The sequence below is a fragment of the Pleurodeles waltl genome, chromosome 4_2 (genome assembly GCF_031143425.1).
Source record: "Pleurodeles waltl isolate 20211129_DDA chromosome 4_2, aPleWal1.hap1.20221129, whole genome shotgun sequence".
Classification (NCBI taxonomy): domain Eukaryota; kingdom Metazoa; phylum Chordata; class Amphibia; order Caudata; family Salamandridae; genus Pleurodeles; species Pleurodeles waltl.
In genome coordinates this window covers 1,061,344,054-1,061,488,232 of record NC_090443.1, presented here as the reverse complement: position 1 = coordinate 1,061,488,232, position 144,179 = coordinate 1,061,344,054, and the positions used below count along the sequence as shown (strand labels likewise).

The window sequence follows — 144,179 nt, the reverse complement described above, 5'->3', positions numbered from 1 at the left end:
ACATCCAATTGGTATAACTTACCTTACTCTAGTGCATGGTACCAGGAGTCCCTGGAGCCTGTAAATTAAACTGTCCCTCTAGAACTGCAGCACTGATGGTCGCCCTACAAGTGTGACAAAGTAAAACGTGTCTCCCAGCCTGCCACCGCAGACTGGTAGAGCAGCTTTGAACTGCTAACTCGACCTTGCCATTTAAACTAATGACACAGTTCAGACCTCCCTTTTTAATATATACATCACCCCTACAGCAGGCCTAGAGAGTTTTAAGGCAATGTGTTGCATATTAAAAAGAACATATATTTTCCAATGTCCTAATAGTAAAAATCCCAAACTGGATTTTTTGATCTGGACAGGCTAGTAGCCCCATTGATGTGTAAGGGGTTACACGCTGATAACTCATCTGTGCTAACTCCTAAATGGGACTAGTAGAGTTGGTACTTCAAGATATTGGAATAAAATTACATTAATCCTGACTTGATGCCTAAGTCGAATTTAATGTAACTTATAACTGAAATAAACATTTAGAAAGTTGCCACTCTGTTGTCCACATTTTCCAGTGGCCATTCACAGATGTTGGTCACAAGACAGCCTTCTGCCCTCCTGGGAAGAAGTGTGAATGACTCTTAGAAAAGGAAACAATAGAGCCCTGCCATTGGAAGAGATGCCACCTCCCTGGTAGGAACCTAAAGGTTGAGCTTCACAGGGGAAAGCCACCTTAGAACAGCAAATGTTGAACATACACAAAAGGGGCTGCTCCTTTATTCTGCCAACTGGTTTTCCCATGGGCTTGTCGTCCTCAGGTAGCCACACCTCTGGGGTGGGCTTTTATTCTCTAAACACCATGAGAGGGGTTCTGCCATCTTGGGAGTGGGCCAGATCTTGCATCCTGGGATAGGTAATTGTCACACATTGGAGGAAGTTGTCATCCGGCGGGAGGGGACCTGGTAGCCCATTGCTAGTAACTGCTGCATCCCGAGGGCACTTTCTGGGCATAAATTCAGCACCCCTAGCACCCAGACTTCAGATCAAATCTGGACTGCAGAAAAGACAGATAGACTGCCCTGTTGTTCCCCGGACCTGGCAAAGAGAGGCTACACCAAAAGGTGGACTGTATCTGCTGATCATTGGGCCGGGAAAGAGAGGCCTCTGGTGCCTGTCTCGTAAATAGGTTACTCCGGAGCCCCAGACCGAAGAGGTGACTTCAAAAGTCAGTTGGCCTACTTCCTATTCCCAGCACCAGGGCCTCAACAAGCTGGAAAAAACCTCCTGGCAAGTCAGTAGCCACAATCGCTTAACCGTCACTGACTGCCGAAGTGCAGCCTGCAAGACCCGGACCTGACACTCAAAAGTTGCACTGAGTCTCCTGGGCCAAGGAGGTTTATCAGAGTGCAGCTTGGTCACCCAAGAAGGACCCTATCCTCCACCAAAGGGAACCGTTGATGTCACTGCTACTGGAGACCAGTAGTCCAATGGCAAAGGGACTTTTGCTGGACCCACCAGGACTCTGAGGGATATTTACCACTGTGGCCAAAGTCACCGTACCAGGATCATGGACTGAGGAGTAGCCCCAGGAAGACCCCCATCGACCGTCCAGTATCCTGAGCATCCTGCAGCATCTTCAGCACCCTGTCACTTGCGTCAGGAACACTCAGTTGGAGTGAATGGCAGTTCAGCCATCGAGCCTGGACCTGGATTGGACACTGCTTTGGTGACATTGTAACTGTTATGTGAAACCTCACCGGCCTCATTGACTTTCTCTCTGCCAGTGTTGGTTGCCCAAAGTGGGCCAGAGTACCTGAACACAACCTTACAACAGTTTTACAAAGGTTTCCAAAGTGTCCTCTAAGGGCAGTGATTACCAGTGCTTATCGATAATTCATGTGCAAGCAGTGATTTATGTTTTACTTAAAAATCTATATCTCTGAAAAACTCTGGGGAATTTTGTTCATTTTGGTGTCTAAAAATGTATATAAATACGATCTATTTTTATTATTTATTTTTATATTTTAAATACGAGCTCTGATAATAGTCTCTCTGATTATGCAAGGCTCATAATATAGTAGGATTTGAATACTAGCAATTCCCTTCTTTTGCCACCTTTCTGCGTACTTTCATACTAGGGACGGAAGTAGCGGTAAGCAATAGTTCCAGGGTTGGAATGCCCTTTTGAGTCTGCACATACCTACTAACTTGCATGTTTAAGAGGTTTTTACCAGCGCTTCTCTAATCTTTCCCAATATTGAGAAAGGTTGGAAATGTACTCCTGAAAGGGGCAAAAGTAGAACTTCTTCCTGGGTTGGGGAAAAATAGTGGTTGGAAGAAAAGTGAACTTGTAAACTGTTAACAGATTTTCACCCGAACAAATCTACACATGCATACTTGCTCATACTAAAATGCAGTTCACAAATATTTTCTAGGAGTACAATTTCCTAGCCTGCTTCAGTAAATCCTTGTTTATTCAAGGAAGCCGTAAATCTGCACTAATGGAAGGACCTATCTCATAGGTGCACTTTTGTACCTTTCCTAAAGAATTGGGTCCCTAATTAGGTCTGGCTTGAACCAAGACCTTTTGTTTTTATCCAGTTCTGTCTATTTGTCAGCTGCCTTCACTGTGAGTGACAGAATTCTGCTCTTTCATAGGGAGCATAGCACCACAGACTAATGTGGCAATGTGTTCTTTTTGAGACCAAAAAATGTTTTTGCTTTTTGCCAATGTTTGTTATAATATTGAGGGCCCAACAGCTCCCACAACAAAGTTTTGCAAAAACCATGTCAAAACGAGACACTCATTGACAAATCCAAAAGGCTGACCACCACAATGAGACCTATTGGATTTTTCAATGCTTGTTTATTTTCATGTTTCACATAATCCAATTGAAACTGGTTACACTGATTTTCAATTATGCTTTTTTGGGGGAAATACTAGCATGCATTAACACATTTTATTAGAAATGGTATCTAACATGTCACAGGAGGTTGTTTACGAATACTTTTTTTCCTAGTTGCATTTTTTGTGAACATTTTATTTCGAAAACACAGATTCATCAACCTTGTTTCAAGCTTCTGCAGATATTTGCTTCTTATCAGAAAACTTTCTGGAAGCATTATACGTATCCTCATAGTGATGAACTTTGTAAACTTGTGTACACATTTTTATGCTGGAACGTCTGTCAGTAGTACAGTCTAACATTTCCTTAGAGCTCTCACTCTAATAATAAAGAATTTGCAATAATAGACCGTAAATACAAGTCTGAACAGCATTAACAAATGGACACAAATATTATCTTAACTACAGACAATGCCCTTAATGATCTAAAATGTGGTGCTGTGAAGAGGGAGCTAAAGGGGTTGGACCTACTTGTCCCAAGGACAAAATAAACATGAACATTTGTTACCCTTGACCCCAAACATTATGTCCTGGGTGTCGGGCTATAGAAATTCCACGTCCCTGCCTTTTTCCTCTCCAGTCTGATGGTGTCCTTGCAGCAGGTGAGTCAAGAGTCAACAGAGTTGGTAACCTTATCATCCAGGAATCCTTAAGGATGGTGCAGGCCGGCATCGGGTAGGCAATTAGGTTCCATAAAGGTGGAAGTGATGTGGTTAAATTTAATCAGAACATTGATGAGGCATGCTGCGGCATGTAGTGTGCCCTTAAGAGGATTTGGAGTCTGGGAGGGCATGGAGCAGGGCATTGACACCATCTTGATGAGAAAGTAGAAGAGCTCGAATGGAAGTTCTGAAGTAGTGCTTGGAAGGAATGGTTTCGTTGGCTTATGCAGAAATTGCTGGTACCATACCATCTACGTTTTCTTTGCAATATGTTCATGTGGTGCAGGCAGGTTTGGACTAGTTGGTACTTGTTCTTCTTCATGAGCAGTAGGAATACTGTCTTGGTAGGATTAAGTTAAACGTAGATGCTGGACATCTCTGTTTAGTTGAGGCGCCGGCAGGAATTGAGTCATTAGATGCCCGGAGAGGAGGAAACTTTCAAAGAGAGGCGTGTGTCTTCAGTGTATTGGTGAATTTTGATGCTATCAGTACACAAAGTCCCATGTTGTGCCATGTAGAATCTGAAGGTGACAGAATAGAACACTGCAGGTGGACAGACAGGAGGAGAACAAGTAAAAATATATAAAAGATTTGAATCTTTTACAATTCAGTCATGGTGGGTGGGATGAGCAATGATTTCAAAGGTCATTAAGGGGTCAATCAATATCCAGAGGATGGGCCACCTTTTTCTGGGCATGATCACGGATTTGTAATGTAGCTGTCTCGGTGCTGCAGTGTGATCTGAAGCTGCAAGAGTTTAAGATAACATCCCATGAAAATCCCAGGGATTCTCCAGAGCTAATGGCTACCCTTTCCTTGTACATTTCCGTGAACATACACTCTTGCAACACATGCCTTTGATACTCAGTGCCCTATGAAACCTGCTGGGTGTAAGTTTGTTATCAGTATATACTCTGGTCTCAGTCTCTCTGCTCTTCTATAGGACATATTGCTGACCTTGTATAAAACTATAGCTCCACCCCAGTAGATCCTGGAATCAAAGAGTCCCATCTTGGCCTCGATCATGAGTACCTCGATATTTGTGTGATATTTATCACCCCAAATCAAAAAAGCTACTGTTGAGTGAGCATCATCCCCACGATGTAGGATGAATACAAGGAGCAGATAGACATGGGCCATATTTACAAGAAAGTGGCAAATGATAAACAATGCTCCACTTTTCTTGCTCCCCTCTACCGACACCTAACGACAGCATGGTAGCGCCGGGTTTATGATACAGTGCACCATGGCGGTCGTTAGGCCAATAGCGTTAGAATGTTTCACGCTATTGTGGTGCTTTGCTGCACTAGAGTAAAAAATGTTGACGCTAGTGCAGCAAAGTGCAAGGAGGCTCGTAGGTTACTGTGGGTTCGTCATTTTAATGCCTGCTTCAAAGCAGGCATTCAAAATAAAGCCAAAAATGGCGCAGTGAAATCTTGTGAATTTCACAGTGCCATTTTTTGCAGGCCTCCTAGTGCCGGAACACCCCACTGGCGCAGGCATAATGTGGTGCAAGTGGTTACAAAGTGGTGCAGTGCACGCATTGCGCCACTTTCTAAATATGGCATCGCAAAATGCCTCCTTGAGGCCACATTAACATAAAACAAATTACACTAATGTGGCATAAGGAGGCGCTAGGGGCTTGTAAATATGCCCCAATGTCTACTCACGGCTCTGCCCCATCTCATCTGTTCCCAAAAGATTCCCTTACATACTAAACAGTCTAAATGACCTACCTGTCAGTCTAACACATAACACATTCCCCTTTCTTTAAACAACATAAGAATTAAACCCACATATCTAACTCCTAAAACATTTTTGTTTATTTAAACAACTTAGGAATTAAACCCACATAACACACATACACCCTTTAAAAACACATTTAGACATTATCTAAAGAAAAAATCACAAGGGAAGGAGAGAAAAATAGAGAAATAAAATTATAGTATCATTTAGGAGAATCATCACAAATATAATCCTTCAACCACGCCAGGGGTTCTGTGACCTTTAGGCTCCACAGATGACGTAGCCTCCACGTCTCTTGTAGATCCACCAATACCACAACCCCCAATGGCATTTGTTTAAACATATCCACTCATAGTATCTATATTGGAATTGATCTCCGCCGGCCCTGGGACCTCCACATTTTCTGACATTATGCTTTCCGAAGCCACAGGTATTGCAATTGTATTATTGACATTGATGGCATTATCAAGATCTGAAAATGTTGACAAGCCATTCATAGTAAATTCAGGTATATGATTCAGTTTTTCATTTACAAGATCATCATCCAAACTGCCCATAGGATGAGTAACTTCTACACCAGGTGCCGAACATGTAGCTATTCTTTTCAAGTTCCACATGTTTCCCTCCATCAACTATACTGCAATTTTTAGCTCCTAGATCACTTCCATTGGTTCACAGAACTGGCTTCCCCCTTTTGGAACTTTCTCAGGTTTTTTAACACGAACCCACTGACCAACTGTAATTGCACAGCCCTTAGTACCATGTTTATGATCATACAAAGTCTTTCCTTTAACCCGCATAGATTCAATGGGGTCACAAACTTCATCTGTAGACCAATAATCCACACTAATCTTAAACAACTATCCAGGAATATAATTGAACCTGGGTTTCTACCCCTACTCAATACAAACAGAGAATGCTCTGTTTCTTCAGAAACAGACTCACAGTATGCCCACACAGTTTTCTTCCTTTTGCACCTCCCATTCACAATTACTCTGCATAACCAATTGGATGGGGCTCCTAATACCTCTGCTGAAATGCTCAACCATATCTTTGCCACTGAGATTACATAAGGAAGTGGTTCTGTATATTATTCCCAAGATCTCAAAATATTCTTTAGCTTTCCTGGAAGCAAACTGTACACCATTATAACTTATTAAATAGAATACCCTTTTGTGAAAATATTTGATCCAGAAAAAATAAAATAGAGTCAGTATTCATTTTCTACACAGCTTTGATAATGGGCCATCTTGAAACCATGTCAATCAACACAAATATGAACTTGTGTCCTAATGCAATTGGACCAATTTCATCAACTGCAACAGAGTCCCATTGTGCCTCTGAAATGGGAAACATGCCCATAAGTGGTTTCAATGTAATGAAAGATTTATCATCATTTTAAACAAATTCAACATTCATTCAGTATGTCACCAAAATGAATCATTCATTGTTTGTTTGTTTTAATCGTACTATTTCAAAATGACCCTGAATATACAACTTCATTATCAATTTCCGTAAAGTATTGGAAGGAACTACTCTTTCACCTCTCCAAATATTACCACAATGCTAGCAAACTTCTGATCTTAGTTCCCAAAATGGTATTAGCATCCAACCTTTGCTTATTTGACCATCCATCATTAATATGAATCACATTTTGCACCATCAATTTGTCCTTCTTTTACTCCAGTATTGTAGGAGGCTGGCTTGGCTTGTAGTGGGTACCAAGGGGTACTTACACTCTGTACCAGGTCCAGTTATCCCTTATTAGTGTAGAAGAGGTGTTTCTAGCAGCTTAGGTTGATAGAAGGTAGCTATGGCAAAGCAGCTTAGGCTGAACCAGGAGACATGTAAAGCTCCTACTATACCACTGGTGTCATATGCACAACATCATAAGAAAACACAATACACAGAAGTACTAAAAATAAAGGTACTTTATTTTTAGGACAATATGCCAAAAGTATCTCAGTGAGTGTCCTCAGTATGAGGATAAGTTATATACACAAGATATATGTACACAAACCAAAATTATGCAGGTAATAGCAAAAAAAGTAAGGCAAGCAATGTAAAGTTACAGTAGATTGCAATAGGAGCACATAGGTATAGGGGCAACACAAACCATATACTGCAAAAGTGGAATGCGAACCACGAATGGACCCCAAACCTATGTGAGCTTGTAGAGGGTCGCTGGGACTGTAAGAAAACAGTGAGGGTCAGAAAAATAGCCCACCCCAAGACCCTGAAAGGTAGGTGTAAAGTGCACCTACTACCCCCAGAGAGCACAGAAGTCGTGATAGGGGGATTCTGCAGGAAGAACAAACACCAGCAATGCAACAACAGTGGATTTCCAGACCTGAGTACATGTAAGAGAAGGGGACCAAATCCAATAGTCGCAACAGTGTCGAGAGTGGGCAGGAGCCCAGGAAATGCTAGCTGAGGGTGCAAGGAAGCTGCAACCTTTTGGAAGAAGCTTGGAGTTCTGCAAGCAAGAAGAGGACTAGGAACTTCCCCTTTGGAGGATGGATGCCCCACGTCGCGATGAAGCTTGCAGAGATATTCCCACGCAGAAAGACCGCAAACAAGCCTTGCTAGCTGCAAGGGTCGCGGTTAGGGTTTTTGGGTGCTGCTGTGGCCCAGGAGGGACCAGGATGTCACCACTTGGAGAAGGAGACAGAGGGGGCGCCCAGCAAGTCAGGGAGCCCTCACAGAAGCAGGCAGCACCCGCAGAAGTACCTGCACAGGCACATAGAATAAAAGTGAACCGGAGTCCACCCAAAGTCGGAAAAGGGAGTCCCACGACGCCGGAGGACAACTCAGAAGGTTGTGCACTGCAGGTTAGAGTGTCGGGGACCCAGGCTTGCATGTGCACAAAGGAAATCCTGGAAGAGTGCACAGGAGCAGCTGTAAATCACGCAGTACCCAGCAATGCAGTCTAGCGTGGGGAGGCAAGGACTTACCTCCACCAAACTTGGACTGAAGAGTCACTGGACTGTGGGAGTCAGTTGGACAGAGTTGCTGAGTTCCAGGGACTCCACTCGTCGTGCTGAGAGGAGACCCAGAGGACTGGTGATGTAGTCTTTTGTTGCCTGCATTTGCAGGGGGAGGATTCCGTCGTCCCACGGGAGATTTCTTCAGAGCTCCTGGTGCAGAGAGGAGGCAGGCTACCCCCAGAGCATGCACCACCAGGAAACAGTCGAGAAGGCGGCAGGATCAGCGATACAAGGTTGCAGTAGTCGTCTTTGCTACTTTGTTGCGGTTTTGCAGGCGTCCTGAGCAGTCAGCGGTCGATCCTTAGGCAGAAGGTGAAGAGAGAGATGCAGAGGAACTCTTGTGAGCCTTTGCATTCGGTATCTAAAGAATTCCCCAAAGCAGAGACCCTAAATAGCCAGAAAAGGAGGTTTGGCTACCTAGGAAGGAGGATAGGCTAGCAACACTGGTAAGAGCAAAAGAGAAAGAGTCTCTGATGTCACCTGCTGGCACTGGCCACTCAGAGCAGTCCAGTGTGCCAGCAACACCTCTGTTTCCAAGACGGCAGAGGTCTGGAGCACACTGGAGGAGCTCTGGGCACCTCCCCTGGGAGGTGCAGGTTAGGGGAGTGGTCACTCCCCTTTCCTTTGTCCAGTTTCGCGCCAGAGCAGAGCTGGGGGATCCCTGAACCGGTGTAGACTGGCTTATGCAGAGATGGGCACCATCTGTGCCCATCAAAGCATTTCCAGACGCTGGGGGAGGCTACTCCTCCCCAGCCCTGACACATTTTTCCAAAGGGAGAGGGTGTAACACCCTCTCTCTGAGGAAGTACTTTGTTCTGCCTTCCTGGGCCAGGCCTGGCTGGACCCCAGGAGGGCAGAAACCTGTCTGAGGGGTTGGCAGCAGCTGCAGTGAAACCCCGGGAAAGGTAGTTTGGCAGTACCCTCGTCTGTGCTAGAGACTCGGGGATCATGGAATTGTCTCCCCAATGCCAGAATGACATTGGGGTGACAATTCCATGATCCTATACATGTTACATGGCCATGTTCAGAGTTACCATTGTGACGCTGTACATAGGTAGTGACCTATATACAGTGCACGCGTGTAATGGTGTCTCCGCACTCACAAAGACCAGGGAATTTGCCCTGAACGATGTGGGGGCACCTTGGCTAATGCCAAGGTGCCCCCACATCTAATCTTATACTATTGTCCAATGATGTGTTGTGCAGGAGACACCAGGTTTTCAGTCACCAAAGTGATACTGGCACCCGTGTCCCTGTAGGCTTGGGCCTCAACACCATTTATTGAAACTGTCTGCCTGTACTTATCCATTGTAAGGGGAGAAGCAGCCAGTGGGGCAAGGCCAATGCCACTAGGTATGACAGAAACTGTCTTGGGATTGACTACCCCAGTTTCTATGATGGACCCATAAGTGAACCCAACTACACCCTTAGTTTGACTGTTGCCAGCAGTCCCACCACTATTACCACTACTGCTAGGGGCACTAGAGTTTGATGTATTAGTGGTGGTTGGCTCAGGGGGTTTACCTGGACAGGACTTATCCCCTTGCCAATGGCCTTTATTTTTTCACACATGGCACCAAGGCTTTTTAATGTGTGTGTTTTGTGAAGAAGAGGAAGATGATTTATTCCCACCCCCTGAAGAGTGTTTAGGATTTGAAGAAAGATCTTTAGTTTTACCCTTATCCCCATGCTTATCCTGAGATTTCACACCATCTTTCTTCTTGCCAGCCTTGTCACCTCCTGTATGAACTTTTCTGTTAACTCTTGTTCTGACCCATTTGTCTGCCTTCGTTCCCAATTCTTGGGGAGAGGTCAGGGTTGAGTCTACCAAGTACTGGTGCAACAAATCAGACACACAATTGTTAAGAATATGCTCTCTCAGAATAATATTGTACAGGCTTTCATAGTCAGAAACTTTACTGCCATGTAACCACCCTTCCAAGGCCTTCACTGAACAGTCTTCAAAATCTGTCCAGTCTTGAGAGGACTCTTTTCTGGTGTCTCTGAACTTAATCCTGCATTGTTCAGTGGTTAAGACAAATCCATCCAAGAGTGCATCCTTCAAAACTGTAAAATTGTTAGTGTCACTTTCTCTAACAGTAAGGAGCCTATCCCAACCCTCTCCAGTGAAAGATAGCCACAAAACAGCGGCCCACTGCCTTTGAGGGACCCCCTGTACCATACAGGACCTCTCAAGTGCAGCAAACCACTTGTTGATGTCATCCCCCTCCTTGCAAGGGGGGACTATTTGTGCAGATTCCTGGAATCATGCTCTCTAACAGGATTACTATCAGGAATACTACTGCTGCCATCATGGGGTCCTAACCCCAACCTCTGCTTTCTTTCTCAATATCTAGGGATTCCCTGTCTAGAGCAAGCTGTTGCTGTTTAAGCTTCAGTCTGGTCTCTTCCACTCAACGTTTTGAGTTCCCTTTCTAACGTGTTGTCTTCAAGGTGGGTGGGTGAGGAATGCTTGGACACAGAAGATAAGTTTTAAACAACAGAGGGAGACCTGTCCCTAACTGTCTGGACCCTTGTAACTTGGCCTTTAGGAATAAAGGATGCCCTACTGTTGTGGGAACCTATATTACTACCAACATTACCAGGTGTCCTGCTAGGGGGCAGGCCCTTATCTGAACCCTCCCCATTCTTCTCAGGGAATTCTTCTGAATCAGACTGGGAAGTTTCTATGTGTCCCTGTTTCTCATTTGATGGACCTGCCTGGTTTTCATCATCTACAACAAGCATATTGAACAGAAACTCTTTTGTAGGGTTCTTTCCTATAACTAAACCTCTATCTAAGCAGAGGCTCCTTAAGCTCTTGTAATTTAAATTGTCATAAGTAGCATTGACAGTTTTGGGAGCAAAATCCATCGCAGACATGACAGCAAAAGGATTAGAGATAGTGAGAAAGAGAGAAAAAGTTTCAGAACTTTTTAAAGAACAGAGAAAAAACTGTTACTAACTTTTTAGAAATTTTTAGAAGTTTTAGAATACTTTTCAGTACTTTGTAAAATGTTTAAGAGGAGAAAAGCAAAACTTTTTGGTTAGGTGTACAAACACTGAACTTGTTTTTTATATTTTTCTCTTATGAAAAGTACAAAATGACAAAGTGGTAAGTAGTTACAAGTACTTATCCCACCGCTGCACAACCAATGTAGGAGGCTGGCCTGGCTTATAGTGGGTACCAAGGGTACTTACACTCTGTGTCAGATCCAGCTATCCCTTATTAGTGTAGAAGATGTGTTTCTAGCAGCTAAGGCTGATAGAAGGTAGCTATGGAAAAGCAGCTAAGGCTGAACTAGGTGACATGTAAAGCTCCTACGATACCACTGGTGTCATATGCACAATATCATAAGAAAACACAAAACACAGATATACAAAAAATAAAGGTACTTTTTTTTTATGACAATATGCCAAAAGTATCTCAGTGAGTACCCCCAGTATAAGGAAAATAAATAAAATTAATAAAATAGCCCACCCTAAGACCCTGAAAGGTAGGTGTAAAGTGCACCTACTTCCCCCAGAGAGCACAGAAGTAGTGATAGAGGGTTTCTGCAAGAGGAACAACACCAGCAATGCAACAACAGTGGATTTCCGGACCTAGGTACCTGTAAGAGAACGGGATCAAGTCCAAGAGTTGCGACAGTGTCGAGAGTGGGCAGGAGCCCAGGAAATGCCAGCTGAGGGTGCAAGGAAGCTGCCACCTGTTGGAAGAAGCTTGGTGTTCTGCAAGAACGAAGAGGACTAGGAACTTCCCCTTTGGAGCATGGATGTCCCACGTCGTGAAGAAGCTGGCAGAGGTGTTCCCATGCAGAAAGACCACTAACAAGCCTTGCTAGCTGCAAGGTTCACGGTTAGGGTTTTTGGGTGTTGCTGTAGCCCAGGAGGGACCAGGATGTCGCCACTTGGAAGAGGAGACAGAGGGGGCGCCCAGGCAACGTAGGGAGACCTCACAGAAGCAGGCAGCACCCGCAGAAGTACCTGCACAGGCACATAGAATAAAAGTGAACCGGAGTCCACCCGAAGTCACAAAAGGGAGTCCCACGATGCCGGAGGACAACTCAGAAGGTTGTGCACTGCAGGAAGAAGTGTCGGGGACCCATTCTTGGCTGTGCACAAAGGAAATCCTGGAAGAGTGCACAGGAACCGGAGCAGCTGCAAATCACGCGGTACCCAGCAATGCGTGGGGAGGCAAGGACTTACCTCCAGCAGACTTGGACTGAAGAGTCACTGGACTGTGGGAGCCACTTGGACGGGGTTGCTGAGTTCCAGGGATCACGCTTGTCGTGCTGAGAGGGGACCCAGAGGACCGGTGATGCAGTCTTTTGTTGCCTGCAGTTGCAGGGGGAAGATTCCATCGACCCACAGGAGATTTTTTCAGAGCTCCTGGTGCAGAGAGGAGGCAGGCTACTCCCAGAGCATGCACCACCTGTAAACAGTCGAGAAAGCCGGCAGGATGAAGCGATACAAGGTTGCTAGGAGTCGTCTTGCTACTTTGTTGCAGTTTTGCAGGCGTCCTGAGCAGTCAGCGGTCGATCCTTTGGTAGAAGGTGAAGAGGGAGATGCAGAGGAACTCTGATGAGCTCTTGCATTCGTTATCTGAAGAATTCCCCAAAGCAGACACCCTAAATAGCCAGAAAAGGAGGTTTGGCTACCAAGTTAGGAGGATTGGCTACCAGGAGAGGTAAGAGCCTATCAGAAGGAGTCTATGACATCACCTGCTGGCACTGGCCACTCAGAGCAGTCCAGTGTGCCAGCAACACCTCTGAATCCAAGATGGCAGAGGTCTGGGGCACACTGGAGGAGCTCTGGGCACCTCCCCTGGGAGGTGCAGGTCAGGGGAGTGGTCACTCCCCTTTCCTTTGTCCAGTTTCGCAACAGAGTAGGGCTGGGGGATCCCTGAACCAGTGTAGACTGGCTTATGCAGAGATGGACAGCATCTGTGCCCATCAAAGCATTTCCGGAGGCTGGGGGAGGCTACTCCTCCCCAACCTTTCTCACCTTTTCCAAAGGGAGAGGGTGTAACACCCTCTCTCTGAGGAAGTCCTTTGTTCTGCCTTCCTGGGCCAGGGCTGCCTGGACCCCAGGGGGGCAGAAACCTGTCTGAGGGGTTGGCAGCAGCAGCAGCTGCAGCGGAAACCCCGGAAAAGGCAGTTTGTCAGTACCCGGGTTCTGTGCTAGAGACCCGGGGGATCATGGAATTGTCTCCCCATCACCAGAATGGTATTGGGGTGACAATTCCATGATATTTGACATGATACATGGCCAGGTTCGGAGTTACCATTCTGATGCTACACATAGGTGGTGCCCTATGTGTAGGGCATGCGTGTAATGGTGTCCCCGCACTCACAAAGTCTGGGGAAATTGCCCTGAACAATGTGGGGGTACCTTGGCTAGTGCCAGGGTGCCCACACACTAAGTAACTTTGCACCCAACCTTCACCAGGTGAAGGTTAGACATATAGGTGACTTATAAGTTACTTAAGTGCAGTGTAAAATGGCTGTGAAATAACGTGGACGTTATTTCACTCAGGCTGCAGTGGCAGGCCTGTGTAAGAATTGTCTGAGCTCCCTATGGGTGGCAAAAGAAATGCTGCAGCCCATAGGGATCTCCTGGAACCCCAATACCCTGGGTACCTCAGTACCATATACTAGGGAATTATATGGGTGTACCAGTATGCCAATGTAAATTGGTAAATTTAGTCACTAGCCTGCAGTGACAAATTTAAAAGCAGAGAGAGCATAAACACTGAGGTTCTGGTTAGCAGAGCATCAGTGAGACAGGTAGTCACCACACAGGGAACATATATAGGCCACAAACTTATGGCCACTGGGGTCCTGGTTAGCAGGATCCCAGTGACACATATCAAACATACTGACAGCATAAGGTTTTCACTATGAGCACTGGGCCCTGGCTAGCAGGATCCCAGTGAGACAGTGAAAACACCCTGACTTATACTCACAAACAGGCCAAAAGTGGGGGTAACAAGGCTAGAAAGAGGCTACTTTCTCACACAACCCCCCCCAAACGAAGGACAATAAGGCTAACCTTGGCCAGTTGAGACTTTATTGTCTAAGTGGTGTTAAGTAGAGAGTAGCTCTGCAATAGACTGGTTACTCCCTTTATCATCCACTATATGGTTACTTCCCTGTGGGGATGTAAAGCACCCTGTTTGAAGTTTTTTAGCTAAGCAACAATGTGAAGATATATTTTCAGAGCTTTTATCAGTAACTTTTAGTTTAGAGCAGTGGGAGTTGTCCACTGAACCTATTTCTAGTGATGAGAATGCCAGACAGGGATGCTGTCTCAGAAAAGCCATAGCTGGGCAAAAACTTTGTCCATATGGCTGGAAGAGAGAACAGGGATGCTGTTTCTCTTGAGTTGGAGCAAGGCAGGTATGCTGTCCTATGAGCTCCACACTAGGGCAGGGATGCTGTCCTAAGTGTTGTGAGGCAGTGGAGGGTTTCTGCACTAAAGTTTCTCTGGGAGGGTTGGAGGGATGCTCCATGTTAACTAAAATGGTGCTCTTTTTCTCACCAATATGAGTTATCCCACAGATAGGTACTTCCACCTCAGGGAGTACAGCTTTGCCAGCTGATGATTCCCTTGGAACAGGTGCCACCCCAGGAGAGGTTTCTCCCACCACAGGAATGGTATCCTGAATGGTAGGGTGGTTAGGGGATACTGTGATACCCCTTTTACCTGTTGTTGGAGAGGGATCCTGAGTTTTCAGGCCTTCTCTCCTTTGCTTTTTCATTTCAGTAGAAATGAGAGGGAACAATTCCTCAGGGATGCCCAGCATGGCTGCATGGGCATAAAACTCTACATCAGCCCAACTGATCTTTCTTTACACACGAAGCAGCACTATCCTGCACATACAAAATCTGAATATCATTCTAGATTTCATCCTCACATATTTCCAACTTGGTATTCAGGAAAGAAAATCTGCAATAAGATTTTGATTCGTGGGCACAAACTAAATTTTATAATTATAATCTTGGAACCGTAAAGATATTCTAGCAACCCTTGAAGATGCATTGATAGTGCCTTCAGTGGTAAGAATTTTCTCAAGGGCCTTTGATCACACCTTAAAGTGTCTCCTTGTTCTCCATAGGCGACAATGACCTGGACGCATATGTTATTACATCTTCTCTCCCGACATCTCTATCTGAGTCAGTACCGCAACTAATCCCCTAAAACTAGCATCTGTAGTGATGACACTAGGTACATTGGGGTGAAAACGTTTTGGAGAAGTAACATTTGTTATACACTCCTTTATACTGTGAAAATCCATATCACATTCCTGCTTCTGATCAAATTTACACTTATTTTTGTAGCTGTCCTGATATTAAATGTGTTAGATGCAAACTTCTGAACAGACTCAGAGCATAATTATGCAAGCCAGATAAATGATCTTACTTCCTCTTCACAACTTGGAGCTGGTACATGCCGTCTAGCATCTAGTAGGATGGTTTAGGTTCTATTCCCTCTTCATCAATTATGTGTCCCTAATCCGTAACACCGTTCTCAGCAAATGAACAGACTTTTGTCATCATACCTCTCTACTCCAAAATGCTCAACACTTACTTCAGATTTTGGTCATGTCCTCCTTTGTTTTTCTCAGAGACGTGTATATCATCCAGGAAACTTTTTACAGATTTCCTTTTCCTCCAGAATTGGCGCATTAATCACTGAAAAACTGCTGCAGCAGATTCTAAGCCAAATAGCATCAGTTTAAACTGGAAAAATCCAATTGGTAGGATTAAAAGCAGTCAATTCCTTGCATTCCTCTCACAACGAAATTTGATGGTACGCTACCCACAAATCAATAGCGGAGAACCATTTAGCACTTTTCAATAAAGACACCCCATCCCATTAATTCTAGGTAACAAAAATTGATCCACAATAATATTACCATAGAAATGACGTTGATCAACACGCAATCCCAATTTGTCAGTGCTACAGCATGCTACCACTAAAGGTGAAATCCGTGCTAATACCTCAGTAGGCTCAATGACATCAGCAGCCACCAATTTTTCCAATTCACTAAACACATCCCTCAATGAAATAGGTATATTTCTTACTTTGTATATTTTAGATACAAAGGGCCAGATGTATCATCACGGCCCATTGCGATTCGGTAATAGTGATTTTTAAGAAATCGCTATTACCGACTCGCAAAGGGCCATGTATCACATTTGCGGATCGGTAATAGCGATTTCTTAAAAATCGTTAATGCTATTACCGAATCGCAAATTGGATACCGGCCCCAATCCCACTATGGGCCTTTGGCCCATAGCTGCAAATCTTTTTTTTTCCAAAATTGCGATTTCTGAACCAGAAACCGCAATTTTGGAAATGCAAAAGGCCAAGGTGCTGGGGGCCTAAGGTCCTCTCTCCTGCACCCCAAAATCATTTTTTTCAACATGTAAGGTACACACATGCCAAAAGGGCATGTGTGCATTACATGTTCAATTTAAAAATGCAGTTTTACTGCATTTTTTAATTTTGCACCAGGTTACCACCTGGTTGCATTTCATGGTATTTTGAAAGTGCAAAATGCCATTTTTGGAAAAATCGCAATTTGCGATTTTTTCCAGCATAGCCTTGCGACCTGGAATTTGCGAATCGCAAATTGCGACTCGCAGTTTCCAGGTCGCAAAGCAAGAAATCGCAATTTTAGCGATTTCTTATTCGTGGTCTGCGAATGCATTTCATGCATCGCAGACCACGTTTTTGCACTCACAAACGGCCGAATTTTGAGATTCGCACCGCTTGCGACTGCAAAACCTTTTCATTCATCTGGCCCAGTATGTCTTTTAACTTGATCCTGTGTTCAAATCCAATTACATTTCCAATTTTTTTGCTAAAAATGTTTGGAAGTTTTTATAAAATTTTCTCTTTTACTTTCACACCTTCATCAAATACCAATACCTGCTCTTTGCTATTGGGATCCAATACAATATGTACATTTTACTGATCAAGTCATTGTAACTCTGACAGACCTTTCTTGGCTAAATACAATTTGCCATACAAATGTCGATGCTTGAACTCAAATTTAAACCACGGAAACCCCACCATACCAATTTTCTCATCACTGTGACCTTCAGGGGATATATCTGTTGAAAATACCTTAGATCCAGCTTTCCCATCAAAACATTCGTTTCAAACATACTTGTAAATGATGGTGTACAGAGAGCCAGTGTCTGCAAATACTTTCAGGTTAATTCCTCCAGTCTTCATCCAACACTCTGGCTTGTTGTTATCAACTAGAAGACATCCATCATGAATATTTACTATCAGATTTACCTTCATTTTCATAACACTTTCACTTACTTCATCCTCAGTCTCCACAGATTCATCCCACCAAAGCCCTGAGCAGTCATACACTTGACCTTCTTAAACTTCTTTCTACAGACCATTTGCATAAAGGCCGGTGGTCCCACACCCACTACACTTTACCTTTCTCTCAGGACATGATTTGCAAAGGCTAAGTGATCTGAATTAGCACAAATATAACACCTTCATGGTTCTTATATCCAACACCTTCATGGTTCTTTACGAAAATTCTAACTTTTCCACTTACTTCCATCCACCTTGTACTTTGTATTACTTTTAATGTTGTACACAATTTCTGAATCCTTGATATCAAACTTCAAGACACTTGCACAGCTATTAGAATTTTCAGCCGTGCAAATAATTGCAAGCAAATCATTCAAACAAGCATCTTCATTCACTGATAATCTTTCTTGAATGGCACGATTGCAGGCATGCATAACCACCATAAATCCTCTAGTGGTGCACCAATTATACAATCCATTGCCAGCCTCTTCACTTCACTCGTAAACTCATCAATAGTTTGAGTACTATGTGGTTTCCTTTTTAAAATGTCTTATATTGTGTAATACCAATGCACACCTTTGGAGACGAATACCTATCCAAATGTTCAATAGAAACATTAAAAATATTAGCATCCCCATCCTTCTGAAATGGTTTTGTACATTTGATTAAAATAGGTAATGCCTTGAGAACCTACAGAATGTAATAAAATCTGTTTCTCTTGTTCTAGGGACATCCTGCTATCAACATGGACAGTTGCAATATAATTCATAAGGTGTTCTTTCCATTCACTCTATTGTAAAGAGAGTTGTGGTCCTGAAGGCCAAAGGACATATTTAAAATGGGCGTTGGCTTAAGGTAGGAGTATGTGTGGGAATTCTTCAGTGTCCTTGCTTAACCAGTAGGCACTGGATAAGTCCACTGTCCTATCTTCACCACCCAGTGAAGAAAATACACTCAAGGTTTAAGTTTCTTTTATATAAATCCATTAGAATTAATAAGGTACAAAAATCAGAATGGTTTAAAAAAACAACGAATTGATCCTCAACATTGCAGAGATGCAGAGATTACGCTGACCTGTAAACAATCCTACAACGACCACAAACAGAGAAAATACAATGAACACTGGCAATAAGGATTTGGCTATTAGCGCAATCAGTACTGTGCAAATCCTAAAAGGGCCCCCACATAGGGGTCACACACCGTAACCATGCGTATGTTGTGTTTGGAAGCGAAAAGTGATGCGCACAATTTGCTTGAAGATTCAGACAATGCATAAGCGCGCTATTCTCACGCGCTGGCTCCATACGCACTGGAAGCTCTTACACTCCACTTGGACTGGGTCATCCGCAGGAATCCAAATACACACAAGAAACAATAGGCAGGATTCTCAAAGGTTTAGCATCAGGTTAGTGTTACTTTTGTAATGCCAAACTGATGTTAACCCTTTCTTGCGATTCACAAACCAGTGCAAATTGGTATTGACGTTGGTTTGTAATGCAAAGTACTGCAAGCAGCTGGAAATGCTGCTTTGCATTACTTTGTGTCAAGGGGGTTTTAGAGATCTAACATTATTAATAAAAATAAGTCACTAAAATATAATGTGTAATAACGTGAATTAAAAGGCTTTACTGAAAACTTGCAGCTTCAAGAGTGATTGACATGGTGTCCACCAGTTCTAGGCGTGGGCGGAGTTCGCAGAGCCCTGCTATGCAGAACTCCGCGAAGTGCCAAAAAAACTCTGCCGCGCTACGCGGAGTTCTGAAAGCACTGACGTTTTGGTAAGGTACACTGTTAGCACTCATTTTCAGCACAGGAGTTTCCCCGTGCTGTAATGTCAGCGCAAAGAGCATCCCATGGAGCACCAGAGGGTGCTAACTTCTTTTTGCCGCTCAAGACTACTTGAGCGCCAGCTTCGTCAATGCGAGCAGCAGGTTTGTCACCGTCAACAGTTGCGGCCTACCACGCCTGCTTGCATTCAGAAATCTCGCTCGCTAACTTAACGTTGGTGAGCAAGATAAAAACTCCACTCTGCGTCACTCTGCAGAGTTTTTCAGAACTCCACAGTCCACGCGGATTTGGAAAATCTCAGCGAACTCCGCCAGTGGAGAGGAATTCTTTGCCCACCCCTAACCACTACAAAGTTGTATGTGCAAACATAAATGCTAATGAAAATGTATTTTGAATAATCATGATATTTATATGTACTGATAAAATATAAATTAATATTGTGTTATAAAACTAATTGTTTGAAATTATTATAAAAATTGTTTTATTTCTTAATGTTTTAGCATTAGTGAAAAGGCCTATGTTTTAGTATTTTTCCAGATCATGATGTTTAAATGATACTCACTTCACTGAAACACTTTGCAAACATTGTTTTATTAAACATTCTGTGTGACTTGCACAGTGGAAATTTTCTGTCCTGTTCTTGCTTCACTTGTGTTTCCTCAAGATAATAATTGTAAATTTTAAGAATGGGCTTTACAGCTTAATCATATTTTCTTTGTTTCTTTCTAATTGTAATATTTTCACGGAAACTGCTGACCTGAGACGAGAGAGGAGTGACAACGTGAAGCTATCCTGGGGAGGAACACAGAAGAGTTGCTTCTTAAGCACAGTTAAAGCCTGATTGGCTGTCAATAGTCTCATCCTATAATCTTGTCCAATAGTGGCTTAGTTAGTAAGTGTTGGGACTTTAATATAGCAAAGTTTTAGGTGATGCAAGTTAGTTATAGCTCTTCCTTTATTTTTGCATGAAGCCCACACATGCTTTTTGAATTAGAGTAATAGCTAGGGATGCCTGACCTAATGCTTATTTTGATTGCATATTAATTGATTGTGAGTAATTCATCTGCATAAACTAAATGTATTCTGTTTCTAGTCTCTTAATATTATTGTTATTCTGTAGTGGTCTTTTGGCGTGTCTAATGGTAAACGTTTTAGCTAGATTGAGATTCTTTAGACGCTTTGGTCAACCTGTGTTGTTTCTGTACTTTTATTTTTTGGCCTCGCGCATGATCTACGTGACCTAAGCATTGTTAATTTGAGGGCAATTAATGTTTAAACTTTAGTAAACTGGTGTGGCGATTCACGGCCACGTAGGTCATGGTGTGTATACATTACTGACTCCTTGTTGAAAATGTTGATTATTTGATGTTATATTTGATGGCTATTGATTCTTATTGTTTGATTGGATGATTTCATTCTCCTGTCTGAGCCAAAAGATTTGAGTCGACCTCTGAAGGCAGTATTTGTTACTATTTTATTATGTGACACTTAACCTTATATAGGTGGCCTCACACCCACAGAGGCACTACATGGGTGGTACATGGGTGCACCCATGTTACCACCCATGCTCTTTGATGCTAAAACCTATTCTCAAACATCAGTAGAAAGGGCTTAGAGCCAAAAATTAACGCTGCTGAAAAGCAGGTGTTAAATAAACAAATGGTTTAATTTCTCTGTGTTGTTCTGACTTTGCATGTGTGCTGCACTGTAAGGCAGAGATACAAAGTAGGAAAAGCTTTTTCAATGATCCAAGGATAGTATTTTGTACAGGATGGATATCTTCCTATGTAAAACATAGGCTAGACTCATGCATACACCATAGCACTGTTACGCTAATGTGTGTGCGTGGCGCACGACAGCTGGAATAAGCGCTGGCGTTAGGGAGAGGGAAGGAAAGTGCTGTATCTGTGCGAATATGGTGCTCTCCTGCTCTCTCCTTCTGGCAGGGGCAGCATTCTCAGCTGCTGTGCTGCACTGCACGTCGCCTGTCCGAATCTGGCCTGGTGTGTGCTGATTTCCCCATGCACTGGACTGCGGAAAAGCAATGGCGAATAAAACTGTCCGGAACGCTCCAAAAAAAAAAAAGAAAAAAAGAGGGAAAGTACTTAACCAATGGTCTTGAAGTTTCCTTGAAGATACCTTTAGATCATATCAAATTCCTTCAAATGACTGCCAGCTCCTCAACATGTATCCTCCATTGGTGTGAGAAAGTAGCCTCTTTCTAGCATGGCTACCCCCATTTCTGGCCTGCTTGTCAGTGTGTTTTTACTGTCTCACTGGGATCCTGCTGGTCAGGACACCAGTGCTCATAGTTTATGGTCTATATGTCAGTATGTGTTACTCTGTTGTCAGTATCCTTGACTGTGTCACTGGAGTCCTGCAAGCCAGGACCCCAGTGCTCATAGATACAAACCTGTATGTCAGTGTGTTTTGCCTGTCTCACTGAGATCCTGCTAGCCAGGACCCCAGTGCTCATTGTTCGTGGCCTACTGTGTGTGTTGTTAGTAGTGCTTAACTGTGTCACTGAAGTTCTGCTAACCAGAACTCCAGTGCTTATGCTCTCTCTGCTTCCAAATTTGTCACTATAGTTTAGTGACTCCATATGCCAATCCAGATTGGCACACTGGACCCCCCTTATAAGTCCCTAGTATATTGTACCTAGGTACCCAGGGCATTGGGGCTCCAGGAGATCCTTATGGGCTGCAACATTTCTTTTGCCACCCATAGGGAGCTCAGACAATTCTTACACAGGACTGCCACTGCAGCCTGAGTGAAATAGTGCACACGTTATTTCACAGCCATTTCTCACTGCACCAGGTAACTTATAAGTCACCCATGTGTCTAACCTTAATTTACTGAAGGCTAGGTGCAAAGTTGCTAAGTGTGAGTGCACCCTTGCACTAGCAAAGGTTATCCCACATTGTCCTTGACCAATGTCCCAGACTTCGTGAGTGCAGGGACACCATTATAAGTGTACACTACATATATGTCAATACATATGTGAAGCTTCACAATGGTAACTCCGAATATGGCCATGTTAGGTGTCTAAGAGTGAGAAATTGTACCCCCAATCCAATTCTGGTATTGGGGGGCAAATTCCAGGCACCCTGGGGCCTCCACCTTGTACCCCCAGTACTGCCAAACAAGCTCTCTGTCTTCATTCTGCACCAGCGGAACTGAAGGAATCTCCCGTGGAGTGACAGAGTCACTTCCCTGCTTCAGCAGGCACCTCTCTGTGACAACCACTGGTACTCTGGGACTCCTCTCCTGTCGACGAGCATGATCTCTGGAACACAGGTGGTGGACCGAAGTGATCCTGAATGTCCAAAGGTCCAGTTGTTCAAATCTGGTGGAGGTAAGGGCTTGCCTCCCCCAGCCAGACAGTACCCCTGTGCACCATGTGTTTTGCAGCTCCTAGGGCTTCTATGCGCTTCTTCCAAAAATCATTTGTGCACAGTGTAGCCCAGGTCTCCACCACTCAATCCTGCAATGCTCAGCTCCCTGAGTTGGTCTCCGGCAATGTGGGACCCCTTTGTGTAGTGTTGCGACGACTGCATGTTGCAACTCCTTTGTCCTCTGTGTCCTGGGACTCCTGTGGGTGCTGCCTGCTCTTCTGAGGGCTCTCTAAAGTGCTGAGAACCCCCTCTGTCTCGTCAGTCTGAGTTGAGACCCCCAGGTCCCTCCTGGGCCCAGGTAGTGCCTTTTCCTGCCGACCGCAACATTTGCGTGAGCCAAGGCCTGTTGGCAGAATCCAACGATGAAAACCAGCCTGCATCCAATGACTTGATGTGGGACATCTCTAGCACCAAGCAGGAACCCGCAGCTGTCTTCTTTGGTGCATTTCTGACTTCTTCTTCCAACCGGAAAATCCACCTTTGCACCTTCATCCAGGTTAGCAGGGTCTCCTGTTCTTCCTGGACTCTTCATCTGTTCTTGGACTTGGTCTCTTCTCTCCACAGGTCTTCAGGTCCAGGAATCCATCATTGATGTAATGCAGTCTTGCTTGGTTTTAGCATAATCCTTTACCATGACTCCTAGTGTGTTCCGAGGAAACTTGCTGTACTTTACCTCTGTTTCCCTGGGTTCCGGGGTGGGGTACTTTACTTACCTTTGGTATTTTCTTACCCTCCCAGTGCCCCTCTACACACTACACTTGCCTAGGGGGGAACCAACATTCGCATTCCACTATTTTAGTATATGGTTTGTATTGCACCTAGGCCTATTGCAACCTATTGTTTTTTTCACAGTTTGCACTTTTATGACTGTGTACTTACCTGATTTTCGTTACTAGTATATATATTGTGTATAATACTTACCTTCAAATGGAGTATAACCTCTAAGATGTTTTTTTGCCTTGTGTTACTAAAATAAAGTACCTTTATTTTTGGTAACACTGAGTATTGTCTTTTATTGTGTGTGAGTACTGTGTGACTATAGTGGCATGGCAAGAGCTTTGCATTTCGCTTAGTTCAGCCTTACCTGCTCTGCTACAGCTACCTCTAGACAGCCTAAGCTGCTAGACACTGCCTACAACTCACTAAGGTGGATCACTGGACCTGGTATAAGGTGGAAGTACCTTAGGTACCCACTACAAACCAGGCCAGCTTCTCACATTGGTGGTGCAGTGGTGGGATAAGTACTTGCAATTGCCTTATCACTTTGTCACTGGTGTTTTTCACAAGAAAGTGTACTCTAATACTTAGAGCTATATACAATTATACCTAGCAGTCTCATTTTCACTCTAAAGAAATTGTTTTCCAAAATGTTTTTCGTTTGCTCTAAAAAGTTAGGTGAAATAGTTTTGCTTACTTCTTACTCTTCTCCCTAACTTTTCTATCACTATGTGTACTATTGAAGCTACCCCCAGGGTTATCAAGACAACCTATGAGAACCTTAACTTTAAAAGCTTGAGGAGGTTCTTCTTAGAAAGAAGCTTAAGGATTGGGAAGAACCCCAATAAGGATTTCCTCTTAAGCCTCCTCCTGCAGGGTGATCAGGGTCCATCTGATAACCATGTCGAGCAGGAAGAGGAGGTAGAGTGAGATTTTGAGCAGGTAGATTCAGGAGAGGGTCCTGAAGATGTAGGGGAGGGTCCTTAAACAGATCTTTCTCTTAACAAACCTCCTAGTGTAGCTGGTAGTGGGAAGGAGTCTCACACAAGTAGGGCACCCTTCACCCCTAGAGGCCATGTCACTAGAGTTCGGGAAAGGTCAAACTCTGCTCATTTCCATGTCACCTCTGTGTCAGAAGTGTCCCACACATTCAACGCTGAGGACCAGTCCCTAGATAGGGAACTCAGAAAGCTGAGATTGGAGGAGGCCAGACTGACGCTACTGCAGCAACAGCTAGCCCTAGATAGGGAAGCCTTAGCTGTAGAAAGGGAAAGACAGGAGCTGGGGTTAGTTCCCCATGGTGGCAGCAGCATTGAAAGTTTCAGAAGTTATGAGGTCAGGGAAGACAACAGTAACTCCAGAAACTTACATAAGATTGTTCCCCCATACAAGGTGGGGGATGATATTCAAAAGTGGTTTGCTACACTTGAGCAGGCCTGTAAGGTTCAAAGGGTCCCTCAAAAGCAGTGGGCTTCTATACTTCTCTGACAAAGGGAGTGATGGACTCCTCACTGTTAGGGAGGAGGATGCAGACAACTACAACATTTTAAAAAACGCACACATTGATGGTTTTGGGCTTACCACAGAGCAATACAGAATCAAGTTCAGGGAAACCAAGAAAGAATCTTCACAAGATTGGGTTGACTTTGTGGACTGTTCTGTGAAAGCTCTAGAAGGTTGATAAAATGGCAGTAAAGGGTCTGATTACCAGGGTCTGTATAATCTGATTCGGAGAGAGCATATATTGAATAACTGTGTGTCTGACTTGTTACACCAATATCTTGTGGACTCAGATCTGACCTCTCCCCAAGAATTGGGAAAGAAGGGAGACAGATGGGTCAGAACAAGAGTGAACAGAAAAGTTCATACAGGAGGTGGCAAAGAAAAGAAGAAAGATGGTGAAAAATCTCAGGATAAGCATGGGGATAAAAGTAAACACAAAGATCCTTCCTCAGGTCCAAAACACTCCTCTGGGGGTGAGGATAAATCATCTTCTTCTTCTTCCCACTCTACACACAATAAAAAGCCCTGGTGCTATGTGTGCAGATGTAAAGGCCACAGGCCAAGGGATAAGTCCTGTCCAGGTAAACCCCCTGAGCCTACCACCACTAATACATCAAGCTCTAGTGCCCCTAGCAGTAGTGGTACTAGTGGTGGGACTGCTGGCAACAGTCAAGCAAAGGGTGTAGTTGGGTTCACTTATGGGTCCATCATAGAAACTGGGGTAGTCACTCCCAAGACAGTTTCTGTCTCACCTAGTGGCATTGGCCTTGCCACACTGGCTGCTTGTCCCCTTACAATGGATAAGTACAGGCAGACAGTTTCAATAAATGGTGTTGAGGCCTTGGCCTACAGGGACACAGGTGCCAGTATCACTTTGGTGACTGAAAACCTAGTGCATCCTGAACAACACATCATTGGACAACAGTATAAGATTATTGATGTCCATAACTCCACTAAGTTTCTTCCCTTAGCTATAGTTCAGCTTAGTTGGGGTGAACTTACTGGCCCTAAGCAGGTGGTAGTATCACCTAGCTTAACTGTAGATTGTCTCTTGGGAAATGACCTAGAGACCTCAGGTTGGGCTGAGGTAGAGTTTTATACCCATGCAGCCATGCTGGGCATCCCTGAGGAATTGCTTCCTCTCATTTCAGGTGAAATAAAAAAGCAAAGAAGAGAAAGAGGCTTGAAGTCTGAGGATTCTTCTCATCCAATAGGTAAAAAGGGCATCAAAGTATCCCTTCCCCACCCTACCACCAGTGGATACCATTCCTGTGGTGGGAGAAACCTCTCCTGGGGTGGCACCTGTATCAAGGGAGCCATCAGCTAACACAGCTGTACTCCCTGAAGTAGAAGTACCTCTTTGTGGAAACACTTAATCAGGTAGGTAAAACTGCACTGTTTTAGTAAATTTAGAGCAACCCTCCAGCCCTCCCAGAGAAACTTTAGTGCAGCAGCCCTGCACTACCTCCAAACACATAGGAGAGCAACCCTGTCCTTGTGTGGAGCCAATAGGACAGCAGCCCTGTCCTGCCCCAACCCAAGAGAAACAGCAACCCTGTTCTCTCTTTCAGCCATTTGGACAAACTTTTTGCCCAGCTATGGCCTTGCTGAGACAGCATCCCTGTCTAGCATTCTCATCCTTAAGACAGCAGCCCTGTCTTCACAGAGGATCAGTGGAACAGTCCCACTGCCCCACTTTAAACTTTACAGATAGAGAAACTGTGAGTAACCACTTGCACTGTTTTCTAGGCAACAATCTCCAAACAGGATGGTTTACCTCCCCACAGCGAGGAAACCAGACAGTGGATGATAAAGGGAGTAACCACTATATTGCAGAGCCACCCTCCACTTATCACCACTTAGACAATAATGTCTCAACTGGCCAAGGGGGGGGGGGGGTTTGTGTAGGAAGGCGGCTTTCTTCTAGCATGGTTACCCCCATTTTTGGCCTGTTTGTCAGTGTGTTTTGACTATCTCACTGGGATCCTGCTGGTCAGGACCTCAGTGCTCATAGTTTGTGGCCTATATGTCAGTGTGTTTTACTGTGTTGTCAGTATGCTTGAGTGTGTCACTGGGGTCCTGCTAACCAGAACTCCAGTGCATATGCTCTCCCTGTTTCCAAATTTGTCACTATAGTCTAGTGACTCCATATCCTTTTCCAAATTGGCATACTGGACCCCCCTTATAAGCCCCTAGTATATGGTACCTAGGTACCCAGGGCATTGGGCTTACAGGAGATCCTTATGGGCAGTAGCATTTATTTTTGCCACCCATAAGGAGCTCATACAAACACTCCTTCATGACTGCCACTGCAGCCTGAGTGAAACAGTGCAAACACTATTTCAAAGCCATTTTTACTGCACCAGGTAACTTATAAGTCACCTACATGTCTAACCTTCAGTTAATGAAGGCTAGGTGCAAAGTTACAGTGAGTGTGGGGACACCATTTTAAGTGTGCACTCTATATCTGTCAATACCTATATGTAGCTTCACAATGCTAACTCCGAATATGGCCTTGTGAGGTGTCTAAGATTGAGAAATTGTAACCCCAATCCAATTCTGGTATCCGGGGGCCAATTCCATGCACCCTGGGGTCTCACCCATGGACCTCCCAGTACTGCCAAACCAGCTCTCTGAGGTTTCCACTGCAGTCCCAGCTGCTGCCACCTCACAGACAGGTTTCTACCCTCCTGGGGATTGGGCAGCCCAGTCCCAGGAAGGCAGAACAATGCATTTCCTTTAGAAGAGGGGTGTTACACCCTCTCCCCTTGGAAACTTGTGTTACAAGCTTGGGAGGGGTAGCCTCCCAGAGCCTCTGGAAATGCTTTGAAGGGCACAAATGGTGCCCTCCCTGCATAATCCAGTCTACACCAGTTCAGGGACCCCCAGTCCCTGCTCTGGATCGAAACTGGACAAAGGAAAGGGAAGTGACCACTCCCCGGTCCGTCACCACGCCAGGGGTGGTACCCAGAGCTCCTCCAGAGTGTCCATGGGTTCTACCATCTTGTTTTCAGGATGGTCACGGAACTCTGGGAGCATCTGAGTGGCCAGTGCCAGCAGGTGATGTCAGAGACTCCTCCTGATAGGTGCTTACCTGGTTGGGTGACCAATCCCCCTCTCAGGGATACTTAGGGTCTCTCCTCTGGGTGTTTCCTCAGATTCGGTTTGCAAGACTCCACCAGGACTCCTCTGCATCCTCTGCTTTAGCTTCTGACCGTCGGATCACCCTCAGACTGCTCCAGGAATGCTGTAACTGCAACAAAGTATCCAAGAAGGCTACCTTAACCCTGCAACTTCAGTTCCAGCCATGAACTGCAACAGTTTCCAAGGTTGTGCACGCTCTGAGGACTGCCTGTTATCATCCTGCACCAGAAGATCTGAAGGTATCTCCCGTGGAGTGACAGAGTCACTTCCCTGCTTCAGCAGGCACCTCTCTGCAATGACAACCGGTACTCTGGGACTCCTCTCCTTTCAATGAGTGTGATCCCTAGAACACAGGTGGTGGACCAAAGTGATCCTGACTGTTCAAAGGTCCAGCTGTCCAAATTTGGTGGCGGTAAGGTCTTACCTCCCCTTGCCAGACAGTACCCCTGTGCACAGCGTGTTCTGCAGCTCCTTTGGCTTCTGTGCACTTTTTCCAGAAATCCTTCATGCACAGCATAGGCCAGGTCCCAAGCACTCTAATCTGCGACGCTCAGCTCCCTAAGTTGTTCTCCGGCGGTGTGGGATCCCTTTGTGTAGTGCTGCGATGACTGCATTTTGCAACTCCTTTGTCCCTGTGTTCTGGGATTCCTGTGGGTGCTGCTTGGTCTTCTGAGGGCTCTCTGAAGTGCTGAGAGCCCCCTCTGTCTCCTCAGTCTGAGTTGAGGCACCCAGGTCCCTCCTGGGCCGAGGTAGTGCTTTTCCCACCAACCGTGACATTTGTGTGAGCCAAGGCTTGTTGGCAGAATCCAACGACAAAAACCAGCCTGCATCCAACGACTCGCTGTGGCACATTTCTTGCACCAAGCAGGAACCTTCAGCTCTCTTCTTTAGTGCATTTCTGACTTCTTCATCCAACCAGAGAATCCACTTTTGCACCTTTATCCGGGTTAGCAGGGGCTCTTGTTCTTCCTGGACTCATCGACTTCTGGACTTGGTCTACTCTCTCCACATGTCTTCAGGTCCAGGAATCTATCTTTGGTTCTTGCAGTCTTGCTTGGTTTTAGCATAATCCTGTACCACCACTTCTAGGGCCAGATGGAGGTAGGTGGCAAATTGCGAGATACAATTTGCGAGTCCGAGCGACTCGCAAATTGCAACTCGCAAATTGCTATGCAGAAAGGTGTCTCAGACACCGTCTGTGACTCGCAATGGGGTCGCAAAGACCCACCTCATTAATATCAATGAGGTGGGTCGCAGTTTGCGACCCAATTGCGAGTCTGGGCACTCACGGGGATGGTGGCCTGCTGGAGACAGCAGACCTCCATGTCCGTCACTGCTTTTAAATAAAGCAGTTTTTTTTTTCCATCTGCAGCCAGTTTTCCATAAAAGAAAACGAGCTGCACTTGGAAAAAAAATACCGAAACCTTTTGTTTCGGTATTTTCAGAGCAGTCAGTGGTCCATAGGAGCACTACCTGCTCTGAAAAAATATTTTTGTGATCATTCACAAAGGGGAAGTGGTCCCATGGGGACCCCTTCCCGTTTGCGAATGAGTTACCATCCACTTCAAGTGGATGGTAACTGCGAGTTCATTTGCAAGCGCTTTCGCGGTCGCAAATCAACTTGCATCGCGTTGCCAGTCGCAAATAGGAAGGGAACACCCCTTCCTATTTGTGAGTCGGAAACGCATTTTGCGAGTCGGTTCCGACTCGCAAAATGCGTTTCTGCATTGCGTAGAGGCTTTTGTGCCTCGCAAACGGCGTTTTACGCCATTAGCGAGGCGCAAAAGCCTTGCTACATCTGGCCCCTAGTGTGTTCTGAGGAAACTTGCAGTACTTTACTCCTGTTTTCCTGGGCTCTGGGGTGGGGTACTTTACTTACCTTTGGTGTTTTCTTACACTCCCAGCGCCCCTCTATACACTTCAGTTGCCTAGGGGGGAAACTTACATTTGCATTCCACTTTTTGAGTATATGGTTTGTGTTGCCCCTAGGCCCATTGCAATCTATTGTGTTTTTCACTGTTTGCACTATTCTATGACTGTTTACTTACCTGATTTTGCTGTCTAGTGTATGTATTGTGTATAACACTTACCTCCAGAAGGAGTATTGCCTCTAAGATATTTTTGGCCTTGTGTCACTAAAATAAAGTACCTTTATTTTTGGTAACACTGAGTATTGTCTTTCATGTGTGTGAGTACTGTGTGGCTACAGTGGTATTGCAGGAATTTTTCATGTCTCCTAGTTCAGCCTAAGCTGCTAGAACACTACTACATTCACTAATAAGGGATAACTGGACCTGGCACAAGGTTTAAGTACCTCTGGTACCTACTACAAGCCAGGCCAGCTTCTCACAGAGGTGTAACAGGAGTGATACCCTCTTAGAGGTGTAATGGGAGTGATACACTTGAACATTAGTTTGATGCATAGCAGAGGTTGTGGGAGGGATACACTTTTGGAGGTGTAACATGAGTGATACACTCTTGGAGGTGTAATTGGAGGTGTAACAGGAATGACACACTCTTGGAGTTGTAACGGGAGTGATACACTCTTGGATGTGTAACAGAAGTGATACACTCTTGGAGTTGTAACGGGAGTGATACACTCTTGGAGGTGTAACAGAAGTGATACACTCTTGGAGTTGTAAAGGGAGTGATACACTCTTGGAGGTGTAACAGGAGTGATACACTCTTGAAGGCGTGATAGGAATGATACCCTCTTAGAGGTGTAATGGGAGTGATAAACTTGAACATTAGTTTGATGCTTATTAGAGGTTGTGGGAGGGATACACTTTTGGAGGTGTAACAGGAGTGATACACTCTTGGACGTGTCAGTGGCCGTTTGTCTAGTGAGTGTGTTGTGGCTGCTTAAGAATGTTGGGTACAGTCTGGAATCTCTGTCATTGAGATTCTAACTGAGGGGTCTCGAGGACGGTCTGCGGAGTGGAGAGATACTGGACGGTTGAGGAAATGGGAGCTGACGCTGCTGTTGGGTTGGTGGTTTTTGAATAAAGCTCTTTACACTAAACTACCGTGTCAGAGCTTAACACTGGCGACGAGGTGACCACCAACCCAGAACCCACGGATTTCTACTCTTCTGTCGCGACGCCATTTCCCCAGGGACTTGCTGCGCTTTTCCTACCTGATCGAACGAAAGTGCCTGTTTTCCTGGTTGAACGGATGGTCTTCTCCGTGTTGTTGGCAGAGTGGGCGTCTCCGGCGACCTCCATCAAATTTTCCCTGTGTCAGCGGCAGCGTGGACGTTTTTCGCGGTCTCCACTAGGTGGGGGTGAGAACACGTTCCAGGAACGATTTCTGTCTGCTCTGGACAGTGGATTTGTTTGTGTTTTTGTCCTTTCTTGCCGGCTACAGTTTTTTTTTTCAGTTCAGCGCGAGCCTCCAACGGACCCAGCGCGCTCGAGTGGGCACGCTCATTTGTTGCTACAGGAGCCTAGCAACGCGGCCCTGGCAACGAGAAGTATACGGAAGGCCTAATAACGCGAGCCTGCATTGCGTGCACAGCCATAGCAACGCTGCCTAGCAACGCGTTTGCGTCTCAATCGTCCAAGCCAGATTTATATATATATATTTTTTTTTCTTTTTCTCCTCTTCGTTGTGCAGTGCTACATTGTGGAACAGTTTAAAGGGATTTTCTTCTACAGTGGACTTAAGACGCGTTACAAGTTATGGCTACTCCTACAATGTCTCAGCCTCCTCCTTTTCTAACGGATAAAGGCGACCCGATTCTTCTGTGGAAGCGTTGGAAGAATCTTTTTGATTCCTATTTAATAGCGATAGGTGGTGAAAAGTTCTCTCCTGCAAGGAAACAAGCAGTCTTGTTGCACAATTTAGGAATTGAGGGCAGGAATATCTATGATAGTCTAGAGACCTTGTCCTTTGGAGGGGCAGGAGGTGAACCCAGAGACTGTTATGAGATGTCTGTGGCCATTTTAGCAGCACACTTTGAATCCAAACTCAATGTTGTTCTTGAGAGACACAAGTTTTTTGCACGCTCACAAGGGAAGTCTGAAAGTGTGGGTAATTACATTGCTGTTTTGCGCACGCTAGCACGCACTTGTGATTTTGGTGACATCACGGATTCCTTAATCCGTGACCAACTCGTCCGATGTACTAACAACAAGAGAGTTCAGGAGAAGCTACTGACGAAAAACCCAGGCTTAAGAGAGGCCATTGCAATTGTTGAAGGGATGGAGAGCACCAATAGTTGGATTAAGGAGATGACTGGAGACAATGATTTGTGCATGGTTCAAGCACCGCATTTTCGCGAGGAGGTCTTGAGGGTTAGCTGTGACAGTGACAGTAAAACCCCAGGATTTACCCAAGAGAGGAAGAGAGAGCCTAGACTTCAGCGTTGTTTCCGTTGTGGTAGTACAGGACATGCTGCGAACAGTCCTAATTGTTTCGCACGGAATTCTCAGTGTAGGAAGTGTGGGAAAAAAGGGCACTATGCTAGAGTCTGCAATAGTGACAAGAACAATATAGATGCTGTCACTGAGAATGTTAACAAGATGATCCTATGCATTGATTCGGATTCCGGCAACATTGTGAATGAGTCTGGAATGGTAGATGTAGGACCTGTAACCATGCCTGAGTGTGCTATTGAGCTTGATGGAAAAATAGTAACAGTATTAGCTGATTCGGGTTCTCCTTATACTATGGTGGGTGACAAGAATTACCGGGCAATTTTTGGGGAGGATTTCCATTCGTTAACGGCACCTGATATCAACCCTGTCAGTTATGGGGGGTCTAGAATAGAAGTGATAGGCTATAAGATCATGCGTATTCAATTCCAAAGTAAGGCCACTCTAGGGAAAGTTTATGTAGCAAAACGTGGGAACAATCTACTAGGTTGGCGTCACCAACGTGATATGGGGATTAAATTAGACCCCAATGCCAAGAGTCAGGTTATGGTAGTGAATGATAGCAACTTGGATCTTGATATTCTGAAGGATTTCCCTACTGTGTTCAGAGAAGAATTAGGTTGTCTGTCCAATTTTGAACACAGAATTATTCTTAAGAAGAATGCCACTCCTTCTGTGCATAAAGTGAGAGGAGTTCCAAAATTAATGTTAGAACCTCTCAAAGTGGAGCTTAACAAGCTTTTGGATGCTGGTGTGATTGAGGAGATAGAGTCCTCTGAATGGTTGGCTCCCATTGTTCTAGCGCCGAAGGACAATGGGAGACGAATTCGCATGTGTGTGGACCTCAGAGACCTTAATAAGCATATTTGGGTTGATCGCCAACCCCTGCCCAATATTTCTGAGGAATTGTCAGGGCTTGGTGGTTCAAAAGTATTTAGTGTACTAGATTTGTCGTCAGCATATCACCAGGTTGTTTTACACCCAGACTCTAGACACCTCACGTCATTTGTAACTCCGCTAGGAGCTTATCAATTTCGTAGAATGCCTTTCGGGCTAGCCTCCGCTGCTGCCTGTTTTCAACGTATTATGAGGAAAGTTCTGGAGGGGGTTTTGGGTGTCCTAATCTTTCAAGACGACATTTTGGTTCATGGAAAAACGTTAGAGGAACATGATGAAATCCTTAGAGAAGTATTGTGTAGACTGGTTGGTTCTGGCCTCACGGTTAAGAAGGAAAAATGCAAGTTTAGAGTTTCTTCTGTGACCTACCTTGGTCATACTATTTCCAGTGAAGGGATTAAACCCAAGCTTGAGTTGGTTGATTCTATTGTCAGCGCCCCTGAACCCAAAGACAAGGAGGGTGTGAGATCCTTTTTAGGGCTGGCAGAGTATTATTCTAAATTTGTTGCCAACTTTGCGAGCGTGACACAACCTTTGAGATCCCTGTTGAAAAAGGGAAACACATTTGCATGGTCTAGAGACTGTGCAGCTGCTTTCACTTTTGTGAAAGACTGTATTGGGAAAATGCCCACATTAGGCCATTTCGACACACACGCTAAAACCTTCTTGTACACTGATGCTAGTGTAACTGGATTGGGGGCAGTGTTGATCCAAAGATAAAATCAAGAGGAGAAGGTCATTGCCTTTGCTTCCCGTTCCCTGAAGGGGTCAGAGCAACAGTATTCCGTTATTGAGAGGGAGGCTCTTGCGTGCTCATAGGCAGTCAAGCATTTCAGATTCTATCTGTGGGGTTTACCCTTTGTTGTGAGAACTGATCACAGACCCCTCGTACAAATTTTTTCTTCAAAGAAAAGTGAGGGATTGACACCTAGAATAAAGAGGTGGGTTGAAGGGTTAATGGAGTATAATTTTTCTGTTGAGTATGTGCCCGGGCCGAAGAATACGGTAGCTGATTTCTTGTCTAGGAGTTCGATTGATGGTCATGACGAAAGCGAGGATGAGGGTGTCATTAGTTGGGTGAATGAGTTGGCTATAAGTGAAGATGAGTGGAAGACTGCTGTGGATCAAGATTCCATTAGACATGATCTTGCTGGTTACATTGTAAGAGGGTGGCCGGATTACAAGGACATTCCTGAACCTTTGAAGAGTTACTGGAACATTAGGGATGAACTGTCTTTAAGTGGTCGTGAGGTATTAAGGGGTACTAAATGCATACCTCCCACTGGTTTAAGAAATAAGATCATCAATTTGGCTCATGAGGGTCATTTGGGCAGGAATCTCACCAAATCAAGGTTGAGATTGATATATTGGTGGCCAGGGTTGGATCGTGAGGTCGAAGCGACCGTTAAAGATTGTGTGACATGTGCACGAAGTGACAAGAGTAAAGTGGTATCGAAACCCCCACTTTCCCCAGTTGCTGTGCCAGAAAGGCCCTGGGTGAAGCTAGGTCTAGATTTCATGGGCCCTTTCCATCTTCTCCCTGCTAGTGAACGGTATGTCATTCTCATGGTGGACTATACTTCAAGATGGGTAGTGACCAAGTGTGTTAACTCCCTAGATACCAGGACGGTGATTGAGTTTTTAATGGAGGAGTTCTCACGAGAGGGTGTACCCAGCCATTTGGTTACAGATAACGGGGTACAGTTGACATCCGTGGAGATGAAGTCCTTCTTGGACTCTTTAGCTATTGTGCATTTGAGAACTGCCTTGTACTTACCCCAGGCCAATGGTCTTGCAGAACGTATGAATAGAATGGTGAAGTACTGTGTCCAGGAAGCAGTTGAGACGCGAGTTTCTCTTGGGAGTCTCCTGAGAGACCAATGGTGGGCATATCGTAATACTCCCAATAGCGTTACGGGAATCGCCCCTTTTGAGTACATGAGGGGAAGGTTGGGTTGTAACAAGATGTTCCCAGCATGGTTCAGAGATAAGTTGGGATCATGTATTTCAGAGAAACTTGACCAGGAGAAACTTGGTAAAGCGTCCATGCGTAGGAGCGTTCATCAACAAAAGTACAAATTGCGGTATGATTTCAAATCTTGTGTGTCCGATGTTGCATGGAAGGTTGATGACTTGGTATGGTTGAAAGACCCTAATTACAAAACTAAAGGGAGGTCAAGTTTCAAAGGCCCTTTCCGTATTAAGGAGGTGAGGGAAAATGTGGTTGTGCTGGATAATGGTGAAGTGTGGAGTATGTCCAGAATTGCAAAATGGAACTGTCCCAGGATTGATTCCGATAATCTGTCTGACCGAGGAGCGAACCACACCGCAAGGACAGAGTCCAAGGTAACACCATGCAAGACAACTCCTGTCAGACTCCGTTCTAAACCAGTGTGGTGGAAGGACTATGTTTCTTGAATTCTGATGTTTTTCCTGCATACTTCTGTGCAATTTTAATATTCTGTATTATCCTGTTATTCCGGCCATTACATTGTCATATTGTTGCTTATTTGTTTTATCCACACACACATATGTTATATTTTCTTTTTTTTTCCTTTTTTGTTGTTGTTCCTTTTATGTATTCCATCTCTAGTGTAATAAGGGGGATGTGTTGTGGCTGCTTAAGAATGTTGGGTACAGTCTGGAATCTCTGTCATTGAGATTCTAACTGAGGGGTCTCGAGGACGGTCTGCGGAGTGGAGAGATACTGGACGGTTGAGGAAATGGGAGCTGACGCTGCTGTTGGGTTGGTGGTTTTTGAATAAAGCTCTTTACACTAAACTACCGTGTCAGAGCTTAACAGAGTGACTTTCAGAAAACCCCGTTCACAATAGTGAAAGGACATTGCACTGGTCTTTGCAGACTGTAAACCTGCTAGAGACCAGCGGAGCCCCGTGTGCGCTCTGTGCTTCGAGGCGCATGACACGGCCATCAGCACATTCATCCACTCCGAGTGCCACCTCCATGCACTGGTGATGTCTTGCGTGAGGACTCCCTGGCACACTCCTGGTGTGGGGTTCAGTGCGACCCTTAGCACCCGTCTGCATGCACGTGACCAGGGCGCTCCCCTGTGCCATCAGGTGCTGGCACCAGACAGTGGCACACAGAGGTGTCTGTGTACTTCCTGTGCCCGTCCCTGGCACACTCCTGGTGTGGGGGTCAGTGTGAGACTTTGCATCTGTCTGCATGCACGTGACCAGGGCACTCCCCTGTGCCCTGCAGCTGCTGGCACCAGCCAGTGGCACACAGAGGTGTCTGTGTACTTACTGGGCACGACCCTGGCACTGCAAGCTGTGCGTTATTAAGCCCTGTTTCTATGGCAGACATCCCATAATTTCACTCTGCCTGCTGAGAGATGCAAGGCTGCTTCCTGGTTCAGAACCAGGGAGGTTTGTGGGCAGAAGCAGCACGCACGCAAACACACGGGCACGGGCACGCGCACACATACATGAACAGTGGCCTCGGCCTATAGCTGCCACGTTTTCCAGGTGCGTGCATGATGTGCTACTGCATGCCCGTTTTTTTCCTCTGAATTCTGGGCCTTGAAGTCTTCTTTTATATTGGGAAAAACAAGACTACACGTCCCAGAATTCAAACAAAAGCCTTGGCCTGCAGCAGCACATCAGGATTGGACCTAGGAACACACACATATGGTATACAAGGACTGATCACAAGCGTACACGTGCACATGAGCACAGACTTCAAAGCTGGGGCATAGGAGACATACTTAAAGATTGATGCACACCAAACACACCTCGAAACATGCACACACACTCCGGCAGAGAAATGCAGACACACTCCGGCAGAAACATGCACTCAGGCAGAAACATGCACACACACGTTCAGACAGACCCATGCACACACACGCCAGCAGAAACACACACTCCGGCAGAAACACACACTCCGGCAGAAACACACACTCCGGCAGAAACATGCACTCAGGCAGAAACATGCACACACACTCCGACAGAAACATGCACACACACACTCCGGCAGGAACTGCCACACACACACTCCAGCAGAAACATGCACACACACACTCCGGCAGGAACAGGCACACACACACTCCAGCAGGAAAAGGCACACACACACACTCCGGCAGGAACTGCCGCACACACACTCCAGCAGAAACATGCACTCAGGCAGAAACATGCACACACACGTTCAGACAGACCCATGCACACACACGCCAGCAGAAACACACACTCCGGCAGAAACACACACTCCGGCAGAAACACACACTCCGGCAGAAACGTGCACTCAGACAGAAACATGCACACACACTCCGACAGAAACATGCACACACACACTCCGGCAGGAACTGCCACACACACACTCCAGCAGAAACATGCACACACACACTCCGGCAGGAACAGGCACACACACACTCCAGCAGGAAAAGGCACACACACACACTCCGGCAGGAACTGCCGCACACACACTCCAGCAGAAACATGCACTCAGGCAGAAACATGCACACACACTCCGGCAGAAACACACACTCCGGCAGAAACACACACTCCGGCAGAAACATGCACTCAGGCAGAAACATGCACACACACTCCGACAGAAACATGCACACACACACTCCGGCAGGAACTGCCACACACACACTCCAGCAGAAACATGCACACACACACTCCGGCAGGAACAGGCACACACACACTCCAGCAGGAAAAGGCACACACACACACTCCGGCAGGAACTGCCGCACACACACTCCAGCAGAAACATGCACTCAGGCAGAAACATGCACACACACTCCGACAGAAACATGCACACACACACTCCGGCAGGAACTGCCACACACACACTCCAGCAGAAACATGCACACACACACTCCGGCAGGAACAGGCACACACACACTCCAGCAGGAAAAGGCACACACACACACTCCGGCAGGAACTGCCGCACACACACTCCAGCAGAAACATGCACTCAGGCAGAAACATGCACACACACGTTCAGACAGACCCATGCACACACACGCCAGCAGAAACACACACTCCGGCAGAAACACACACTCCGGCAGAAACACACACTCCGGCAGAAACATGCACTCAGGCAGAAACATGCACACACACTCCGACAGAAACATGCACACACACACTCCGGCAGGAACTGCCACACACACACTCCAGCAGAAACATGCACACACACACTCCGGCAGGAACAGGCACACACACACTCCAGCAGGAAAAGGCACACACACACACTCCGGCAGGAACTGCCGCACACACACTCCAGCAGAAACATGCACTCAGGCAGAAACATGCACACACACGTTCAGACAGACCCATGCACACACACGCCAGCAGAAACACACACTCCGGCAGAAACACACACTCCGGCAGAAACACACACTCCGGCAGAAACATGCACTCAGGCAGAAACATGCACACACACTCCGACAGAAACATGCACACACACACTCCGCAGGAACTGCCACACACACACTCCAGCACACACACTCCGGCAGGAACAGGCACACACACACTCCAGCAGGAAAAGGCACACACACAACACTCCGGCAGGAACTGCCGCACACACAGGGGGGGGGGTTTTGGGGGGGGGGGGGGGGGGGAGGAACAGGCACACACACACTCCGGCAGAAACATGCACTCAGGAAGAAACATGCAGAAACATGCAGACACACAGGCAGAAACATGCAGACACACACTCAGGCAGAAACATGCAGACACACACTCAGGCAGAAGCATGCACACACACACTCAGGCAGAAACATGCACTCAGGCAGAAACATGCAGACACACACTCAGGCAGAAGCATGCACACACACACACTCAGGCAGAAACATGCACACACGCTCAGGCAGAAACATGCACAGACTCACTCCGGCAGAAACATGCACTCAGGCAGAAACATGCAGAAACATGCAGACACACACAGGCAGAAACATGCAGACTCACACTCAGGCAGAAGCATGCACACACACTCAGGCAGAAACATGCACACACACACACAGGCAGACACATGCACACACACACGCTCCGGCAGAAACATGCACTCAGGCAGAAACATGCACACAAACGTTCAGGCAGAAACATGCAGACACACGCTCAGGCAGAAACATGCACTCAGGCAGAAACATGGAGACACACACTCAGGCAGAAGCATGCACACACACACACACTCAGGCAGAACATGCACACACGCTCAGGCAGAAACATGCACACACGCTCAGGCAGAAACATGCACACACTCACTCCGGCAGAAACATGCACTCAGGCAGAAACATGCATAAAAATGCAGACACACACAGGCAGAAACATGCAGACACACACTCAGGCAGAAACATGCACACACACACTCAGGCAGACACGAGCACGTACACACTCAGGTAGACACATGCACACACACACTCAGGCAGGCACATGCACACACACACTCAGGCAGACACATGCACACACTCACTCAGACAGACACATGGCCACACACACTCAGGCAGACACATGCACACACTTACTCAGGCAGACACATGCACACAGTAACTCAGGCAGATACATGCACACACACTCTGGTAGATACATGCACAGAAACACAGACGGTTGAGCATATACTTTGAGGGAGCCGCAGGCATGTGTGCATGCCACTGCTGCACACACACACGTGCACACCTTCACTGCTCCAGCAGTGGGAGGCGGTTTTAGAAGAATGTGTGACGTGTATTAATTTATTTGTGAATGGTTTCTTAAGTGAGAGGGGTTCCTTCTCTGTCTGTGTATTAAGGCTACAGAACATGTATTTAGGAAGCACCCTGTACATTATATGATGAAGTAGCGCCATATCGCGACATTTCTATCGATGTACGAGAATGTAGTAAGCAGACACGAGCTTCTGGTTGGTTGGCGCTGTGTCATTCATTTAGTGATCAGTATTTTGGACCTGGGCAGCCAGGTGGTCCTTTTAGAGTTGAGAGGGAGCGTTGCTTGGACCCCGGGGGTCCCGAGCATCTCTGAGGCTTGCGCTGGGTGGTCACCTCGGATGCAGTGTTCGGGCTGACCAATCAATGACACACGCTGGGGTAAAGGACTGATCTCCAGGGGCGGGGGCCGCCGGGGCTGGTATTCCTGCTCCCCGGCACATCATGGGCCATGCCAGTCCTGACTGACCCGAGGGGCTTTGAGCGTTTCTCCCCTTCGGGTCCGGACCCAGTCCGGACCGGTCAGTCCCGGCATGACAGCCGGCATCCCTTGTTACCACCGGGCCTCAGGCGCCAGCGCCTCCAGGTAACAACGGGTCCGCTGCAGGGTCTCAGGGCGCTGAACGGTAAGGGTATCACTCTCTGGTGAATGAATAGGACTGACCAACAAGCTTCTGGGACCGATCTCAGCCCGGAAATCACCGCCCAAAATCAACCTGAACCGGGAGCATATCTACTAGAACTGGCCGCTCTCTTTAAAAACGCAGGGACGCGGCGTGTTCACCTCAGTGCGGCGCCCCTGGGTTTCCCCTGCACCGGCAACATCGGCATCCTCGCTCCACTGTGCAAGATAGTCTGAGCTGTTGGGAGTGATTGTTTGTGTGCAGGAAGGGGCCCCTTCCTGCACATAAACAACAACGGTGATCTGGCACTTGAATGTGTGCTGCAGAACGCAGGACACATAGAGGCATATTTATACTCTGCACCAGATTTGCGTCACTTCTTTTATGCAAATTAGGCACAAAATTAACTTCATATTTATATTTTGGCCTAGACAAGTCTACTGCCAAAATATTGGAGTTAAAGTAATTTTTTCCCTGCGGAAAACTACCTTGCTTCAATGAGATGCAAGGAAGGCGTTTCCGGGCACAAAATGACTCTAAGGCCCTACCGCCTTATTTATCCTCCCGTGCAAATATTACGCACAGGAGGAAGGCAGGCCTAAATAATGGTGCTAAACTTGCTTAGCGCCATTATTTAACGCCTGGGTCAGGGCAGGCTTTAGGGGACCTGTGGGCTTATTTCCATGGTGGAACACCATGGAATAAGCCAACAGGTGCCCTCCCCATGCCCCAGGGACACCCCCACCCACCTCAAAGGGAGAGCAGTGGATGGAGGACCCCATCCCAGGTAAGTATAGGTAAGTAGAGGTAAGTTTTTTTTTTTTAAGTGCCATGGGAATCCTACCTTGGGCTCCCCTACATGGCACTGTGCCGAATGGCCATGCCCGGGGACTTAAGTCCCCTGCGTATGGCCATTTGGCTGGGGGCATGACTCCTGTCTTTACTTAGACAGGAGTCATCATGTCCATTGGGGTTGTGCGTCTAACAATGGTGCCAGTCAAGTTAGAGTCATTATTTTGACTCTAACCTGACTAGCGCCATTCTTTCACACACAGCCTCCCCTACCCGGTTAGCGTCATGTATTTTGACGCTAACCGGGCCTCAGCGCCGGCTGCGCCATTCCTTAAAAATGGTGCCCGACTGCCGTTCCAGAATGGCGCTAGCCAGCAGGTTTGCGTCAAAAAGTATAAATCAGGCCCATAGGGGCATATTTACAAGAACGTTGTGCATCATAGATAATGCGCCACTGTTCTTGCGCCCCCCCCCCCCCCCCGGCACCTAACAACACCATAGTTGAACTGTATTTACAATACAGCGCACCATAGCAGTCGTTACCACAAAAAGCATCAACATTTTTGATGCTATTGTGGCGCTTTGCTACACTAGCATCAAAAATGTTGATGATAGGGGCCAGAATTACAAGAAGGTGGCGCATCAGCTGTGATGCACCACTTTTCTTGCGCCCCCCTAACAACACCATGTGTGTGCTGTATTTACAATGCGGTGCACCGTGGGGCACGTTGGGACAATGACGTCAACATTTATGAGGCTATTGTGGTACTTTGCAGGATTAGCGCCATGAATTGTGGGGCTAATCCTGCAAAGTTAGGGGAGGCCCATTGAAAGTAATGGGCATGCCATTCTAACACCTGCTCTGATGTAAATTCCACTGCACCATTATAACGAACTTCCCTGCACGAGAAATGCCACCCTTGCATAAATTATGCCTCGTGCAGACATAATTTGGTGCAAAGGGGCACAATGCAAGCTTTGTACAACGTTGTAAATATGGCGCATCACAAAAGCCACCTTAGCCTAAAAAAATTACTTTATGACGGCACTAAAGTGGCGCAAGGAGCTTGTACATATGCCTCCATAGAAGTAGCAAATCCTCATTATTGAATGATTGTTTATGTGCAGGAAGAAACACCTTCCTGCACATAAACAGTCATTAATGGCGTTTTGCTCTCAGCACACATTGAAAAAGCAAAAACAAGGAGAAATTAAAGTATTTCTGCTGATTGTGCCACTCTAAAGCCATCCTTAGGGTGGTGTTAGTTTTTGGCTTTGTCTCAGATTTATGTTTCCTTATAAATCTGGGGCAGCATCAGAAGCAAGGGGTGTTGCAGGGGAACGCCCACAGCACAACACCCATTGCACACCCCTCTGCCGCAGAAAACTGCGTCGGGCCATATTTATAAAAAAATGGCTTAACACTGCCTTGTAAATATGACGCAGTGTACAGAGCCACGAGAGTTTCACAAAAAGTGACACGGTAGTGACGCTAGGGGTTTTTAAAAATGCCCCTATGGGGCATATTTACAAGAAAGTGACGCATCAGCTCTGATGTGTCACTTTTCTTGCGTCACCCTGTGCCCTCTAACGTCACCATAGTAATGTTGTACTTACCATACAGCGCACCACGGCTCATGTTAGCACATTAGTGTAGGAAGGTAGCCTCTTTCTAGCCTTGTTACCCCCACTTTTGGCCTGTTTGTGAGTATATGTCATGGTGTTTTCACTGTCTCACTGGGATCCTGCCAGGCAGGGCCCCAGTGCTCATAAGTATGTGCCCTGTATGTCTTTCCTGTGTGGTGCCTAACTGTATCACTGAGGCTCTGCTAACCAGAACCTCAGTGTTTATGCTCTCTCTGCCTTTAAAATTGTCACTGCTGGCTAGTGAATAATTTTACCAATTCTGATTGGCACACTTGAACACCCTTATAATTCCTTAGTATATGGTACCTAGGTACCCAGGGTATTGGGGTTCCAGGAGATTCCTATGGGCTGCAGCATTTCTTTTGCCACCCATAGGGAGCTCAGACAATTCTTACACAGGACTGCCACTGCAGCCTGAGTGAAATAACGTCCACGTTATTTCAAAGCCATTTTACACTGCATTTAAGTAACTTATAAGTCACCTATATGTCTAACCCTCACTTAGTGAATGTTAGGTGCAAAGTTACTTAGTGTGTGGGCACCTTGGCACTAGCCAAGGTGCCCCTACATTGTTCAGGGCAAATTCCCCGGACTTTGTGAGTGCGGGGACACCATTACATGCGTGCACTACATATAGGTCAATACCTATGTATAGCGTCACAATGGTAACTCCGAACATGGCCATGTAACATGTCTAAGATCATGGAATTGTCCCCCCTATACCATTCTGGTATTGGAGGGACAATTCCATGATCCCCCGGGTCTCTAGCACAGTACCCGGGTACTGCCAAACTGCCTTTCTGGGGTCTCCACTGCAGCTACTGCTGCTGCCAACCCCTCAGACAGGTTTCTGCCCCTGAGGCCTGGGCAGCCTGATCCCAGGAAGGCAGAACAAAGGATTTCCTCTGAAAGAGGGTGTTACACCCTCTCCCTTTGGAAATAGGTGTGAAGGGCCTGGGAGGAGTAGCCTCCCCTGGCCTCTGGAAATACTTTGAAGGGCACAGATGGTGCCCTCTCTGCATAAGCCAGTCTACACCGGTACAGGGATTCCCCCAAGCTCTGCTCTGGCACGAAACTGGACAAAGGAAAGGGGAGTAACCACTCCCCTGACAAGCACCTCCCTGGTGAGGTGCCCAGAGCTCCTCCAGTGTGTCCCAGACCTCTGCCATCTTGGATGCAGAGGTGTGAGTGCACAATGGACAGCACGGAGTGGCCAGTGCCAGCAGGTGACGTCAGAGACCCCTCCTAATAGGTGCTTACCTTTCTCAATAGCCAATCCTCCTCTGTGGGATATTTAAGGTCTCTCCTGTGGCATCTCACCAGATAACGAATGCAAGTGCTCACCAGTGTTCCTCTGCACTTCCCTCTTTGACTTCTGCGAAGGATCGACTGCTGACTGCTCCAGGACGCCTGCAAAACCGCAACAAAGTAGCAAGACGTCTACCAGCAACATTGTAGCGCCTCATCCTGCCGGCTTTCTCAAATGTTTCCTGGTGGTGCATGCTCTGAGGGCTGTCTGCTTTCACCCTGCACTGGAAGTCAAAAAGAAATCTCCCGTGGGTCGACGGAATCTTCCCCCTGCTAACGCAGCCACCAAACTTCTGCATCACCGGTCTTCTGGGTCCCCTCTTATCCTGACGAGCGTTGTCCATGGAACACAGGAGCTGGGACCAAGGGTCTCCCACAGTCCAGTGGCCCTTCTGACCAAATTTGGTGGAGGTAAGTCCTTGCCTCCCCACGCCAGACAGTAATCCTGTGTACTGCATGATCTGCAGCTGCTCGGGCTTCTGTGCACTATTCCAAGACTTCCTTTGTGCACAGCCTAGCCCAGGTCCCCAGCACTCTATCCTGCATTGCCCAACTCGCTGAGTTTGACTCCGATGTCGTGAGACCCTTCTTTTGTGACTCTGAGTTGAACGCTGTCCTCAGATATTCTAAGTGCCTGTTCCAGTATTTCTGCGGGTGCTGCCTGATTCTGTGGGGGCTCTCTGAGTTGCTGAGTGCCCCCTCTGTCTCCTCCTCCAAAGGGCGACCTCCTGGTCCTTCCTGGGCCCCAGCAGCACCCAAAATCCTCAATCACAACTCTTGCAGCTAGCAAGGCTTGTTTGTGGTCTTTCTGCGTGGAAATAACTTTGCATCCTCCAGCACACCATGGGACATATTCTGACCAAAGGAGAAGTTCCTAGCACCTTCCGTTGTTGCAGAATCTTCGGCTTCATCCACCCAGAGGCAGCCCTTTTGCACCTTCATCCGGGGTTTAGTGGGCTCCTGACCCCCCGGACACTTGCGTGACTCTAGGACTTGGTCCCCTTCCTTTACAGGTCCTCAGGTCCAGGAATCCATCTTCAGTGTTTTGCTGGCAGTTGTTGTTCTTGCAGAATCCCCTATCTCAACTTTACTGTCTTTCTGGGATAGTAGGATAACTTTACTCCTACTTTTCAGGGTCTTGGGGTTGGGTATCTTGGACACCCTTAGTGTTTTCTAACAGTCCCAGCGACCCTCTGCAACCTCCCATAGGCTTGGGGTCCATTCATGGTTCACATTCCACTTTTGGAGTATATGGTTTGTGTTGCCCCTAGGCCTATTTCTACCTATTGCATCCTATTGTGATTCTACATTGTTTGCACTACTTTTCTAACTGTTACTTACCTGATTTTGGTTTGTGTGCATATAATTTGTGTATATTACTTACCTCCTAAGGGAGGGTATTCTCTGAGATACTTTTGGCATATTGTCACTAAAATAAAGTACCTTTATTTTTAGTAACTGAGTATTGTGATTCTTATGATATAGTGCTATATGATATAAGTGGTATAGTAGGAGCTTTCCATGTCTCCTAGTTCAGCCTAAGCTGCTCTGCTATAGCTACCTTCTATCAGCCTAAGCTGGTAGAAACACCTCTTCTACACTAATAAGGGATAACGGGACATGGCACAGGGTGTAAGTACCACAAGGTACCCACTATAAGCCAGGCCAGCCTCCTACATTCATTTATGATGCTACTGTGGTGCTTTGTTCGATTAGCACCACGAAATAAGGTGCTAGCCCAGCAAAGTGCAGGGAGACCCATGGGTTATTATGGGAGCGCCAGTTTAAAACCTTCCCTGAGCAGGCGTTAAACATGACAGAAAAAAATGGCGCACTGAAATGTAAATTTCTCTGTTCCATTTTTTGGGACCTCTGTGAGAAAGTATCCTCTTTCTAGCCTTGTTACCCCCACTTTTGGCCTGTTTGTGAGTATATGTTAGGGTGTTTTCACTGTCTCACTGGCATCCTGCTAGCCAGGGCCCAGTGCTCATAGTGAAAACCCTATGTTGTCAGTATGTTTGTTATGTGTCACTGGAACCCTGCCAGCCAGGGCCCCAGTGCTCATAAGTGTGCCCTGTATGTGTTCCCTGTGTGTTGCCTAACTGTCTCAATGAGGCTCTGCTAACCAGAACCTCAGTGGATATGCTCTCTCTGCTTTCCAAATTGTCACTAACAGGCTAGTGACCAATTTCACCAATTCACATTGGCATACTGGTACACCCATATAAATCCCTAGTATATGGTACTGAGGAACCCAGGGTATTGGGGTTCCAGGAGATCCCTATGGGCTGCAGCATTTCTTTTGCCACCCATAGGGAGATCTGACATTTCATACACAGGCCTGCCAGTGCAGCCTGAGTGAAATAACGTCCACGTTATTTCACAGCCATTTACCACTGCACTTAAGTAACTTATAAGTCACCTATATGTCTAACCTTCACCTGGTGAAGGTTGGGTGCAAAGTTACTTAGTGTGAGGGCACCCTGGCTCTAGCCAAGGTGCCCCACATCGTTCAGGGCAATTTCCCCGGACTTTGTGAGTGCGGGGACACCATTACACGCGTGCACTATACATAGGTCACTACCTATGTATAGCATCACAATGGTAACTCCGAACATGGCCATGTAACATGTCTAAGATCATGGACTTGTCACCCCAATGCCATTCTGGCATTGGGGAGACAATTCCATGATCCCCCGGGTCTCTAGCACAGAACCCGGGTACTGCCAAACTGCCTTTCCGGGGTCTCCACTGCAGCTGCTGCTGCTGCCAACCCCTCAGACAGGTTTCTGCCCTCCTGGGGTCCAGGAAGCCCTGGCCCAGGAAGGCAGAACAAAGGACTTCCTCTGAGAGAGGGTGTAATACCCTCTCCCTTTGGAAATCGCTGTGAAGGGCTGGGGAAGAGTAGCCTCCCCCAGCCTCTGGAAATGCTTTGATGGGCACAGATGCTGCCCGTCTCTGCATAAGCCAGTCTACACCGGTTTAGGGATCCCCCAGCCCTGCTCTGGCGTGAAACTGGACAAAGGAAAGGGGAGTGACCACTCCCCTGCACCTCCCAGGGGAGGTGCCCAGAGCTCCTCCAGTGTGCCCCAGACCTCTGCCATCTTGGAAACAGAGGTGTTGCTGGCACACTGGACTGCTCTGAGTGGCCAGTGCCAGCAGGTGACGTCAGAGACTCCTTCTGATAGGCTCTTACCTCTCTAAGTAGCCAATCCTCCTTCCTAGGTAGCCAAACCTCCTTTTCTGGCTATTTAGGGTCTCTGCTTTGGGGAATTATTCAGATACCGAATGCAAGAGCTCACCAGAGTTCCTCTGCATCTCCCTCTTCACCTTCTGCCAAAGGATTGACCGCTGACTGCTCAGGACGCCTGCAAAACCGCAACAAAGTAGCCAGCCGACTACTAGCAGCCTTGTATCGCTTCATCCTGCCGGCTTTCTCGACTGTTTCCAGGTGGTGCATGCTCTGGGTGTAGCCTGCCTCCTTCTTGCACCAGGAGCTCTGAAGAAATCTCCTGTGGGTCAACGGAATCTTCCCCCTGCAACCACAGGCAACAAAGGACTGCATCACCGTTCCTCTGGGTCCCCTCTCAACATGACGAGCGTGGTCCCTGTAACTCAGCAACTCTGTCCAAGTGACTCCCACAGTCCAGTGACTCTTCAGTCCAAGTTTGGTGGAAGTAAGTCCTTGCCTCCCCACGCTAGACTGCATTGCTGGGTACCGCATGATTTGCAACTGCTCCGGCTCCTGTGCACTCTTCCAGGATTTCCTTCATGCACAGCCAAGCCTGGGTCCCCGACACTCTAACCTGCAGTGCACAACCTTCTGAGTTGTCCTCCGGCGTCGTGGGACTCCCTTTTGTGACTTCAGGTGGACTCCGGTTCACTCCTCTTCTAAGTGCCTGTTCTGGTACTCTTGCGGGTGCTGCCTGCTTCTGTGAGGGCTCCCTGACTTGCTGGGCGCCCCTTCTGTCTCCTCATCCAAGTGGCGACATTCTGGTTTCTCCTGGGCCACGGCAGCATCCAAAAACTCTAACCGCGACCCTTGCAGCTAGCAAGGCTTGTTTGCGGTCTTTCTGCGTGGGAACACCTCTGCAAGCTTCTTCACGACGTTGGACATCCATCCTCCATAGGGAAAGTTCCTAGTCCTCTTTGTTCTTGCAAAACACCAAGCTTCTTCCATCCAGTGGCAGCATCCTTGCACCCTCAGCTGGCATTTCCTGGGCTCCTGCCCCCTCTGGACACTGTCGCGACTCTTGGACTTGGTCCCCTTGTCTTACAGGTACTCAGGTCTGGAAATCCACTGTTGTTGCATTGCTGGTGTTGGTTTTCCTTGCAGAATTCCCCTATCACGACTTCTGTGCTCTCTGGGGGTTGTAGGTGCACTTTACACCTACCTTACAGGGTCTTGGGGTGGGCTATGTTTCTAACCCTCACTGTTTTCCTACAGTCCCAGTGACCCTCTACAAGCTCACGTAGGTTTGGGGTCCATCCGTGGTTCGCATTCCACTTTTGGAGTATATGGTTTGTGTTGCCCCTATACCTATGCGCTCCTATCGTAATCTACTGTAACTTTACACTGTTTGCATTACTTCCTTTTGCTATTATTTGCATAATTTTGGTATTGTGTACATATATCTTGTGTATATTTCTCATCCTCATTCTGAGGGTACTCACTGAGATACTTTTGGCATATTGTCATAAAAATAAAATACCTTTATTTTTAGTATATCTGTGTATTGTGTTTTCTTATGATATTGTGCATATGACACCAGTGGTATAGTAGGAGCTTTACATGTCTCCTAGTTCAGCCTAAGCTGCTTTGCCATAGCTACCTTCTATCAGCCTAAGCTGTTAGAAACACCTCTTCTACACTAATAAGGGATAACTGGACCTGGCACAAGGTGTAAGTACCTCTGGTGCCCACTACAAGCCAGGCCAGCCTCCTACAACCTCCCTGTGTGGGAATGCCTCCCTTGCATACATGATGCCTGGTGCAGGCACAATGTGGCGCAAGGGTTTTCAAAGTGGTTCATGCATGCATTGTGCCACTTTGTAAATGTGGGGTGGGAGAATGGCCTCCTTAACGCCTCATTAGCAAAAATAAAATAAAGCAAAGGCATCGCTAAGCTGGTGCAAGGGTCTTGTAAATATGCTCCTATGTACTGCATTGTTACTCCCTATCGGCATGGACTTTAACCATCTAATAAGATCCTGGTAAGTGGTTCTAGTGGTACCCAGGGCATGGGTGTTAAAGGGATCACAATGGTGCGAAGCACTGATTGTGCCACTCTGAGTGACCTAAGTAAACAGGTGACAGCGGGCCTGTCATCGCATACTGCAGGAGGAGTACAAACTGCCCAAACCTAACCTTGCCCTCACCATGTGTGGCAAGGTCAAAGCGCTATTTTTAATATACGTGAGTCACCCCTAAGCAAGGGCTCCTGGCCCAGGAGGCAGTGCGCAGTATATGAGATGGGTGTACATATAAATGCAAGTTTACATGTCCCTACAGTAGCCCTTTTCATTCCATAGTGAAAAAGATGGCAAATTGATGTCATCACCTTCTGGAAGAGTTCTAACAAACTCTGACAGCCAATCCTCTTCTGCCAGGTGAATGTCAGAACTGAGCATTAATCTTTCCCAGACAATTACTTTAATTGTGCTCATTATGTCCCCTTCAATTTGAATATTTAATTTGTAAACTCGATCAGAAAGGGTGACGCACCTATCTTTTTCGATTTCAATGTAGTGGTTAGTTGCTCTCACATCCAGAAACTTTTGAAGAGTCTGGTGAACTATTAAGACCTCTGCCACGCTGTCTAGCAGAGTCACTGCCCACGTCCTGTTCGGCAGAAGTGTCCTCAGTATGTGTGGCATGCTTAGACAACATCCCTGCAACCAACTTTTTTATCAATGGGGGTTTTTGTTGTGGAAGTTTCTCTTCCTTTTTCATTGTGATGTCACATGAGTGTTGTAAGTCCTTTTTTGGTTTCACAGACTCTTCCTTCCCCTGTTCTGACCTCCCACCTTCTAGGAAAGTACCCTCTTTCTTGGAATGGTTCCCTCCTTTTTCCTCCTGATGTCAGTGTGCTTGACTGTGTTCACTGGGATCCTGCTAACCAGGACCCCACTGATTATGCTCTCACTCCACAAACTCTGTATTTCACCCACAATTGGCACACTGGTGCCCCCCATCATAAGTCCCTAGTACATGGTACCTAGATACCCAGGGCATTGAGGTTCCAGGGGATACTTATGGGCTGCAGCATTTCTTTTGCCACCATAGGGAGCCCAAGCAAAGGCTTCTGCAGGACTGCCATTGCAGCCTGCGTGAAAATGTGCAAGCACCCTTTCACTGGCATTTTTTACTACACAAGGTCACTTATAAGCCACCCCTATGGTAGACTTTCTAGCCCAGAGGGTAGGGTGCAAAGTACCTGTGTGTAAACGCACCCCTGTACTAATAGAGGTGCCCCCACAAACTCCAGGCCCATTTTCCCAGACTTCATGAGTGCTGGGATGCCATTTTACGTGTGTATTGAACAGAGGTCAATACCTATGTCCAGGTACATAGTAGTAACTCCAAACATAGGCATGTTTGGTATCAAACATGTTGGAATCATACCCCGAGGCTTTTGCAAGCATTCGTTGTATGATTCCATGCACTCCAGGGGCTCCTTAGAGGACCCCCAGTACTGCCGTTACAGCCTTCTGAGGGTTTCCAGATAGCTCCAGCTGCTGCTACCTCACAGACAGGTTTCTGCCCTCCTGTTGCTTGAAAAGCTCGAGCCCAGGAAGGCAGAACAAAGCATTTCCTTTGGGAGAGGGGCATTACACCCTCTCCCTTTGGAAATAGGAATGACATGTATGGGAGGGGTAGCCTCCCCAAGCCACTGGCAATGATTTGACAAACACATTTGGTGCCCTCCTTGCATAAACCAGCCTACACCGCCAAAGTGCAGACATTAATTGAAAACAGGCTGTAAGGCACAGATGGTTTTAAGTGCAGAGAAATGCTCACTTTCTAAAAGTGGCATTTCTAAAATAGTAATATTAAATCCAACCTCGCCAATAAGCATGATTTTCTATTACTATTCTATCCATAATAAAAAGCTGCTAGAAACACCTCTATTCTACTAATAAGGGATAACTGGACCTGGCACAAGGTGTAAGTACCACAAGGTACCCACTATAAGCCAGGCCGGCCTCCTACAATGAGGGCAGTCCTAATGCTAGTCTATGAAAGGAGCAGGCCTCACAGTAGTGGAAAACACATTTAGCAGTTTTCCACTACCAGGACATATAAAACACACATGTGCATGCCCTGCCATTTACCCACATAGCATGCTGCCCTATGGGTTACCTAGGGCATACCTTAAGGGTGACTTATGTGTAGAAAAAGGGGAGTTTAAGGCTTGGCAAGTACTTTTAAATGCCAAGTCGAAGTGGCAGTGAAACTGCACCCACACGCCTTGCAATGGCAGGCCTGAGACATGGTTAAGGGGCTACTTAAGTGGGTGGCACAATCAGTGCTGCAGGACCACTAGTAGCATTTAACTTACAGGTCCTAGGCACAGTTAGTGCACTTTACTAGGGACTTATAAGTAAATTAAATAGGCCAATTGGCTATGAACCAATGTTACCATATTTTAAGGAAGAGAGCATATGCACTTAAGCACTGATTAGCAGTGGTAAAGGGCACAGAGTCCTAAAGCCAGCAAAAATGAGGTCAGAAAAATAAGGGGAGGAAAGTAAAAAGTTTGGGGTGACCTTTCAGAGAGGCCATATTCCAACACGCACCATGGCGGTTGTTAGCACAACAACGTCAACATTTATGATGCTGTTGGGGCGCTTTGCTTAATTAGCATAAAAAATGTGATGCTACTTGTAGGAAGTTGGCTCTGTATGCACTATTTCAAAGTAAGGAATAGTATGCACAGAGTCCAAGGGTTCCCCTTAGAGGTAAGATAGTGGCAAAAAGAGATAATTCTAATGCTCTATTTTGTGGTAGTGTGGTCGAGCAGTAGGCTTATCCAAGGAGTAGTGTTAAGCATTTGTTGTACACACACAGGCAATAAATGAGGAACACACACTCAGAGACAATTCCAGGCCAATAGGTTTTTGTATAAAAAAATATATTTTCTTAGTTTATTTTAAAAACCACAGGTTCAAGATTTACATGTAATACTTCAAATGAAAGGTATTGCAGGTAGGTTCTTTAGGAACTTTGAATTAGCAAAATAGCATATACAGTTTTCACATAAATCACATATAGCTATTTTAAAACTAGACAGTGCAATTTTCAACAGTTCCTGGGGGGGAGTAAGAGTTTGTTTGTTTTTGCAGGTAAGTAAACCACCTATGGGGTTCAAGTTTGGGTCCAAGGTAGCCCACTGTTGGGGGTTCAGAGCAACGCCAAAGTTACCACACCAGCAACGCAGGGCCGGTCAGGTGCAGAGGTCAAAGTGGTGCCCAAAACGCATAGGCTTCAATGGAGAAGGGGGTGCCCCGGTTCCAGTCTGCCAGCAGGTAAGTACCCGCGTCGTCGGAGGGCAGACCAGGGGGGTTTTGTGGGGCACCGGGGGGGACACAAGTCCACACAGAAAGTACACCCTCAGCAGCACGGGGGCGGCCGGGTGCAGTGTGCAAACATGCGTCGGGTTTTCAATAGGTTTCAAAGGGAGACAAAGGGGTCTCTTCAGCGATGCAGGCAGGCAAGGGGGGGGGCTCCTTGGGGTAGCCACCACCTGGGCAAGGGAGAGGGCCACCTGGGGGTCGCTCCTGCATTGGAGGTCGGATCCTTCAGGCCCTGGGGGCTGCGGGTGCAGAGTCTTTACCAGGTGTCGGATCTTAGAAGCAGGCAGTCACGGTCAGGGGGAGCCTCGGGATTCCCTCTGCAGACGTCGCTGTGGGGGCTCAGGGGGGGGCAACTCTGGCTACTCACGGTCTCGCAGTCACCGGGGAGTCCTCCCTGAAGCGATTGTTCTCCACAAGTCGAGCCGGGGGCGTCGGGTGCAGAGTGCCAAATCTCACGCTTCTGGCGGGAAACGCAAGTTGTTTCAAAGTTGCTTCTTTGTAGCAAAGTCGCAGTCTTGGGTGAACAGAGCCCCTGTCCTCGGGAGTTCTTGGTCCTTCTAGATGCCTTGTAGTCCTCTGAGGCTTCAGAGGTCGCTGGTCCCTGGGGAGAGCGTCGATGGAGCAGTGTCTTTAGAAGTGGGGAGACAGGCCGGTAGAGCTGGGGCCAAAGCAGTTGGTGTCTCCGTCTTCTCTGCAGGGTTTTTCAGCTTAGCAGTCCTCTTCTTCTTAGTTTGCAGGAATCTAGTTTCCTAGGTTCTGGGGAGCCCCTAAATACTGAATTTAGGGGTGTGTTTAGGTCTGGGAGGGCAGTAGCCAATGGCTACTGTCCTTGAGGGTGGCTACACCCTCTTTGTGCCTCCTCCCTTAGGGGAGGGGGGCACATCCCTAATCCTATTGGGGGAATCCTCCATCTGCAAGATGGAGGATTTCTAAAAGTCAGAGTCGCCTCAGCTCAGGACACCTTAGGGGCTGTCCTGACTGGCCAGTGACTCCTCCTTGTTTTTCTCATTATCTGTCCTGGACTTGCCGCCAAAAGTGGGGGCTGTGTCCAGGGGGCGGGCATCTCCACTACCTGGAGTGCCCTGGGGCATTGTAACACGAAGCCTGAGCCTTTGAGGCTCACTGCTAGGTGTTACAGTTCCTGCAGGGGGAGGTGTGAAGCACCTCCACCCAGAGCAGGCTTTTGTTTCTGTCCCTAGAGAGCACAAAGGTTCTCACCACATGGGGTCAGAAGCTCGTCTCTCAGCAGCAGGCTGGCACAGACCAGTCAGTCCTGCACTGAACAATTGGGTAAAATACAGGGGGCATCTCTAAGATGTCCTCTGTGTGCATTTCTTAATAAATCCAACACTGTCATCAGTGTGGGTTTATTATTCTGGGAAGTTTGATACTAAACTTCCCAGTATTCAGTGTAGCCATTATGGAGCTGTGGAGTTCGTTTTTGACAGACTCCCAGCCCATATACTCTTATGGCTACCCTGTACTTACAATGTCTAAGGTTTTGCTTAGACACTGTAGGGGCATAGTGCTCATGCACATATGCCCTCACCTGTGGTATAGTGCACCCTGCCTTAGGGCTGTAAGGCCTACTAGAGGGGTGACTTACCTATGCCACAGGCAGTGGGAGGTTGGCATGGCACCCTGAGGGGAGTGCCATGTCGACTTAGTCATTTTATCCCCACTAGCACACACAAGCTGGCAAGCAGTGCATCTGTGCTGAGTGAGGGGTCCCTAGGGTGGCATAAGACATGCTGCAGCCCTTAGAGACCTTCCCTGGCATCAGGGCCCTTGGTACCAGGGGTACCAGTTACAAGGGACTTACCTGTGTGCCAGGGGTGTGCCAATTGTGGAAACAATGGTACATTTTAGGTGAAAGAACACTGGTGCTGGGGCCTGGTTAGCAGGGTCCCAGCACACTTCTCAATCAAGTCAGCATCAGTATCAGGCAAAACTTGGGGGGTAATTGCAACAGGGAGCCATTTCTTTACACAACTGCAATAAACCACAGGGAGGACCATTGATTTTAATGGGTGCATCATTTTAATGCCTGCTTTGAGCAGTTGTTAAAAATGATGGGGAAAATTGCACAGTAAAATGCTTTATATTTCACTTGGTGAGTTTTTTGGGCCTTCCTGTATGGAAACGCCCCCCTCCTTGCATACATTATACCTGGCACAGTTATAATGTGGCATGCATTGCGCCACTTTGTAAATATGATGCCCAGTGTGGGCCTCCTTAACGCTGCCTTAGTGTCAAAGAAATTACACCAGGGCGGTGCTAAGTTGGCGCAAAGGGCTTGTAAATATGCCTGTAGGAGGCTGGCCTGGTTTGTAGTGGGTACCAAAGGTTCTTACACCTTATACAAGGTCCAGATATCCCTTTTTAGTGAAATGTAGTCAGTGTCTAGAAGCCAGGCTCTCTAGCTGTAGCTATGGATGAGCAGCCAAGACTTATCTAGGAGACATGCAGAGCTCTTTTAATACCACTGAAGTCACACAGTACTCACACACGAAAGAAAATACTCAGTGTTACAAAAATAGAGATACTTTATTTTGGTGACACAAATGCCAAAAATACTATAGAGACTATACTCTCTTAGGAGGTAAGTTATACACAAATTATATACACTAGTATGCAGAATTAGCTGTAAAAACGTTTAGAAAACAGTGCAAATAGTGAAAATCACAATAGATAGAAATGGGCCCTGGGGGACACAAACCATATACTAAGAAAGTGGAATGCAAATGTCGGTTTCCCACCTATGCAAGTGTAGTGTGTAGAGGGGTGCTGGGAGTGTAAGAAAACACCAAAGGTAAGTATTGTACCCCAACCCAGAGCCCAGGAAAGCAGAAGTAAAACACAGCAAAATTCCTAAAACACACAAGAACAAGAGAAAGAAGATTATGCAAGAGCGAGAAGAAACTGCAAGACAACAATGATGAATTCCTGGACCTGAAGACCTGTGGAAGAAGGGGACCAAGTCCAAGAAGCACAGAAGAGTCCAGGGAGAACAGGAGCCCCTGCTAACCCAGATGTAGGTGCAAAAGAAGAACCACCGGTGAAGAACAACAGTCAGTACTGCACCCAAGAAGATGGATGCAGATTTCTGGTTGGTTCAGATGATGTCCCACGCCGGATGAATGATTGCAGTCTGATTTGTGTCACTGGATTCAACCAACAAGCCTTGGACCACGCAAAGCTTGCGGTTATCGGAAAATAGCACTGCCTGGGACCAGGAGGGACGTGGTTGACTTTACCCAGGAAGGGAACTCAGAGAAGGCTCTCAGCAGCTCAGAGAGCCCTCAGAAGACCAGGTAGCTTGCAGGGGAGTCCCACAGCACGAGGACAAAAGGGTGCAAAAGGAGGCCCATGCAGCACTACAAGAAAGGGTCCTACACCACCGGATAACCACAGAGGAAGCTGTGCATTACAGGGAAAAGTGCTGGGGGCTGGAGCTGCATGGTGCATGAACAACTTCATGGAAGGATGCCAACAAGCCTTGGCAAATGCAAAACACAGTGCACAGGGGTACTGTCTTGCGTGGGGATGCAAGCTCTTACCTCCACCAAAATTGGACAGTTGGACATCAGGACTGTCGGGACCACTTAAGTCTACCATCTGTGATGCAGGAACCATGCAGCTTGTCAGTAGAGGGGTCCCACACTACTGGTCATCTTTGCAGAGATGTGCTTCCTGAAGCAGGGGAGCGACTCCTTCACGCCAAGGGAGATTCCTTCATTTTTCTGGTGCAGGCTGAAGACAGGCTGTCCTCTGTGGATGCAGGGCCGGGAAACAGTTGCAGTTGCTGGCAGGAGCGAAGATACAATGTTGCAGAAGTTTTCTTTGCTGCAGTTTGTAGAGTTCCTGGAGGGTCCAGATGTAGTTTCTTTGGTAAGAAGGTGAAGTGGAGGATGCAGAGGATTCTTGCTGGAGTCTTGTAATCTGAATCTTAAGAACCACCCAAGAGAGAGACCCTAAATAGCCCTGAAAGGGGGATTGGTCAGATAAACAGGTAAGCACTTATCAGGGGAAGGCTCTGACGTCACCTGCTGGCACTGGCCACTCAGATGCTCCCAGAGTTCCCTGTCAACTTGGAATCCAAAATGGCGAAACCCAGGGACCCTCTGGAGGAGCTCTGAGCACCACCCCTGGGGTAGTAATGGACAGTGGAGTGGTCCCTCCCCTTTCCTTTGTCCAGTTTCACGTAAGAGCAGGGACCTGGGGTCCCTGAACCGGTGTAGACTGGATTATGCAAGGAGGGCACCAAATGTGCCCTTCAAAGCATTTCCAGAGGCTCTGGGAGGCTACCCCTCCCAAGCCTGTAACACCTGTTTCCAAAGGGAGAGGGTGTAGCATCCCTCTCCCAAAGGAAATCCTTTGTTCTGTCTTCCTAGGGTTGAGCAACTCAAGCAACAGGACGGGCAGAAACCTGTCTGAGAGGTGGCAGCAGCTGGGGCTGCCTGGAAAACCTCAGGAGGCTAAAATGGCAATACTGGGGGTCCTCTAAGGAGCCCCCAGAGTGCATGGCATCATACAACAAATGCTTGCAAAAGCATCGGGGTATGATTCCAACATGTTTGATACCAAACATGCCTATGTTCTGAGTTACCATTATGTAGCTGGACATAGGTACTGACCTATGTCCATTACACGTGTAAAATGCATCCCTGCATTCAAGAAGTCCGGGAAAATGGTCCTGGAGGTCATGGAGGGCACCTCTGCTAGTGCAGGGGTGCCCTCACACACACAAGTACTCTGCACCCTGCCCTCAGGTCTGGAGGGCCTGCAATAGGCGTGACTTATAAGTGACCTGGTGGAGTGAAAATGGCTCTGGAAGGGTGCATGCACCTTTTCATATAGGCTGCAATGGCAGTCCTGCAGAAGCCTTTGCATGGGCTCCCTATGGATGACAAAAGTAATGCTGCAGCCCATAGGGATCCCCTGGAACCCAAATGCCCTGGGTACTTAAGTACCATATACTAGGGACTTATAAGGGGGAACCGGTATGCCAATTGTGGGTGAAATACTGGATTACCAGTATGCAATAACCATAATTTAAGGGAGAGAGCAGAACTACTGGGATCCTGATTAACAGGATCCAACTAGACAGAAACACACTGACAAACAGGCCAAACGTGGGGGTAACAATGCTAGAAAGAGGCCACTTTCCTACAGTGGCCCTATGTGTCTATGTGGGGAATGCAAACTGCCAACAGCAGAAGACAAAGATCAAACCTTGTGGTCCACAGAAATGGAAAATTTCTAAAATCAGGAAAATAAAAATAGAATTCACACGTCCATTTAAATAAAAACATTTGTGTCCCCTCCTGCTCAAGAGCAATCGATGTGATGTGGGTACAGGAATGGAGCTGGGTGCAGGTCAAAGAGCGCCCTGTGCTCCCTGAGCTCCAAGAAACTGCAGGACTGGGATGGGAAATCAACCCACCCTAGATAAAACCCAGGCTTCCTGAAATAGAGGGGTATATTAGGGGCCAACCAGCCCTTAAAACTAACTTCATTCCCAGGAATGACACTTATGCACATTCACTGACGCCCTTGAGGATATTCCTGTCTCTACAGATTGAAACTCTTAGTACTGATTTATACTTTTTGATGCAAAAACGCAGTTTTGCACTAAAAGGTTTAGCACCGGCTTGCACCATTTCTGTGCACCAGCTGGGTCCATATTTATGGAATGGTGCAAGCCGGTGCAAAGGGTGGGCTAGGTTAGTCAGGTGTGGCTGGCGGTTTGGAAGAAGGGGGTTTGCACCAAAAAATGACATTAGGCAGGTTAGAGTAAAAAAATGACTCTAACCAGCCTAGCGTCATTTTCTGATGCAAAACCTTCCATTCCACATGAATTCTGTATTAGAAAAGACAGGAATCATGCCCACCACGCCAATGACAAGGGTCCCCTGAGCATGGCCATTGCACCCAGTGCCATGTAGGGGGCCCATTTCAGGGCCACCAACGGCACTATAAAAAAAAAGAAATATCTGTACTTACCAAAACTTACCTTTGATGGGGTCCCCCATCCTCTGCTGTCCCTCTGGTGTGGGTGCTGGTGTCCCTGTGGCCTGGGGGGGCACCTGTGGGCTTATTCCATGGTGTTCTACCATGGAAATGGGCCCACAGGCCCCCTAACGCCTGCCCTGACCCAGGTGTTATTAAATGGGGCAAAGCAAGCTTTGCACCATTTTTTGACCCCCTCCGCCCTCCCGTGTGTGGTTTTAGCACAGCTGGATAAATATGGCGCTAAGGCCATAGAGACATTTTTTGCATGGGAGCACCTACGTTGCATCTCATTGACGCAAAGTAGGTTTCCACGTCCCAAAAATGACTTTAACTCCATAAATTTGGCGCTAGGGCCAAAGTATAAATATGGAGTTCGTTTTGCACCGCATTCGCGTATAAAATGACGTAAATTCAACACAAAACAAGTATAAATATGCCCCTTAATGTGAATAAACAAAGGTGCAGCTTGTGGACCTTCACACACAAGTTAACTTGTACGAATCCTAGCAGGATGAAAGGCTGAGCGGGCCCTATCATGTATGAACTCGAGGCCTGGAGGACAAATGCAGCCGCCTGCAGTGAAAGCGTTAATCCGCTGCGCCCTCGGATCCGACCCCAGGGGCGTAGCTTCCGTCGTGCAGCAGGTGCAGTGGCACCGGGGCGCTGAGGGGACTTCTGAACCCTCACGACTGCTCTTTTTTACAGTCCAAACATCAACCAGAGGCCTTATTTCCTCCCGTGCACTGTGGCGCATAACACGCTGGTACACTACAGCCTGGCACACACATAGGTGCACACATGTGAGCTGATACACACAAGCACTGCGCACGCGTGCGCACAGGCACAAAGACACTCGGGGCTACAGGAGAGCTTAGGGGGGCCAGGCGTCCCGGATCTCACCGGACAGTCCCAGTTTTCAGAGGACTGACCTCGATGGATTTCCTACAGAACGTGATATAACGATATGGTGAGGTAGACACGCACATATGCAGCCTCCTTGTGCAAACACACACACCTCTGTGGACTCAAACACTGTACACTCCAGTAACACCCACTGCTTTGTCGTGGCTGGTCTAACCGGATGGACAGCCCTTGAAATGCCAACACCTGGCACTTCCGCCTCGTAGCAGGGCACTGGGCACCCCGGAGTACCCCTTCCCAGTGCTAAGAAACCAGGAGGGAAGTGTGTGTGAGAAGAGGGTACCAGGATAAAGGGCACCCTCCTCACAGTGCCAAGAAACCAAGCAGGAAGTGTGTGTGGGAATAGAGTACCAGGGCACAGGCACCCCCTCCCAGTGCCAAGAAACCAGGCAGGAAGTATGTGTGAGAAGAGGGTACCAGGGCACAGGCACCCCCTCCCAGTGCCAAGAAATCAGGCAGGGAGTGAGTGTAAGAAGAGGGTACCAGGGCACAGGGCACCCCCTCCCAGTGCCAAGAAACCAAGAAAGAAATGTGTGTGAGAAGAGGGTACCAGGGCATAGGGCACCCCCTCCCAGTGCCACGAAGCCAGACAGGAAGTGTGTGCAGGAAGAGTGTACCAGGGCACGGGGTACCCCCTGTGTGGAGGAGCAGACGGGGAGGGGGGGGGTTGCTGAAGGAGGGTGTCATGCCCACCAGTGGGGGCTCCTCCTCTGACCCCGACCCCCACCTTCGCAGCGCAGTGCAGTCTCAGTGTTGTGCAGCGCTCAGTGCTCAGGCTCGAGGCGCTAGGGCAGACTCAGGAACAGGTGTAAATGCGGCTTCAAGAATCACATCCGAGGCTGGAGAGGGAGGAGGGGGGGGGGGTGATGACATGGGAAACTCAAACAGGCCGGGGAGGGGCGAGGGCACCTGGGCTGAGAGGGTGGGGAGTGAGGGCACTAACAGCTCAAACAGGCCGGGTGGGGCGAGGGCACCTGGCGAGCAGGGGAGGTGGGGGGGGGGAGGAATAAAAACATAGAAAAGCGAAACAGAGGAGAAGCAGGAGGCTCGAGGGAGCGGGGAGCCTGGAGAGAGTGAGAGGGCCAGAGACAGAGGAGCGGTGAAGAGAGAGACAGAGTGAGAGAGAGAGACAGAGAGAGAGAGTGGAGAGAGGGAGGGAGAGATAGGGAAGGAGGGAGGGAGCAAGGGAGGGAGGGACAGAGAGACTGAGAACTACTACTAGTGTGTGAGAGAGAGAGAGAGAGAGGAGGAGGGAGAAAGAGAGGGATAGAGAGGGAGGGAGCAAGGGAGGGAGAGGGAGAGACAAGGGGCGGAGAGGGAACAGGGAGGGCGAGAGAAGGGAGGGTGGGGTGTGAGACTTAGAGGGGAGAGACCATAGACAAGGAAGAGAGAGGGAGGGAGGGCTCTCAAGGGAGCGAGGTGGTGAGAGGAGAAGCTTTCTGGGACTCTGAGCAGACGAGGGGCCGGAGAGACAGGGCGAGGGGCCCCTGGGGGACAGGAAGGAAGTGGGGGCCGGGTGGAGGGGTGGGAGAGGAGGCACAGTGAGGAGGGTGTGGAGGGGTAGGGAGTGAAAGCAGTGAGGTGGGCGGGAGAATAACGAAAGAGGGAAGAGCGCAGTTACAATTCTGGTTGGGGGTGAGTTTGTGGATCACTCCTAGGGCTCTTTTAGTCAGGGGTTACTGACCCCACCCTGAATACCCTCCGGACCCAGGGGTCACTGACCCGCTCCCAGTACCCATAGGACCCAGGGGTCACTGACCCGCCCCCAGTACCCATAGCAGCCAGAGGTCACTGACCCCACCCTCAGTACCCATAGCAGCCAGGGGTCACTGACCCCACCCTCAGTACCTATAGCAGCCAGAGGTCACTGACCCCACCCTCAGTACCCATAGCAGCCAGGGCTCACTGACCCCACCCTCAGTACCTATAGCAGCCAGAGGTCACTGACCCCACCCTCAGTACCCATAGCAGCCAGGGCTCACTGACCCCACCCTCAGTACCCATAGGACCCAGAGGTCACTGACCCCAACCTCAGTACCCATAGGACCCAGGGGTCGCTGACCCCACCCTCAGTGGGTGTCCTGTTGGAAGAGGCTCCGTGAGGCTGGTGTAGGTTCAGGACTATGGCTCCCCTCTCTGGGCTCCCCCTGCTTCTCCTCGCTCAGGGGGTGCTCTGTCTGGACAGCAGTCTACCAAACTTTCTGCTGGTTTTTGCTGATGACTTGGGGTACGGAGACCTGGGGTGCTATGGCCACCCAACCTCAGTGACGCCGAATCTGGACAAGTTGGCCAAAGGGGGACTTCGGTTCACAGACTTCTATTCCAGCTGTCCAGCCTGCAGCCCCTCCAGGTGAGTGCACATGTCCAGCCTGCAGCCCTTCCAGGTGAGTGCACATGTCCACCCTGCAGCCTTTCTAGGTGAGTGCACATGTCCGGCCTGCAGCCCCTCTAGGTGAGTGCACATGTCCAGCCTGCAGCCCCTCCAGGTGAGTGCACATGTCCAGCCTGCAGCCAGCCCCTCCAGGTGAGTGCACATGTCCAGCCTGCAGCCCTTCCAGGTGAGTGCACATGTCCAGCCTGCAGCCCCTCCAGGTGAGTGCACATGTCCACCCTGCAGCCCTTCCAGGTGAGTGCACGTGTCCAGCCTGCAGCCCCTCCAGGTGAGTGCACGTGTGCGGCCTCCAGCCCCTGCAGGTAAGTGCACATGTCCAGCCTGCAGCCCCTCCAGGTGAGTGCACATGTCCAGCCTGCAGCCCTTCTAGGTGAGTGCACATGTCCAGCCTGCAGCCCCTCCAGGTGAGTGCACATGTCCAGCCTGCAGCCCTTCTAGGTGAGTGTACATGTCCAGCCTGAAGCCCCTCTAGGTGAGTGTACATGTCCAGCCTGAAGCCCCTCTAGGTGAGTGCACATGTCCAGCCTGCAGCCAGCCCCTCTATGTGAGTGCACATGTCCAGCCTGCAGCCCCTCTAGGTGAATGCACATGTCCAGCCTGCAGCCCTTCCAGGTGAGTGCACATGTCCACCCTGCAGCCAGCCCCTCCAGGTGAGTGCACATGTCCACCCTGCAGCCAGCCCCTCCAGGTGAGTGCACATGTCCAGCCTGAGGCCCCTCCAGGTGAGTGCACATGTCCACCCTGCAGCCCCTCTAGGTGAGTGCACATGTCCAGCCTGCAGCCCCTCCAGCTGAGTGCACGTGTCCAGCCTGCAGCCCTTCCAGGTGAGTGCACATGTCCAGCCTGAAGCCCCTCTAGGTGAGTGCACATGTCCAGCCTGCAGCCCTTCCAGGTGAGTGCACATGTCCAGCCTGCAGCCCCTCCAGCTGAGTGCACGTATACGGCCTGCAGCCCCTCCAGGTGAGTGCACATGTCCACCCTGCAGCCCCTCTAGGTGAGTGCACATGTCCAGTCTGCAGCCCTTCCAGGTGAGTGCACATGTCCAGCCTGCAGCCCCTCTAGGTGAGTGAACATGTCCAGCCTGCAGCCCTTCCAGGTGAGTGTACATGTCCAGCCTGCAGCCCTTCCAGGTGAGTGCACATGTCCAGCCTGCAGCCCCTCTAGGTGAGTGCACATGTCCAGCCTGCAGCCCTTCCAGGTGAGTGCACATGTCCAGCCTGCAGCCCTTCCAGCTGAGTGCACGTGTGCGGCCTCCAGCCCCTGCAGGTGAGTGCACATGTCCAGCCTGAAGCCCTTCCAGGTGAGTGCACATGTCCAGCCTGCAGCCCCTCTAGGTGAGTGCACATGTCCAGCCTGCAGCCCTTCCAGGTGAGTGCACATGTCCAGCCTGCAGCCCTTCCAGCTGGGTGCACGTGTGCGGCCTCCAGCCCCTGCAGGTAAGTGCACATGTCCGGCCTCCAGCCCCTCCAGCTGAGTGCACGTGTGCGGCCTCCAGTCCCTCCAGGTGAGTGCACGTGTCCACCCTACAGATCCTCTGGGTGAGTGCACGTGTGCAGCCTGCAGCCCTTCCAGGTGAGTGCACGTGTCCAGCCTGCAGCCCGTCCAGGTGAGTGCACGTGTCCAGCCTGCAGCCTGTCCAGGTGAGTGCACGTGTCCAGCCTGCAGCCCCTCCAGGTGAGTGCACATGTCCACCCTGCAGCCAGCCCCTCCAGGTGAGTGCATGTGTCCGGCATGCAGCCCCTCCAGGTGAGTGCATGTGTCCGGCATGCAGCTCCTCTTCAGAACAAATTAGAATTTTATTACCCATTTCCTGCTAAATTCAAGCCTGCATGATGGCAAACAATGCTAAATTGTATGTTAAACTTTAATGCTGTCACACAAAAAAGTTGAAATATATCTTGCTCAGAACCCCAAAAATCCTTAAAATGATAGCGGCTAGAGATACCAAATGGGAGCTAGAGGCAGGCGGCGAAGGAGCAGAGTTAATAAAGAGAAATAGGATAAACTGAGGTGAAGCAGAGAAAAGTAGGAAAAAAACGTGGAAGGTGGTGGCCCTTAGCAATTGCCTACTTTGCACATTCCTTAAAACGTCTCTGACAAAAGTATACAAAGAGAAATGAATCAAAACAAGGAAAAGATAACAAACAGAGAGGAAGGGGAAAGACTGAAAAGCAGCAGAGATTGATAAATTACAAGTTATAAAGTATCTGTAAAATGAGAGAATATATGCATGTGCCGAAGAAATGCAACCAATTCCAAACAATGCCCACACTATTTAATCAACTGAAACTTGGCGGGAGAGGAAATCAGGAAACAACCCATAGCATAGAGAAAGACTACTGAGGCTGGGCCAGGGAGGTCTGAGAACATTTTGCAGCCCATTAGCCATATATGCAGAAAGGGAGCTAAGAAAGTAATGAGAAGGCTTAAGTTTGGAAAGAATATTCCAGTGCTCAGGCTGGGAGATGAAAATTGACCAGTTGTTGGGTGATTTACTGATGAGGTGCAAGAATTTTGGGTGTCATGCAAATCAAAATATGTTTGATCTTGGTGTCAAAGAGGTGGGCAAATTCTCCACTCTTCATGTCAGGACCAGCATTATTAGGCAAACCCTGGGCTTAGTCACTGCTTTGACAACCTCAAAAAGTTTTTGAATGTACTTTTGGCCATATTAACCTAGGTCCTAAAAGACTGATTTGGCATCAAAGACATGTTTTGGTGGCTCTCGAGTTGTGGAGGAGTTCAGTGTGTGTCCTAGACTGATTTTGGCACCAAGATCACTCAATAAGTTAGAGGTGTTGTCTTTCTTCATTAAGGTCTTTGGTACGCCACAATTGTCTGTCCTTGGTCTTGGCTCACTTCTCTTTGAGGGGTGCAACGTTGTCCATGATTGCAGTAAGTGTTTTGTTGAAAAGATTGGTTGCAGGATTTAAGGCCTGGGGTAACTAGGTTGGGTACGTCTTTGAGTCAGGAAAGATTCTAGAGTGTCACGACTGATGTTAATGTCTCTGTTTTGGCTTTTAAGTCTTCTAGGTTGACCATGGGCTGATGATTTGGAGATGAACAGTTTAAATGGAATTTGATAGTGATCAGACCAGATGAGAAGATCTAGCACCAGTTGAGAGGTATCATTGAGCCAGGTTTCTGTCAGGGTCATAAAGTCAAGGTTCAAGTCGTTAATCGAGTCAGCACAGCCTATCTGCAGTTGTGCAGCATCCCGGGAATGTTGGTAGTAGATAAGATGGTGGATTCGAGAGGAACTTCAAATTGATTGTTGTAGCTTGTTGGGATATTATGTGTCTTGTGTAGTGGTGCACCTGCTGGCGTCAGCTGAGCGACCAGGAAAGCAGGTGTGGAGGGGACCAATTTGGTATTCATTCAAAAGGTGTCTGATTTCAAACCCCCTGGAGAAAGTATTTGACCAATGCACCAATACAAATTAAAAATCCAATTGGAGTGCAACTCATACACAGTCTACCAAGCAATACTGTGCAAGAAGTGTTTCCTGGTAACAATCAGTCCCACAAGATGGGCTCATGGACACAACCTTTGACCACTGTAGATAAGTGTCTGTGTCCATCCTGAGACCTCTGTTGCTAAGTGCTTGGATCCAGCCTTACACCTCTGTAAGTAAGTGCCTGTGTCCAGCCTGAGACCTGTGTAGATAAATGCTGGTGTCCATAAGTGCTGGTGTCCAGCCTTAGGCTTTTGTAGGCAATTGCCTTGTCCAGCCTAAGACCTCTGTAGGTAAGTGCTTGTGTCCAGCGTGATACCTTTCTCAGTAAGTGCCACTGTCCAGCCTGACCATTCTGTAAGTGAGTGCCAGTGTCCAGCCTGACATCTCTGTAGGTAAGTGCCTCTATCCAGCCTGAGACCTCTGTAGGTAAGTGCTAGTGTCCAGCCTTAGACCTCTGTAGATAAGTTCTGGTGCCAAGCCTTAGACCCTGGTAGGTAAGTGTCTGTTTTCAGCGTTATACCTCTGTAAGTTAAGTGCCTGTGTCCAGCCTGATAGATCTGTAGGTGAGAGCCTGTGTCCAGCCTTAGACCTGTGTAGATAAGTGCTGGTGCCCAGCCTTAGACCTCAGGAGATAAGTGCTGGTGCCCAGCCTTAGACCTCAGGAGATAAGTGCTGGTGTCCAGCCTTAGAGCTCTGTAGGTAAGTGCCTGTGTCCAGCCTTAGACTTCTATAGATAAGTGCTGGTGCCCAGCCTTAGACCTCAGGAGATAAGTGCTGGTGTCCAGCCTCAGAGCTCTGTAGGTAAGTGCCTTTGTCCAGCCTGATACCTCTGTAGGTAAGTGCCTGTGTTCCGCTTGGACTGCCTCTAGGTAAGTCTGAGTAGGTAACAAGAATACAGGGACAGGTCTGGCCTTTTAATATTCATTCTTGAGAGCCGGGAATGCTGCAACCAACAAAGTTTTGAATAAAAATCTGCAGCAACGGAAAGAGGAATGAGGGAGTCCAAAAGGGACAGCATTCAACAGTGCTCGACTCCTTTGAGCCTGTACAGAGCTCCTGTGCCTTGGGCTGCATTCACACAATACAAATAGCACTGAGGGGAATACATAGCTTCATATAGACATACATACATACACACACATTCATGCATACCCTGTTGTCTAACATTAGGACTACTATTTTTATTATTATTCACATTCCTAAAAGAAGGCATACTAAGGAATACCTCAGCATAATTATTACACGTTCTTCATAATGGTATGCCATAATTATTAAGGGGCTGATTTATATGTTGGTGGTAAGAATAATCCGAGGCAACATTCAGGTGAACAATCAAGTTGTGATTGAAGGCCTATGTTAGCGGTCAGGGATGGATGATCCATTCTCTGTATCATCTTTCCAGGGAGGTATGTACGTGGGCAGAGTACAATCGGCACTCTCTGAAGGCAGGGTATCTTCCGGGGAGGGAGAAAGAACCTGCTGACCAGCTGAGCAGAAGGATTTCCTCCTTGATCTCCTTCTGTCTCTTTCACACAGTATTTCAGGAGATTTGTCATTGGTTCAGGCTTCCTTCATTGGGTCTCTTAGGGACCCAGGAGGATGCCCTTCCCGCTCAGTTTAGCTCTTTAGACCCATCCAAAAAAGCATGGCCGATAGATGCATTCTCAGTAAGATGGCATCAGGGTCTACTCTGTTGCTTTCCTCCTATTCCACTGATACTTCAGGCATTACAGAAGGTTCTGGAGGATGGTCCCCAGGTACTCTTGGTAGGTCTAGGGTGGTTGTTTAGACCATTGTGAGATTCTGTACCTCCAAGGGTATTTCCTCTGCAGCCATCCCACTGCAGCCAACCGCATTCCCAGGAAACATTCAGTAGTTTGAATCTGGGGGTTTGGTAGCTGAACAGTTGCTCTTGTTAGCAAAAGGTTACGCTACACAAGTAGGAGATGCTATTTAACAGTCACGTCTTCCTTCCTTTCGAAAATCATACAGTCGCCAACTCTTTGTGATCCAGTAAGAATTTGGAATTTTTAAAGGATGGTTTCAGCTTGGAATTATCGCTCAATGGGCTGCAATTCAAGCTTTTAAGGTGGAGGCTTTGGCAGGGATCTCCCCTTTAGCTTCAGGCATCTCAAGGATTTTTTTTCTCCAACATCCTCCAGTACATTCCCAGTACATTCCCAGTACATTCCCAGTTCCCCCTTGAGATTTACCCCTGGTTCTTCAGGTTTTAACTCTGCCACAGTTTCAGCCACTTGAGTCGGTTGACTTTAAATTATTGACACAAAAGGTGTTTTTTCCTAGTGGGAATCTGTTCGGGACATAGAGTGGGGGAACTGAGTGCTTAGCTTCCAGTTTCCCCTTTCATTTGTTTATTTCAGGGTAAAGTAGTCCTTTGTTCTATACTCTCTTTTTTAACCAAGGTTCTATCTTCATTTTACTGCTCTCAGGATGTATTTCCAGTATTTTATCCTGAGACCTTCTCAGGAGGAGATGCTTCATTCTTGGGGCTTACATAGAGCTCTTTCTGAGTATTGAACAGAACAGCCTCATTCTGCAAAGTCCATGCATTGTTGGTCACTTTGGGGTTGTCAAATAAGGGTTCTGGTCTCTCAACATCCACTCTGTATAGGTGGATTAAGTCCACTATGATAGTGTCATGTGTTATGAACTGGCTCAGTCTCGTATTCCTTGAGTCGTTCAGGGCGGATCCACTAGAGAACTGTCAGCCTTTTGGGCTTCTTTTAGAGAAGCTTCATTGAGAGACATCTGCTGTGCTGCCAGGTGGACATTCCCACATACTTCCCTTCCACATTATCAAGTTCTGATGGGTGAACTTCTTGTGGAGCGCATGTGTTATCTGCTGTTTCAGACACATAATTTACTTTTAGTCATAGGAGATGTTATCCTATAATAAATATGTTCATTTGGGTTCATCAGCTATGGTGTTTTATAATCAGTCACAGCTGCCTGGGTATTGTCTCACAGGTAGGGACTGGATCAGTGAAGATGGATGAGAGGTAATGCTCGGGTTATTTATCAGTAATCTTCATTACTCAGAGTCCAAGCCTTCCCTGTTGCAGACCTGTCTTTCCCCCCTTCCGGGCCGGAGGGTGCGATTGATTATATATTTTTCTGTGGGTTTCTATTTTTAGAAGCTTCTGGAAATGACAGGAAGTGATATCAGTGTTCCCTCCTGTAACTACTGTCTGCTAGGTGGTGGCGGCCATGTTGGGAGGGCTCTCAGGTCAGCCAGGGAACAGGTTCTGCAGGACGGGGGTGAAATCTCGCAGGTAAGGACTGCATTGGGGAACACTTGGAGTCAGATTAATGAAGATTACCGGTAAGTAACCAGTGCATTACTCTAACATCCTACTCTGGGAATGAGGTGTACCATGCAGATGTGGACTTTACGCTCTTGAAATCCATGCGTTTCTTTTTTTCTGTGCGTTTTACCCCAAACTAGTTGGCCGGGTTTTTCAAAGTGAAAGGGAAAAGCTGTGGGATGGGGGTGAGATAATTATTTCACTGCACTAATTCTGATCCCTGACATGGGCGGGAATCACACCCGTAATATTGAATATTAAAACATTGGAATATTGAGATCTCCATTGAAGACAATAGAGCAGCGGTGGCCCATAAAGCTCTCAACGTTGCAGTTTCCTAGTCCACAGCCTCTATCTCTCGCTTTCCCTGCCTCTCCCGGATATGTCCACTGGCCTGGGGAGATACAAGGGAAGTGGGTGTGAACCAGGGCACACAGGAGCCCTCTCCTCTTTCCTCCTGTCCCTCACAGTGTCTCTGGAGCTTCAGAAGGAGGGAAGGGTGGTTTCTGCACAGCTCCTGGGTCTCCCTCAGCTGTGCTAGTTGGTGACAGTATGGCAGAGTTCAAGGAGAGAGGGGCTGAAGTTTGCCCACTCTCACAGCTCCTGCTGTGTGTGCATGTGCTAGAAACAGCTTGGCACACACAGCAAGAGATGTGAAAGGCACTCAAGCCTTGGGGTTGCGAGGGATTATAAACCCCCTGCATCTCCAGAAGGCTTATTTTTTTCCAATTAGAATATTATACTCTCATGGGGGGGAATGTTCTAATAGTCTTATAGCCCACTTTAGTGGGCTTTAGCAGTCAATAAAGGCCCGCTCCATTGTTATAGGGGCTTGCCTTCAGCTCATTCCTATTATGCTGGAGTGTGCCTTTAATGACAGGCATAGTAGGCTGCAGTAAGTCAGAGAACAGGCAGCTTTGTGCATGTGTTGTTAATGACTTGGAGAGGATCATAGGTGTCGGATGGCCATATTATGTCATTTCTGTTTTGCGCAGGGTTTATGCAACATAGTGTAGGATGTTTGTAGAAGTTCAAAAAGAGTATGTGATTTGATAGGACACAGGCGCTCAGAGGATAAACACAGACTATTTTGACTTCATCAATTACTCAAACCACTGTCCTCTTCAGTGAGAATATACAACCAACCCCCCAAACTGCAATTTCAGGATTGACAAACAATCATATGAAGTTTAAGGCACCCGCTGAACCATATACATGTTAATACAATGTTCAGTCATTAGACAATAATGTATTCTTGTTGATAGTTTATTCCTGGCCAATTTGGCCTCTTCTTTTACCCATCATTCTCAGCCAACACGTGTTTCGTGGCCTGGGGGCTAGAACTGAGCACACTCAATCTTTGGAAACTTTAGATCCTCACGGGAATAAGGTTCTCCCTGTTCAAGTGGGTGGACAGTCTAGATAACGAATAAACAGAGGAGTTTGCTGATATTCATGGCAATATTAAGCTAGTGATTGGAAATACACTTCTGTGCAAGAGGCTATTCTGGATAGGAATTCTGACTGAGAACTAGGAACTTTTTTGTTCGATTGACTCATGAGACAGCCCTGATGAAGTCATAGGGATACCCCCAGATGACGAAACGTGTGCTGGTTGAGAATGATCTCTAAAAGAAGAGGCCAAATTGGCCATGAATGTACTATCAACAAGAATTTATGACTGTCTAAAAACCATACATTCTATTACTTTGTATATGGTTCAGCGTGTGCCTTAAACTTTATATGATTGTTTGTAGACATTTGTAAAAGTTTGAGCGGATGGTTGAGGGTAAAGAAGTGTATTCAATGGCACTTTTGTTTTTACATTATTACAAAGACTGGGCAAGTTGAAGATCGAGTGGCAGATAAGATTGAATGCCACCTTCTAGTATATTGACCAGCTGGCCAGAGCTTCGTTTTGTGGCCAGAACAGGCATTTTATCATTTTTATGTGTCCTATTTTTAAGACGATGCCTTGTCAGGGTGTCTATGATGGCCTCATAGGGAAAAGCCAGTTAATAACCCTTCCTCTAACTTTGAGAACATTGTTGTAGCTCTTTCTTTTCTGTGGAAAGTTTCATAATTTGACAACCTGCACTAAGAAAGCAATGCTGCTGACTCGTCCCTTTATGTTAGGTGGGACACTTAAGCACCGCGCTAATCTCGAAAGTAAGGGCCAGATGCAGGAAAATTGCAAAATGTGACTTGCAATTTGTGAGTCCTTCCAACTCGCAAATTGCAACTCGCAATTTGCAATGCAGAACGGTGTCTCAGACACCGTCTGCGAGTCGCTATGGGGTCGCAGAGACCCACCTCATTAATATTAATGAGATGGGTCGCAAATTGCGGCCCCATACCGACTATAGGCACTCGCAAACATGGAGGCCTGCTGTAGTCAGCAGACCTCCATGTTCGTGACTGCTTTTAAATAAAGCAGTTTATTTTTTTTAAGTGTAGCCCATTTTCCTTAAAGGAAAACGAGCTGCACTTAAAAAAAAAAACGAAACCTTTAGTTTCGGTATTTTTTCAGGGCATGTAGTGGTCCCTTGGACCACTACCTGCCCTGAAAAAATTGTTTTGGGTCCATTCACGAACTGGAAGGGGTCCCATGGGGACCCCTTCCAATTTGCGAGTGGGTTACCATCCACTTGAAGTGGATGGTAACTGCGACACCATTTGCGACCGCATATGCGGTCGCAAATGGTGTTGCATACCACTCCGAATCGCAAATAGGAATGGAACACCCCTTCCTATTTGCGATTCTGAAATGCATATTGCGAGTCGGTCCCGACTCGCAATATGCATTTCTGCATGGCAAAGAGGCATTTGCGCCTCGCAAACGGCGATTTTTGCAGTTTGCGACGCGCAAATCCTTTGCTACATCTGGCCCTAAATTCCTTAACTGGGCGTATTTCTTAATTTTCAAACTGTGCAATTTGCAACTTTTTATACATATATTTTTAAATAATACTTCATATTTTGGTCCTGCTCACAAAACAGTTTTGTGCAAATTAAACTTTTGAGCAAGTTTACTACTTTTTTCTTATTCAGAAAATCTGAGTGTAAATTACTTCCAAAGGACCATAGCATATCCAGCATGAAGCACACCCAACCACTGGTACTGAAACACCCTCCCATACACAAGAATGGAGCTAGAGAACTAAAATAAAACCTATACAGGGAGTGCAGAATTATTAGGCAAGTTGTATTTTTGAGGATTAATTTTATTATTGAACAACAACCATGTTCTCAATGAACCCAAAAAACTCATTAATATCAAAGCTGAATATTTTTGGAAGTAGTTTTTAGTTTGTTTTTAGTTTTAGCTATGTTAGGGGGATATCTGTGTGTGCAGGTGACTATTACTGTGCATAATTATTAGGCAACTTAACAAAAAAAAATATATACCCATTTCAATTATTTATTATTACCAGTGAAACCAATATAACATCTCAACATTCACAAATATACATTTCTGACATTCAAAAACAAAACAAAAACAAATCAGTGACCAATATAGCCACCTTTCTTTGCAAGGACACTCAAAAGCCTGCCATCCATGGATTCTGTCAGTGTTTTGATCTGTTCACCATCAACATTGCGTGCAGCAGCAACCACAGCCTCCCAGACACTGTTCAGAGAGGTGTACTGTTTTCCCTCCTTGTAAATCTCACATTTGATGATGGACCACAGGTTCTCAATGGGGTTCAGATCAGGTGAACAAGGAGGCCATGTCATTAGATTTCCTTCTTTTATACCCTTTCTTGCCAGCCACGCTGTGGAGTACTTGGACGCGTGTGATGGAGCATTGTCCTGCATGAAAATCATGTTTTTCTTGAAGGATGCAGACTTCTTCCTGTACCACTGCTTGAAGAAGGTGTCTTCCAGGAACTGGCAGTAGGACTGGGAGTTGAGCTTGACTCCATCCTCAACCCGAAAAGGCCCCACAAGCTCATCTTTGATGATACCAGCCCAAACCAGTACTCCACCTCCACCTTGCTGTCGTCTGAGTCGGACTGGAGCTCTCTGCCCTTTACCAATCCAGCCACGGGCCCATCCATCTGGCCCATCAAGGCTCACTCTCATTTCATCAGTCCATAAAACCTTAGAAAAATCAGTCTTGAGATATTTCTTGGCCCAGTCTTGACGTTTCAGCTTGTGTGTCTTGTTCAGTGGTGGTCGTCTTTCAGCCTTTCTTACCTTGGCCATGTCTCTGAGTATTGCACACCTTGTGCTTTTGGGCACTCCAGTGATGTTTCAGCTCTGAAATATGGCCAAACTGGTGGCAAGTGGCATCGTGGCAGCTGCACGCTTGACTTTTCTCAGTTCATGGGCAGTTAGTTTGCGCCTTGGTTTTTCCACACGCTTCTTGCGACCCTGTTGACTATTTTGAATGAAACGCTTGATTGTTCGATGATCACGCTTCAGAAGCTTTGCAATTTTAAGAGTGCTGCATCCCTCTGCAAGATATCTCACTATTTTTGACTTTTCTGAGCCTGTCAAGTCCTTCTTTTGACCCATTTTGCCAAAGGAAAGGAAGTTGCCTAATAATTATGCACACCTGATATAGGGTGTTGATTTCATTAGACCACACCCCTTCTCATTACAGAGATGCACATCACCTAATATGCTTAATTGGTAGTAGGCTTTCGAGCCTATACAGCTTGGAGTAAGACAACATGCATAAAGAGGATGATGTGGTCAAAATACTAATTTGCCTAATAATTCTGCACTCCCTGTAGAAAATAATATTAAATACAATTATTTATTTAAAGAATTTCCAATATTTGAAAATTCAAATAGATTCAATTTATAATAAATATGTACACACGTACACACACATATACTATCTAAAAATAGTACATAGGGGGGTCATTCTAACTCTGGCGGGCGGCGGAGGCCGCCCACCACAGTTCCCCCCTCCAGAATACCGCACCGCGGTCAGAAGACCGCTGCGGTTATTCTGGGTTTCCCACTGGGCTGGTGGGCGACCGCCAAAAGGCCGCCCGCCAGCCCAGTGGGAAACACCCTTCCCACGAGGAAGCCGGCTCCGAATGGAGCCGGCGGAGTGGGAAGGTGCGACGGGTGCAGTTGCACCCGTCGCGAATTTCAGTGTCTACAAAGCAGACACTGAAATTCTTTGTGGGGCCCTCTTACGGGGGACCCTGCAGTGCCCATGCCATTGGCATGGGCACTGCAGGGGCCCCACAACACCCCATACCGCCATCCTGTTCCTGGCGGGCGAACCGCCAGGAACAGGATGGCGGTATGGGGTGTCTGAATCCCGATTCATCTGGGCAGCGGAAAACCGGCGGGAGACCGCCGGTTTTCTTCTTCTGACCGCGGCCAAACCGCCGCGGTCAGAATGCCCTGCGGGGCACCGCCAGCCTGTTGGCGGTGCTCCCGCCGACCCTGGCCCCGGCGGTCAAGGACCGCCGGGGTCAGAATGACCCCCATAGTTCTTATGCAATTTTAAAATAATGTAACACCTATATTGAATTTAAAAATAATGTAACAATATTTTTTACTAAAAAATAACTACATTACTTTTAAATAATTGCGTACATCACTTTTATGAACTATTAATGCATAATGGCCCTCATTCTGACCTTGGCGGGCGGCGGAGGCCGCCCGCCAAAGTCCCGCCGTCAGGTTACCGTTCCGCGGTCGAAAGACCGCGGCGGTAATTCTGACTTTCCCGCTGGGCTGGCGGGCGGTCTCGTTCAGACCGCCAGCCAGCCCAGCGGGAAAGAGGCCTCCACGATGAAGCCGGCTCGGAATCGAGCCGGCGGAGTGGAAGCTGTGCGACGGGTGCAGTTGCACCCGTCGCGTATTTCACTGTCTGCGCAGCAGACAGTGAAATACATGTAGGGGCCCTCTTACGGGGGCCCCTGCAATGCCCATGCCAGTGGCATGGGCACTGCAGGGGCCCCCAGGGGCCCCGCGACCCCCCCTACCGCCATCCGGATCTCGGCGGTCCGACCGCCGGGATCTGGATGGCGGTAGGGGGGGTCAGAATCCCCGCGGCGGTGCAGCAAGCTGCGCCGCCGCGGAGGATTCAATGGGGCCGCGGTACACTGGCGGGACCCCGCCAGTGGTGCCGGTCCGACCGCGGCTTTACCGCCGCGGTCGGAATCCCCATTGAAGCACCGCCGGCTTGTCGGCGGTGCTCCCGCGGTCCTCCGCCCTGGCGGTCAAAGACCGCCAGGGTCAGAATGAGGGCCAATATGTTTCTTTTAGGTGGAACTAAAATATAGAGACACAATTGTTTTAAATTAATGTTTATTATAAAAAAAACTTTTTTTAAATGTATTTTTGAGTTAAATATATTTTTCCATTTTCTCTACACTTTTTGGAAAACCCTTTTTTTAGTCATTTTAATTTGCAATGCTAAACCACAAAGGAATTGCAGTATACAAAGTGCCATTTTCTCTATACTTTACCACAGGGAGGAAGTTGAGTAATTGACACACATAAGGTGCTCTTACACTTTTTCATAATTTTACAATGTGATCTTGTGAATACTCAAAGTGTAAACGTAAATAATACTTGTAAATTACTCAAAGGTGTAAGATACATTTGTGAATAACCCCTGCACTTTGTGAGTTTAGCCGCAGTCCCTTCAAAGTGGTGGAGACTTGTAAATTACAATTTTGGAGTACAGTTAAACATTTTGTGAACAGCCAAAAAGTACTCACTCAAAAGTGTAAGTTACATTTGTGAACCAGGCCCTAACTGATAGGTGTCATGGGACAAGGGTTTTGTACAGTTTTTTGAATAGCAAGGATTACTGTGTTTTTCTGAATTTGAGATTATTTATAGGCAACTGTGAAATCACACTTGAAATGACACATGAACCTATAATTCAGGGCTAATAATGTCTTTCTTCTCCTTGCAGGGCAGCTCTGCTCACTGGCCGCTATCAGACCCGCTCCGGGGTCTATCCCAGCGTGTTTGAACCTGGATCTATCGGTGGTCTCCCACTGAAGGAGATCACCATCGCTGAACTTCTGAAGACACGAGGGTATGCCACGGCCATGGTAGGGAAGTGGCACCTTGGCCTTGGTGCCAACGGGACCTTCTTACCCATTCACCAGGGCTTTGACCAGTTCCTGGGAGTCCCTTACTCCCATGACCAGGTAGGTTGAACATTTATTTCATAAGGTTCAGGGGAGGGAGAGAGAGATAGAGGAAGGAACATCAATATAAGGCTCATCTGCATCACCTTTTACACACCAGGGGCCAGATTTATCAAGGTTTGACGCAGCACAACGCAGCAACACAACTTGCCACGCTGCGTTAAATGGAGAGGGCAGGAATACGCCACATTACTAAAGTAATGCTGCATTCCTGCTCTCTCTGTGCTGGGGCACTTGTGTCTGCCAAGCACCAATGCAGGCACCGTTGCAGCATGGATTGTTTTTGGGCAGGAAGCGGTACCTTCTTGCACAAAAATAATCCTCTGAGGCTTTAACCTCTTTCTAACTGTGCTGCAGAATGCAGAATGCAGCACACTTAGAAAGTGGACAAAATGAGAAGTTAGTTAAATGCTTTTATAGCACAAACAGGTGCACACTTTGGGTTTCCCAGCACTTTTTGCAGCAGATAAAGTATTACCGGCTCAGTTGATTCAAAACAGCCAAATCTTTAATTGTCTGCAAAAGGTAGGCTGCAAAGTGCAAGATCTCAGCTGTTGTGGCGGAGAGTTCCCAAGCTTAAGGCCCAGGAACGTAAGAGAGTGACCTCACATGTGAGTGAGATTATTCTTAGGGCTAGTGTATCGAGAAAGGTTGCTGGACTGCAGATTGCGAGTGGGCTGATACGGTTTTATCAGACCATTAATATTGGGTGGGGGGCAATAGCTACCCTGGCTTTGAAGACATAACACAAAGCCTTGAATCGGACTTGTTTTTCAACCTCTAGCCAGTGAAGCTCAAGGCAGAGAGAAGTAAATGAGGTATGTTTTGGAAGCTGGTAGATCAGCCTTGCGGCCACATTCTGCACCACCTGCATACGTCTCACAAAGGCTTTATTAGCCCCCTAGGTATAGGATGTTACCATCGTCTAGGCGAGAGAATGAGAGCCTGGATGACAGTTCTTTGTGCATATATGAGGGAAATCCAGATTAATTTCCATAGACATTTCGAAGTGGCAAAGCAGATTCGGATACCTTTGCCACTCGTGGCTTCATGAAGAGTTTAATATCTATCAAGAAACCTAAGTTCTTGACTTAGGAAGTGGGGATAGGGATCTTACCCACGCCTGTGGCCAATGTTGTGGCTTCCATGGGCTCTTCCAAGGATTAGCACCTCTGTTTTACCACCATTCAGTTTCAGCGACTTGTTATTCATCCAAAAGGCCACCAGCACCAAACAGGCTTTCAAAGACACAGCTTTGATCCTGAGCGGATGATAATGAAAAGAAGATTTGTATCATCAGCGTATTCAAAAAGGGTAAGACCAAAGCTTATCTCCAAGAAACTCCAGAGGTCAAGGCATGACAAATGGATGAAACGCAGCCTGAGAAAACCTGGAAAGTTCAACCGTTCAGGAATGAAGGTAAACAAGCCGAGGCCTTTCCCTGTATCTCCAATTGTGTCAGTCTCCCTGTGAGCATGTCATGGGACACAGTATCAAAGGCAGCTCTGAGTAAGATCATTGCTGCCATACCGCCCTTGTCTAGGAGCTGCCTTAGATGTTCTGTGTCTCCCAATAGGGTGGACTCGGTACTGTGTCCTGCTCTGAACCCTGATTGGTAGTCATGTAAATTGAGACTCCACAAAACGTAAAAGTTATCTACAGACAAGCTTTTTTAGAATTTTAGACAGAATGGGAAGCAGGGAAATAGGCCTATAATTAGATTACTTGTCAGGATCCAAATTGGGTTTCCACCGTGGCATGCTTCCACACCTGAGAAATACAACCCTCCAGGAACGAACAATTGAGCGGTTTTACCAGGAGAAGCATGATGTCTGGATCTAGAAGACAGAGCTTGGCAGGGGAAAGGAAGTCTTTAGGCAAACCCGATCTTATAGATTATGCCAAAGCCACAGATGTAGACAGTTCAAGAGTATCCCACATATCCAGTGTCTAGCAGATAGGAGGAAAGTTGACAGAGACAGAAGTATCCAAATCAGGAAGCAGTGGAGCGATATCAGTCTGAAAAGAGTCTCCACTTCCTCTCAGCATGGATTGCTGAATATCATGCACTTTACTCACGTTGAACCTGAGATAGTGAAGCTGCAGGAGCAGTCCTGCCGGGGGCACTGACTATTCTGAAAAGCGTTCCAGGACAGTTGTGAGCCGAGGTGATCTGATCGGAAAAGAAGCTGGTGCAAGCCATTCTACAGCAGTTGTGATGGTGCTTTACAGTGTCAACATAGCTGTGACTCCAGAAAGATATTTCTCCTAGTTTCCCCTCCCATGGGAAGGGGTAGCATTTTGACTCATTCCAAGGTTTACTAGTGCTAGTAAATCTGGGAACGCTCCTAAATACACAGGTGGATGCATGGTGACCCCGACGGTCCACCCATAGAATGCCCTTCCAGGGCACAGTACCGTGAGGCAGCGACCTGCACTGCCTTGCATTACTCCTGATTTACTATGGAACTTAGAGCCAGACTAGATGGCTCTGAGTAGCATAGCACATCTCAAGGGCCTACGTTGTCTTGCCTCAACTTGCATCATGCACTGACAACACAATCTCTTGATAATCTGGCCCAAGGTATCCTCTTTTTGGGGGGCATTTGGAGGTGGAGGGCAGTTATTCATTAACATCACTGCACAGTGGAGGTTTTAGCTTCTTTTTGAAAGTACATTTTGCCCCTAGATTTGAAAACGATCAGCCTCCTAATCTGCTCTTATTAAACTTGCCCAATTTTCCCCGATCAGGTGCTGCCAAGGTCAGAATGTTGGGAGTTTCCTACACAAATTTCACAAAATTAAGCCTATTGAAGTTGGCGTAGTCTTTTCAACATGCTGTACTCATTGATTGAGCCACAAGCATCTGCTTCTGTTCTGAATTATATCTTGTGACTGTGGTCCCTAGAGTGAGGTCCAAGCAGGGATGTCGTTTTTCGAATGTGGGATGTGAAAGACGCAGTTTTTCACACAGTTTGCTTCAGGACCCCATCTGGTAATTCCCATCAGCCTGCCAGAGCAAACTATGCGGCTTGCCCACTATGGACATCAAGGCATGGTGAAAACACGCTCATAACAAAAGTCAGTTTCCTGTCTATGGTGCCAACTTTCAGACCCTCCCCAGGCGCCATCCCCAATACTCACTGAACCCGGCCCCCAACAACCATGGCAGCGCAGCAGCCTGGACTTTGGGTATCTCCACGGCAGGCACTATACCCTTGTCTTAATAGACGACTACTCCAAATACCCACAGATAGAGCTGGTAGGGTTCCAGCCTGTCAATGAGAGCATCCCAAAGAGCAAACAAATGATAGCCAGTTATGGTCTCATGAGAGCACTCAGAACTGACAATATACCCTCATTGCAGAGTAAGAATTCACAGACTACTTACAGTCCTGGGGCATCCACCACTACAAAGTAACTCCCCACTGGCCCCAAGCCAACGGAGAGGTAGAGTGTTTTATGTGCACCTTGAACAAGGTAATACGAGTTGCCCACACAAATCACCAACCAATGGAACAAGCCATCTATGTGCTCCTCAGGGAGTATGACAGACTCCACATTCTACCACAGCGCATACTCCAGCGCATGCCAGAATGTGGTGTGTTGTCACCAACACCATATCACATCACCCAAAATGAACATCACACCCCATCAACGATGCCAGAACTTTTCAAAGGTGGAAAAACACTAATCATCGAGTGTGTATCCCTTGAAGAGCTCATCAGTCCTGCGTTCACCCTGGCGACCTGGAGTTAGTAAGAGACAGACAACCCAGAAGTGAATTTAGATTGTCATTTGAGCACCACCCCTTGGTTGTCACACAGCGAAGGGGCACTATGATCACTGCCCAGGAAATCACCCACAGCATCTCATTCTTAAAACAGCTTAAGGAAAATCTAATGATGAACACACAAACACCATGCCTCCCTTCCCTGTGGCTGAGGGTGATGCCCCCAGACTGTCCTCACCCATGCACCGGTCCAGCCAGAGAACTCAGAATGCCCCACTTCAGCTGAAATATCCCCAGTCACCTCTTGTGAAACACCCAACAAGGATCACACACTGGTCTCATCTGCCCAAGACTGTGGAGGATGGGATGGCTGCACAAAGAACTGTATGCAAAGAAACCATGTGCCCTCCACCTGTCCAAAATACTGTAATTCCCCACATGGGCTGAAAACTATCCATATAGGTTTTACATCGATAGTTGTTGTGTTTTTGTGAATTGACTGTTGCTTAATTAAAGTTAGGAAGAAATGTAATTTTGTCCATGTAAGTAACAGCACACGTGTGATGAGGTGACACCCCTGCCAACGTCCTTACAATAGTTTAGCCTTGTGCGTTACACGCTGTTAGAATAAAAGGGTGGGGTGGGGTGGAGCATGGCTGTTCGGGCTGTTGTGCAGCAGATACCCATTACACATACTGGTCCTTCGTGTAATAATTTCTGCGCAGCGCTCTCTACATGAGGCCTGGCCTGCCTGCATCACTAGCATCAAGTGTTACCAGCTCCAGCACCACAGCCCCCATCAGCAAATCACACAGCTAAAAAGTGACACACTTTTCAGATTAGGATAGTTTTCAACTAATGAATACATGCTATAGAAGTGTATCTCAAAGTATGTGAGGCTGCATGCATTTGAGCTTTCTGCACAGTGTTTAATTTGTGCTGGTGTGTTCAGGTGCACAGCACCAGCACAAATTAATGACAGTGCAGCATAAGGTGATGATGTCAGTCTGTTAAAAAAAAAAGCGCATGAGCAAAGTGTTTACCAATTCAAACTATGAATACAAAAGTATTAATATCAAGGTGCTCAGGACATTCTTACAGCTTTGGGTCACCTAGCAGGGTCCCAGTTTTAACATGTGAAGGATTGTAAAGGTAAACATGTGTTGCTGGACTTATGTTTGGCAGTGCTGGATCATAGATGGTGGACGTTGCAGTGGCCTCCTGAGAGATAAGTGAGCACTGTTTCTGCAGGCAATGTTTGTGGTAATAGGGAATTCAGTGGTGAAGAAACAGCATACCAGAGCATAAAACAGGCCCCCAACAGCCATTAACCGGCCCACACCCTGACCTCAATCTCAGGTCTGTGCACATCAGTGTAATTCTGCGTTCTCGTGCCTCAATGAGTCTCCTATCTTTGTGTTCCATCCAAGGGCCCTTGCCAAAACCTCACCTGCTTCCCACCAGACACCAAGTGCTTTGGGACCTGTGATCAGGATGTAGTCCTGCTGCCTGTTTTCCAGAATGAGAATGTTGTCCAACAGCCAGTGGACTTTCCCACGTTGGTGCCCCGCTACAATGCCTTCTCCAAGCAGTTCATCATGGATGCCGTCCAGCAGCAGAAGCCGTTCTTCCTCTACTACGCATCTCATGTGGGTCTTGTTGAGTTCTAGTATGGCTAATCTGGGGGCTGGAACTAGTGAATGGTTTATGATAGACTTGTTCTTCTTATGGTTTTATCTCTTTCTCCACTCAGCACACCCACTACCCACAATTCGCCAGCAAGGAGTACACTGGGCAGTCTCTGCGTGGCCCCTTCGGGGATGCCCTGATGGAATTTGATGCCTCGGTGGGTGGATTAGTGGCAACCATCCAGAAACTTGGAGTGGAAAACAACACTTTTGTCTTCTTCACTTCTGATAATGGGTGAGTCTGGTGGTTGGTGCAAAGCAGTGGATCTTATGTGTTCCCTCTTCCCTGCTCCTGTATGAACCAACGTAAACAACTATTTTAGTGGGTAAGGAGAAACATTATAACTTAGAGGAAGATTAGTCCAACCTAGAGATAAATCAGAAATAATTCTAAGTACTGAAAATGTAGAGAAGGAAGGAGACATTTTAGGCTGTTTTTGAATATGCCTATTAAGAAATGATTGATTTTGATGCTAACGGTATGATTTCATTTAATTGCGTCATGATATGTGTTTGCGCCATGTTTCTGTGTCTTTTTTAGGTTTACATCAAACAATAAACCAAACTTGAAACATTAACCACAGGTAACGGTTGACCAAATAAGTTAGTATCTTTGTCACAGAAATGGTGTGAAGTAAATTAGAAAACAGGTAGCAAATTGCAAGTAAGCATTTTAGCCCTGTGCATGAATAAGTATGACAAACCTTTAACAAAACAATTTTTTGGCAGGGGCAGGCTTGCTATTCAGACAAATAAATAGTGTTCACGTTCTTGTATCTGGTCATTTCTGTCCCTGAACTGTACATTACAAAGTTTTACAACATGCATCTCCTAAAACACAGCCATCAACACCTTTTAGCACAAATTGTCTATTTTGCTGTGCAAGGCCTTTATCAGGGCATACATGTGCATAATAATAATGTAGGTCATAGATATTTGATGACAAACATAAAAGTCAGAAATCTAAACATGAAAAAAGAACTACATTTTACTCCAGTGAGCTTCATAGAATTACAATAAAGCACACAGTTTGGTCAAACTCAATTAACCATTGTTGAGGGTAGTGCAAGAAAGGGGGAAGTGAAAGGCAAGAGACACATGGCCAGATGTACTAAGCCACATAGAGCATATGTACAGAAAAATCAGTCTCATAGTTCAACAACAATATTTATCAGAGGAGGAAGATCCCAAGGTCCCTCTGGATACAATACAGCATAAGCTGTCTAAAAGCCCTAAGCACATCTGTCAAGCAATCCAACGGTAAGGATAGAGCCGGATATTTTAAGAAGACTGAGATACACCATAGACAATCTGCATCCTCCCTCCAAATGTGTTTGTGTCTTCCTCATCAGGACAGCTCCTGAATTTCCCAGCTCTTTCTTCAACCTGTAACTGACGAAGACATTAGATGCACCTTTGACAACAATAAACTTTTGCCAAGGGCTTCTCAAACTATTCCTCGGTTCCTACCTAGGGAACATAAAAATTCACCCAGTCCCATTCATTGCTAATGATGAATTCCTCTCTTGAAGAGGGCTCCCTCCCTCATGCATTAAAAGTTGGATACAATTTTCAAAAACGGAAGTGTTGACCACAATGTTCTAAACAACCTCAGACCTTTCAAAGGATTTCCTTCTCTGTGCAATGATTATTGCAAGATTCATCATCTCTGAACTTTAAAAATTCATGTCCAGTAACCAACTGCTGGGCCATTTCCCATCTGAGTACTGACCTGGGCTCACCATGGAAATGTCCATCCTCAAAACTGTCCATGGCAATCATTTACTCTCAAAATAACATCTTGTGGCAATGCCCCGAGAATCAGAGCAGGCCTGCTACATCCTTCAATGCCTCCAGCTCTGGTCCTAAAAATCACCCTTACCCATTTCTAAGACATCTCCAAAGTCCATTATCCAATTTTTATTCAGCAGCATCATCTTCATCATGGTAGTTGTATTTATATCACGCACCAGGCCGCCACATTTTCCTTCAGTCAGTACTTCTCTGCTATAGTTAAGGCAATGCAGATCTATGTCATTTACACCCTTAAATGCTCTTCATCACATTTCACAACTTCCCAACTTGCCTTATAACAAGACATTTCAGTTTTTTATGTTCAGTTACTTTACTTATATTTGTGTATGTCTATAGACACCATCTATATATGCCCTGCCACACAATTGGGTTAAAATAATAATTAAAAATCTAAATCCTGAGCCTACTTGTAATACCATTTTCGGAGTTCTTGTTAGGCTTTCTTCTTGTGCACCTATCCATCTCTTCTGCTTCTTGTTACAGACCCGAGACCATGCGCCACTCCCGTGGAGGGAACTCAGGTCTTCTGAAATGTGGGAAAGCCACGACCTATGAAGGTGGCGTCAGAGAGCCCGCCATAGCCTACTGGCCTGGCCGAATTGCACAAGGTATGTATAGTAATCGATGGTGCTTGCGCCTGCTGACCATGATGTGGCACACAGTTCAGTGGATACAGGTGGTGCTTGAATGCTGAGCTTTTATAACACACCAAAAACTGAATTGCAACTTAAATGACAATTATTTCTATAACGTAGGTCAACAGTCATCTTTTCTTAACCTTAAAATTATAAAATGATCCACTGACCTTGCTAGAGTCTAACACAGTGGCCTGCAGAAGGTACACAGTCCTTCTGTTGGAAGTGGGCGGAGAGGCGAAGAGGGGAATCCATGATGGTTTCAGGTTAGTTTACATGATCTGACTAAGGAGAATGTGGCATCACCTATGAACTGAGATACTGGGGGATGAGGGAGGAATCCCACTTAAAAGGGTGACAGATACTGACATCCAATCACCAAATACCATCAAAAGTCCTATCACATGAGCCGATAACATCACAGAAAATGCTGTGTATCGACAAGTGATAAGAATGACCGTAATCTAGTGTATGCACTTTGGATAGATAAAGAAATAAACAAATGTGATGGGAACATGGCTGACAGTGTCTGTCTCAGACTGACCCCTGGCCCTTAACTCAGTCAGCAGCTTGTATGAGATGCTGCTGTTGTGATTGACTTTCACTGTGGAGGCGTCTGGCTACACCATCACCTGGTTGTTGCTACGTCATTAAATAAGCCATTGTCAGTGTGTGCCACTACTGGAACAGTAGTTACTACTTGGTTGAAAAAGCAGTCTGCTCAACTATAAAATCAAATTAATGCTAGCCACTTCTTGACCACGGGTGAAGATAACTCCTGTCTTTAGGTATTGACGGACCGCTCAGCGGACACAATTGAGCATCCTACCTTCAAAGGCAACCTGGAGTCTCCAAAGGGATTCACCAGTAATGTCCTTTTCTGGTTCTCCTCATAACTTTCCAACCAACACCTGTTTGCTCACAAGTCACAAAAGATCCCTATTACCTGTAGAGTTCCCCAGGATTATATACTTTCCCCACTCATCTTCAATCTCCACATATAGCCCCTTGCTGCTCTGCTCACAGGTACTAGATTCAAGACTCACCAATATGCTGAAGGTTCTCAACTCTACTTGAAAGTCTCCTCTGCTTCAGCCATGCCTTCAACACTGCTTGCACCCCATACAGACATGGATGTCTAGTGACAACATGATGCTCAACCCAAGAAAGACAGAATTTCTATTATTTGCAAAGAACCACAAACAAGAAACATTAAGAACCTGCGTCAATGACACAAACTTTGACAGCATCAAGCTACACCTTTCATCAAATCCAAAGCCACTTGGATTCATCTCGGACACCAACCTCACCGTCAAGGAACACAATGAAGATATCCTGGTACCAGTCTATCTTTTAAAGAAAGTCAAGCTCTTTGTTCCTGAAAGCGACTTTAGAACTGCTATGCAAGCCCTTGCACTCTCATATCTGAATGGAGGTAACACCCTTATCCATGGCCTTTCAGACTCTACACTCGCAACCCTTAAGCACATCCTACATGCGGAAGCACATCTCATCCAGATCCCTAAGAAATGTAATTACATCATCCTATCCCAATAGAACTCAATTTGCTGTTCTTGCAGCCCACATCATCTTCAAAAGCAGCTGCATTATTGACAAGGCCATCACAACCAACACCCGCTTATCTTTCAGACAAGCTTGTCATTACTGGTGGGTCTCAGCTCACCTGTAGCTTAAGAAGTATAAAAAGAAAACAACAAGGCAGCAGGCCTTTTCCATATATGAGTACAACATCCCCATAACCATCAGGATCGCCCGCACGCTGCTCCAATGTAGGAAAGAGTTTAATGCTCACCTCTTTAAAGAACACTACATCTCAATAAATTAACTGTCCACAACCCAGCTTCTTCTCCTATTAATTGTTGACTTTATGCTTGCCTTTGACCCTGTGCAATGCTTTGCTGCCTTTACAAATTACCTACAAACAGCCAGCCTCCTACAAACCAGGATTATATGAACTTACTTGGAGAAAACTTATTAAACTGTAGGTGGTGGTCCAAACATATTAAAAGCAATTCCTGAATTTAAAGCATGCTATTGAAAAAGTTTAAGTCTTAAACAAATGGCTGATTTAAAAATGAAACGTAAATGATTACATTTATTAAAATTAACGTTCAGAACGCCTTACTCTCTCTTCTGAGACTTAAGCCTCTTTTGTACTGTCAGGGGTGAGCCACGAGCTAGCCAGCACCTTAGACATCCTCCCGACCCTGGCGGCTTTGGCTGGTGTGCCATTGCCGAGTGTGACTCTGGACGGATATAACTTGACTGATCTTCTCTTCAATGGTGGCAAGGTTAGTGCTCGGTCTAATACTCTATCCTTCTGTGTGTGTGGTGGTGACTTGTAGTATGTGTCAGTGCACAGTGTGATTGCTCTCTTGATTCAATGCACAGAAAGTTCAGCCGGCATACACTAGTAATGCAGAATGACAACAGGTCTAGATGTTGGCTTAGGTGTAATAGCATCATTCCTCACATGCTTTTCCATTCCCTATAATGGGCATCAAAGCATCTCTTTGCCAGCCTCAAACCTCCTTGTGCAAGTTTTTGTTTCTAGGTCTTAACCATCCTTGATCCCACTTTGTTGAAACACCAAGAGACCTGAAGGTCATGACCTCCTATAATCTCACACCATATAGTAATGTGTTAGGAACGGTGAGATTGGATGACTGCATTGGTCCGTGAGTGAATGGGTAGATGGGTGAGAGGACGGCTACGCAGAAGGGTGGAAGTGTATATGAGTGGATAAGTGATTTATGGCCTGATTTAGAGTTTGGCAGATGGGTTACCCAGTTACAAACATGTGCGTTATAATGAGTAGCACTCGTAGTACGGTGGACAGGATGTCCGGCACGTTTCTGATTGAATAACCTGTCCGCTGAAATTTAAATCAGTCCCTTAGGGCCTCATTTACAACAAACGAATGCATCGATCACAATGCGCCACTTTGCCCTGCGCTGACATTCGCCCCCCCTAACGACACCATGGTAGTGCTTATTTACATTACAGCGCATCATGGTGCTCGTCACCACAGCTGCATCAGAATTTCTGGCACAGTGGTGGTGCTTTTCTGGACTAGCATCAAAAATGTTGACGCTAGCCCGGCAATGCTAAGGGTCACCATTTGAAAACAGTGCTGAATCACTTTAATGCCTGCCCTGAGCAAGAGTTAAAAAATAATACTAGAATGATGCAGTGAAATCTTGTAGATTTCACTGCGCCATTCTTGTGGGCCTCCTAGCAGGGGAACGCCTTCCTTGCATACATTATACGTGGCGCAGGTATAATGTGGTGCAAGGGTTTACAAACTGGCACAAAGGTCCCATTGTGCCACTTTGTAAATATTGAGTGGGGACTGTTCTGTGCTGCCATAGCATCAAAAAAACTATTCTACACCGTCACAAGGGGCTTTTAAATGAGCTCCTTAGTCTTTGAATCATTGGGTGAGTAAGTTGGGTAAATGCATGAACAGATGACAGACTCTGAGTGACTGGAAGTGGAGTGATACCCAGGAGTGAATGAGTGATGATCAGAATAGACCCCTTGATATGGTATAAACAATGCTCCCAGAGCAACACAAAGGCATTGGGTGTGGGGAGGTGTGTCTGTTCTTCTGGCATAATGACTACATGGGCTGTACCCAGGCACCTGATTTACTTCAAAAAGTCCTACCATGCCACAGGCAAATGTGAGCTGACTCTGGGCAGGGATCTTCTTTGTTCCCCCAGCCAGGCATGCTCTGAACCGAACAGCAGAGAAGCTTCCTCCAGAACTGGGTAGAAGTAACCACAGAAAAACTGCCAGGCCACAGAGTTATGCTCAGAAGCCAGCAACTGGCTCAATCAAAGCTCAGGTGCCGAATACCAAGCCTGCGTAGCCCTGATTTCACCACAGGCCTCTTTCATCCACCACATGTCACTTCTTGTCTCTTTATCTCATTCTTGCAGGTTACTTTTCATCCCTGCTGCCTTCCTTGGTTTGAAATACTAGGGAGTCAGGTCATGAAGGGAAGGATGTAGTCACCTTCATGATGACACTGTGGTCATAACACTGGCACAAGGAGAACCTTCTTAGTATATGAACTGTCTAGGATACTTGGGGATCAAGGAAAGAAGACGTGTTATGACATAAACATAGTTTTCACCAGAATCTTCTGGTCACCAGAAATAAATGCAATGTATAATTGTGATCATGGAAGGGGAATAAATATTGCAATCATAACAAAAATACTCAAGTGAGATGTTTAAGTTTGGTCTCTTGCAACATTTCAGAGCAAGAGGAATACAATGTTCTACTACCCAGTTTCCCCGGATGAGATCCGCGGAGCGTACGCTGTCCGATATGGGAAATACAAAGCCCACTTTTTTACAAAGGGTAAGTGGATCTCTTATTCTTTTTTCTTAGTGCAGATTGAGGCGTTTGTTTCATAGATTTATATTTTTGTAGAACATACACTGGACCTTTTAGGCATCAGAGCTCTGTAAAATCAAACCTATTGAGCTGTGCATGGTAGTTTGCCTACAGCTGTGATGCACAAATGTTGTGGGGCTAGTATTTGGTGTGTGTTGCTCTCACAAAATGGTTATTTTAACAATTAGAGCATCCAAATGTATTAGATTCCTATGCTTCTCTCGGATCTGGGAGCTCTGAACTCCATTGTAGACACATGGGGACAAATCTAAAATGCTCAGGATGAGGTAGTGCCTTTTTAGTCTTAAACATACACAGATGAATGAGGAGCAATTGTTTACTAAGAGTATACGGGTTTTAGATTTCAGTTCAGGGACAGTTTCAGGGTATTCTAAGGTGACTAATGGCCAGTGCTCTAGTGCACTTTTGAGGGGTACCAAACTCTCTAAGGTGTTGACTCTTGCAAAGATATTATCAAACAACGGCAATATTGAAAGACATCAGTTATTACTTTTAATTTTCTAAAGAGATTTTATGAATTGCAGAAACAGCTGATCCATGCTTTGAAGCAAAATCTGCTTACTCAGGGCTTAAGTAGGAATGTTTGTTAATTAAGACTCAGCAAGTCTTAGTGGGAGATTATATTTCGGTTAGACAAACCTGAAGGATAGAGGAAATGAGTGTGAATGATACCTACATTGTACACACAGTTTTATGTAAACTAAAAACAACTGAGGTAGAATCACAAACATTTATAAGTTTCACCCTAAGGAAGAAGCTACTCCTACAAACTATGTCAACTTGTTGATTAATTTATAAAATCACTTAAGGGAATAAAAAGTAACCATTGATCATTTTCAAAGGTGCCTCTATTTTCATAAAGTTCACTTCAGATTCTGATAACATACAGTGACACATAATACTGGTTCTGGTTTTTAATGAGAGACCCATCAGGTGTTAAGCGGTACTTCTGCCTTGTCCTTAAAAATAAATGGAAACGTTCCACATATATATTGAAATATTTTGTGCCTTTGGCCACCATTGGAGTACTGGAATACTTGAGAGCTTATGACAATTGTTTCTACTCTGAGGAACCATATTTTAGGTGGAGAACAGGGTCTTCTCATAAGAGTCTGGAGCCATCCGGGTACAAGGTACATTCTTTGTTTCATCCAAGGCCCTTAAGTCACAGCCATAGCCAGATAAGTCCTGTTAGATATTAGACCTCCCTCCATCTTTACATAGCTTTCCAGGGTTTACCCAGCACCGAGACCCCAATATGCTGTTCATCATCACACTTCCTCAGTATCCACACTCAACATTCCGTGCATCATAACACTCCCGCTGTGTCCACACTCAACATTCTGTGCATAATAACACTTCCTCAGTGCCCACACTCAACATTCAATGCATCACCATACTCCCACGTTATCCACACTCAACATTCCATGGCTCATCACACTCCCTAAGTATCCACACTCAACATTCAATGCATCACCACACTCCCTTGTTATCCACACTCAGCACTCCTTGCATCATCACATTCCTTCAGTATCCACCCTAAACTCTCAATGCTTCACACTCAACAATACATGCCATTATCACACTACCTCAGTATCCACACTCAGCATTCCATGCATCATCACAATCCCTCAGTAGCTACACTCAGCATTGCATGCATTGTCACACTCCGTCATTATCCACACTCAAAACTCCATTCATCATCACACTCCATTAGTATCCATACTCAACATTCCATGCATCAAAACACTTCCTCAATATCCATACTCAGCATTCCATGCATCATTACACTCCCTCAGTATTCAGCCTGAACATTCCATGCATCATCACACTTTCTCAGTCTCCACACTCAACATTCTATGCATCATAACACCCCCTGAGTATTCACACTCAATATTCCATGCATCACCACAATCCCTCGGTGTCCACACTCAACATTCCATGCATCATAACACTCGCTCAGTATTCATACTCAACATTCCATGCATCATCACAATTCCTCTGTGTCCACACTCAACATTCCATGCATCATCACAATCTTTCTGTACCCACACTCAACATTCAGTGCATCACCTCAATCCCTCAGTAGCCACACTCAACATTCCATGCATCATCCCACTCCCTCAGTATCCACTCAACATTTAATGCATCACCGCAATCCCTCAGTATCCACACTCAAAATTCCATGAATCATTACACTTCCTCAGTATCCACACTCAACATTCCATGCATCATCACACACCCTCAGTATCCACACTCAACATTCCATGCATCATAACACTCCGTCAGCATCCACACTCAATATCCATGCATCATCACACTCTCTAAGTATCCACACTCAACATCCAATGCATCACTACACTTCCTTGTTATCCACACTCAGCACTCCTTTCATCATCACACTCCTTCATTATCTACCTTAAACACTCAATGCTTCACACTCAATAATACATGCTATCATCACACTACCTCAGTATCCACACTCAGCATTTCATGCATCATCACAATTCCTCAGTATCCACACCCAAAATTCAATGCATTATCACACTCCATCATTATCCACACTCAACACTCCATTCACCATCACACTCCATCAGTATACATACTCAACATTCTATGTATCTACCCGCTCCCTCAATATCCACACTCAACATTCCATGCATCATTACACTCCCAAAGTATTCACCCTGAACATTCCATGCATCATCACACTCCCTCAGTATTCATACTCAACATTCCATGCATCATAACACTCCCTCAGTATTCACACACAACATTCCATGCATCATCACAATCCCTCAGTATCCACACTCAACATTTGTGCATCACCACACTCCCTCAGTAGCCACACTTAACATTCAATGCATCACCACACTCTCACGCTGTCCAAACAACCCTCCATGCATCATAACACTCCTTCAGTATCCACTCTAAACACTCAATGCATCATCACACTCCCTTGGTCTCCACACTCAACATTCCATGCATCATCCCACTCCCTCAGTATCCACTCAACATTCAGTGCATCACCACAATCCCCCAGTATCCACACTCAATAATCCATGCATCATCACACGCCCTCAGTATCCACATTCAACATTCCAAGCATCATCACACACCATCAGTATCCACACTCAACATTCCATGCATCATAGCACTCCCTCAGTATTCACACACAACATTCCATGCATCATCACAATCCCTCAGTATCCACACTCAACATTTGTGCATCACCACATTCCCTCAGTAGCCACACTCAACATTCCATGCATCATCACACTCCCTCAGTATCCACACTTAACATTCAATGCATCACCACACTCTCACGTTGTCCAAACAACCCTCCATGCATCATCACACCCCTTCAGTATCCACTCTAAACACTCAATGCATCATCACACTCCCTTGGTCTCCACACTCAACATTCCATGCATCATCCCACTCCCTCAGTATCCACTCAACATTCAGTGCATCACCACAATCCCTCAGTATCCACACTCAATAATCCATGCATCATCACACGCCCTCAGTATCCACACTCAACATTCCAAGCATCATCACACACCATCAGTATCCACACTCAACATTCCATGCATCATAACACTCCCTCAGCATCCACACTCAATATTCCATGCATCATCACACTCCCTCGGTCTCCATGATGATTCCATGGATCATCCACATCCTCTCAGTATCCACACTCAACATTCTACGGCATGCCCACACAGCCCATGCATACACAGACACACTATTTGAGATACACCCAGGAATAACACAGGAAAAGCGGTAGTTCACCAGCTACAAGCAGTGTAGGATGTTTTATCCCCTATGACCAAGGATCAGTTGTATCATGCATTGCTAATTAAATAAAGTTAATGTGCATGTCAGTGTTGTATGATTGTATCCTGCGCTTAATATAGTGAAGCACAGTTCAGCAGCATCTCTATCTGATGACAAATACCATGAGTTGCTTACAGTTACAGATGTTTATACAGACACCCATCTACATGATTCATAAATGAACCCAATGCGACCTTCTGATCTTAATGTTATTGTTGTATATTCATAAACACTTTGATCTACTGCAAGGTTCCTTGTGTGGAATTGCAATCTGACTTCTTTGTTGATGTATTTCCTAAAAAGGAGTGTGTTGACGTATTTTCTGAAGAAGTGAAAAGGAAGTTTTGTTGGTGATAACAACAAACAGGTTTCAGATTTTAGGATCACAACCATTCAGAAATATATTATTTTATTGTTTCAGTGCTGATGGCTTTCTGATCTGTGGGATTCCTAGACATATGTGATCTTCTGCCAGATTATTTCAGTGGGGAGCAAGTACAACAGCTCGTGATATAATGTGATTTGATGTGGCAAGTGTAACAGGGCAATGTTTTATATCACATGGTTCTTGATGATCAGATCTGTGTTGAATTGTACAAGATTTTCAACTGGTCACAACGGTAATGAAATCCAATTAGATTGGATCGTGATGGTGCTAATACTAGTCCTGTTCAGCCCTTGCGTGCAGTGCTCAGGACTTCCACTGTGTGGTTGCCACAAGGCAGTAGGTGACAGCCCTCCCATTGTCTGGTCTCACTAGGGCCAAAAACAATGGCTAGTGTTTTAATAATATTAAAGAACAGTTGTTAATGAGTACTTTGATCAAGCTGCGAAGCTGCTTCAAAATCCTAATTTAGCCACAGGAGGGTGAAGGATTTACAGTTCTGTGTCCCCTGGTGCATTATTAGGTTGGAGCCCTTTAGTAGGTTGTGGACTAATGCAGACCGGCTTGGGTGATATTGAAATATTAAGGGGCATATTTATATTCAGTTTGCGTCGAATTTGCGTCGTTTTTTTCGACGCAAATTCGACGCAAAACTAACTCCATATTTATACTTTGGCGTTAGACGCGTCTAGCGCCAAAGTTCATGGAGTTAGCGTCATTTTTTGGCGTGAACACCTTCCTTGCGTTAATGAGATGCAAGGTAGGCGTTCCCGTCTTAAAAAATGACTCCGATGCATATGCGTCGGATTTATACTCCCGGGCAAAAATGACGCCCGGGAGTGGGCGGGGCAAAAAAACCCGCATTTGCGCCTCTTTTTAACGCCTGGGTCAGGGCAGGCGTTAAGGGACCTGTGGGCTCAGAATGAGCCCAGAGGTGCCCTCCCCTGCCCCCAGGGACACCCCCTGCCACCCTTGCCCACCCCAGGAGGACACCCAAGGATGGAGGGACCCATCCCAGGGAAGAAAAGGTAAGTTGTGGTAAGTATTTTTTTATTATTTTTTTTGTGGCATAGGGGGGCCTGATTTGTGCCCCCCTACATGCCACTATGCCCAATGACCATGCCCAGGGGACATAAGTCCCCTGGGCATGGCCATTGGGCAAGGGGGCATGACTCCTGTCTTTGCTAAGAAAGGAGTCATTTCAATGGGGGTTGGGAGTGAAAAAAAATGGCGCAAATCGGGTTGAGGCGATTTTTTTGCCTCAGCCTGACTTGCACCATTTTTGGACGCCCATACTCCATTTTCCCCCTACGCCGGCGCTGCCTGGTGTACGTCGTTTTTTTTAACGCACACCAGATGGCGCCGGCGGCTAACGCCGGCTAACGTCATTCAATAAATACGGCGCCCGCATGGCGCTTCAGAATGGCATTAGCTGGCGCTAATTTTTTTTACGCAAAACTGCGTTAGCGCAGTTTTGCATCAAAAAGTATAAATATGGGCCTAATATTTATGGTAAATGTGTTATATTGCCGCTTCTCACCTCACCTAGGTGTGAGGGAAGAACAAGGTCAGTCCAAGCATGAGTGAGGGTCTACTCCTCCGGTGTCTTGATATCAATCATGATGCACACCCAGAGGGCTCACATAGTTCACAATCAAGGTGCATCCCCACATAACAAAGGCAACTCACAAACAAGGTGCACACACAGAGGTATAAGACAACTCACAATCAAGGTGCTCACATAGAGGTGTAAAACTACACACTATGAAGGTGCACACACAGAGGTGTAAGACAACTCACTATCAAAGTGCACACTGAGAGGTGTAAGAAAGCTCACAATCAAGTTGCACATCCACACAGCAAAGACAACTCACAATCAAGGTGCACACACACAGGTGTAAGACAACTCACTATCAAGGTGCGGATCCAGAAGTGTAAGACAACTGGCAATCAATGTACATATTCAGAGGACTCAAAGAAAGTCCTCAATGTTTTCAATCAAATTCTGAAGGCGGTGCATCGATCACACACCTTGTGGAATCTTCCTGTCATTTTCAATTCATGACAATAATATCATGGAAGAAAGTATGTGGTTATTTTTTTATTTGAGCATAGTAGCAAGCTCGTACAATTTGGAATTTTGGGCGCTGAAGGGAACTTGTGTATTTCTTTGGACAGAAAAGGACATTTTGTTGTCTATCAGCGCTAAGCTTAACATCAGTGAGTCAGAGTATGGTCTCAGGAAAGTCAGACAAATGACACTGGGGGATTGTCCATTACTCAAGGTACTGTGATATGGTGTTCTCTGATGTGGTCTCACAAACAACTACTGTGACAATAACTAAAGATGCACTGGTAAATTACAAACCTCAAACTCTGGAGAGCCCAGGTCACATAACTCGAGGGATAGTCGTAAAATGAATTTCCATTCACTTGGTTGCAGTCTGCCCACCAAGTCTTTGGAAACTATGGCTCCTGAATGATGCTCTTTTAAGGTTTCTAACACATAGGGCAGCACCAGTTTACCTTACAAATCCTGCCCATTCACTGGTAGGGGAGATATATTCAGAGTCTGCCATCCAGTGACAGCCGCTCCTTCCACAAGTGATGCATTCAATCTTGTTGCATATTCGATGTGAAGATCAGTGTACATTGAATGACCTGTAGCTTTGAAGTAACACATTATGCTTTATAAACCATCCTTCATTTAATCTTGTTGTATTCCAGGGGCCATCAACAGTGAAGGACCACCAGATCAAGACTGCTATAAATCAGCTAGTCTGACCTCTCATGACCCTCCACTTCTCTATGACCTCGAATCAGACCCGTCTGAGAATTACAACCTCCTGGCAGGTGAGCAAAGGGAGAAGTACGTTCACCTCCTGAAGGAGATCTGGCTGGAGAAGGCACACTTCGAGCAGCAGATGGACTTTGCTGAGAGCCAGAACAACAAAGGTAGAGACCCAAGTTTGGAGCCATGCTGCAACCCCAGCTGTTCACCGAAACCATCCTGCTGTCGGTGCCTGTGATCCACTCTCTGGGTCAAGCTTTGCTGTGGCACTGGTGACTTTCCCAAGATATCCAGATTGGTTGTTCTGAAGATCACAAAAAAGCCATGTGACGTATCCTATTATTCACTACCTAATCAAACTTTTGGGGTGTTGGAGTTCCATGAGGAACACTCAAGAATAAGTCTCAAACCCAACTGCACATCCAAGCCATTTTGTTGTCAGTGCTTGAAGCCTGAAACCATATTTTAGCACTGGAAGCTGGCTCAAACTATCCAGCTGGGTGTGCCCATTATCACCACCCAGCACCCTTGCTGTAAATCTGATTTCTTACCTAAGATGTGCCATATCTGATGCTTGCAACAACAGCGTATCCTGGCAAGCGACAGCAACACTAGATCATCACCAGCAACATCCATCTGTTGGTGCTTGTGATCCCAACTCATGCTGAAGACTTGTGTGACTCCAAATGCTTGCCAAAACCATCATGATGCCAGGATGTTGATACATCAGAGGGTGGAGGAAGTAAACACTAGTATCAGAAGTCAATCAGTGATAGATGTATTTGCAGCTGGAGAATTAGTTTGAGGACATTTTAGGTAATTGTTCGATTTTCATCTCAACCACACTGGTGAAGTGTTTGGACAACGGAAAACAGCTGACTCTGCATTGCTCCCCGCTTATCACCCTTTTGGTATCCATTCAGGTACGGTAGCAGCGACGAATCACACAATCAAACCAGTGGTTTCTTTGAGGGATGCCAGAGACGTGTGTGGTTAAGTATCATCCACTCTCTGGGGCTGTAGTGCAGAACAGATCCTCCAAGTCTTAATCTTTTGTGAGGCCTTTAAACAACATAACGGGTGATGCCTGATTCCACACAGTGATTGACGCACCTTGTGGTCTGAATGTGCAAACATCACTAGCAGGTGACAATGAAATTGCATCTGTGAACCTGTAGTAAAAAATCACTTCAGCTAAGCAGGAGGCCTTGGAGCATGTTGATAGAAATAATGCTGTGCTGCAAATGATCTATCACTTCTTGAAAGTTCTAACACTTCCTTGTAAGATCGAACACTTCCTTAAAAGAACTATCACTTTCTTAAAGATTTATCACTTCCATGAAGAATCTATCACTTCCTGAAATTTCTGTCACTTCCTTCAAGGATCTATCACTTCTTTAAAGATCTATCACTTCCATGAAGGATATTTCACTTCCTGATATATCATTCACTTCATGAAAGATCTATAAATTCCTTGAACAAGCTATCACTGCCTGAAAGACCTATAACTTCTAGAAAGTTTTATAATTTCCTTCAAGGGTCTATCACTTCTTGAAAGATCTATCACTTCATTGAAAGATCAATCACTGCATCAAAGACCTATGACTTCTTCAAAGTTCCTGCACTTCCTGAAAGGTCTATCACTTCCTAAAGGTTTTGACTAAACCAAAATTCTAAAACACTAAAGAACTGGCAGTACATTTAATATTCTGAAATTATTTCCTGGGCTGGCACCTTTGTGCCTCAAAACACCATTGTGGTTGGGTTCTGTAAGCCAGAGCTGACTATCTGCAAGGATTTATTGAGAGACCCAGGGCAGATTAAGTAACGCCTTGTACAAATTGACATAACAAAGGCGATGCAAAGTCAATAAAAATTTTAGAATTGGAATTTATTTTCCAGTGCGAAACTTGTTTAGTAAGGGAAAGTGGCGCTATGTCTGCTGTTGTATACTGAGCATCGAGGGAGACGTACTTAAGGTGCTGCTCTGCATTGCTTTGAAATTTACTCAATCTGCCCCCATTTGTTGTATATTTTGGGGCAAAAGAGAGACACAGTGGCATTATTATGCATCTGCATTGGCTGCATCTGTTGGCTCAATGAACTTCAAAGCTAAACATTGACCATAAATCACAGAAGCCCTACATCTGGTGTGAAGAGTTACTTTTTATGAAACAGACACTCCCCTGCTGTGGTGTGGGAGGTGTGTCCTGTCTGTGGTCTACTTCAGAATACAGACTCTGGGTGGGTGTTCCTTAGCTTTCCAAGGAACTCAAAAAGGGTATTTTCTTTGCTCTCACTAAGATTCCAGAAATAATCTAGTTTTTAGAGAATTTATTATGATACTCAAATTGTTTTAAGAGGGTATAAATTTACACCAAAAAATAAGATGACAGCATGAATAGCATGTTAACGCTATGGTATTTAGGCACTTTTGTCTTCTTAAATTAAACTGTAATGGGATTTAATTTTGAATATAACTCTTCATCTGTGCTGGGCTCTTGTTAGCCAAAGGGACCATTGGATTATTGGCTGGTTGATTATTTTTTTTGCTCAAATTAACTTGCTGCACAAGGAGTGCATTGAGTTTTATTATTGAGACTGAGAAACGGGCATTAAATCAATGTATCAGACATAGAGAGTAGCTGAGATGATTTACACATTAGACAAAAAAGACTGGAAATCTGGTATTCAGACATGACATAGGAAACAGAAATATCATGGAACAAAAAATCATGTAAAAAAAAATCAGGACAAAAATATCACGAAGGTAAGTCTCTATAGATAAGAAAAGTTTTACTATATATAATTCCATATATATTTCTTCAGGATATGTAGATGTGGAGTTAAGCATAGTAAATCTATATTTACCTTCTCAATATGTTTTCCTAGATATATTTGACGCGATATTCTGTCCACACGATATTTGTGTTTCCAATATTCTTTCAGTGATCCTGGAAATACGTGTTTAGAAACTATAAACACATTGTTTCTCATTAATTCCAGGTGGGAGACGTAATCCCATTAGGAAAATCGGAGAGATGTCTCCTGGTGGGAATCCCTGACAGGGCGGTGTCGCCTCGGGTGGGGTAACATTTACAAGGGAGGCTCCACCATTCCTTCCGAGGGCCTCATTTCGAGCTTTGTGAGGGGGAGACGTGCTGTAAACTGGCAGTGCCTCCACCCCTCAAACTGGAGGTTTCCTGGTTCTATTTGGAGAAGCCTCTTCTAGCTCCGCTGGTTCAAACATCTCAGCCAGCAGAATGGTCCCCACGTGTTGGGAGGTATCTCCATGTGCATCGGGGCATTTGTTTCTTGTTCAGAGAAAACAATGTTTTCCCATTCAATAATGTAGCCCCCATTCAATAATGTTGAATGTTGAAAGAGCATGACATGTGAGCGTGACCTGAGGTCTGTCATGTGTCTGTGTCTGGAGGTCCCTCTCTACCTTCCTGTGGGGGGGCAAAGAGATTGTCTTACTGGATCAGGACTCTGTCTACCCTTCCAAAACCATTAATGCTGAAGCAACGTGCTATGAAACCTACATACAGACCAAAACACTATTTTCTTTCACCACACAGAAACTCAGATGTTTGTATTTCTTTTGATTCCTCCATAGTCATGAGAGATCTGCTTCAGCAACAAAGACAATTAAATAAATGAGATAAACATTGTTATCCAATATTTCTGTTGTTGCTTTTTGTTCTTGTGAACAGGGAGCTTGTCCTGGAGTCATCACTGCGTTCCCAGATCTCCACTGAAATTCCTTGTTGAGGAGAATTCTGCAGGCCCAGTGTATTGTCTTCAGGAAGAATCCAGCTCATCCAGTTGAAGGCATATGAATGGATGTAACGCCTGTCACACAGGTTCTACTGGGACACTGTTGAAAGCAGCATGCCAACGCTTAAATTTGAGTTTTTCCATGTTCGCTTCTTGGGGATTTGGAGTTTACTATTAACAGTATTGTCCTATGAGCCCTGTCATATTTCCTTAAGCAGTCTAAATAGCCTATTGCAATCTCATTTATTGAATACGCCATGGCCCAGACTTCTCAAGCCCTTGCGTTGTCCTTGCACTGCATAAGATGATGCAAGAAGAACACAAAGGATTCAGTAATATTTAGAAATCCAGGCCAGGAGCGATGTGCTGCATCTTGCATGGCTTTGGAAACAAATGTAACACAAAGCTGTGGCTTGCACTGCATTATGTTACATTTCAAGCTGGGAGGCGCTCCGTGGGTGGAGCATGGGTGTTCCCATGCATCTAACCATGGAGTGGGGTGCATTTCCAGATTTAGCTAAGCTAGTAAACCTGGGAATGCATACAAATGCTATGCCTCACCCAATGAGGCATAACAAGGAGAAATATCTTCTTTTATTCTCGCTGCTTCCTCTTTCTATCTGGGATGCATTCCACATGACACAGAGAAAGAGAAGAATGCCTCCAAGGGTTGTTTTAGTTCAGGAAGGTATCCTGTACCATGGGTGCCTGCATTGGTGCTAGACAAAACGCAGTGCACCAGTCCAAGGAGAGAGCAGAAAAGGTCCACATCTTTGTTGCCCTCTCCCTTTCACGGTACACAGCGCAGTACTTTGTGTGCTACCCTTCGTTGAGTGAAAGATTAGTAAATATGCCCCCATATTCTTAGTAATACTAAATACAGAAGAGTGCTTTGGGACAACCTCCTTGAGCACACATAAGAGTGGGAGACTTGGGTCAGCGCCTGAAAGTGTGAGTGACTTTGTGTATCAGCCCACAGGACAGCCGTTCTGGGTTTGTCTTGCCAGGTAGGGTACCTCCTGACTCTTTTCTTCTCCATCTGGAAGTAACAGGCCCTGGCCACCTTACAACATTTTCCCCAATTCTCGTTGTTACTCTCACCAGCACATTCTAGTACACTTCCTGAGCTGCTCATTTCTTCCTAATGGTGAATGTCCTGCAGCTCCTCTAATATGCCTGCCAGGTCACTCATTTAGTAGGTAAACTGACCAGCAGGGTCCCTGCATGGTAATGGTTATCAAAAGCTCATACTGTGGTAATGCATAACATGCATAACCTTATGTGATCTTGACATTGGGAGCATCGGAATGAAAAGACGTGCCTCTTTTACCCTGTGTTGGCCTTTTTGCAAATCTAGAGTCATATACTAGATCCTCCAATGGCAGCTGGTGGCAACAAACCACCATCAATCACTACCACGATCACCAACATTGCTTTCTCTGCCGTTACCAGTACTACCACTATCACCAACATCATCATTCTTACCACCACCAATAGCATTACCACCATCACCATCCCTATCACCACCACCATTGCTTATATCATCATCTCCATCAACATTACTACCACAATCACCACCACCATAACCACTCTCACCAGAGCTACTAATATTACCACCGTCACCAATTTCATCATTGCCATCAACACTCCTACCATACCCTATCACCAACACCACCTCTGTCACCACCACCTTCAACAAAATCATCTTTGTCATCATCACCAATACCACACCAACTCTTGTGTTAGCCCCGATTTCCTGGGATCACACCAAGTGGATCTCCTAAGCCCAAAAATGTGCTGCTCGAGAATTTACCTTCAAAAACAGGAGACAAGAGGCGTCTGGAAAAGCAGGAAACAACCTGTTTAATTAAAAAATTTGTTTGGGAGAGTAGTTACAGCACTGAGGTCTGTCTCTCACTGTACATTGAGTTGAGGCACATTTTATACAATTCTCTGGGTGCAGTAAAGTCATAAAACATTCCTTACTTGGTGAAAAATGGGAACAGTTGTCAAGGAGTCATATATACAATTTCAGATAGGGAATGCAGGTGGGCCTCGACTTGGCATGCATACAATGTGGACCAGCGAGTAAGTGTCCAGATGTCTGGCCTAAAGGGCACGTGATCACTGTGTGTGCTGTGTCTTGATTGTCTAGGTGTACCCAAGTACATGTGGCATCTACCTTTATGGTGTTTTGGGAGTGCCCACCTCTTTCTGGCCAAGTGTGCTTTATTGGGGCCAATCTCCAGGGACCATTGTAGGGTTGCTGCCTATCTGTGGGATCTGATCTAAGTTTCCCTGTTTGTGCATTTGGCTGCCAGCTAAATATTACTCCACCTGTGACATGTCAGTCATTAACTTTCAGGCCTGGGTCTCAGAGCCTGCCTGAACACGTACCTATGTGCTGGGATTGACAGAGAGTTCAAGATGGGGGAATCTAACAGAGGTGATGTAACTTTGTTTGTGTATGAAAATTTATCATTTGTGCATAATGGTGCCTTGTTATTGTGTACATTGTCATTAATTAAGCCAATATCAACAAATATAAAGACATTTCTTTGGAGAAAGAACAACTGGCAGGTGCCTCTCACTCCACCCCCACTGTGTTTCGCTCTAGTAGGAAGACGTCTTAAGAGTCAGACAATCAAGATGCTCTAACCCTGCAATCCAGGCCCAGTGGCAGCAACAGGAGCTTCACACATTTCCAGACTCAGAGCCAACCTTGCAGGCACTGGAGCATTGGACAAGAGAGAGAAACAGAGATGCTGGCTATCATCGCACTGCCTGACTGTCCAGCTGAGCTTGATCTGCACTGCTGGAGCATTGATACCCAATGACAAGAGAACACATTTAGTGCAGCTATACCAGTGGCGTAGCAAAACCTTAGGGTACAGAGTGGGAGCCCCCATACAATTACAAATAACTTAAAAAATATAAACATGCTCTGCAGATGTGACAACAGTAGACCATACCAGAACAAAATTAGGAAAGAGGGGCCTCACAAAATCAGAAATCAATGCAGCCTTTAAGAAAAGGTTATTTTGTTAGGGGCATACAGATGGAAATGGAATCCATACAAAAAATAAACAAAGACTACAGTGTCACCATCACACCCTTCATCCTTTGATCAAAAGTTCTGGGTCTCATTTACAAAAATTTGTCAAAGGGCAGCACCGCAAGCGTTGTTGCTGCGATGCCCTACACCGAATCAAAAGGTCAGAAATGCACCGTACTTACAGGATACAGTGCATTTCTGTCCTTTCAGCCAATGCTGCTGCACAATTTGGTGCCTAGCGCCAACGCAAGAACCCTTGTACCATGGTGTCTGCATTGCACTGCAGGGATCGTAGAAGAGGTGTTTTCCTCTTCTATGTGTGCTGCAGAATGCAGCACACATTGAAAAAGGAAAAACGAGGAGAGATGAAGGTATTTCTCCTTGTTGCGCCTCCCTTATGCTTCCCCTGGGGAGGTGTAGGGGTTTTACGCATTCGCAGGTTTAGTAAATCTCGTAAATCTGGGAATGTGTCAAATGTCATGGGTGTTGCGTGGGAACATCCACCATAACACCCATGGCACACCTCCTATAGCAGGGTGAGACAACGCAGTGACTTATGCTGCGTTGCCTCAGTCCATATCTACAAGGCCATGAAAAGCCACGCAGGGTGACTTTACATGGTCTTGTAGATATTGCCCTGCAGTGTGCACTGATGGACCGTCACTAAAAGAGATGTAAATAAGGCCCTCTGTTTCCTCGCCTTTCAGCTTTAATTCCACCTTGTGTAATTCTGCATTTTAATATTTTTGATGAGCAATAGCGCACTTGGGGGCATATTTATACTCTGTTTGTGTCGAATTTGCGTTCAAATTTTTTACGCAAATTCAGCACAAAGCTAACACCATGTTTATACTTTGACGCCCGACCCACAAACGTCAAAATTCAGCAGTGTGCGGCATTTTCTGGATGCGGCAAACCGCCTTGCGTTAATGACATGCAAGGTAGGCGTTCCCATCCAAAAAATGACTTTAAGGCCTGTGTGCCTTATTTATACTCCCGTGTCATTTTGACGCACAGGAGGGGATGGGCCTTAAAAAATGGCGCCCAGCCTGATTTGCACCATTTTTTAACGCCTGGGTGAGGGCAGACGTTAAGGGACCTGTGGGCTAATTTCCATGGTCTCTGACCATTTAAGCAGTCCACAGGTGCCCTTCCCTGCCCCCAGGGACATCCCCTGCCACCCTCGCCCACCCCTGGAGGACACCCATGGATGGGGCGACCCATCCCAGGTAAGTACAGGTAAGTAGAGGTAAGTACAATTTTTTATATTTTTTAAGTGGCATGGAGGGCCTAACTTGGGCCCCCCTAGATGCCACTGTGCCCAATGGCCATGCCCAGGGGACAGAAGTCCCCTTGGCATGGCCATTGGGCAGGAGGGCAGGACTCCTGTCTTTGCTAAGACAGGAGTCATTTCAGTGGGGGTTGTGCATCAAAAAATGGTGCAAGTCTGGTTAGAGCCATGATGTTTTACTCTAACCTGACCATTGTTTGACGCACAACCCCCATTCTTCCCTATGCCTGCGCTGCCCGGGTAGAGTCATTCTTTTTTTTACTCTAACCAGCCCACAGTGCCAACTAACGTCATTCCATAAATAAGGCGCCTGCCTGGCATGTTGGAATGGCGTTAGCCGGCGGTACATTTTTTGACGCAAACCTGCGTTGGTGCTGGTTTGCGTCAAAAAGTATAAATATGGCCCTTGCTGTGGTGGTTCCCATGTGTTACTGGTAAAGAATTATTGTCTCATTTTACTGCATTTTGTTACTATGGGGTGCTAGATACCTCCATTCGAATCCCGAAACCCCCACTCATCAGACTATGAGACCTTAAACACGGCCCTGAAACTCCCCATACATTGTTCCCTTTAGCTGCAAGAAAGGGAAGTTCCTTGAAGTCATTCAGTTTACACTTGAGGAATAAACCCCACCCATATATTGCAATGAGTTGTGAGTCAAATTCTTGGGGGATGGAGGCTTCTTCTGCTTCATGACAATTCGGAAAAATATGACTGATGTTGGACCTGGCTTTTTGACAGGGACATCCCCAAACTTTTTGCCTCCGTCCTCCTATTTTTTTTCTGACCTGTTGTTGTTGGCTTTTGACCTCTGAGCACTTTACCACTGCTAACCAGTGCTAAAGTGCATATGCTCTCTGTGTAAATTGTACTATTGATTGGTTTATCCATGATTGACTATTTAATTTACCTGTAAGTCCCTAGTAGAGTGCACTACATGTGCCTAGGGCATGTAGATTAAATGCTACTAGTGGGCCTGCAGCACTGGTTGTGCCACCCACCTCAGTAGCCCCCTAACCTTGTCTCAGGCCTGCCATTGCAAGGCCTGTGTGTGCAGTTTCACTGCCACTTCGACTTGGCATTTAAAAGTACTTGCCAAGCCTAGGACTCCCCTTTTTCTACATATAAGTCATCCCTAATGTGTGCCCTAGGTAACCCCTAGAGCAGGGTGCTGTGTAGGTAAAAGGCAGGACATGTACCTGTGTAGTTATATGTCCTGGTAGTGTAAAACTCCTAAATTCGTTTTTACATTACTGTGAGGCCTGCTCCCTTCATAGGCTAACATTGGGGCTGCCCTCATACACTGTTGAAGTGGCAGCTGCTGATCTGAAAGGAGCAGGAAGGTCATATTTAGTATGGCCAGAATGGTAATACAAAATCCTGCTGACTGGTGAAGTCGGATTTAATATTACTATTCTAGAAATGCCACTTTTAGAAAGTGAGCATTTCTTTGCACTAAAATCTTGTTGTGCCCTTCAATCCACGTCTGGCTAGGTTTAATTGACAGCTCCTTGTGCATTCACTCAGACACACCCCAAACACAGGGTACTCAGCCTCACTTGCATACATCTGCATTTTGAATGGGTCTTCCTGGGCTGGGAGGGTGGAGGGCCTGCCCTCACACAAAGGACTGCCACACCCCCTACTGGGACTCTGGCAGACAGGATTGAGCTGAAAGGGAACTTGGTGCATTTCTTAGAGACTCTTTGAAATCACCCCCACTTCAAAGGCACAACTTAGTATAAAACAGGGCCTCTGCCCTACCTCATCAGACACTTGCTGGAGAAGAAACCGGAACCAGAAACTACATCCTGCCAAGAAGAACTGCCTGGCTGCTCAAAGGACTCACCTGTCTGCTTTCTCCAAAGGACTGCTGTCTTGCTGTTGCCCTGCTGCCTTGCTGAACTCTTGTCTGGCTGTGAAAGTGCTCTCCAAGGGCTTGGATAGAGCTTGCCTCCTGTTCCTTGAAGTCTCAGGACCAAAAAGACTTCTGCCTTTCACGTGGACGCTCCGTGCGCCGAAAATTTCGACGCACAGCTTGTTTCGCGGCGAGAAAAACGCCGCACACCGACGCTGATCAACGCGACGCCCTCGGGACGATCGAGACTTCGACGCACAACCTCGCAAGGACAAAGCCGCCCGACTTCCAAGGAGAAATCGACGCGACGCCTACCGTGAGTGCGAAACTTTGACGCACGGCCTCGCAAGGACAACGCCGCCCGACTTCCAAGGAGAAATCGACGCGACGCCTGCCGTGAGACCAAAATTTCGACGCACGGCCTCGCAAGGACAACGCCGCCCGACTTCCAAGGAGAAATCGACGCGACGCCTACCGTGAGATCGAAACTTCGACGCGCAGCCCCGCAGAACGACGCGCAGCCGGAAAATAAGCAGGAGAATCCACGCACAGACCCGGGACATCTGGTAATCCCCGCGATCCACAAAAAGAGACTGTCTGCGCGCCGGAAAACGACGCCCGACTTCCCCGCGTGGAAAAGAACGACGCAAGTCTGTGTGTGCTGAGGAGAAATCGACGCACACACCCCTTTTTCCACGCATCTCTTCTCCTGTGGCCCTCTGAGGAGATTTCCCACCAGAAACCAGGTACTCTGTGCTTGAAAGACACTTTATTGCTTTTTAAAGACTTAAAGACACTTAATATCACTTTTCAGTGATATCTTTACAAATTCGTATTGCAACTTTGATCGTTTTGACCTACAAGTACCCAGATAAATATTCTATATTTTTCTAAACACTGTGTGGTGTATTTTTGTGGTGTTATACTATGGTGTTGTATGATTTATTGCACAAATGCTTTACACATTGCCTTCTAAGTTAAGCCTGACTGCTCGTGCCAAGCTACCGGAGGGTGAGCACAGGCTGATTTTGGATTGTGTGTGACTTACCCTGACTAGAGTGAGGGTTCTTGCTTGGACAGAGGGCAACCTAACTGCCAACCAAAAACCCCATTTCTAACATTGGTGATCAGCGGTGAGGATAGGACTTGTGTTTGTGCAGTGACATACAGTAGCTAAGTATTTCACTACCTACCCACAGTTGAAGGTCAACTTGATTTTTTATCTCTTTTTTGACTTTTGGTCTCTGATGTCCTCCTGGATATACTATTGATATTTTGGACTTTGGATTTTGGTTTTTTTCTGGTAAGATCCTATCAGAATGGGATCGCTTACCTACTTATTCTTTTTGCCTACTGACCACCTCACTAAGGCTGACCTAAGGAAGCTTTGCAGAGAATGTGGCCTTCCTGTAGCAAAGAGATCTACTAAAGCAGAGATGCTACATGCCTACATAGTCTGGGAGGAAGACAGATGGGCAGAGAGAGAGGCAGCAAGAAACCAAATGACTAAGTACCCCTCAGAGGAGGAGGAGGACGACTCAGATGAGGAAAGAGACCCAGTGAAAAAAGAATGGCTCATGGCTCAAGCACGGTGGATGGAAGAGCTAGATGAGTTTATTGAAAGGGCTGAGGCAGCAAGTCTCTTAGCCCTGGAAGAAGAAAAGATTGCAGCTCAAGAGCTGAGCTGTAAAGAGCTGAAACTGGAGGCCGGAAGGGCTGAGTCCAGTTCAGATGGTGGCAGCAAAAATCTTGCATCTAGTACTGCTGAAGAAGGGCACAAGCCCAGAGATGTGGTGCCCAACTTGAAGAAGGGAGTTGACACACCCCAGGCAGTTCAAGGGTATGAGGTAGCTCCCGTTATGCACAGGGTCCCTGAGAAGGATTGGGGAACTGGCACAGGGAGTCATATTCCTACTGGGGGGAGGGACACTTTACTGACTCTAGCAGAGAGTGACAGAGAAAAGGGTTCCCCCCTGGTGGACGTCCTGGATATAGAGTGTAGAGACATCCCAGAAGAGTTTGGGTTGAGTGTCAGGGACAGACAGATACTGTCTCACCAGTCTCAGGAGGGTGAAGTAGAGTGCTTTTCCAAGGTTGAGTTACTGGGTGGTTGGGTGAAGGGTACTGTGGTTAATACATGTGAAGGGCAAAGTGATGTAATTGCTGGAGAGCATATGTCTGGTCCTTATTTTCCAGAGCTACGCCAACACCAGGTGGAGTGTGAGTTCTCTGACCCCAGGGAACTTACAGTGGAGGCAGACTTTTGGGTGAGTACCACAGAGTCGGAAGAGGCATTTGGGGGTGCTCCTGAAGGGAGTGGTCTAGGTGGTTCCCGACCAAGTGAGGTGGGAGAGGATTGTAGTGTCCCAGGTAGGTCTCAGAGCCTAACCTGTACCGTAGGGCTACCTTTTGAGGGAAGCCCCGCAGTGTCAGAAGAACTTGGGGGGATGACTGTAGACAGCATCCCAACAGTTCTGGTGTCTGGCAGTACCACTCCTAGTGAGGGGGTGCAGAAGTCCAGACATAGGGTTGAGAGGGGGTGGCCGACCCCAGTGGAGGATCTTGAAAGTCAGGGGTCAGCTCTGAGAGCAGAGCCCCCCAGGAATGACCCAGGTGAAACCGTTTCTGGTTTGGGGGAAACCCAGACTCTGCCGGATGGGCAGAGGTCGGGAGACCTGCGCCAACCAGACTCTTGTGTGGCCCTTGGGGACGGCGTGTCCCTTGTGGGGGGTGAGAGTGCCCCCCAGGAAGTCCTGGCATGCCAGGCAAAGATTCAACCTCAGGGTGTTGACTCTGGGTTGGATGGTCAGGTTCAGAGGTTAAACTCTGACCTGGTGGGGGGTAGGTGTGCCCCCCAGAAAGTCCTGGCGTGCCAGGCAGTTGTCCAACCTCAGGGTGTCGACTCTGGGTTGGATGGCCAGGTTCAGAGGTTAAACTCTGACCTGGTGGGAGGTAGGTGTGCCTCCCAGAAAGTCCTGGGGTGCCAGGCAATTGCCCAACCTCAGGGTGGTGACTCTGGGTTGGCTAACCAGGTTCAGAGGTCAAACTCTGACCTGATGGGGGGTAGGTGTGCCCCCCAGAAAGTCCTGGTATACCAGGCAATGGTTCAACCTCAGGGTGGTGACCCTGGGTTGGAGAACCAGGCTCAGAGGTTAAACTCTGACCTGGTGGGAGGTAGGTGTGCCTCCCTGAAAGTCCTGGCCTGCCAGGCAATGGTTCAACCTCAGGGTGGTGACTCTGGGTTGGATATCCCGGTTCAGAGGTTAACCTCTGACCTGGTGGGGGGTAGGTGTGCCCCCCAGAAAGCCCTGGTGTACCAGGCAGTTGTCCAACCTCAGGATGGTGACCCTAGGTTGGAGAACCAGGTTCAGAGGTTAAACTCTGACCTGGTGGAGGGTCAGTGTGCCCTCCAGGAAGTCCTGGCATGCCAGGCGATTGTTCAACTTCAGGGTGGTGACTCTGAGTTGAATGGCCCAGTTCAGAGGTTAAACTCTGACCTGGTGGAGGGTCAGTGTGCCCTCCAGAAAGTCCTGGCGTGCCAGGCCACTGTTCAACCTCAGAGTGTTGACTCTGGGTTGGATGACCAGGTTCAGAGGTTAAACTCTGACCTGGTGGGGGGTAGGTGTGCCCCCCAGAAAGTCCTGGCGTGCCAGGCAATTGCCCAACCTCAGGGTGGTGACCCTGGGTTGGGGAACCAGGCTCAGAGGTTAAACTCTGACCTGGTGGGGGGTAGGTGTGCCCCCCAGAAAGTCCTGGCGTGCCAGGCAATTGCCCAACCTCAGGGTGGTGACCCTGGGTTGGGGAACCAGGCTCAGAGGTTAAACTCTGACCTGGTGGAGGGTCAGTGTGCCCTCCAGGAAGTCCTGGTGTGCCAGGCAATTGTTCAACTTCAGGGTGGTGATTCTGAGTTGAATGGTCAGGTGCAGAGGTTAAACTCTGACCTGGTGGAGGGTCAGTGTGCCCTCCAAGAAGTCCTGGCGTGCCAGGCAATTGTTCAACTTCAGGGTGGTGACTCTGAGTTGAATGGGCAAGTGCAGAGGTTAAACTCTGACCTGGTGGGGGGTAGGTGTGCCTCCCAGGAAGTCCTGGTTTGCCAGGCAGTGATCCAGTCTGAGGGTACAGACCCTGGGCTGGAAGACCAGGTTCAGGGTGTCCCCCCGGACCTGGAGGGAGGGGCTACTGATAACAGTGCCCCTACCATGTTGTCTTCTGAGGAGGCCACTCCTAGTTGGAGGGTGCTGGACCCCAGAAGGGAGGGCAGGGGGAGGGAAGCCTCACCCCGGGCCCTAGTCCAACCTGAAGGTACAGGCCCCAGGTTGGAGGGCCAGTGGCAGGTTAACAGCCCTGCACTGGTGGAGGAATGGTACAGGGTGACTTCTGTAAGCACCCTGACCATGTTGGACTCTGGGGGTACCGCTCCAGGAGGGAGGGTACAAAGCCCCAGAGGGGAGGACCAGGTTCAGGCTGTCATCCCTGACCTGGTGGAAGGGAGAGTGGTTAAAGGGTGCCCAGCACCTGGGGCTACCGCCCCCCACTCTCCACAGCCACAGTGGTTGGAGAGCTTTGAGAGGCCTGGGGCCTGGCTCTCATCCCTGGCAGCTGTCAGTAATCACTGTGGCTTGCTGTCCGGGTGGACAGAGTTATCCCTGGGGAGGGGACAAGTGTCACACCCCAGGGGTAGAGTGGGCAACACCACTATGTTGGTCATGGTGGTACTATCCTGCTCCTGGGATACATCTGTGAGCAAAGTAAGGTTAGGTGCTACACAGATGGGATCCGCAGGAAAGGAGAAAGGTTCCCCATGGATGGGCTTAGTGGGCCCTGAGAGCATGGACAGAGGGATCCAATGGGAGTCAGGAAGGCGAAGAACTGGAGCATGCCCCTGCTGTTGGGGGCCTGGGTCCTTGTTCTGTCGCCTCAAACAGGGAAGTACATCAGGATAGTGATTGTTCTCCCCTGGCTTTAGGCTGGTGGGGGGTCATGTTGGACCTGGCTTTTTGACAGGGACATCCCCAAACTTTTTGCCTCCGTCCTCCTATTTTTTTTCTGACCTGTTGTTGTTGGCTTTTGACCTCTGAGCACTTTACCACTGCTAACCAGTGCTAAAGTGCATATGCTCTCTGTGTAAATTGTACTATTGATTGGTTTATCCATGATTGACTATTTAATTTACCTGTAAGTCCCTAGTAGAGTGCACTACATGTGCCTAGGGCATGTAGATTAAATGCTACTAGTGGGCCTGCAGCACTGGTTGTGCCACCCACCTCAGTAGCCCCCTAACCTTGTCTCAGGCCTGCCATTGCAAGGCCTGTGTGTGCAGTTTCACTGCCACTTCGACTTGGCATTTAAAAGTACTTGCCAAGCCTAGGACTCCCCTTTTTCTACATATAAGTCATCCCTAATGTGTGCCCTAGGTAACCCCTAGAGCAGGGTGCTGTGTAGGTAAAAGGCAGGACATGTACCTGTGTAGTTATATGTCCTGGTAGTGTAAAACTCCTAAATTCGTTTTTACATTACTGTGAGGCCTGCTCCCTTCATAGGCTAACATTGGGGCTGCCCTCATACACTGTTGAAGTGGCAGCTGCTGATCTGAAAGGAGCAGGAAGGTCATATTTAGTATGGCCAGAATGGTAATACAAAATCCTGCTGACTGGTGAAGTCGGATTTAATATTACTATTCTAGAAATGCCACTTTTAGAAAGTGAGCATTTCTTTGCACTAAAATCTTGTTGTGCCCTTCAATCCACGTCTGGCTAGGTTTAATTGACAGCTCCTTGTGCATTCACTCAGACACACCCCAAACACAGGGTACTCAGCCTCACTTGCATACATCTGCATTTTGAATGGGTCTTCCTGGGCTGGGAGGGTGGAGGGCCTGCCCTCACACAAAGGACTGCCACACCCCCTACTGGGACTCTGGCAGACAGGATTGAGCTGAAAGGGAACTTGGTGCATTTCTTAGAGACTCTTTGAAATCACCCCCACTTCAAAGGCACAACTTAGTATAAAACAGGGCCTCTGCCCTACCTCATCAGACACTTGCTGGAGAAGAAACCGGAACCAGAAACTACATCCTGCCAAGAAGAACTGCCTGGCTGCTCAAAGGACTCACCTGTCTGCTTTCTCCAAAGGACTGCTGTCTTGCTGTTGCCCTGCTGCCTTGCTGAACTCTTGTCTGGCTGTGAAAGTGCTCTCCAAGGGCTTGGATAGAGCTTGCCTCCTGTTCCTTGAAGTCTCAGGACCAAAAAGACTTCTGCCTTTCACGTGGACGCTCCGTGCGCCGAAAATTTCGACGCACAGCTTGTTTCGCGGCGAGAAAAACGCCGCACACCGACGCTGATCAACGCGACGCCCTCGGGACGATCGAGACTTCGACGCACAACCTCGCAAGGACAAAGCCGCCCGACTTCCAAGGAGAAATCGACGCGACGCCTACCGTGAGTGCGAAACTTTGACGCACGGCCTCGCAAGGACAACGCCGCCCGACTTCCAAGGAGAAATCGACGCGACGCCTGCCGTGAGACCAAAATTTCGACGCACGGCCTCGCAAGGACAACGCCGCCCGACTTCCAAGGAGAAATCGACGCGACGCCTACCGTGAGATCGAAACTTCGACGCGCAGCCCCGCAGAACGACGCGCAGCCGGAAAATAAGCAGGAGAATCCACGCACAGACCCGGGACATCTGGTAATCCCCGCGATCCACAAAAAGAGACTGTCTGCGCGCCGGAAAACGACGCCCGACTTCCCCGCGTGGAAAAGAACGACGCAAGTCTGTGTGTGCTGAGGAGAAATCGACGCACACACCCCTTTTTCCACGCATCTCTTCTCCTGTGGCCCTCTGAGGAGATTTCCCACCAGAAACCAGGTACTCTGTGCTTGAAAGACACTTTATTGCTTTTTAAAGACTTAAAGACACTTAATATCACTTTTCAGTGATATCTTTACAAATTCGTATTGCAACTTTGATCGTTTTGACCTACAAGTACCCAGATAAATATTCTATATTTTTCTAAACACTGTGTGGTGTATTTTTGTGGTGTTATACTATGGTGTTGTATGATTTATTGCACAAATGCTTTACACATTGCCTTCTAAGTTAAGCCTGACTGCTCGTGCCAAGCTACCGGAGGGTGAGCACAGGCTGATTTTGGATTGTGTGTGACTTACCCTGACTAGAGTGAGGGTTCTTGCTTGGACAGAGGGCAACCTAACTGCCAACCAAAAACCCCATTTCTAACAACTGACATCAAACCGTGCTTTTTACAACAGTTTTAAACAGTAATTACTAGTAATCAGATTGTTCAAACTGTGGCAAATGGGAACTTTAGGTAAATTCCAAAGCTTGGAGAATGCCAGAAGCTTTTTATCTTTCTACAGCAAGTCTTGTAAGTGTCTTTCAGAAAATTATGCACTCCGTAAAACCACTTCTGGCACTAGGGATAAACACTTGTATGTCCTGTATGTTGTGTTTCTATAGCGCCAATCAAGTCGAAGGCTGTAGAGCACTCTATAGGGTCAAAGACAAGCATGAAGTCAACCAGTGTTAGGAGAGGTAAGTGATTGGTGCACAGATGGAAAAGACTTGCTACCTTGTTTTTTTACTTTAAACATTTCCTAGTCTGAAGCACAATGGTGTCCTGGCTGTGAGTCTGCCGAGATCCACCAGAGATGGTGAACTTGTCTGCAAGATAGGCAGGGGTGCTGATCATGGTGTTTTTGTAAGACCTGCAGCTTACTTTGAAGAAGGTTCATGCCGGCAAGGGAAGCCAATGGACTTCCATCAGGATGGGAGTGATGGGATGACATTTCTTCAGGCCGTCGGTGAGACGTGCTACAGCATGTAGGATGCTCTTTTGGGGCATCACTTTGGAGTCTGAGAGGACATGCAAGAAGGTGTTATCACAATCTAGATCTTGAACAGCAGTTCTGGTCTCCTTCTGGAAGAAACAGTTACATTTTCTTAGACAAAAGAGCTGCTCCTAGGCCATCTTTGTTTTTTTATTCCTTGAGATCAGGTTGGTGTCCAGGTTGAATCCAAGTCACTTGGCATTCCATGTGAGCTGGTGTTCAAAGCGGTCAAGTTTCATGTCATTGAGCCAGGTTTGTGCTGTTTCCTGTTACTTGTTCTTGACAAGTAACAGGAATACTTTTTTGAGTGGGCTTCAGGTAGGCACTGGATGTCTGAAGCAGCAGGACTCTCAAGAAGAGTTGTGTATCATCAGCTTATTTGTGAACCTTGATGGTGTCACCAAGCGGCTCCCCATAGAGGTTTGATGGTCCAAAATGGAATCCTGAGAGACTCAGCCATTGATAGGGATCAACAAGAAATGGAGGAGGAGAACCAGTGGACACTACCGGTGAATCACATTCAACACTACAGGATGAATGTGATGGTGGGAGAGGCGAGAGGTGCAGCAGTACCTGAAGGCAGAAGTCATCTTCACCTGTGGCCAAGAGGGCATTGTCTGTGATGTGTAAAGTAGCGGTCTTAATGCGGCAGTGTAATCTGAAGCCAGACTGGTAGCCATACAGTAGTAGGTTAGCATCAATGTGATGTTGGACTTGAACATAGACTGATTTTTGAATGACCTTGCCAATGAATAGTAGATGACTTATGAACCATTAGCTGATGAGGGCCTCAGGGTCTTGAGCTCAAAATAATCCTGAGAGATGTGGAGCCAGTATCTATGTTCTGGTGAGCATTACAGAACATATTTATAAGTGCCCGAGAGGAGCAATCGTTGGAGAAAGGTTGGGATCCTAGGACATGGATAGAAGCATCTCAAAGCCACCAAAGCTGAACTGATACATCCCTTTAATTAGTGCCCATCAGTGAGTTACATATTTGCCCGTCGCCCCAATTGTTTTGCTTGTTGCTGCCCGCCATTGCTCCGTTCGCATATATGCTTGTAGGCGTCGGGTTGAGGGGCAGGTGTGATTTTAGCAGTAGTTAATGTTGGTGGGTCATCACATTAACCGATGACCCTGTGCCAATTAGAGCAGGCAATGTTGTGCCTTTGATGACTTCCTTGCAGCGGTACAGTGATCTGTGCCCTTTCCCACTTGGTGCTGTGTATGATATGAGGAATATGTCTTCCTCCTCTGGAATGTCTGACTTGGCTGCCTCCTTCGGCTACTCCTCAGTTTCGGTGACTGTCGGGGCGCACTCACAGATTGATAGGTGCTGGATTTCTAGTTGGTGGTCTTCTGCCCCACTCCAGCACCCTTGGTCACTGCCTCTCGTGAAAAGTTTCTGTTTATTGCAGACAGAGCACGTGCGGCCCGTGGCCGGGCATTTCTCAATGAGGTGGTACTCCAGTCCACAGTTTCTGCAGGACACTCCTGCATTCAGACTCATTCTGCCTCTTTGGGACAGAGGCCTACTGCAGACTACATCGACCATTACCGTCTTGACAATTGGCACTCTGTGGGTTCTCCCGCCCCCTGAGCCACTGTTGACACCGACAGTGCCATCTTCAGGCCTCTCACTCCAGGCCTGCTCTGTTCCTTGCAGCTACTTGAGTGCTGAGAGTGGCGGTTCTGCCGCCGCCTCTAGGTAGCACAGCATGGCCACAATGGTGCTCTTCCCAGCTCAGTCTGGAGTGAGGCGCTAGTGGGTATTCTCACCCTCTTGGTCCTCGATGACCAAGGAGTGCAGGAGTGAGTGCACGAGCTACACACTGCGGACATGGCAAACTGTTCCTGCCACACTGAGCTCTATCCTTGTCACGACCGTGCTTCACAACCCCCAGGGTGGAGCTCCTGCATTAAAACCTCACCACAATAACTGACACCCCACTCTGGCATGTGTACTTCAGGAATCGCCCTGTGTGGCCCATCCCCATTTATCATATCACCTTAGCCACGCCCAGTTGGGGTGGGGTGTGTGCATCACTGTCCTGATGGTGAGCTTGAGTGGCTCACTACAGCTGGCTTGTTCTATGCCCCTTCTTCTGCCCTTGATTCTTTCTTCTTTTATGATTAACACCCTCCTACTCTTTGAATAGGGTGCTTTTTGTACACATTCCCAGACTGCCTGAGAGAGAAACTAGAATATTGTTATTTTGGTTCCTGTCTGGCAGAGTCCAGGCACCAGCATGCTACTTTAGACACACACACAAAACAGACTAAGGCCAGAGAGTCCTAGCCTGGGGAGGAGGGGAGCATCAGATTTGGAAGACTGCCCCCCCCCCCCACATTGGCACTGTGGGAACTGCAGGGGGCATGTGTTACACTACTAATGATTTGGCATCTAATGTAAAATCAATTTTTTGAAATACATCTGACATTCTTTGTAATTCTAACTATTTATTCTGGAACAAAACTCAATATTTTTCCTGGGCTGATATATAAATAAAAGACTATTTCTCTAAGTATAAAAAAATATTAGGGTATTATGATGGCTGCATCTTTGAATGATTTAAAATTAAAAATAATTTATTAACCCTAGGTACATACGCTTAACCAACCAGAACATGCAGGAGATGAGATAAGCTTGTAATATTTTTCATCTGAAAATGATTAGAATCCATGACACATTCAGTTCTGTTAAGGTAGAGTTCAAATTGAGCTCAGACCCAGATACAAACTTTAAACATATTTTTAGACTGACTTGAATGAGGTAGATTGCTTTTCATTTAGTCTGGATCTCCTGAATTCCCTTGACCTGTACAACTTCTAGGAGGGGTTGCTATCCTAGGACCAATCATGATGATACCTCATTAAATTCTGCTTTGGTCCCTTTGAGCAGGCAATTGTCATCCCCATTTCAAAGAAACCTACAGCAGCCCCAGTTGTCCATGACAATCTACCCAGCAGTATCCCTGTAGGAAATGGCCCATTCTACAAGGTTATCTCCAAACTGTTTGCCTTTCTGATCCTACTTTTCAGACCCTTTATTTGTTGGCTGTAGGGCTCTGGGCACTTTACCACTGCTAATCAGTGCTAAAGTGCATGTGTTCTCTCCACTAAAACATGGCTTACACCTGTTTGGCATATTTAATTTGCCTGTAGACCCCTTGTAAAGTGGTAAACAATGCACCCAGGACCTCTAAATTAAATGCTGCTATAGGGCCTGCAGCACTGATTGCAGCACCCACAGAAGTAGCCTTTCAAACCTGTCTCAGGCATGCCACTGCAGGGCCTGCATGCACTACTTGCCAAGCCCTAAACTCACCTTTAACTGCACCTAAGTGACCCCTAAGGTAGGCCCTAGGTAGCCCTATGGGCACGGTGCTGTGTATGTAAAAGTTGGACATGTACAATTATGTTTTACAAGTCCTAATAGTGACTAACAGACTATTTTACTTAACATTACTGTGAGGGGTTCTCCTCTCATAGGTTAGCATTGGGAATTCGCTTATATCTTTTTAAGTGGAAATTATTGATCTGAAAGGAATAGCGTGGGCATGTTTGGTATGGAATGGTAGTGATAAATCCCGCTTACTAGTGTAGTTGGATTTTATATTACTATTTTAAAAATGCCACTTATAGAAAGTGGGCATTGCTCTGTGCTTATAACTCTATGTGCTTTTCAGCCTGACTCCAATCAATATCTAGGGCAGAGTGACGGTTACACTTTGTGAATACTTTCCTGACAGACATAACACAGGAGAGGCTGGATGTGACAAGAGAGGCATCTGCATCCATCTGCATACTGATAGACTTCCTGGGCTGGGAGAGAGAGAGGCGGGGTACACTTACATGTTAATAGATTTTTCCGTGCCTCTCAAAATGGACTGATTTACCCACCACTGTTGTCTGGACCCAGGGCTGGGTTGAAACGAGTTGTGTTACACTTGAAAGGTTTCCTTTGAAGTCACCCCTTAGACAAAGACATTTTGAAGAATAAGTACTTGTGCTCTGACCCCATGTTTTGAGAGCGCTTTGGAACTGGGACTGCCAGGAGGAACTGCCATTGTTTGCTCTGATGTGCTGGCCTTCCTGGCCCTAGAAGCCCCCAAGTGTTCTCCTGGGCTGCCCCAGAAGTGGTCGTGGGACTTTAGGTCCAGCTCCCGCAGTCCCCTCAAACAACCTGTGTTGACTGCTGCCTTTTAATTTCACTGGGCAAACTTAGCGCATGGTGAGTGCTTTATTCTTTATTACCAAGCTTGTGGAAAGTACCATTGCAAGAGCCGTTGGAGTGATGTTTGTGGTTCCTCCTGGTACAGGGGAGATTGTGTTGAGTGCTGCTAATTTCAGAGGACAGTGGCTGTTGCTTTCCTCCAGGGTGGCCCCTCCTGGAAATGAGACCACAGTCTGAGCCAGGTGTTGTGCTGAGGCACCTGCCCCCTACAAGCCTCATTGCCGCTGCCAGGGAAAAGCAGCCAGGCCATTATTGGGAAGTGTTGCAGTGCCTCCAGCCCAGCGGATCTACGCAACACCCATGGTAGAGGGTGTCAGTATCCCTGCTGGAGTCCTCCCCTGGTGACAGCCGGGGGAGTTGCACAGCCATTTCATCTGTCTTCGTGGACACAACCCCGTGATCACACGGGAAGCTGCCCTGTGTGCTAGAAGCAGCGTGACGTGTTCAAAGCAGCTGCCTTTTAACCCTTTCTGTGTGTGGGGAGAACCAGGGCGGCCTCCCCACCAAACCCTACAGTAGGTGCCCCCCACCCAGCATTGGTACACACCTTGGGGGCACTTATTCTTTGTTAGTGGCATTACGTTTGGAGTACTCGATGGAGGCCCCACCATCAGGAACCAGTCACATTCAGGACATTGATATATTATGTGTAAGGGGCATGCAGGTGTCCTTGTGCCTACAGTTCAAGTCTGATTACTGTAGTAGCTGTATTAGGAGCACGGGTAGGCTGTTCCCAAGGATGCCATGATGGTGCTGGGTTACTGAATGATCATTACTGATATGATGACCGCAATTTCTCTAATATTGTTGATTTATGACAAAATTTGGTAATTCGTACACATTTTCATGTCCTGATTTGTGTTCTTGCACTCATATGGTGACTCGTACTCGTATGTAACCATCTCTCTTTCCACTTATGTACAAACCAACAACATAGTGGATGCTGCCAGTTTGGATCAGAGCTCTGAACAGCACTGAAAGTGCCCTTGTATCGGGGTGGATGGATCAGTGGTGGATGGATCAAGGTGGTGGATGGATCAGTGGTGGATGGATCAGTGGTGGATGGATCAGTGGTGGATGGATCAAGGTGGTGGATGGATCAGTGGTGGATGGATCAGTGGTGGATGGATCAAGGTGGTAGTGCAGCTCTAATATTGCTGGACCTCCCAGCTACATTGGAGTTGACACCATCTCTCATAGGATCCTACTTGATGGGCTCCTTGAGTGGGGTGTCCAGTGCAGGCCCTAAGAGGGTTAACATCCTATGTTCAGGGCAGCGTTCGAAGAGTCAGCATCAATTCACCTATCTCTGAGTTACTACCGCTGACCACAGAGTGCAGCGGGGCCTTCACTAGGTCTGGACCTCTCTAGTTGCAGGCTCCCCTGCTGGCACAAGTGATCAGGTGCCTCATATACAAGGCCCATTTGGAATGGCAAAGCCTCCGATTCTCAAGGTATCAGGGTTTGTGGCCTCCAAAGGGCGTTTCTTCAATTAAAAGCCTTTTTATGGATCAGGAAATTCTTTCTGAAACATACAATGGCTTTTGGGACCCTTTCCGAATCACAAGAGGCGTTCCCTCCTGTTCATGAGTCGGAGAGGAATGAATGAAAGCTTTGTGACCACCATTGCAGCCGCAAACCGTTATGAGATACTGACATCTCAAAGAGGGTGGCATCTAATTTCCTATGGGGAAGTCCCCTTTGGACCTCTCCCCCCACCCTCCTGAATCTTGAAAAATGTTTCCTGGAGAGCTGGCAGTGACCCAAAGGACTAAGGTGGTCATTACAACCCTGGCGGACGGTGTTAAAGCAGCGGTAAGACCGCAAACAGGCCGGCGAAAAAAAATGGGAATTATGACCGTGGCGGAATCTGCCAACAAAGACAGCCACTTTATCACTCCGACCGGCACGGCGGTACAGACAAACAGCGCAGCGGTCACCGCCAACAGACAGGCGGAAGACAAAGTACCGCCCACAGTATCACAACCTACCAATCCTCCACCTTTTCCGGGGCGGATTCACCGTGGATAAAAACACGGCGGAAACAGCCATTTCAAAGGGAAAACGCTCACCTCTACACACTCCACGAGGAAGGAGGACACCATGGAACCGGAACTCCAAATACTCCCTGCGATAGTCTTCCTGCTCCTGTACGACCATCATCAACGCCGGCGCTGAAGACAACGGTGAGTACTGCACCTACGACATAGGGGAGGGGGAGGCAAAAGTCAGGGACAAACACACGCAACACCCCCACCCCCATCCCGACCCTCACCCACTACAACACACACACCAATGCATATCCAAACATTACAGTAACAACCCCCAAACCCCCCGGAAGAATGCAAAGACAAAGAGAAATTAGTTCAACCATTGTAATATATCAAAATACAGTAACCAAATATATACAGATAAATATACACATTCAACAAAATATACATCACAATAAGTAGTGCAGGTAATGCACCATTCAATGTCCGTGGACCACTGGGCCCAAAATGCATGGGCGAAGCCCACATCAGATACCTGATCAAAACGGAGAGAACACTGCTGGGGCATCAGATAGAAATACAACAGGCACCTCAGGGGGAAGGGTAGGGGGGGCACCTCAGCCAGATGACTGCACGACGCCAGATCCACGAGGGGGCTCCATGCCCATTGATGTATCCTGGGGAGTGCAAAGCCACAGTCTCTCAAGTCTCTACAGTGGGTGGGTTGCCCACTGGACCATCCTGGGAAGTGCAAAGCCACAGTCTCTCAAGTCTCTACAGTGGGTGGGTTGCCCACTGTTCAATCCTGGGGTGTGCAAAGCCACAGTCTCTCAAGTCTCTACAGTGGGTTGGTTGCCCACTGGACCATCCTGGGGAGTGCAAAACCACAGTCTCTCAAGTCTCTACAGTGGGTGGGTTGCACACTGGACCATCCTGGGGAGTCCAAAGCCACAGTCTTTCAAGTCTCTACAGTTGGTGGGTTGCCCATTGTTCAATCCTGGGGAGTGCAAAGCCACAGTCTCTCAAGTCTCTACAGTGGGTTGGTTGCCCACTGGACCATCCTGGGGAGTGCAAAGCCACAGTCTCGCAAGTCTCTACAGTGGGTGGGTTGCCCACTGGACCATCCTGGGGAGTGCAAAGCCACAGTCTCTTAAGTCTCTACAGTGGGTGGGTTGCCCACTGGACCACCCTGGGGAGTGCAAAGCCACAGTCTCTCAAGTCTCTACAGTGGGTGGGTTGCCCACTGTTCAATCCTGGGGAGTGCAAAGCCACAGTCTCTCAAGTCTCTACAGTGGGTGGGTTGCCCACTGGCCCATCCTGGGGAGCGCAAAGCCACAGTCTCTCAAGTGGATAACAGTCTCCACTGGTTCTGGAGGGGAACTGGTGCCTAGAGTGCTTCATCCTGTGAAGGACAGATGGAGTGGATGCATGTCTCCACTGGTTCTGGAGGGGGACTGGTGCCCAGAGTGCTTCATCCTGTGAAGGACAGATGGAGTGGATGCATGTCTCCACTGGTTCTGGAGGGGGACTGGTGCCCAGAGTGCTTCATCCTGTGAAGGACAGACGGAGTGGATGCTGTTCTCCACTGGTTCTGGAGGGGGACTGGTGCCCAGAGTGCTTCATCTTGTTAAGGACACATGGAGTGGATGCTGTTCTCCACTGGTTCTGGAGGGGGACTGGTGCCCAGAGTGCTTCATCCTGTTAAGGACAGACTGAGTGGATGCTGTTCTCCACTGGTTCTGGAGGGGGACTGGTGCCCAGAGTGCTTCATCCTGTTAAGGACAGACGGAGTGGATGCTGTTCTCCACTGGTTCTGGAGGGGGACTGGTGCCCAGAGTGCATCACTCTCCCCCTGACGGTCCCAGTTCCGTCCCTGCCACACATGGGCTAGCGGTGCTTGACTTTGCAGTTTCTGACCTGTTCAGCGGTGCTTGCCATGGTGGTCTTTGCCCTGTTCAGCGGTGCTTGTCCTGTTCAGCGGTGCTTGCCCTGTTCAGCGGTGCTTGACTTTGCAGTTTCTGACCTGTTCAGTGGTGCTTGCCATGGCGGGCCTTCATTGCCCAGCTGGGCTGGGGCTGGCGGTCCTTCATTGCCCAGCGGGGCTGTGGCTGCCGGGGCCCTCCTGGGCACTGACTCTGGTGGTGGCCCCCTGGCCAGTGACGAAGGTGCTGCCCTCCTGGGCACTGACTCTGGCGGTGGCCTCCTGGCCAGTGACAATCGGGCTGCCCTCCTGGGTACTGACTATGGCGGTGGCCTCCTGGCCAGTGATGATGGTGCTCCCCTCCTGGGCACTGACTCTGGCGGTGGCCTCCTGGCCAGTGACGATCGGGCTGCCCTCCTGGGCACTGACTCTGGCGGTGGCCTCCTGGCCAGTGACGATGGGGCTGCCGGTGGCCTCCTGGACAGCGGGGATGATGGCGTTCTTCTCCGCCGTGCTGCTCTTCCCAGATTTTGGTGATTTCTTCTGCCCCTTCCCCACCTTGGGAGGAGTCACAGCTGAGTGGACACTACCCCCCGGGACCCTTGTGAGCGGCTTTGCCGGCTGGAGTCATCCCCCTCTCCCGCCGGGCACTGTCCAACTTCTGGTGCTTCACGGGGGGGGACTGGCTGTGCTGTGACTCCGTGTCACACTGGCTGCCCTGGTACCCGGTGCACTCCACATACCTCTAACAGGCACCACTGGTACCGGCGATTTTTTGGCTGAGGTGCTAGTACGGGACCTATGAATTGGAGGGGGGTAGGGGGGTGGGAAAGAGGCCAAGCTTGCTCAGGAAAAGTTTCTTAGGAACACTGGGACAGGTAGCTGGAGGGGGTCTGGGAGTGGAGGAAGAGAAGGTGGTTGTAGGAGGTGTAACTTTTGTGGTTTTGGGTGCAGGTGCATGCGCTGGAGGCTGACGAGAGGTGGATGGCTGTTGGGTTGATGTGTGCCTGCGTTTGTGTACTTTGGGAGGGGGCGTCACAGACACACTGGGAGAGGACACAGGGGACGTGTAAATGGTAGTGGGGGTGGTGAGTGCAGGTGAGCGGGGTGTGGTGGTGGGTGTGCTGGTGCGGTACCTAGTGGCTGTAGTGGTAGTGCATGCAGGTGAGAGTGTAGACGACACTGGGAGGGAGGAGGGAGACGACGAGGAGGGGGACACAGTGGAGGCAGTGGATGTTGGTGTGTCTGTATGTGTGTGATGCTTGCGTGAGTGCCTGTGGGATGTGTGGTGCCTATGTTTGCCTGAGCTTCCCTTGTGTGTTGAGGTGTGTGCAGGCTGGTCTGATGGTGTGCTTGGGATAGGCTGGGGTACAGGGGATTGGGTCTGGGTGGAGGAAGTTGGAGGGGGGAGGCTAGACACAGGGACAATGGCTGCCATCAGTGCTGAGGCCAGAGATTGCAGGGCTCGATGAAGGGCAGCCTCACCAGAATGAATGCCCTCCAAAAATGCTTTTGTGTTTTGCAATTCCCTTTCTACACCCTGGATGGCATTCAAAATGGTAGACTGCCCAACAGTGAGGGACCTGAGGAGGTCAATGGCCTCCTCACTGAGGGCAGCAGAGGTGACAGGGGCAGGGGCTGAGGTGCCTGGGGCGAAGGTGATGCCCACCCTCCTGGGTGAGCGGGCACGGGGCGAAGGCTGAGGGGCTGCTGGGAGGGCGGTGCTGGTAGGGGGGGTGGCGGCTGTACCCATAGAAGTGGGGGGCACAGATTTTGCCGCCACCACAAGGGAGCTCCCCTCGGAGGACGAGTCCGTGTCGCTGGTTGCTGATCCTGTGACCGCCGTGAAGCTCCCCTCACCCTCCGTCCCACTGGTGTATTCAGAATCCGTGGTGTGGCCCTCCATTGCCATGTGGGATGCAGCTCCCTCGTGCTCCGGTGCCACTTTACCGCCTGATGATGCTGATGCACACAAGAACAGGGAGAGCACAAAAAGGGGGGGGACGACAGAAGAAAGACAGGTTGAGTGCATGGCTTACCGCTACCGTTGGCGGACAATACAGACACAGCAGCCCCCTGCACTACGCCGCGCTGTTGGGCTCTACAGATGCAGTTCCTGGGATATGTCCTACATGGCTATGGTGGACATCAGCACACATAGATGACACAGGGGCATGTATACCTGTACTTGGCACTCTACAAAGGTGGGGTGGAGTGCCACATGGCCTGCATTACGGAGGGGCCTAGCCTACGGAACTCGCCCTGGCCTAGGGAAACCCACAGCCCTCCTCCCCCACCCAGACACCTTCACTGAGCGCAAACTCCGCAGAATGATGTTGTACTCACCCCCTTGTGTCTGCTGTAATGCCCTCAAGCACCCATCCAACTCAGGGTAGGCCACCGCCAGGATCCAGAACATCAGGGGGGTCATGGTGCGACGGGCACCCCTCCCACGTTGGGAGTCCATCCCCAGCTGAGCCTCCGCCGTCTTCTTGCTCCAGCGGCGAATGTCCTCCCATCTTTTATGGCAGTGGGTGCTCCGTCTCTGGTGGACCCCCAGGGTCCGGACATCCTTTGCGATGGCACGCCAAATATCCTTCTTCTGGTGGGCGCTGACCTACATGACATGTACAGGGGAAGAAGAGAAGTCATTACCAACTGCACCGTTGAAGTGAGTGGCATACATCCCTACCCTTGCTATGTGGCACAAGCATTCACAGTCCTTCATGCACGCAGAACTGTGGCCCCTTCCTTCTTACAACCAGCCCTCTCCACACAGGCATAGCCCATACAACTTGCTCCCTGTGTACTCACCTGTTGGTCTAGAGGACCGTAGAGTAGCGTGTACTGGGGGAGGACCCCGTCCACGAGCTTCTCTAACTCCTGTGCAGTGAAGGCAGGGGCCCTTTCCCCAAACGCACGAGCCATTGTCTCTTCCAGACCGAGGTCACAGCAGCACTTGCAATGTAGGTCCTCTCCTGTCGAAGATCAGGTATCGAGTGATTCAACAGATAGAAAATGGCGGTGACGTCCGCGGCGGTGACGTCCGCGGCGGTGCGTATCATCACCACCTAGGCACTTCGTCATTGGCTCCTGGTACCCATAGGGTCCAATGATAACCAATGCAGCATTGCGCCGCTGTCTTCGGCCGCCTACTGCGACAGTGTACAACGCCAGCGCAGTTACCTCACATCCCATTGTCCCAGTTTAGAGGTCAGGCAGCCGCCATTTCAGGGGCCCACATGGCTTCATTTTCAACTGCGTCACACATACCTAGGCCTGGACTCAACACACATACAGACAACTTTTGGGATTATGTTTCGTGTTCTGTGTAGACTGTGGGTACATACCTCTGAGTTGTTTGACTCTGTGGTCGCTGTTGTCCTTCCTAGGCACAGTCAGCTGGGACATGTGAGGAGATGGCGGAATCCTCCGGTGTACCGACCGCTGGTGGATCTGTTGACAATGGAGGAGCGACATTTAATCATCACCTACAGGTTTGACCGTGCCACAATCCAGGAACTGTGTACCCAGTTGGAGCCTGACCTGATGTCAGCTATCCGCCATCCCACAGGGATCCCCCCTGAAGTGCAGGTGCTATCAGTGCTCCATTTCCTTGCAAGTGGGTCATTTCAAACAACAGTGGCCATGGCATCAGGGATGTCCCAGCCTATGTTTTCCAACGTGTTGTCCAGAGTGTTGTCTTCCCGCCTGAAACACATGCGGAGCTACATCGTTTTCCCTCAGGTGGAGGATTTGGCTACAGTTAAAGGTGACTTCTATGCCCTTGGACATATCCCCAACATCATAGGTGCCATTGATAGGACCCATGTAGCTCTGGTCCCCCCCCACAGGAGCGAACAGGTGTACAGGAACCGGAAGAGTTATCATTCGATGAATGTACAGATGGTATGTTTGGCAGACCAGTACATCTCCCAGGTAAATGCTATGTTACCTGGCTCAGTGCATGACGCCTACATCCAGTGGATTAGCAGCATCCCTTATGTGATGGGTCAACTCCAGAGGCACCGTGTGTGGCTATTAGGGGACTCTGGTTACCCCAACCTGTCATGGCTACTGACCCCAGTGAGGAATCTGGCTTTGCAACGCCAGGTGCCTTTTCTGCAGGAGGATGTTCCAGAGGACGGTGTTGTGGCAGCTGTGGAGCCTGTGGACAGTTATGAGGAGGAAGCAGAGGAAGAAGACATTGACAACAGGGACTCAGTTATCCAGCAATATTTACAGTGACACACAGGTGAGAACACATTCCTGCCTACTACATGTACTTTCACACTTCTACCTCTATCCTGTCTGTCAATTTCAACCAGTATATGGTAACTGAGTTGCACATTTCCATTACGGTTTCACAGGTGTGGTTACCAACGTGTGTCATCTGCTTACATCCCTCATGGACTTGTCATGTGTGACATAGGTATGTTGACATGACATTTGAGAACGGATTTTGTCTCTGTCATTGCTAATACACATTTTCAAAATCACAGACTGACTCCAGATTGTTTTGTGCTTCAAGGGTGTTTATTGAAGTGCTAAATATTGGAGGGGGGTGGTAAAATGGTGAGGGGTGATGGTGGAGGAATGTCTATTAGTCTCACAGGTGCACTGCCCATATGGGCATAGGAAGTGGAGCTGGGGCAGTTCCAATATGGACAGGGTTACAAAGTGGGACAGTGGGATGACAATCAGGGTGGTCTCATTTCTTGGAGGGGGTCTTGCCATCGCCGACCTCATCAGCACCCACGCCCTCGCTTCCACGGACTACATCCTCCTCGTGGACCTGAACTTCCACCTCGAGAACAACAACGAAGCCAACTCCACCGCCCTGATCGACAACCTCGACAACCTCGGACTCAAATAGCTCGTAACGACACCTACTCATGCCGCTGGACACACGCTCGGCCCATCTTCTCCGCAATCCCCCACATCTCCTTCAACCACACCACCGAACCACACTGGACCGACCACAGATGCGTCCACTTCACCTTCAGAAAACCCACCACACACCACCTCACCCAACAGCTACCATGCTGCTGCTGGGGCAAGGTCACCGAGGACCAACTGACTACCGCCCTCGCCCTGAGACCACCCACCGACCCCACCGACCCAGACACCGCCGCAACCAACCTCACACAGTGGATCAACGTCTGCGCCAACACCCTTGCCCCTCTCAAGACCTCTACAACCAACCACACCAACAAGAAAGCCTCCTGGTTCACTGAGGACCTCCGGATCTCCATGCACACCTGCAAGGACCGCCTAGACAACAACGCACACAACACCAAAGAGCTCTTCAGCATCGTGAAAGAACTCTCCAACCCCAGCTCCATCACCAACGACATCCCGCCATCTCAAGACCTATGCGACTCCCTGGCCACCTTCTTCCACCGCAAGATTATCGACATCCACGACAGCTTCAACCCCGACCCCCCCGCACCCACCACTGAGTCCACCACCCCTGCGACTACCACTTGCACCAGTCGCCTGACCGTCTGGTCCAGCATTAGCGACGAAGACACCATCGAAACCATGGACTCCATCCACTCCGGATCCCCATCGGACCCCTGCCCTCACCACGTCTACAACAAAGCAAGCGCAGCCATCGCGCCCCACCTCTGGAAAACAATTAACTGTTCCTTCGAGACAGCAACCTTCCCAGAAAGCTGGAAGCACGCCGAGATCAACGCCCTTCTGAAGAAGCCCAAGGCGGACCCCAAGGACCTCAAGAACTTCCGGCCCATCTCCCTGCTCCCTTTCCTGACAAAAGTGACCAAGAAGATTGTCAACAAACAGCTGACCCGCTACCTCCAAGTTAACAACATCCTGGACCCTTCCCAATCCGGTTTTCGCAGTAACCACAGCACCGAGACCGCCCTCATCGCCGCCACTGACGACATCCGGACCCTGATGGACAAAGGAGAAACAGCCGCCCTCATCCTCCTGGACCTATCAGCAGCCTTTGACAAGGTCTGCCACCGCACCCTATTAGCACGCCTCTTTGACGCCGGTATCCAAGAGAAGGCCCTGGCCTGGACCACATCCTTCCTCTCCGGCAGAACCCAGAGCGTCCGCCTCCCACCCTTCCGCTCCCAAACCACCGAGATCATCTGCGGCGTCCCACAGGGATCCTCCCTCAGCCCGACACTGTTCAATATCTACATGGCCCCCCTCGCCCACGTCGCACGACAACACAACCTCAACATCATCTCCTACGCCGACGACACCCAGCTGATCACATCCCTCACCGAAGATCCCCACACCGCCAAAGCTAACCTCCACTGAGGAATGAAGGCCGTAGCCGACTGGATGAAGGACAGCAGATTGAAGCTGAACTCAGACAAGACGGAGGTCCTCATTCTCGGGCCCACCCCATTAGCCTGGGATGACTCTTGGTGGCCCACGTCACTAGGCACAGCCCCGGAACCCATGGACCACGCACGCAACCTGGGGGTCATCCTCAACTCCACTCTCTCCATGACCAGGCAAGTCAACGCTGTCGCCGCGTCCTGCTTCAACACCCTCTGTATGCTCCGCAGGATCTTCAAATGGATCCCCCTCGACACGAGAAAAATCGTTACCCAGGCCCTCATCACCAACAGACTCCACTACGGGAATGCCCTCTACTCAGGAACTACAAACAAGCTCCTGAGACGACTTCAACGCATCCAGAACGCCTCGGCCTGACTCATCCTCGATGTCCCCCGCCCCAGACACATCACACTCCACCTGAGAGGCCTGCACTGGCTCCCCATCAACAAAAGGATCACCTTCAAGCTCCTGATCCATGCACACAAAGCACTGCACAACACCGGACCCACCTACCTCAACAACCGACTCAGCTTCCACACCCCCACCCGAAGCCTCCGCTCAGCCAACCTCGCCCTCGCCACAGTCCCGCACATCCCAAAAACCACCGGCGGCGGCAGATCCTTCTCCTACCTCGCCGCCAAGACCTGGAACACTCTCCCCACCATCCTACGACAGACCCAGGACCTGCTGGCCTTCAGAAGACTCCTCAAGACCAGGCTCTTCGACCAGTAGCACCCCCCCTCCCCAGCGCCTTGAGACCCTCGCGGGTATGTAGCGCGCTTTACAAATGCAGTGATTGATTGATTGATCGTGCTCTGTCCTGTTCCTGGATCTCAGGGACCGCTTGTGGGGTGGTTCTCCGTCTGCAGGGGGTGGGGTGCTGGTGTGGTGGTCCTGTGGCGGGGCGTCCTGTCCACTAGCGCCGGCGGAGGTGGTGGGCAGTTCATCGTCCAAGCTAGTGTCAGGGGCCCCTTGGAGTGCCACGGTGTCCCTCCTGGTGTTCAGTATCTCCTTCAGCACCCCTACGATGGTGCCCAGGGTGGAGCTGATGGTTCTGAGTTCCTCCCTGAACCCCAAATACTGTTCCTCCTGCATGCGCTGGGTCTCATGGAACTTGGCCAGGACCGTAGCCATCGTCTCCTGGGAGTGGTGGTAGGCTCCCATGATGGAGGAGAGGGCCTCGCGGAGAGTGGGTTCCCTTGGCCTGTCCGCCCCCTGTTGCACAGCAGCCCTCCCAGTTCCCCTGTGTTCCTGGGCCTCCGTCCCCTGGACCGTGTGCTCACTACCACTGCCCCCAGGTCCCTGTTGTTGTTGGGGTGGTGGGTTATCCTGGGATCCCTGTAGTGGTGGACACACAGCTGATTGACGTGTCCTGGGGACGGAGGTATGGGCCCGCTGGGTGGGTGCTGTGCTGGTGTTACCAGAGGGTGGAAGGTCTGTGGTGGGCTGTGCCTGTGCGAGGGGAACCGACTGTCGCGAGGCCCACGATGGTCCGGGCTGGTCATCTGGATCCAGTTGGCCAGAGCTGCTGTCATCACTGTGGGCCTCTTCTGTGGGTGGGGTAGAGACGTCTGGACCCTCCTGTCTGGTGACGTTGGGTAGTGGTCCTGAAGGGGTGTAAAAGCATGATTATTGCATGTGTGTGTGTCATGGTGTGCAATGGGTGGGTGAGTATGTACCCCAGTGCTAGCATTCCTGTGTGGGGGCTTGTGTGATTATGGTTGAGGGGGGTGTTATGGGTATGTGCAGTGGGCATGCTTTAGTGAGGGGTGTCCATGCTTTGTTGTGTCATGCAGGGCTTGGTGTTGGGATGGGTGGTTTGTGTTATTAGTACATTAGTGAGGAGTTGGAGTGATAGGGGAGGGGGTGAGGGTGGGGGTCTGTGATACCATGCAGGTAGGGTGGGGGATATGATAGTTAAGACTTACTAGAGTCCATTCCTCCACCGACTACTCCGAGGCCCTCAAGATGCATAATGGTCAAGACCTACTCCTCCCATGTTGTTAGTTGTGGGGGAGGAGGTGGGGGTCCGCCGCTAGTCCACTGTACCGCGATGTTGTGCCTGGAGACCACGGAACGCACCATCCCCCATAGGTCGTTCCACCTCTTCCTGATGTCCTCCCGATTTCTTGGGTGTTGTCCCACTGCGTTGACCCTGTCGACTATTCTTCGCCATAGCTCCATCTTCCTAGCAATGGAGGTGTGCTGCACCTGTGCTCCAAATAGCTGTGGGTCTACCCGTACGATTTCCTCCACCATGACCCTGAGCTCCTCCTCTGAGAACCTGGGGTGTCTTTGCCGTGAGATGGGGTGGTGTAGGTAGTGTGTGGGGTGGTGTATGTGGTGATGAGTGTGGTGATGTGTAGTGGTGTGTAGTGTTTTGCGTGTGGATGTTGTGTGGGTGATGGTGTTGTGTGCCTCTGTGCGGTGGGGTTGTCTATGCTGTGCAGTCTCTCTGGCCTTCGTCAACATTTTTGGTCATAGGGGTCTGTGGGTGATGTGGATGTGTGTTTTATACAGTATTGAATTTGTGGGAGTGGAGTTTGTATGTGTGTCAGGTGTTTGTATTTCGAATTGTCCAATGTGGCAGTGTTTTGGAGATGTGTGTGTATTCTGAGCGCGGCATTGTGTACCGCCAATGGAATACCGCGGTTGAAAGACCGCCACGTGGATCGTGATAGCATGGGAGTGTTTCTGTTGGCGTGACGGTGGAGGTTTTGTTTTCGCCAGTTTATCACTGACCTTTAGTGTGGCGGACTTGTGTGGGTGTCTGAATTTCGGCGGATTCCGAGATGTGGGTCATAATAGCTGTTGCGGATTTCCACGACCGCAGCGGTGTATTGGTGGTCTTCTGCACGGCAGTAAGCGCCTTTTACCGCCAATGTTGTAATGACCCCCTAAAAGTGCTAACTCTGTGAGACTTTTCAAATTAGAGCTTCATTTTTAAACACAACCTTGGTTCCTTTAAGAAAACGGGCTACATTTCAAACAAGCATTTGCAATGCAACGGGTCTCAATTTGCGAGAGTTAGAACTATTGGCATTATAAATGCCTAATTGGACTTTTCTTGCCACATAAATTGGTCAACCCTGCCTTGTAATGTGGTGCTTTCCTGCCACATAATTCCAGTGATCCTGATTATAACTGAAGCACTTCCATGTACCTTCCTCCTCTATCTGCAGCAAAAGTGATACCGCGCGCAAAGCGCTATAATATAGCTGTGCTTTCTTGCATGTATATGTGTGCATGTATGTTGTTTGATGTCACGTTCCGCATATATGTATTTTTAAAAGCAACCTTTTGCGTGTTTATCTGCTTATTTTGTCACCACGCAGCTCCTATTACCGTATAAACACAAAAATGTGTTGTTTAAAATGTATTTAAACACACCTGCGACATGTAGCGTTTTATTACTTGTGCTACCACCTGGATAAAACCAGTGCTTATATTCTGCAACGTGAGTGCAAAACATGGAGAAGTGCACATTCCAAAGTAACCTCAAAAGAAAGCGCTGCTACATTATAGCGCTTTATTACAGTTGCTATATATATTATATTATAATTTTATAGTGTGCAACTATAATAAAGTCAAATCAAATCAAATCAAATCATTAACATTTATAAAGCGCGCTACTCACCCGTGCGGGTCTCAAGGCGCTAGGGGGGAAAGGGGGTGTTATCGCTGCTCGAACAGCCAAGTCTTTAGGAGTCTCCGGAAAGCGGAGTGGTCCTGGGTGGTCCTGAGGCTGGTGGGGAGGGAGTTCCAGGTCTTGGCCGCCAGGAAGGAGAAAGATCTCCGCGGCGGGTGCGAGGGACGGCAGCAAGTGCGAGGCCAGTGGAGCGGAGGGGGCGGGTGGGGACGTAGAAGCTGAGGCGTCTGTTGAGGTATTCCGGTCCCTTGTTGTGGAGGGCTTTGTGTGCGTGGGTGAGAAGACGGAAGGTGATCCTTTTGCTGACTGGGAGCCAATGCAGGTGTCTCAGGTGTGCGGAGATGTGGCTGTTGCAGGGTACGTCGAGGATGAGGCGGGCCGAGGCGTTTTGGATGCGTTGCAGGCGGTTTTGGAGTTTGGCTGTGGTCCCGGCGTAGAGGGTGTTGCCGTAGTCCAGGCGGCTCGTGACGAGGGCGTGGGTCACGGTTTTTCTGGTGTCGGCGGGGATCCAGCGGAAGATCTTACGGAGCATGCGGAGAGTGAGGAAGCAGGCGGAGGACACGGCGTTGACTTGCTTGGTCATGGTGAGAAGAGGGTCCAAGATGAAGCCGAGGTTGCGGGCGTGGTCTGCGGGGGTCGGTGCGGTGCCGAGGGCCGTGGGCCACCAGGAGTCGTCCCAGGCGGACGGGGTGTTGCCGAGGATGAGGACTTCCGTTTTTTCAGAGTTCAGCTTTAGGCGGCTGAGCCTCATCCAATCTGCGACGTCCTTCATACCCTCTTGTAGGTTGGTCTTGGCGCTGGCGGGGTCCTTGGTGAGGGAGAGTACAAGTTGGGTGTCGTCGGCGTAGGAGGTGATGATGATGTCGTGCTTGCGTACGATGTCGGCGAGGGGGCTCATGTAGACATTGAAGAGTGTCGGGCTGAGCGATGAGCCTTGAGGTACGCCGCAGATGATCTTGGTGGGTTCTGAGCGAAACGGAGGGAGGTAAACTCTTTGGGAGCGGTTAGCGAGGAAGGAGGCGATCCAGTCCAGGGCCTGGCCTTGGATCCCGGTGGAGCGTAGGCGGGTGATTAGGGTGCGGTGACAGACGGTGTCAAAGGCAGCCGAGAGGTCGAGGAGAATGAGGGCGACTGTTTCACCGTTGTCCATCAGGGTTCTGATGTCGTCTGTGACTGAGATGAGGGCGGTTTCCGTGCTGTGGTTGGTTCGGAATCCGGTTTGTGAAGGGTCGAGCAGGTTGTTGTCTTCCAGGAAGGTGGTCAGCTGTTTGTTGACGGTCTTTTCTATTACCTTGGCTGGGAAAGGTAGAAGAGAGATGGGGCGGAAGTTTTTCAGGTCGCTTGGGTCAGCCGTAGGTTTCTTTAGTAGGGCGTTGACTTCAGCGTGCTTCCAGCATTCGGGGAAGGTAGCAGAAGAAAAAGAAGAGTTGATGACGGTCTGGAGGTGCGGGGCGATGATGTCGTCGGCTTTGTTATAGATGAAGTGCGGGCAGGGGTCCGAAGGGGCGCCGGAGTGGATAGAGTTCATGATGGATTTGGTTTCTTCCGTGTTGATGTGGGTCCAGTTGTTGAGGGTGATGTCCGGGGAAGCGGGTTCAGTGGTGTATGGTTGGGTCTGGTGTCCGAAGCTGTCGTGGAGGTCGCTGATCTTGCGATGGAAGAAAGTGGCGAGGGATTCGCACAAATCCTGTGAGGGCGTGACGGCGTTGGCGCTGGCGCTGGGGTTGGAGAACTCTTTGACGATGCTGAAGAGTTCTCTGCTGTTGTGGCTGTTTTTGTCTAGTCTGTCGGTGAAAAAGTTCCTTTTGGCAGTGCGGATCAGGTGGTGGTGTTCGCGTGTAGCGTTCTTGAGGGCGGTCATGTTGTCAGCGGTGTGGTCCTTGCGCCAGGCCTTCTCAAGGGCACGACAAGTTTTCTTTGATTCTTTGAGGGTGTCAGAGAACCAGATAGGTTTTTTGGTGTTGGTCTGTCGATGCGTGCGTTTGAGGGGAGCAAGGTTGTCAGCGCAGTTGGAGATCCAGTTTGTGAGGTTGAGAGCTGCGTCGTTGGGGTCGGTGGTGAGGGTGGGTTGGTTGGTGGCGAGAGCGGAGAAGAGTTGCTCTTCAGGGATCTTGTTCCACTGTCGATGAGGGATGGGTTGAGTGCGGAGGTGGGAGGTCTCGCATCGGAATGTGAAGTGGACGCAGCTGTGGTCGGTCCAGTGTAGGGCAGAGGTGTGGCTGAAGAAGACGTGTTTGCTGGCGGAGAAGATAGGGTCGAGCGTGTGTCCGGCGATGTGGGTGGCGGTGTTCACCAGTTGTTTGAGGCCGAGGTTGGCGAGGTTGTCGAGCAGGGTGGTGGTGTTGGGGTCGTTGTTTTGTTCCAGATGGAAGTTGAGGTCGCCTAGGAGGATGTAGTCCGGTGAGGCGAGGGCGTGCGGGGAGATGAAGTCGGCGATGGCGTCGCTGAAAGAGGCGCGAGGTCCGGGAGGACGGTAGACGAGGGATCCTCTGAGGGTGGTCCTTGGGTCGGTGCGAATCTGAAAATGCAGGTGTTCAGCGGCGAGGGGGGGGGTCTTCGGTGGAGGTGGTGACGCTGATGGAGTCTTTGAAGATGATGGCGACACCTCCTCCTACTTGGTTGGTGCGGTCTTTTCTGGAGATCTTGTAGCCTTCGGGGATGGCGGTAGCGATGTCTGGAGCAGAGGAGGCGTTCATCCATGTCTCCGTGATGAAGGCGACGTCCGGGGCTGTGGAGTCCAGGAGGTCCCAAAGTTCAACGGCGTGCTTGTGGACGGAACGAGCGTTGATCAGGATGCACTTGAGGTGGTTGATGGCGCGTGGGCTTGTGGTCGTGGTAGTTGCGTGGTGGAAGATGCGTTTGCAGGAGTTGCAGGCGAAGGGTCCATGGGTGCGTTTGGGGTGAGCTAGGAAGCAGGTTTTGGAGCGCCCTGGGTTGAGGGCGTGGAGGGTGGTGGGGTCGTAGTGGATCAGCGGGGCTTGGGGGAGCTGGGGACCAGGGGTCGTGGCGCTGGGCGCGGGCCAGGCGCGGACGGGCGCCATAAGAGGTAGGAGGGGGGGGAGGGGTCAGCTGGGGGCGAATGGGAGCTGGGGGGCGGGGGCGTGCAGGAGGTCGCGGCGGGAAAGCGCGAGGGAGGGGGGGGGACAGGTAGAGTGAGAGGAGCTGGGGGAGGGGGTTTAGGGTGGAGGAGGGTGAGTGTTAGGAGGTTTGGAGATTAGGGAGAGAGATAGGAGTAGGGTTGTGAAGATAGGGGAGGGGGGGTTGTAGAGGTGGGTGAGGGAGAGAGGTAGAGTGAGAGGATAGGGAGATAGGTAGTAGAGGGGGTGGCGGGAGGGGGGGAGAGATAGAGAAATAGATAGAGAAAATAGATGGAGAAGTCGATAGATAGGGAAATAGATAGATAGACAGATAGGTAGGTAGGAGGAGGTGGAGAGTGGGGGAGTTAGATAGTGAGATAGGGAGCTAGAGAGATAGGAAGATAGGAGGAGTGAGGGAGGTAGATAGCGAACGGGTTAGCTAGGGGTGAGAGAGGGGGAGGCGAGTGAGGGAGGGGGATGAGGAAGGAGCAGGAGGGCAGGCTCGGGGGAAGAAGACGGAGGAGGTAGAAGAGCCGAAGACAGGAGAACAGAAGACAGAAGAACAGAAGACAGAAGAACAGAAGACCGGAAGAGCAGAAGACAGAAGAGCAGAAGACAGAAGAACAGAAGAACAGAAGAACAGAAGAACAGAAGACCGGAAGAGCAGAAGACAGAAGAACAGAAGACAGAAGAACAGAAGAACAGAAGACAGAAGCACAGAAGATCGGAAGAGCAGAAGAACAGAGAAGAACAGAGAAGAACAGAGAAGAACACAGAAGAACCGAGAAGAAGAACACAGAAGCACCGAGAAGAACAGAGAAGAAGAACACAGAAGACCGGAAGAACACAGAAGAACAGAAGGGAAGAACAGAAGAACACAGAAGAAGATTGCAGGGGGGGGCGAGGAGGAAGAGACAGAGAGGAGGAAAAGAAGCAGGAGCAGGAGAGAAGGTGAGTGGCGCGGGGCAGGGCGAGGGGCTGGGAGGAGGGGGGTACTTACAGTTAGGTGGGTCTCAGGAACACAGGAACTCGGGAACTTGGAGGAGCTGCAGCGGCAGGGGGAGCGACCTATATTATAGCAGCACTTTCTTTTGAGATTGCCTTTGGAACATGTACATGTCTATGGTGTGCACTTAAAACAGTGGTTTTGTTCCAGGTGGAAGCACAAGTGAAAAGCGCATATAGCGCTATAATGTAGCATAGCTTTCTCTTGTGTACAAAGGCAATCACAAAAGAAAGCGCTGCTACATTATAGTGCTTTATTACACTTGCTACAATATAACATTATATTTTGTTTGATGTCTAGTTCCACGTAAATGTATTTTTGTATGTTTATCTGCTTATTTTATCCCTTTACACCTCCGTTTACGATATAAACACACAACGAGTTGGTTTGTAAAATACATTTACACACAACTGCGACAGAAACAAAAAATAAACAAACACTACGTAAAAACAAAGTTAAAACAACAAACACGAGCGAAGACACATGAGCAATCATATGCTTTTAAAAATGCATTTACGTTCATATGTCACAGAAAATACAAGAAAGAGTAATAAACACTGGAAGTAAACAAGTCGGCTTGCAAATAGCTCCAATACTACTGAGCGCGATCGTGCTGGGTTTGTAAAGTAATCTAGAAACCATGCTGAAAACACAGAGCTGCGTGGTTGGCCGGTGTTGTCGAGGAGGGCAAAACACCTGGAAAAGTAGCGCTTGCGCTCTGCCATGCTCAACCTAAAAAAGGGTTTGCTTTATTTGAACATAGTCACAGACATAGTGGTGTCTGTGCCTGGTTCATCATGACGTGGAAGACGGTCACCCTCCCCCCCTTCATACTAAGGGGCACATTTATTAAAGTCTTTGTACCACACCACGGGTGCCAGAGCGACACAACTCTTAATTTAGAATAATCAAGCCAGGCACAGCCACCTTGAGTTGCCCTGAGTGGTTTATTAAATCCAGAGTAAACCAAAGCAGCACAAATCACTGTGTTGCGATACTCTGCCCTGGGGAGATGTTCCCACACATCCACCGGTAGATGTTGGTGCATTTACAGATTTACCATTGCTGGTAGACCTGGGAATGTGTCAAAATGCCACAGCTGAGGCATAAAGTGGAGAAATATTTATTTCTAATCGTTACTTTCTCCTTCTATGTTTTCTGCAATCTGCAGCACACATAGAAAAAGAAAAATGCCTCCGAGGATAGTTTGTGTGCTGAAAGGTGTCCCTTCCTGCTCAAAACAATCCTGCGTGCAATGCAGACACCCTCGCATCACGGTGCACAGGAGCCTGCGTTGGTGCTTGGCAGCACATTGTGCGCCACCGCGGGGGACAGACAGAAAAGCACTGTATTAGTACGGCACATTCCTGCCCCTTCCCTGTCACGCATTCCAACAGGGTGGCTTGCTGTGCTGCAGGATGTTTTAATTAGTAAGCCGTTAACTTTTAGTGGAACCAACCCAATCACCCCCACTTCTCGGGCAGTGCTCCCCAAGATTGAGAAGTCAATCATTCAAGTAACTTTATTCAGTCTAGTTGAAACTAGGCCATGAAAGTACAATACTGTACAGTACAATGATGTCAAGAAATTTAAAAGCAATACAAATACTTAAAAATTTTGCATTTAGAGAGAATGATTAACACATTGCTATGTGTAGGAAAGTACCATCTTGCCTGGCATGTTACCCCCATTTTTCACTGTATATATGTTGTTTTAGTTGTATGTGTCACTGGGACCCTGCCAGCCAGGGCCCCAGTGCTCATAAGTGTGCCCTGTATGTGTTCCCTGTGTGATGACTAACTGTCTCACTGAGGCTCTGCTAATCAGAACCTCAGTGGTTATGCTCTCTCATTTCTTTCCAAATTGTCACTAACAGGCTAGTGACCAATTTTACCAATTTACATTGGCTTACTGGAACACCCTTATAATTCCCTAGTATATGGTACTGAGGTACCCAGGGTATTGGGGTTCCATGAGATCCCTATGGGCTGCAGCATTTCTTTTGCCACCCATAGGGAGCTCTGACAATTCTTACACAGGCCTGCCACTGCAGCCTGAGTGAAATAACGTCCACGTTATTTCACAGCCATTTTACACTGCACTTAAGTAACTTATAAGTCACCTATATGTCTAACCTTTACCTGGTAAAGGTTGGGTGCTAAGTTACTTAGTGTGAGGGCACCCTGGCACTAGCCAAGGTGCCCCCACATTGTTCAGGGCCAATTCCCCGGACTTTGTGAGTGCGGGGACACCATTACACGCGTGCACTACATATAGGTCACTACCTATATGTAGCTTCACAATGGTAACTCCGAATATGGCCATGTAACATGTCTATGATCATGGAATTGCCCCCTCTATACCATCCTGGCATAGTTGGCACAATCCCATGATCCCAGTGGTCTGTAGCACAGACCCTGGTACTGCCAAACTGCCTTTCCCGGGGTTTCACTGCAGCTGCTGCTGCTGCCAACCCCTCAGACAGGCTTCTGCCCTCCTGGGGTCCAGCCAGGCTTGGCCCAGGATGGCAGAACAAAGGACTTCCTCTGAGAGAGGGTGTTACACCCTCTCCCTTTGGAAAATGGTGTGAAGGCAGGGGAGGAGTAGCCTCCCCCAGCCTCTGGAAATGCTTTCATGGGCACACATGGTGCCCATTTCTGCATAAGCCAGTCTACACCGGTTCAGGGACCCCTTAGCCCTGCTCTGGCGTGAAACTGGACAAAGGAAAGGGGAGTGACCACTCCCCTGACCTGTACCTCCCCTGGGAGGTGCCCAGAGCTCCTCCAGTGTGCTCCAGACCTCTGCCATCTTGGAAACAGAGGTGCTGCTGGCACACTGGACTGCTCTGAGTGGCCAGTGCCATCAGGTGACGTCAGAGACTCCTTCTGATAGGCTCCTTCAGGTTTTGCTAGCCTATCCTCTCTCCTAGGTAGCCAAACCCTCTTTTCTGGCTATTTAGGGTCTCTGTCTCTTGGGATTCCTTAGATAACGAATGCAAGAGCTCATCCGAGTTCCTCTGCATCTCTCTCTTCACCTTCTGCCAAGGAATCGACTGCTGACCGTGCTGGAAGCCTGCAAAACTGCAACAAAGTAGCAAAGACGACTACTGCAACTCTGTAACGCTGATCCTGCCGCCTTCTCAACTGTTTTCCTGGTGGTGCATGCTGTGGGGGTAGTCTGCCTGCTCTCTGCACTAGAAGCTCCGAAGAAATCTCCCGTGGGTCGACGGAATCGTCCCCCTGCAACCGCAGGCACCAAAGAACTGCATCACCAGTACCTTGGGTCTCCTCTCAGCACAACGAGCGAGGTCCCTTGAATCCAGCAACTCTGTCCAAGTGACTCCCACAGTCCAGTGACTCTTCAGTCCAAGTTTGGTGGAGGTAAGTCCTTGCCTCCCCACGCCAGACTGCATTGCTGGGAACCGTGACTTTTGCAGCTACTCCGGCCTTCGTGCACTTCCGGTGGAAATCCTTTGTGCACAGTCCAGCCTGGGTCCACGGCACCCTAACCTGCATTGCACGACCTCCTAAGTTGTCCTCCGGCGACGTGGGACTCCTTTGTGCGACTTCGGGTGAGCACCATTTGACGCATCCTTGTAGTGCCTGTTTCTGGCACTTCTGCGGGTGCTGCCTGCTGCTGAGAGGGCTCCTTGTCTTGTTCTACGCCCCCTCTGGCTCCAGACGCAATTGGCGACATCCTGGTCCCTCCTGGGCCACAGCAGCACCCAAAAACCCTAACTGCATGATTTGCAGTTAGCAAGGCTTGTTGGCGGTCTTTCTTCAGGGAAACACTTCTGCACGACTCTCCACGGCGTGGGGGATCCGTCCTCCAAAGGGGAAGTTCCTAGTCCTTGTCGTTCCTGCAGAATCTCCAGCTTCTACTGTCCAGTAGCAGCTTCTTTGCACCCACAGCTGGCATTTCCTGGGCATCTGCCCATCTCCGACTTGCTTGTGACTTTTAGACTTGGTCCCCTTGTTCCACAGGTACCCTCGACTGGAAATCCATCGTTGTTGCATTGCTGATTTGTGTCTTTCCTGCAGAATTCCCCTATCCCGACTTCTATGTCCTTTGGGGATCTTTAGTGCACTTTGCACTCACTTTTCAGGGTTTTGGGGTGGGCTATTTTTCTAACCCTTACTATTTTCTAATAGTCCTAGCGACCCTCTACAAGGTCACATAGGTTTGGGGTCCATTCGTGGTTCGCATTCCACTTTTGGAGTATATGGTTTGTGTTGCCCCTATCCCTATGTGTCCCCATTGCATCCTATTGTAACTATACATTGTTTGCACTGTTTTCTAATACTATTACTGCATATTTTGGTATTGTGTACATATATCTTGTGTATATTTGCTATCCTCATACTGAGGGTACTCACTGAGATACTTTTGGCATATTGTCATAAAAATAAAGTACCTTTATTTTTAGTATATCTGTGTATTGTGTTTTCTTATGATATTGTGCATATGACACTTGTGGTACTGTAGGAGCTTCACTCGTCTCCTAGTTCAGCCTAAACTGCTCTGCTAAGCTACCATTATCTATCAGCCTATGCTGCTAGACACCCTATACACTAATAAGGGATAACTGGGCCTGGTGCAAGGTGCAAGTACCCCTTGGTACTCACTACAAGCCAGTCCAGCCTCCTACACTATGTGATTGCTTTTTGTGGTTCTTTTTACAGTCAGTGTATCTGGTTGATAACCGTTCACTAACATCACATAGTCTACCTAAGGAATCAGCAATCATACACCCATTAAGGTTAATTCCTTAATATCATATATTTTACTGACTCTTCTGGTTGAAGAATACAAGCTGTCTGGGCCCTCTCGTGTCTGACATCTCATAGCTCTAAGTGATGCACTAAATCATCTAATTACACTATATTAAAATCTCAGCAATATAACTGAACTTAAGCCAACACTTAGTTATACTTAAGAGTTTTTAAAGTTTCTCTGCATAGGCTCTCAGATGAGACCCAAATGCAATAGCACTGAAACTAGAATAGCCATTTATTTGCGTGGTCCCAGAATGTATCAGAGTCATTTAGAATTACATGATTTCAATCTAAAAGACATTCAAACAAAAGTGCAGAGTAATGATAATAATACATTTTCAATCTGTTTTTTTCAATCACAACATTTCTCTCAAAGGACTTTTCAACCATTTGTTTTCATTAAAAAGACCTGGATTCTAAATATCAGATTACTGTATTTGTCAATGTTGTGAAATTGCACAATGTCCCTTCGTTGGTTCATTGTCACTGTCTATGACACGCGTAGGTTTTAATCTGCTGGTCTCATTGAATGATGCACTTGTTTTATCATAAATTTTTGTTTTATTTATGTTTTGTCATGTTTGCTCCTGTGTCCTGTTCTATATACTTACATTGCATCATATATTAAGTTTTCTGTCTGTGGGTTGCTGTGTGTAGTTTATGAACATGTGTGTGCTACGCTCCAGGACTGGTGCCGCCTGGTTCTCATACACAAATGATAAAAGAAGCTCTGAATAATGATTCATTCCCACCACAAGTTTTTCCCTGCTAGATAACACTATATTGTATAGGACATTTTGTGAAGGTAATAAGTGATATCTCTTTGAGGCGTGCCCGGTAGAGGTTTAGGTCCGGTCTCAATACCCCGCACACAAGAGGCGTTGACAAGAAGCCTGTGAGAGAGATGAGTTTTAGGACATCTACAGATATTTAACAATGATCTTGCCAACTTCTTGTATTTAGAGTGGTGTGGCCTGGGTCGCTCGTGTGTGATTGGTTCATCTGTTCTGTCTTCATATCATCTGGGTGAGATTCAGCCTTGAGCTCTGGAGAGAGTTTCTTGTCTGTCTTAGGAAAAGCTTTCAAAGAGCAGAACATCAGTGAGGTGGATGGCCTTGTTGGTGAGACTGAGCATCTGCAGTCGTTGTCCTCAAGGAGACAACCGAGGATATTGACAGGAGTGATGTTCATGGAGTTAGAGAAGCCACAAAGAGTTCTAGTTGTGTTCAAGCCAACTTCTGCCTCTAATGACCTTGTAGGCTGGCCAGTGTAGAACCTGAGGAGACACCAGAGGTCACACAATGAATGTCAGTATATAAATCTAAATATTTACAGGACATTTACTGTCTGGAATTATACCCTCACATGTTAAGGTCCCAGAAACCTTGCAAGCATCTTCAGACACAGCTTTTATTATCTCAGCTTTCTAGAAGGAAGCCTTTCTTATACATGTGGCACTAGGATCAGCAGACCCAAAGATAACCTTCAACTAGACTTTTCAAGAGCACAGAAGTACAAAACACTAAGGCAAGCTTGCTTACATGCTGGGCATTAGATCTGGAAATCTTCTGCAGAAATTTACAAAGCACTAATCCTCTTCTCCTTCTGGAAAAGCCTTAGAAATCTTCTTTTTAAATCTCCTCACTGCGTCCAGCTTGCTCCTTTCCTTCTCCATGGACACAGTAGGAGGAACAAACAATGTAAGGGCTGTAATGGTTTAAGGAGATCTTCATGTGGGTGCCAACCAGCTAAACTATGTAGCAGTGTATCCACATGTTCCACTCCTCAAGCTCTGTGACTTACCCTGTTCACAGGTGTAATGTGTGGTCCTTGGTTCTTTGTAACCTATCACATTAGAGGAGACCACCATTTGCGGCTTAACACCTTTCTCAACGCTGCCTTCATTTCCTTGTTTCTTAGAGTATAAATTAGTGGATTCAACAGAGGAGTCCCAAAGACATACACAAGTGAGACCAGTCTGTCCTGCTCTGGAGAGTGAAGCGACTTGGGGCGCAGGTAGGTGAAGCTGACCACGCCATACTGCAACAGAACGACTGTCAAGTGAGATGTGCAGGTGGAGAATGCTTTGCGTCGCCCTTGGGTGGAGCGTATTCCCAACACTGATGAGATGATCAAGGTATAGGAGATGCTAATTAGCAGAAATGGGATAATCAAGACTAGCACGCCTACGATAAAGACTGCGACTTCATGGACTGATGTATCAATGCAGGCTAGTGTCAGCACCACAGGGATTTCACAGAAGAAATGCTGGATGTGGTTGTCCCCACAGAACGGTAAGTGGAATATAAGGATGACCAGTGTCATGCACAACAAAAAGCTGAGGACCAAGGAGGCAGCTACAAATTTAAAGCAAAGCTGCATGCTCATGATTGTGCTATAGCGCAAGGGGCTGCAGATGGCTACGTACCGGTCATATGACATCACTGCAAGAAGGAAGCAGTCGGCACTTCCCAGAGAGATGAAGAAGAACATCTGCAATGAACAGCCAATGAAGGAGATGGTTGGATTGGTAACAAGTAAGTTGGCCAGCATCTTTGGCACAACACTGCAGGTGTAGCAGAACTCAAAGAAGGACAAACTGCAGAGAAAGAAGTACATTGGCTTATGGAGGCGACTGTCAATCTGTACTAGCACAATGATACTGATGTTACCCAGAAATATAATGCTGTAGAGAAGGGAGAAGAGCAAGAAAAGACCAATCTGCAGCTCACAGGCATTTGTGAAGGACATGAAGATGAACTCTGTCACCATGGTTTGATTCACACTTCCCATCTGCCATGTTTAAAAGAAAAAAAAAACAATGTTTAGACTTAAACTCTATTCCACTTTATGCCAATATAGTGTATGCTATTTCACTGTATGCAACTATACAGTACACCACTCCACTATAGGCCATTCTACTCTGCCCTATTCCAATCTACTCCAGTCACTCTGCTGTAAACCACTCCACTCTACACTAGTGCACTGTACACCACTCCTCCCCGCTACATTCTAAGCCACCCTATGCTGTGCAATTCAACTCTACCCCACTCCACTGTATGCCAGTCAACTCTACACCACTGTATGTCACAACACTCTATGCTATTAAACTCTATGCTACTTGACACTTCCCTACTCTATGCCACTCCATAGTATGTCACTCTACTCTACTCCACTCCACTTGATAATATTATACTCTATGACACTGCACTCTTTGCCACTACACTCTACACCACTAAACTCTATGTTGTTTCAGTGTACACCATTTCACTTTACACAGCTCTCATGTTTGCCAATCCACTGTATGCCTCTCAATGCCACACCACTCCATTCTATGCTATGTCACTCTATGACACTCTACTGTACGTCACTATATGCCTCTCTACTCTACAGTATTCGACTGTACATTATGCCACTCTATACCACCCCATTCTATGCTATTCCACTTTATGCCCCTCCACTCAACACCAGTCGACTCTATGCCACTCAGTCATATGTTGTGCACCTCCACACCACTCAACTCTACAGAATTCCACTGCAAGACACTCTAGTCTTTACTATTCCACTCTATGCCACTGCACTCTGTCACTCCTTTTCACCAACTCTACTCTATGCCACTTCACTCCATGCCACTCAACTGTATGCCACTCCACTGTACACTATTGCACTATATGCCACTCCACTCTACACCACTTTACCTTATGCTCTTCCACTGTCCCA

The 144,179-nt window shown here is 47.7% G+C and overlaps 2 protein-coding genes across 2 annotated transcripts; one reads left to right on the top strand and one right to left on the bottom strand.

Moving 5' to 3' along the window:
* Positions 1-61,358: 61,358 nt before the first annotated feature.
* On the top strand, positions 61,359-99,321 carry LOC138293756 (arylsulfatase A-like). Its single transcript, XM_069233097.1, has 9 exons — positions 61,359-61,637; positions 61,934-62,344; positions 76,068-76,308; positions 81,472-81,690; positions 81,795-81,964; positions 84,028-84,152; positions 86,364-86,491; positions 88,469-88,571; positions 95,581-99,321. The coding sequence occupies exons 2-9, from the start codon at positions 62,118-62,120 to the stop codon at positions 95,880-95,882; spliced, it is 1,515 nt and encodes a 504-aa protein (XP_069089198.1). The 5' UTR covers positions 61,359-61,637; positions 61,934-62,117; the 3' UTR covers positions 95,883-99,321.
* Positions 99,322-142,307: 42,986 nt separating this feature from the next.
* Positions 142,308-143,493, bottom strand: LOC138294044 (olfactory receptor 10Q1-like). The gene has a single exon (XM_069233292.1). It carries the CDS (start codon positions 143,250-143,252, stop codon positions 142,308-142,310), a length of 945 nt encoding a protein of 314 aa, XP_069089393.1. The 5' UTR covers positions 143,253-143,493.
* Between the last annotated feature and the right edge of the window lie 686 nt (positions 143,494-144,179).

Coding starts and splice junctions, on each gene's coding strand:
- LOC138293756 (XM_069233097.1), top strand. CDS start 62,118: ATGGCTCCCCTCTCTGGGCTCCCCCTGCTTCTCCTCGCTCAGGGGGTG. Junction 62,345..76,067: donor CCAGCCTGCAGCCCCTCCAG/GTGAGTGCACAT, acceptor TTCTCCTTGCAG/GGCAGCTCTGCTCACTGGCC. Junction 86,492..88,468: donor TTCTCTTCAATGGTGGCAAG/GTTAGTGCTCGG, acceptor GCAACATTTCAG/AGCAAGAGGAATACAATGTT.
- LOC138294044 (XM_069233292.1), bottom strand. CDS start 143,252: ATGGGAAGTGTGAATCAAACCATGGTGACAGAGTTCATCTTCATGTCC.